The 129,557-nt window shown below is 37.8% G+C and overlaps 2 protein-coding genes across 3 annotated transcripts; one reads left to right on the forward strand and one right to left on the reverse strand.

The window, feature by feature from the left end:
* Positions 1–25,052: 25,052 nt before the first annotated feature.
* Lin9 (lin-9 DREAM MuvB core complex component) lies at positions 25,053–102,719 on the forward strand. The gene is made up of 15 exons (XM_047520871.1): positions 25,053–25,273; positions 30,772–30,804; positions 33,035–33,129; positions 34,576–34,680; positions 45,217–45,350; positions 46,701–46,826; positions 52,446–52,603; positions 64,968–65,101; positions 67,507–67,626; positions 67,904–68,005; positions 70,198–70,278; positions 96,204–96,329; positions 100,376–100,555; positions 100,711–100,808; positions 101,285–102,719. Exons 1-15 carry the CDS (start codon positions 25,195–25,197, stop codon positions 101,388–101,390), a joined length of 1,677 nt encoding a protein of 558 aa, XP_047376827.1. The 5' UTR covers positions 25,053–25,194; the 3' UTR covers positions 101,391–102,719.
* A 4,874-nt stretch (positions 102,720–107,593) lies between these two features.
* Mixl1 (Mix paired-like homeobox) lies at positions 107,594–109,544 on the reverse strand. 2 transcript variants are annotated; one of them, XM_047519869.1, is made up of 2 exons: positions 109,131–109,544; positions 107,594–107,896 (listed from the first exon to the last, which is right to left on the reverse strand). In XM_047519869.1, the coding sequence occupies exons 1-2, from the start codon at positions 109,542–109,544 to the stop codon at positions 107,594–107,596; spliced, it is 717 nt and encodes a 238-aa protein (XP_047375825.1). The 2 variants fall into 2 exon arrangements, with proteins under 2 accessions (XP_047375825.1, XP_047375824.1); XM_047519868.1 differs by having other exon boundaries at positions 107,594–107,920.
* Positions 109,545–129,557: the final 20,013 nt, after the last annotated feature.

Here is a 129,557-nt window from a genome sequence, read left to right on the forward strand (position 1 = left end):
GCCCAGGTCTTTGTATTCTCCCATCCTCATTGTACAGTTTGTACACTACACAAGAATGCTAGCTAGCCACAGGGGTAAATAAGGACTGAAATCTAGTATGCTCTTTCTCATCAAGGTTTGGCCCTTGAGGTTGTGCCTGCCCTGAGGGGATGTACTTTTTCTATTTTAATCTGATCTATAACTTTTCCTCATTCCCTAACAGTGCCCTTTGCTTTCTCATCTGAGCATTGTGGGAACCCAAAATGCGTATGTCAAAAAAGGAAATGGAAAAAAAAAAGAATGGGCACACTGTGCTTTTGATGAGGCTGAATAGGAGAGGCAGATTCTACTGTTTTCCAGGCCAAGAATCATTCCTCTCCTTCCTGGACCCTTTTTTTTTTTTTTTTTTAAACCCCCCTGATTTCCATTCCCACTCATTGCAACTTAAAATCCTAAGGAGTTCAAGCTAGTGATTCTCAATCTAGGCTACACATTAGAATCACTTGGAAAGATTTTTAAAATTCCTGTGCATGGTATGTTTATCAGTTTTCTGTTACTGTGCCAAAATGCCTGAGATAATCAACTTATAAGGAGGAAAAGTTTATTTTGGCTCATAGTTTTAGAGGTTTTAGTCCATGATTTCTTGACCCTTTTGCTTATGGGCCTATAGCAAGGCAAAACATTATGGCAGGAATGCATGGGGGAACAGAGCTGCTCACCTTGTGGCAGCAGAGAATTGAAGAGAGAGAGGTGCCAGGGCCCCAGTCTCCCCTCGAGAACATTCCCCAAATGACCTAATGTCCTCCCATAGGTCCCACTTCTTCAAGGTTCCACCACCTCCCAATAACACTATGGACTGGTGACCAAACCTTCAACATATGGGCTTTTGGGGAACACTTATCCAAACCTTAGCACACAGGGCACCCAGAGCATCATCTACCCAATTAAAGTGGATGGCGAGGGGTAGACATTCAGGCATCAATGGTTTTCAATGATTCCTTGTACACTTGGCATCTGGTTGATAACCTGAAATCACTATTAGGTCATTATGCTGGCCCCGTTTTCCTTGCTAGTGTATCCTGTTGGTGAGGAAAGCACATGGCCCAATGAAACTTGAGCAGAAGACTGCAGAAGGCTTTTGGAAAAGAGTTCCTCGCTGATGGTCAGTGAGGATTCTGATGTTTGGATGCCTAGACATACTGTAACCATCAGCCAGTGTGAGAGGCATTCTCCAAGGACATGATGATGTGGTGGGAGGCAGGGTGAAAAGAGAGAGGGGACCCAGGTCCCCAGTAACCTCCCCAAACTGCAAATCACCAGCTTAAAACTGTCCTGCTTAGGATTATCATTACCTGAAGCAATATCATTTCTTTATTGTTTCAAGTCATTCAACTGAGGGTTCTGTTATTTACAGCAAAACAAAGATATAACTGAGCTGGATGTGGTGGTGCACACCTGTAATTCCAGCAACTCTGGAAGCTAAGGAAGGAGGATTGCAAGTTTGACTTAATGAGGGCCTAAGCAACTTAGCAAGACCCTGTCTCAAAATAAAAAATTAAAAGGACTGGGGGTGTGACTCAGTGATTAAGTGTCCCTGGGCTTAATTCCTAGTACAAAAAAAATGCACATAACAAATATTTGTTGAATCAACTAGGGACAGAGGATTTATTTGGGCATAGAAGGTACAGACTTAATGACATTATGGTAGGTAATTCTCAAATGTAGTTCCCTAGCAGTTGCTACAGGTCAAATAATCCCTATCATTATGCTCAAAAAGCAAGCCAATTATGAATGCAGTAGAATGTGACATGTGACTAATTATTTTTAATGTTGAAAAATGCAAAGTGTTCCATTCAAACTGAAAAATGTATGGAAAAATCTTGAGAGTGACTAATAGAATCCTTGTGTGACTCATTTCAACATCAGTAATTTTAACATTTTTCAATTAGTAAATGGCATCACATAGAAACTTAACTGAGAGAAAGACTGTAAAAACGTGGTGCTTATGGTGCAGAGAATTTGGAGCTCTCATAATCCCTCTGAGCATTGCTCCTCACCAGTCATGTGACTACAGAAAGTTTCTTAAACTGTTGGTACATGGATAAGATAGGAATAATAACAGAACCTGTCTCAAAATATTGTGAGGATTGATGGAGAAATGTGCAAGTAAAGTGTTAACTACTGACAAATACTAGTAGTAGGAATCTATGTTAACTACTGCTATTGTCTTAGTGGTTTGCTATAAAAAAAATACCATAGATTGGGTGACTTACAAGGGACATTTATTTCTCCCATTTCTGGAGGCTGGGAAGCCCAAGATCAAGACACCAGCAGACTCAGATCAAGCCACCAGCAGACTCAGTATCTAGCAAAGGCCCATTTCCTGATTCATAGATGGCACCTTCTCACTGTTATCACATGGTAGAAAGAGCAAAGCAGCTCTCTGGGGTCTCTTTTATAAGGGCAGTAACTCTATTCAAGAGGGTTCCATCCCTATGACTTATCACCCCTGCAAAGCCCCACCTCCCACCATACTGGGGTTTTCGGTTTCAATATATGAATTTTGGGGAGATATAAACATTCAGACCATAGCAATTATTATTATTATATAAATGCAAAATAACAATTGCCACAGGCATGCAAAATAATCTAAGACCTAAAATCAAGCAGACTAGGAAGAAGGGGAGAAAAATAACCAACAATTGCCAGCTAACAACTAAATAACCAAAGATGGTTACAATTAATATTTATGTGTATTTCTCTTTTTTCGGGGGTGGGTACCAGGGATTGAACTCAGGGACACTAAACCACTGAGCCACATCCCCAGCCCTATTTTACATTTTATTTAGAGATAAGGTCTTGCTGAGTTTCTTAGGGCCTCTCTTTTGCTGAGGCTGGTTTTGAACTTGTGATCCTCCTGCCTCAGTCTCCCAAGCCTCTGGGTTTACAGGCATGTGCCACTGTGCCTGCCTACGTGTATTTCTTTTCAGTCTTCTTTCTATATCAAATGTTTATAAAATATACTGTGTGCACAGTTTTGCATTCTACTTTTCTTTTTCTTTTTCTTTTTTTTTTTTTCACATAAGGGAGTTTATTAAGCAAACAGAGTCTCCCTGCAGGGTAAGAGAGAAAATGAGAGGAAAAGAGAAAGGAAAAGAAAGGGCATGTGCTAGAGGGAGTGGAAAGCCAGGAGGATAGAGAAAAGTGAGTAGGACAGACAGAAGAAGAATCTGCATTCTACTTTTCTAGAAGCAATTTCTTAAAATCTGTCAGTTTCAATTCAATCTACAATTTGAGCTCTATGTACAGTCTTCTTAGCTTTTCTTTTTCTAACACTTCTGCTTTTGCAGAAATGCCCATGTTATTTGTGACTCTGAAGTATTGGTCCACCTCAGACATCCACACACTCCTCCCCTGTTCTTTGATTCTGGAGGAAAACATACTAAACTGAGTTTGCACTCTCAGCTCCAAGCAAGTGTTTAGCTTTGTTCTGTATTCATCTCTGTCACTATGTATATGTGTGTCTGTTGCTGTATAAATACTTGAAATAAACAACTTAAAGATGGAAGGGTTTATTTTGGCTTACAGTTTCAGAGGTTTCTGTCCATGGTCACTTGGCTTTGTTGCTTTAGGCTTGTGACAACATAGTACATCATGGTGGGAGTACATGCAGGAGAGCTGTCACCTCGTGGCAGCCAGAAAACAAAGGAGGAGAGAATGAGACCAGCATCCTAAGATCCCTTCCAAGGACCTAACTTCCTCCCACTAGGCCCCACCTCTTAAAGGTTCTATTACCTTCCAACAGTGCCAAGTAGAGGACCAAACCTTCAACACAAGGTCTTAGGGTGACACTTCCAAACCATAGAACTCTCTCCCATTGTTGTTATGCATATGTAGCACAACAATCATACCTAGATTATGATATTGACTTTTATACAATGTTGGCTCTCCCCTGCCACCAATGTTGGGTGCTAATAGGGTATACACCAGGAACTAGAAAGTTTGATTCAGCATTACTTACCAGTCATGCCATTTCATACTTCTTCCTGCCTCCGGCATGAACTCAATAAATGTTCATTCCCTCTGGCTCCAAATATATTCCCACCCTACCCTGCACCCCTGGCAGCCTGTGTTTATCATATTCACTTATTTGCCTTCACAAGATGGCAAACTTGTAGCAGGCAAGGACTTTTGTATCCTCAATGCTTTGTACATAGGAGATGCTTAATAAATGTTCCTTGAATGAAAATGAATGTAGTCTTGGGCAAATTAGTAAACTTTTCCAAGTTTCAGTTCCTTCCTCTATAAAATGCTGAAAATACTGAGATGACAGATGTGAGTGAATTTAACATAAAATACACATTAACTTGTGAAATGAAATGTAAGAACTTCTGTTACAGAATACCAGCATCGCCTAAATCCAAAATTGCTTTATTTTCCTTAGTTATACTTATTGAGGGCACAAGAGTATCAGGCAGTTATCTGAAACAGTTGGCCATAAGAGAGGACCTATACATTGAATTCCATTGATAGTAGGTATAAATTAGACACTATGTGAGATGCCATAAGTATTTTACTTTCCTATTTTTGTTACAATACAGTGAATTGAATTATAACTATCATTGAACATGTAAAAGCTAGGACATAGATGTAAAGTAACTTGTCCACAATAACTGTGATTGTCTGTTATGTTGATGGCTTCAATGATCCAGGCCTCTTAGTATATAATCCTTCATCTTGCATCTGAGTCATGGCTTGCTATAACTAGACAACATGCTAGAATGATGCTGGGCCATTTCTAGTACTGAGCCTTAAGAGGTCTGGCAGTTTTCGCTTTTGTGTTTTTGGAAGTCTAATCCACTACCTAAGATTCTGGCCATCTTGCTAGAAAGGCTGAGGAGAAGAAGTTCTGAGTCTGAGAAGAAGGTGTATTCAGCTGTTGCTGGATGAAATATTCTATAGATATCTATTAAGTTCATTTGATTAATAACATTTTACAGATCCAAAGAGTCTCTACTGAGTTTATGTCTGGGTGACCTATCTATTGGTGAAAGAAGTATGTTGAAATTACGCATTGTTATTGCAGTGGGGTGTGTCTGAGGCTTTAATTTGAGAAGTGTGACTTTTATGTAATTAGGTGCACCAGTGTTCAGTGTTTAGGGCATAAATATTTACTATCATTATATCTTTTCTTTGAATTTTCCATTTATCCATATGAAGGAAATTTCTTTGTGTTTTCTGATTAATTTTGGCTTTCATTCTGCTTTGTTCGATGTGAGAGTATCTAGTCCTTCTTGTTTGGGGGCTCCATAAGCATGGTATATCAATTTTCATTCTTTTATTTTTGGCCTATGGCTGTCTTTGCCTATAAGGTGAATCTCTTTCAAACAACATATAGCCGGGTCTTGTTTTTTCTTCCATTCTGCCAACCTATGTCTTTACGTGGGGAGTTGAGACCATTTATATTCAATATTATCATAGAGACATGTTTATTAATTCCTATTATTTTAATTTATTTCTAATATTAATTTGATACTGTTTCTAATTTGTTTAGCTAATTTTCAAATGAGATTTTTTCATTCATGAGCTCTAGAGCTTGCTTTTTTTTATGGGAAATATTTCTTTAAGTAAGTTCTATAGGGGCTGGGGAGATAGCTCAACTGGTAGAGTGCTTGCCTTGAAAGAACAAGGTCCTGGGTTTAATCCCCAGCACCGCAAAAAAAAAAAAAAAAAAAAAATGTAAGTTCTGTAGTACTGGCTTAATAGTCTTGGATTCTTTTAGTTTTTGCTTATCTTGGAAGATTTTTATTTCTTATTTGATTCTGAAGGATAGTTTTGCTAGATATAGCAATCTTGGTTGAGTTATTTTCTTTCAGGACTTGGAACATATGATTTCAAGCCCTCATGGTTGTAGAGTTTGTACTTAGAAATTGGAAATGATTCTGATTACCTCTAAGTGTGACCTGACATTTTTCTCTTGAGACTTTTAAAATTCTATCCTTGTTCTGTATGTTAGGTATTTTAATTATGATGTGTTGTGGAGAGGTTATTTTTTGATATTGTCTATTTGGGGTCCTGAGTGGGTCCTATAACTGGATGTCCACCTCATTCTCGAAGCTTGGAGATTTTTCTGTTATTTTTCTGAATATGTTATCCATCCTATTATCCTGCATCTCACAACCCTCTTCAATTCCAATGATTCTTAAATTTGGTTTCTTAGTGTTGTTCGAGAGTTCTTGTATATTTTGGTAATGGTTACTTATTTTTGTTTCTTTAGTACTGCCTGAATGTTCAAGGCTGGCCATTTTGTCTTCCTCTCTGAGACTTCATCTTCAGCATGGTTTACTTTATTAGAGACACTCTCAACTGAACATTTTTTTTGATGTATTTGTTTTCATTTCCAAAATATCTGTTTGGTTCCTTTTCAATATCTCTATTTCTTTATTTAAATTCTTATTCATCTCCTGTACTGACTTCCTGAATTCATTCAGTTGTTTTTCTGTGTTCTCTTGGAATTCACTGATCATTTTCATAATCATCCTTTAAAATTCCTTATATTTTACCCACTTCAATATCTTTTGGGTCAGTTACTGGTGAATTATGAACTTTAGGAGGTATTGTTTTACCTTTTTTTTTTTTTTTAACATTTCTTGTATTCCTGTGTTGGGTTTTATGCATCTGTTTTGATGGCTTTCTCTTCCACTCTTATGTGTGGGTCTTTTTAGGGTACAATGTTCTCTTGCTAGAGTATGCTACAGTGATCTAAATTGAGACCCTCAGGCTGGGGAGATAGCTCAGTTGGTAGAGTGCTTGCCTTGTAAGCACAAGGCCCTGGGTTCAATCCCCAGCACCACAAAAATAAATAAATAAATAAATAAATTAAATAAATAAATTGAGACCCTCTCATAGATATGGTATCCACAGGCTTTGTGTTAATTCTGTTTTTGCTGTAGGAATACTTTTCTCTAAGTAGGACTTGAGGACCCACCCCTAGCCATTCCTAAATGGGGTCTAATCATTAGTTTGGGTTTTTGTTTCTTCCATTCTTTGTATTAAAGCATAGCTGAAGTTTGAATGTTGTTAATTTGTGTGTGGAGTAAGATGTACTGTCTTTTGACTTAGTTTAGTTCAGCAGCAGAGTCTATACCTGTAAACTTGTAGTGTCCCAGTATGTTCTCAGCACCTTACAGAAAGTGAAGAAACAAACAATAGCAACAACTCATGCAAACAATATACAGCATTAAAGTAAATACCTGGTGCCCACTATGATACCTATAACACTAATTACCATAAAACAGAAATGGTGGAGTCAGTAATTGCCAACGGCAAAAACAATAAATAACCATGAACTAGATCTGGCATTAAAGCAAACAGCAGGTGTCGACTGTGTTATCCACAGCAGTAATAATTGCAACATGAATGGTGGTGGTGGGAATTATATAAGCCAAATAGTTCTAAAATTTGGTAAAAATACAGTTCACTGAGAGAAAAGAAAATATGATAGGAAGGTAGAAGAGCGTTTAGAATGTTCAAAATGTGATCAGAGAATGTAAAAGAGATGTAGCAAGTGATGGTTATAAAGAAGGAGAAAGAAAAAATAGGAAAAACTAGGTAAAGGGAGAGAAAGAAAACAAGAGAATTTGTCTGTTAGTAGGAGAAGAAAAGAGAGAAATAGAAATAGATAAATAAAACCAAAACAAAACAAAAATAAACCAAAAACCCCTAACCCTCCAAAGACAAGGTGAGGAAAAATAACTTAAAAAATGCTTAAAATGAGGAAAAAAATAAACAAATGTGTATATGTATATGTATCCACAAACCAGTCAGCACAGTAAAAAGATTCTTAATGAAAGATGAAAGAACTGTCTCCACTAAAGTGGCCAAAATAGTTGACAAGAATGAATGATCCCTGCCTATGCCCAACTGTCCTTCTTTCCATTTTTTCTTGGCCTATGGAGAGGGAGAGGGAGAGAGAGAGAGAGAGAGAGAGAGAAGATGAATATGCCCACAAGGACTAGGATTGTTAACCCCTTCTTCCTTTTGTGTTGCTCACGGAGCTGCCAGTTAAGAGTGGCCTAAGATGGAAACTGGTTGAAGTAGTTCTCAGCTTCCCTTCTCACCAGTATAAGGTAGAATGGAATGGGAAGTACTGTCCATTGGAGTTTCTTTTGCATAGACTCAATGAATGCAAACCCAGGGTAGGGCTACTGCAGAGTTTTCTGAGGGAAGTAGATCTAATCAGGCCTTAGGGGCTTTGTTGGATGGTATCTGCTCTGGAGAGATTAGATCAACATACCTTTAGAACCCTGCAGTTGCCTGTCTCTTCCGAGAGTCTGGATTTCAGGAGCCTCCCAAGAATTCTACTTATGAGGCAGGGGAGCCAACCCTTCACACACTATGCTGCCACAAACAGAGCCTTCTCAGGCTTAGTCCCTGAATGTATTCACAACCTCCTATTCAGATTCCTGAGCCTCTTCATCTGGTCATGTTTGCTGCCACTCAAAGGCAAAACAAGTTGCACTCCCCTTTGTTTCTCTGATTTGAATCACCCTGGGTACAATCTTTCTTATAGCTGTTTCACTCATATTCTGCTAGGTACACCCAAAGCCACATGTTAGGTGCTTGCCAGAGCAGTATGGTGACTTTTGCTCCTGAAGCAGCAAGCTGCAGTGTGGTCTTCTCATTATGGCTCCTACCTCAGCTCTCTACTTTCCAATTGAGAGTAGAGTACTTCTCAAATGTCAATTCACCGTACATCCTCTGAATTAGCTAAATTCAGACTGTTTTTTCTGATTTACAGGTTTTTTCATACCAAATATGTTCATTGTATATGAACATATTTTGTGTTCAGTTGGGATCCAATCTTTGGTGTCCCAAACAAAGGATTGAGAAAGACATGCAGACATAACAGACAGAACACAGATTTATTGATGGGGAAGGTGAAAGTAGCACTTTGTAAGGTATAGCAGAGTAAACCAAGTGAGAGAGAAGCTCAAGGTCCTAATGTCTAGAAATTCTTATTTTATATACTGAGCCATTAAGCATTCTCTTCTCTGAATGGACCTGTTAAGACTTTACTCCATTTACTCCCATCGGTTACTTTATTTATTTGGGTACTGGGGATTGAACTCAGGGGCACTTGACCACTGAGCCACAGCCACAGTCATATTTTGTATTTTATTTAGATACAGGGTCTCATTGAGTTGCTTAGCACCTTGTTTTTGCTGAGGCTGGCTTTGAACTCACAATCCTCCTGCCTCAGCCTCCTGAGTCGCTGGGATTACAGACGTGTACCACTGAGCCTGGCACCACTAGTTCCTTTATGATACCTGATTAGAATACTGTCCAACTTTTCTCCATTGGTTACTTTAGAATACTTAATTAGAATATTGTCCATTTTACCCCCATTGGTTATTTTAGAATACTAAACCTGTGGCAAAAGTTGTCATGGGTGATAAATCCTCAGTGATGGGAGTTGTCATGGTAATGGGACTTATGGTAAACAGGGACATGATGATTCATCTTCCTGCACTTTTCTTGTACTCCGCTTCCACCATCTTGGTATCCCTGAACTCCTACCCAACACTGCCACCGCCACAACTGGTTTGTCCCCCAATGTACTCTTTCTTGTTCCTTGTTCAATGCACCTGAATTTCTGAGTCTCTAAGACACTCTGTCTGATGTTGAATTTTAGTGAAATCTCTCATTCACCTCACTAAAAAGCTGATACTTGAATCACCTCACTGATACTTGAATCCTGAGCCATGGAGCAACTGGAAATGCAGACTTCCTCTAATCTACCATCTTAATCCCCCTCTGTTCATATTCTTGTTTCCTTTGCTATGACAAAGCTTTATAATTTTATACCATCCCTTGATTATTTCTTGGTATTATTTCCTGAGCTTTAGGAGTTCTACTAAAGAAATTGTTGCTTGCTCCTATATTTTGAAGTGCTGACCCTATGTTTTCTTTTAGGAGTTGCAAAGTCTGTGGTCTAAATCCTAGGTCTCTGATCTATTTCAAGTTGACTTTTGTGCAAGGTGAGAAATAGCAATCTAGTTTCATTCTTCTACAAATGGATAACCATTTTTCCCAGTACCCTTTGTGAAAAACCCTGACTTTCTCTGACATATGTTTTTGGCACCTTTGTCAGAACCTGAATCTAACTGTAGCATTTAAGCTTGTGCCCCTTTCCTATACTAAACACTCTCTAGCAGGAATTTTGTTGGTTTTGTACTGTTTCTATTTAGCTAAGCTAGAACTTCATTCCCCCAAATTCCTCTCCCTATGTGGGAAATGGTTATCCACAAGAGAATTTTGAATGAAATATGGAAGGTGGGAGGGAAACCTAATAGCCATTAGATTCAAATGAACACTGCAGGGTGCCAGGAGCCCCTGCAGTTCACTCTCTCTATCACCCACGTGCTGGCTCACATCCCTTGTGTGAGAGTAGCAGTTCCCCAGCTCCTACCAGATTCCCTCCCTTGGTCTCTCAATCCTAAGCCAGGCTCGTGTGCAGCTCCATGACAAAGGGCACCAGCTTTCTCTACAGGTCAGAATTGAGTCTGAAGGCATGCAGACAGATTCAAGTTCCAATTTGTCCTGACCCCACTCCACTTCACTTCTAGCTTTTCTTCTCATTTGCCAGCCCTGCTGATCTTCATCAACTTCAGGCTCACTGCTGGACCCAGAGGTAGCCAGGTTCTATAGACTTCTTCACCGGCTCCCCCATCCATGTAAATTTTAATCCTAATAAAAAGTCTTATTTCACATCATCCATAGTTCTTCTCTAACTAAACCCTGACTGATAAATAATTATAATCTCACAGAATATGTGTGCCTGTTGCCAGGTGCAGTGCCGCATGCCTGTAATTCAAGAGAGGAGGCTGAGGCAGGAGATCACAAGTTTGAGACCAGCCCCAGGAATTTAGTGAGACCCTGTCCCAAAATAAATAAAAAAAGGTTGAGCAGAACACCCCTGGGTTCAATCCCCAGTATACCAACAACAAAAAAATTATATGGCAATACTAATAATGCATGCAGTTAAAAAAAAAGATGTTAATTCTCTTATGTATTTGTGTAATAAGGTATATTTTCTTGTTTTATAACAATATTTTTACTTTCAATGATGACAAGTTGAAAATTATTTATTATTGGATAATCAAATGTATTGCAACATAATTTTACTTATTTTTACTAGAAACATTGCCTAAAACCTCAGCTCAAATTACAAAGTGACTCAAGTGGAATATCATCATTGTTGCTAGATATATGAACTGAATATTGATTGCTTACTTGCTAATTTGAAATACAGGTGTATCTGCCTTTGGTATAATGAGTAATGGATATGGTCAGTGTTTATTCAAAGATGAATATAATCATCCAAAAGTAAGTAGAAATATGGCACATTTGGGGAAACATAATCCCAAATAATGTCTTACTTGAAATGTCTTCTTTTTTACCTACTCACTAATCAAGTGGTTTTTTTTTTCTTTAATATAAGTACTAAAGAGCCAAAGGAAGAAAGACCAACATCAACAGAGCATGTTAGTAGATGAAATGTTTAAAATTTAATTGTTAAGGGGGACTTCTGTTTCCGGCTATGACAGAATAATTATTATCATACATGCTCTCCTGCTGTAAGAAAATAGGGCAAAACATATGAAACTATTTTTACTGACATTGTAGAACAGGCAATATAAGACTGTTATCCTTAAGAAGAGGAAGAAAGGAAGTGAGTTCATGAGTCATCTAGGTTTTCTGCCTAGAGATACTTCTTAATCTGCTATAGTATAAGAGAGAACCTAGGAAGATTATGGTGGTTTCTCTAAATTGAGGGACAAAGATTGGTTTGGATAGACTAAGGTGACTTTAATTTTCTTTCTTTCTTTCTTCTTTCCTTTCCTTTTTCCTTTCCTTTCCTTTCCTTTTTCCTTTCCTTTCCTTTCCTTTTCTTTCCTTTCCTTTCCTTTTTCCTTTCCTTTTTCCTTTCCTTTTTCCTTTCCTTTTTCCTTTCCTTTTTCCTTTCCTTTCCTTTCCTTTCCTTCTTTCTCTCTACCAGGAATTGAACTCAGGGGTGCCTTACCACTGAGCTATATACCCAGTCCTTTACATTTTTTATTTTGAGGCAAGATCTCACTAAGTTGCACAGGGTATCACTAAGTTGCTAATGTTTGTTTTGAACTTGCAATCCTCCTGCCTCAGCCTCCTAAGTCACTGGGATTACAAGCATGCACCACTGTGCCCAGACAGGTGTAGAATTTGTAAGACAGAGTAACAGAGAGAAAGGAGCCCAGAGAAAGAAGCCAAGAGACAGGTCCTCTTGAGTCTTGTGCTACAGAAACAAAACTGTGTATATATAACATGAAATTCAACAAAGCCAGACTAAAGTATAACCAGGGGGCCAAGTTGAATAATGCCCAGAGCCCACACAATGCTGGAAGATGTTTGAGTTCCAAATAATCTGAGTGAAGGCACCTGATTAAATACTTGGGATATTCAGTAGAGAGCCCACAAAGGTCACATCTGCAACCTGGGAAGGAGTAGGGCTAAAATATCCCTAGAACAGTGGTTCTCAGCCAGGAATAAGTTTAATCCCCAGTGAAAATATTAATTCCTTCACAATATCTGGAAACACTTTCTTTTTTTAGTACCAGTGATTGAACTCAAGGGCACTTAACCACTGCCCCTCATACTCAGCCCTTTTTTGTATTTTATTTAGAGACAGGGTCTCACTGAGTTGCAAAGGGCCACACTAAGTCATTGAGGCTGACTTTGAACTCAAGATCCTTCTGCCTTGGCTTCCCAAGCCTCTGAGATTATAGGTGTGCAGTACCACACCTGGCCATCTGGCTAGAGACACTTTTTATTAGCACAACTGGGAAGGGACTACTGGTGTCCAGAAGATAGAGGTCAGAGATGTTGCTAACTGTCCTAAAATGCACAGAATAGCATTTGCTTGGTCTTGCTGTCCAATTCAGCCACAGGACCCTATGCTGTAACTGGAGCAAGGATTTTTTTTTTCTTTTTTTTTTTTTTTTTTTTTGTGGTGCTGGAAATTGAACCCAGGGCCTTGTGCATGAAGAGACAAGCATTCTACCAACTGAGCTATATCCCCAGCCCAGGAGCAAGGATATCTATCATTCAACAATGCCTGGAATAACTATTAACAATTTCAGTGAGCAACTGGTCATGTTTCTGGCAGCATATTGATAAAAATGATAATTAACTTGGACCTGGGCCCAAAATGATAATAAAATTGGAACTGAATGAAAACAATGAGAAAGGATTTTGAATCAAACTTAAAGTATTACTTTATTCAAAACAAAAAATAAGCTATTGGGCTGGGGTTGTAGCTCAATGGTAGAGCCCTTGCCTAGCATGTGTGAGGCACTGGGTTTGATCCTCAGCATAACATAAAAAGAACTAAATAAAATAAAGGTGTTTGTCCAGCTACAACTAAAAATTATTTTTAAAATTAGCTATTACTTATAGCAGACAGCATACATTAAAATTCCCTTTTTCAATCTGTTCACCAGGATTTGTTATAGTCATCCACTAGGTCATCCAGGGAAACATGAAGAAAATGACTCAGTTGAAGTAAAAAGGCAACAAAGAGGGCTTTAAAGGTTGAATTGGGAATTCCAATGTACTATAAAGACTAGATCTGTGGCACTATTTAGAGGTGGTGGAACCTGTAGGAATGGAGCCAAGTGCAAAGAAGTTAGAGCACAGAGGTGTACCTTTGAAGAAATATTGGGACCCAAGTCTTTTCCTCTTTCCCTTTTTGCTCCATGACCACCATAAGGTGAACTATTTTCTCTGCCACATGCTTCCACCATGATGTACTGTGCTGCTACAGATCCAAAAGCTACAGGGCCAAGCAACCATGAACTGAAACCTCTGAAACCATGAGCCAAAAAAACCCTGTTCTTTTTATAAGTTGTTTATCTCAAGTGTTTATCACAGCAGTGGAAAAGCTGAATAATACATCATGAAATGGGGTTCCAAATAAAGCATTAATTGTTTAATTCATTACCATTCTCAATCTTGTAGTGAATTTTGATGGTATTTCGGGTGAACATGAAATTGATTATACTTGGTTTGTGAGGAAGAATATGACTTTAGATTCAGATCCTAGTGAGATGAAGAGTTACTGTTAAGTGTTATAACAATAAAAGGAGAACTAGAAGAACCTGTGAGAGTTGTTTGTACAGATTGTACAGACTTTTTCTTTTTCTTTTTTCTTTTTTCAGTGCTGGGAATTGAACCCAGGGTCTCACACATGCTAGGCAAGCACTCTACCCTGAGCTATATTCACAGTTTGACTCTTCTTTTTAGATGATGGAATAACTTATTTGAATGAGTTTGTCGAACATGAGAAAATATTATGTGCAAGTGTGACTGAATGATTTTACAAGTGCTGAAAAACTTGTCTTGTTATGGTTTAGATATGAAGTATCCCCAAAAGCTCATGAGTGACATGAAGAACATTCAGAGGGAAATGATTTAATTATGAGAGCCATAACCTAATTGGTCTGTTAATCCACCGATAAAGATTAAGTGGGTGATAAATGAAGGCAGGTAGGGTGTGGCTGGAGGAGATAGCCCACTGGGGCATGATTTTGGGGTTTATATTTTGTCCCTGGTGAGTAGCACTCTCTCTGCTTCCTGTTGCCATGTCCTGAGTTATTTTCCTCCACCACAATGTTCAACCTCACCTTGGGTGAAGAGTTATGAAGTCAGCCAACCATGGACTGAACTTTTGAAACCATGAAACAAAAATAAACTTTTCCTCTTCTAAATTGTTCTCATCAGTTCTTTTGGTCACAGTGGTAAAAAGCTAACTAAAACACATCTGTATTAAACATAGAATAATTTTTAAAAAATCAAATCCTAGACTAGATATCCTTTAGATCTTTAAGCTATCACTAATCTTCACCATTCTCCCTCCTGATTTGATATTTTAAAAATTTAATCTTTTGAAAGATTCAGAGACTTTCATTTAGTCTTTTAACCTTTCCCACATCAGTCATCACACGAGAGAGGTTATTCCAGCTCAGGGACTATGGAAATGACTACCAGGTACATTCACAGGCCTAGCAGATCTACTGTAAACTAGACTTTGGTCAGGACTCCATTTATTTACCTTCTACTCTAAAGAGGATTTATGATGACTTCTGGTCTATGACTCTCAGTGTTAACTTAGACCTTGTATTTTAGTCAGCTTTTTCACTGCTGTGACTAAAAGATCCTGACCAGAACAACTGTAGAGGAGGAAAAGCTTATTTGAGGGCTCATGGTTACAGAAGGCCGGCTCTATTCCTCGGGGCTCCAGGTGAGGCAGAACATCATGGCAGAAGAGTGTGGCAGAGGAAGGTGGCTCACACGATGGTCAGGAAATGGAGAGAGAGGTCTCCACTTGCCAGATACAAATATATACCTCAAAGCCATGCCCCCAATGAACCACTTCCTCCAGTCACACTCCACGTGCCTCCAGGTACCATTCGGTTAATCCCATTAGGTATTAATTCACTGATTAGTTTAAGGTTATAGCCCAATCATTTCTCCTCCAAACCTTCTTGCATTGTCTCACATGTAAGCATTTGGGGAATACCACATTTAAACCATAACACTTTGCATCCAATAATTCTTGAAATATCTGGGCATATCACTCTCCTCATAAATGCCATTGGGGATTGACTAGGAATCATAGTATACCACTTGTCACAGTGTTAGGAAGAAGTTCCTAGGGTCTGGCTATCTCTTCAGTTAATGGGTTCCAGATCTGAAAGTTGGCACACATCCTGGAACTAAGCAAAGAATCATGACTTTTTCTGGGGTGATTGCCCTCAGTCTCCCACTCCTCTAATCTTGCCTTCTTTTGATTATAGATAAAACAACAGACTTATTGGCTACTTATCTATTTTGCCTCTAGAGACACCACGTTCTATTAACTATTTCCATTTCCTCATGTCCCATAGGTCAATTTCCATTGGTTATCCTTCAATCTTGTTGATTTTTATGATAAAGACACACCATACCCTCTACCTTCTCATGTTAAGCACTGTTACCTTACCTCTATTGTATTCATCAGGGCTCCTATCACACTTAAGGAGCCCAACCTGTGACTGCCTCCCCTACCATCACCCTTGTTCTGCAGAGAAGAGTCACCACTGAATTTCCCCTGGATGCTGCTGTTCTTACCAGCACATGCCTGTTGGCTTTGGTGAATGGTATGTCTTCTGGGCCTTCTCAAGGAACACACTCTTGAGGGGGAAACCTATGGTTTGTCAGAGAGCAGATTCTGCAGTTCTTCCTACACAGAGGAAGGACTAGCTCTTAACAGGAAGGGTTAGACATCTCTTTCACCTCTGAGTCTGCAGACAGAAGTCTTTAGAGACCTCCCTGCAGATGCCTTCTTCTCACAGGTCAGAGTCCTAGGTCTTCTTCATTAGGACTCTGACATTAGCAAAGCAAACCTGCTTTGACTGAGTATTTAAATGTTTTTAGAGCTCAATGACAATAACTAGTAGGTCCTAAATTTGCTCCTAAGCTGTCCACACTCTGGAGGTACCACCAGTCTGCTTGTAAACTACTATAGAGACCATTGACTCTCCACTTAGTTTTTAGGTTTGTTAATTCCTTTTTCATTATTTATATACTGGGCCTAAGTACAGTTTATAATAACCAGTCAACTCCACAGTCCTTTTAAGCATTATTCCTCTTCTGTCTTGCAATGCCTGAATCATCTCACCAGCAAAAATCTTCCTCTCTCCTTGAATATTTTCCCAGGACACCACCATGAAATCTTCAGCCACTTTATTCTAAGCATTCTCCATGCCCCGCATTCCATGGGGGATGGGATATACCTTGCCAGCCAGGTAAGAAGTTGTCAGTCCAAAATTGCCTGCTTTTCCAAACCACTCCTAATACCAAGTATTCCAAATCAGGTTCTTTGAGATGCAGGTGCTAGGACCGATCAAATGTGTAGAATATCTATTTATTTGGGGAAACAATTTTGAATAATAAAGAACGGGAGGGAGCACGAATATGTGGGTGGGGGTGGGGGAAGCCTCAGATCAGAATGCTGGTCTGCCACCAGCAAGAGGAGAGAAGAAGGAACATTGGCTAGGAGGAGCTTCAGACTACAGTGCAGCTCGGAGGAAATCCTAGCCAGGCTGATGGAAGGCTGTGTTAATTACACTTCAGTTACCTTCTGTGTTTACTTGCTGAAAGGACTTGTGACAGTTTTTATTCACAGACCAAGGTTTTACACACGAAGGGTACAGTATGGTAGTAGCAGATGCAATGAAGAGGCTGGAGATTCCAGGCACAGGTTTCTTTGGCCTCCCATCACTAGGTCTCACAGGATCTTTTTTTTTTTTTTTTTTTTTTTTTTTTTTTTTTTTAATTCGGTGCTGGGGAATCGAACCCAGTGCCCTGTGCTTGTAAGGCAAGCACTTTACCAACTGAGCTATCTCCCCAGCCCTCTCATAGGATCTTGAATCATGCATACCAGGAAGTCCAAAGCTGACCCATGGTCGGATCTCTTAGTGAGCTGTTCCTGTAGATATCTTTCAACTTTATGACCAGATTTAATCACTGAAATCCTTTAGGTTCAAACAAAGAAACAACTATTAAATAGTGCTGAAAGGATGGTACATGCAGCCCCTCAAACAATCCATAGACAAAAGCAGAATATAATTTAACATATTCCATAGTGTTATCCAAAGCTCACCCTCATACTCCAGGCAGCTCTGTAGATAAGCATTAGCCAATCCAGGTCATGCCATGCAGGAGCCCAGAGCAAAGACCCTGGTTGGGTGGAAATGGCCTGGCTCCAGCAGCAATGCCAGGTGCAGTTATTGGCTAGGAGCAAGCTGAGAGAGCATGGCATTGGTGTGATCTTAGTGGGTAGCAGTTAAAGACTGTCAGATAACTGCACCCCTCACAGCTGAAGATCAGAGTGATGTACCTCCATGGCTACAAAAACCCACTTCAGGAACAGGTTTTAAAAGTGACCCCCCTCCCCCGTGTGTCCCCTGTTTCTCTTTCTAGTCTTACTATAATAGGGAATTGGAGGCTGCTTTTGCTAAAAAGCTCTGACTCTTCTCTTAGGCCTACAGATGCCCCATGGGTAATTAAGAACAGGATAAAAATCCTAGCATCTCTGCCTTCATTTTAATCTGTCTTCTTTCTTACTTTAAACTTTGAGTCAGATTCCTACTCATCTCTGCATGTAATCATGATAATCACTTGGGGTGTGTAATACAAGGTTTATTAGCCCTAAATTTCCCCATCCCATCTCTTCCCTCTTCAAAACCAAGGACACTGAGATGAATAACTAAGATATTTTCAGGACTTGCAGAGAGTGACATTAATCTGCCAGTTTTTACAATGTCCTGTTCCAGAACCCCTGGAGCAGCAACTAGAATTCTTCAGTCACTGCCCTAAAGCTGTAGTCACCTTGAATTCCAGGAACAGCACAGTGGCACAGACAGATCACTATTAGCTTTGCATCACTGTGACCAAAGAACAACTTAAAGGTGGATAAATTTATTTGGGGCTCATGGTTTCAGAGGTCTCAGTCTACAGATGGCTAATTCCATTGCTCTGAGCCCAGGATGAGGAAGTACATCATGGAGAAAGAGCCCAGTGGAGGAAAGCTGCTCAGCTCATGGCAACAAGAAAGGGGGAGACGAAAGGGACCAGAGGCAAGATGCATCCCTTCCAGGGCATACCCCCCTATGACCTACTTCCTCTAATCAAACCCTACCTTTCTATAGTTACTACCCAGTCAGTCCATTCAATCTAGGGTGGACTGATTAGGTCACAGCTCTCACAATCCAGTCATTTCACCTCTGATTATTCCTGCAGAAACCCAAGAGTTTTGGGAGGACACCTCACATCAAAACCATAACAATCACCACATCATGAGATCATGCTCCTAAGCAGAAGCAATTATCCCATGACAGGAACTGAGGCTTGCCTCCTTAAACAAGAATATTTCATGGGAACCAGATTGTCCCCTGAAGAGATAAGAACTTCTCTGAAGCCCCACCTGGCAGAACCACAACTGATATAAAGATCAATCAGACCAGCCTGATACAGTGGCACATGCCTGTAATCCCAACGACTTGGGAGGACAAGGCAGAAGGATCCAGAGTTTAAAGCCAGCCTCAGCAACCTAGCAAGGCCCTAAACAACTCAGTGAGACCCTGTCTCTAAATAAAATATAAAAAAAGGGCTGGGGATGTGGCTCAGTGGTTTGGTGCCCCTGAATTCAATTCATGGTACCAAAAAAGTCAATTAGACCACAGTTTAACCAAAACTGCTTAATTATGCATATCTCTAGCCTCCTCCCCCTATTCCTCCTCTATATAAACTTGAAGCACATGTCAGTGCCCTGAAGACAAGATGCTTGATCTCACTTTACTTTCCCAGTATGGCCAATCAAAAGGAACTTTTGATTAAAAGTTCCTTTCTTGCTTTTCCTCATTACTTTTTCCATTTGGTTTTTGGGGTGAGTGACTGAACCTGATTTTTTGGGACCCGTTTGGTTAGGCCTCTGACCTAGGACTCCAGTAACAGTACCTCTTGCCACACTTCATCTTAAACACCCCAGCCATTCTCAACAACTTAAAATTCCTGGAATAAAAACCATAGTTTTGTGTATTACTCTCTGCCACTAATACTACTTTCTTCTTCCATTTCCCCTCCCTAACTTCAGTTCATCCCCATTTTATTTAGGAAATTCTGGACAGTGATTGAGAGTGTTTGTGTGTGGTGAGTATCTCTCTACTTTCCCTTACATAGACTGATCTCTCATAGCTTTTCATAGTTTGTTACAAAAAGATCTGACAAAGAGGTTATTGCTATTCCTTCAAAGAGGTGTTGTTCTTCCTCATCTTTGCTTCATTATGCAAATTGAGAAACAAAGAGACTTCCATAAATAACCTGGGATATACCAGTAAATTTTGCCAAGAACAATGTCTTTAGAAGCAGTATTTCGGAAAGGAACGGACAACATTTAGTCCCTTCTGGGTACAGCTTAGGAAAGCAGGACATAAGATAGAGTGGTAGAGGGCTGGTGTTCATGTGCTGGGATGTGAGCCAAGTATTTTACATAAGTGATCTCATTTAATTCTCACTATAGCCCTAGGAGATAGGTTTAATGATCTCCTCCTCCACTTTAACCAAATGGTCCTTTTACCTGAGTCTCAGGAGATACAGGTATTTGATGACCCTCCTAGGACTGTTCTAAAAAAACAGGGTCTGTTAGGAATTCAGTTTGCATCTTCCTGTAGTCACTTGGGTCCAACAGGAAAAGCAGTTTCTTTTTCTAGCATATTTGCAGGCTAGTAAGATGTTTGGAAAAAAAGTCAGAGTGGAAAGGATAGCAGTTTAATGTCAGTCCTTTATTTGTACCAATCATTTCACATCTCCCAATAGAGTGCCTCTTTGACTTATTTTCATTGAGTGACTTAGAAAGGGATCTGGTACAAAAAAACCAAAAATTTTAGATGGAGACAAATCCTAATGTCTGTGCTATGGTTTGGATCTTGAATGTTCACCAAAGGCCCATGTGTTAAATGCTTGGTTCCCAGGGTGGTGCTATTGGGTAGTGATAGAACCTATAAGAGGTGGGACCTAGTGAGTGGTTGTTAGGTCACTGGGGATGGATATGTCCTTGAAGGGGGTTGAAGCACCCCAGTCCCCTTTTCATTCTTTTTTGTTTCTGGCCATGAGGTGAACAGTTGTGTTCTGTCATATGCTACATTGCCACAGGCCCAAACCAATGATCCAATGAACCATATACTGGAACCTCCAAAATGTGAACCAAAATAAACCTTTTTCTCTTTGTAATTTGATTAGGTATTTTTTATAGTGACAAAGCTGATTAACAGTCTGAAAATGAGATTTTTTTTGACAACAGCTTTATTGAGATATAATTCATATATAATTCACCAATTTAAAATGTAGGACTCAATGTTTTTTAATATATGCAAAGAATTGTGCAACCATTACCTCGGTTAGTTTTAGAACATTTTTCTCACCCCAGAAAGAAACCCTGTACCCTTTACTAATCACTCCCCGTTCTGCACTTCATCCTCACCAGCCCCTGGCAACTGCTGATCCGATTTCTGTCTTTATGGAATTGTCTATTCTGAACTTTTTATATAAATGGAATCATCCAATATATGGTCCTTTGTAACTGACTTCTTTTACTTAGTATGATGTTTTCAGGTTTCATCCACACCATAACATTTATCAGTAGATTCTTGTTTGGCTGAATAATATTCAGATATTCAGATAATAATATTCAGATATATATCATTGGTACAGATTTTTTTCTATGGCTGTTTTTATTATAAAAGTATTTTAAAATTTTACTGTAAAAAAGTTATGAATACATGTATAAATAAAAATCACCCAAATCCCACCATCCAGAATCAGCCACCATTAACATTGGGTATCTTGTATTCTGTTTAGTCTATGCAAATATATTTAGTAAATTGAATTATATTATGTGTGATATTTGTATAATATGAATTTTTTAAATTGTGGTTGCTGTTTTTTGAACGTGTCCCCAGACACTGGGCAGGGTGGCACATACCCGTAATCCCAGTGATTTAAGAAACTAAGGCAGGAGAATCATAAATTTGAGGCAAACCTGGGCAAATTTAGTGGGACCCTGTCTCAAAACAAAAAAATTATAAAATATCTGGAATTGTAGCTCAGTGGTAGAGCACCCCGGGGGTTGAATCTCCAGTCAAAAAACAAAAACAAAAAACAAAAAATATGTCCCCTAAAGTTCATGCATTGGAAACTAAATTGTCAATTTAACAGTGTTCAAAGGTAGGAACTTTAAGAGGTGATTACGTCATAAGGGCTCTGTCCTCATGAATGGAAACCTAATGTTATTGTGGGAGTGGATTAGTCACCAAGAGAGTGGGTTCCTGATAGAAGTATGAGTTCAGCCACTTCCCTCTCTCACATGAAACCTCTTTCCTTTCTGTTTTCTACCATAGGATGATGCAGCATCAAAGCCCTCTCCAGATGTGAAATCTTCTATGTTGCACTTTCTAGCCTCCAGAAACATAAAAAAAATAATAATAAATCTGTCTTTCATAAATTACCCAGTCTCAGGTAATCTGGCTTCATAGTAAGAAACAGGCTAAGATGGTGGTAAAATATACATAACATAAAATTCAACATTTATTTAATTCGTTTAGGTACTTGGGATTGAACCCAGGGTTGCTTTACCACTGAGCTATATCCCCAGTCCTTTTCATTTTTTGTTTTGACACAGGTTGTGATGCTTGCTGAGAATGGGCCTTGAATTTGTGGTCCTCTTGGCTCAGCCTCCCAAAACACAGGGATTACAGGCATGAGCCACTGTACTCATTTTATTATCTCAATTTTTTCACTTTATCTTCATATTATAATCTAGATAGTACAGTGTGTAAGTTAGTTTTCCATTACTATAACAATACCTGAGCCAGTTTTTTTTTTTTTTTTTTTTTTTTTTTGCTTTTTGTGGTGCTGGGGATTGAACCCAAGGTCCTGTGCATACAAGGCAAGCACTCTACCAACTGAGCTATATCCCTAGCCCTGATCCAGTTTTAAAAAGCAGATTATAGGGGGAAGTGTCTAAAAATATTGATTCAATCAGCAACCCTGCTGTAATATGTATGTAAAAACTACCTCAGAATAAAACCTAGTTTACCTTGGTCTAACAATACTCCAACAATCATGACATCACAGAACTTCTTCTCTCACAACCCCAGTCTCCTTCATGTTTGTTTCTATTTTATTATTCTAAGAGGGTAGATTTTTCATAATCTCATCTCCAAATAGATGGTGAAAGGCAAGCTGCTGAGGCCCCCCCAGGTGCTAAGACCAGTTTTCATCTTAGAGAGATCAGAATCTGTTAGAAGGCACAGGAGGGGTTAAATTCACTGTGAAGGATTACTTTGTCAAATTAAACTTCCACCCTCCTTGCTTCCCTCCTATTGTTGCTCAAAACTTGGTCCTTGTCCCCAATGCCAATTCAAATAACAAGGACACAGTTTTGAGAAAAAAGGAAAAAAGTTTATTGCTTTGCTAGCAAAGGAGAAACACAGGAAACTCCTGTCCAAGAGGCTGTGACTCTACCCATCAGCAGGAATAGGGGGCTTTAAAGAGGTGATTCAAAGGCTACATTATGTGTTGTCTGTTGCAGTTGTAATTCATTTGCTAATTTGGGAGACAGTCATTTCTGAGATCTTCTAGTGCCATCCCCCTGTCTGGATTACTTTATTCCTATGGTTGATGTGTGCTCGAGGGCAGATAAATTTGCCTAAAATGCAGAAGAAAGGTAATCCTGTTTCCCCTGAGATTAGGTAGGATCAGGAAGAAAGGAAGAGAAAAATGTCTATTTTAAAAGTAAGTTGTAGTGACAAAGCACCAGGGGATATATCCAAAGCATTAAGTGGACCACATTACACTATCCCAGTACTTAGTTATCCAAGGAACAAATTGGCTTCACCAATGATACTCTTCCCCACACCAGAGTGACTCAGCTAGCCCTTTCCCCCAATACTTCCACATTTCTTTGAGAGGTGGATTTCACTCCTGCAACCTGTCACATTCTATCCAGTGCCATAGAGGTGGTAGTAGTGGCTAACTGCTGCCTGCTAGTAAGCTATTATAAGGTCTTTACATCTATCAACTTATTTAATCCTCAAAACAACATTCTTATTACCTGCATTTTACAGATAAAAAGTTGAGGCACCCAGAATTAAGTTAAGAAGCAAACTTGCCTGAGATTATACAACTAGCAACCAGAATTCCAAGCAGGTCTCTACACAACCTCTGAATTTCTACAGCCAGGAGAGGAGGCATCTCTCTGCTGTCCTTCACTTGCCCCAACAGGCTTCCTTCTGCCTGGTTCCCAAACTCTCATCTTGTTCCTCTTCAATTCATTTCTCACATTTTTGTTTTAAAACAAATGGAAACACGCCACCCCCATTATTTAACACCAACTTCTTCATTGCTCCAGTGCTTTCAGCAAGTTCAATTTCTTAGCCTAGGCAGGCCTCTGCTCTGTTCTCATCTTCATCTATCATCTTTAACTTCTGAGTTTCTGGAATTCATCCATGTGGTTTTTTCAATTCTTAACTCTCCTATCCCTCATTCACCATACATTCCTGGAGAAAAGGCTCGGAACTCACAAACATTTGTTAAAGGAATTGTCGAAAAACAACAGTGGTTTATTACTGGAAAGTGTTACAAACGAGAATTTGTGAAATCTTTCCCTGGGCTTCTTTCAATAAAGGATAAATTCTCATCCAGTGTCCTCATTTGGATCAGGGTACTTAATCACCTTGTAGTGCCACTGTTAGTTCTAGCATGTATCCTCACGAAGCCATCAGTTACTCTTTTTGTAGTTCTCTCCCAGCTCACTACACGTATTATTGTAGAAAGGATGAACAAGCTGAGCAGAAACAGTCCTTAGCTGCCAGCCTAAATGACTAACTTCACGACCTCTCAAGGTCTCTCTTTCCGGGCTGCATGGGCAGCTCACGTTCCAACCTTCAAGAACTGAGGAGTCCCCGGCTCACCAGAGGCCGCTGGGACCCCCCAGTCCTGGACCCTCACGTTATGTGGCCGCTGCAGTCTGAGCTCGGGGCTGGAGGTGACTAAGGAGCCCGAGAAACGTGGGTCTGGGCAACCCGGAACATTTGACTTCGTGGAAAGCCCCCTTGCGTAACGTGATCAAGAACTATGGGCTTCTGGCCCCGCGCTGGGGCCACAGGTGCCCCCTCCCTGCCCCACGCCGCGGCCCGCCGGGGCCTCCCTCCCGTTCGCCTCCCGGAACAAACAGCTTGCAGTTCCCGCAGCTGCAGCGCGAGCCGCGAAACGCGCGCCGGGAGCGAGCCCCGGCGAGGGCGGGCGGCTCGGCCCGGGCGGGACACCCGAGCTGGCGTTGCGCCCCCCGCGCTCGGGCGCCGGGCCTCTCCGCGCGGCCTCCCTCCTCCCACCCTCCGGCCCGGGGCGGGAGCGAGGGCGGAGGGCGAGGCGCGGCCACCCCGCGCACCCCCTCCCCGGGCAGGCGCGGGCGGAGCAGGGCCAGCCTTGGATGGCCGCGGCGGGAGCAGCGCGGCGCAGCGCCGCGGGCAGCGAGCTCCGCATTCGAACCTCCCTCGCAAAGACAGTCTCCGCCCCACAATGCACCGCGGCGGGCAGCCTTTGAAAAAGCGGCGCGGCTCGTTCAAGATGGCGGAGCTCGACCAGTTGCCTGACGAGAGTGAGTAGCACCTCAAAGCACCCCCCTCTTCCCGCCGGCCGCCTGTCCCGCGGCTGCACCGACTGGGATAGGCGGCCGTGCTTTCCGGCGGGCTGATGGGCTGACTGCCAGCTCCATCGTGGTCCCCTAGTCCTCCTACTCCGGTGTTGCCGCCGCGTCGCCGCCTTTGTTATGGTGTCTGTGTGTTGGTTTCTGGGGTTGTGCGAGCGCCAGGGCCGGAAACCGAAAGCCCGGGAGTCCAGCCTGTGCTGGGCGGAGGCGGTGGCTGCTCCCCTGGCCCGACTCCAGCCCCCGGCGGAGGTGGGGAAAGAGCAGCCCCCGGTCGCGGGGGCTGCCCTAGCCGCCTGCACCACTCACCCGGCGCCGAGAGACGCCCGCCGGGGTTATGTAACTCGCCTGTCCGGGGGGCCGGGGGAGGGCTTGGGCTGGGCACTGGGTGGTCACAGCCCCCTCTTCTTGCCCCAGCCTCTGATCTTGACAGCTCCTGCCTCTGCGGGCACTTGTGATCTTCACTACCCACCCCCCATCGCGTCCACCCCTGGAAGTGTTTCCGTGTCAGAGGGTTTTCCCCTTCCCCAGGGACCACAGGTGGCTGTGGACCTTTCTGGAGATACTCCAGAATGGATACACAGTGTTCAGGTAGCCCCCATCCCACAGGCATTCTTCTGTCAGGATGTATCTTAAGAATCATGGGGGTGTCTTTACACATGGAGGTGACCAGCACAGCATACATGTACAGTTCTCTGCCTGACACCCACTCCTGTGCATTGCCTCATTTATCCGTGTTTACTCACCCCCGCCTCTTAAGACACGGATGCCCATTTGTGTGGACTGGGCATCAATTCCATAGTTTAAGGACAATGAAACTGAAGTTTGCAATTTTCAGTATTTCATAAATTATACGAAAAGGCAGGTATTTCAGTTTAGCTAATTACAAAATGGTCCTGAATTCCCACTCACTGTTCAGTTTGTGTATGTGTATCACTTGGAGAGAGTTTTAGTATAAGAAAAAGCTTAATCGCTGTTAAATCTATCTGCACACCAGGCAGATAGACTTTAAAAATTGATAGCTCAAGATATTGCCAATGCTCTTTACTTTGTGAGGGCATATATTCTTAATGTATTATGAAGTTAAAAGTTCAGGTTGCCAATCTAGTGAAAAGTTGTATTCAAATGTTTGGGTTTTTAAATGTGATCTAGACTAGCACTAAATCCCAAAAGAACTTTGTCAGTGTTGGAAATGTTCTTTTTTGCAATGCCCAGTAGAGTAGCCATTAGCCATATGTGGAACACTTCAAATGTGGCTAAGGAACACTTCGAATGTGGCTACTGTGTTGGACAGGGCACAGCTATACACCATCCAAGAGTTTTATTATTTCTTTTTTGGAGAATACAGTTGATTGTGACTTAGGATGCTTGCAAATAAAGGTGGGCCTAATAATCACAATGTATTTATCATCTAAAAAACTTTTTTCTTACTGCGGTTCTTTGTAAAGACTTGGAATCTATACAGAGTTCAAATTCCAACTACATTCTCAAACCATATAACCTAAACATTTGTATTACTGTGTGACATCTCTGGTACATAGGTGTGTTGGGTGGGGGGCATGCAAACTTGTTTGTGTGGTATATGTCTTGTTTAGTCAGACTACACCTTGGTTGAAAGCCTGAATTGCTTTACCGGCTTGTCAAATATACATAAATACATGATTTATATGGAACCAAATGTGGAGTAGTAGGCATTATTAATTAAAATGGACAGGATCTTTTTTTAAATTTTGATTCATCGTACACAAATGGGGTACAACTTTTGTTTCTCTGGTTGTACACGAAGTAGAGTCACACCATTTGTGTAATCATACAGGAACATAGGTAATGATGTTTGTCTCATTTTGTTCTTTTTCCTTCCCCCTACCCAGGACAGGATCTTCAAAAGGAAACCGATTTCAGTTTAATACTGGAAATAGCAAATTTTTTTTGCCAAGTTTAGTCAAGGGAGCTAGCTAATATATTAATTAATAGCCACTGAAACATTATCAGTTATAAAAACTATCATTAATAGAGTACTTAGCTATGAACCAGATGCTGTGCAAAATGTATTACATGTATTTGCTCATTTAATCTTAATTTGAATTGATGCAAGTATTGGAGGACACTGAAGCTATCTTTAGCCCAGATCTTTCCTCTGAGCTTCTCCTGTTCTTCATAATCTCTTGTTATTTCATATCTCTTCTTGGATACTTCAGAAGCCCCCTCAAACTTCACAGGTTCAAAATCCACCTCATAATCCCACCCCAGGACATAGATAACTTTCATTTATTCTTGTCTTAATGAATGATTCCACTTTACATTCAGCTGGCAGAGCAAAAACCTAGAGGTTATCTTTGACACTTCCCTCTCTTTCATTTCACGGGTTTAAACTTTTACTAAGTCTTGGATCTTTTACCTTCTAAATGTCCCTCAATTCTGCCTGCTTCTTACCATCACCAAGCCCAAGTTGTCACCATCTCTTCTCTACACTAATTACTTCAGACTTCCATTAATCCACTCCCTTCCCTCATATACAGGTCAGGGGGATTCCTTCAAAATGTGTACATGTCATCCTTCTGTTTAAAACCTGTTTGTAGCTAGCTATGAGGCCCTTTGTGATCTGGCTACTCCCTACCTCTCCAGCTTTACTATCACCCTCTCATTCCGCCCCTTTGAGTTAAATTGGACCTTTCTCATTCTCACCAGGCTCTTTTCTGCAGGGCCTTTGCACATGCTTTTCTCAACTGGAATACTCTTTATTCCTCTCACTTCCTGTTAACTTCTATTTATCCTTTAGACCCCATTTTGAACTTCTTCAGAGAGTTATTTTTCTGTCCTCCCCGACTAGGTTATGTCTTTAATCTTTTCATGCCACAGTGTAATTTCTTAGTGGCAGCTGTCATAGTTGCAGTTTCTTGCTTGTTTATGTGATAATTCAGTTAGTAGCCTAACCAGACCAAAGCAGGTACTGTTTCTGTTTTTCCTTTATATTACATTTCTAGTTCTATGCATAACACCTGGCTTCCGCTCTGACCTTTTCTCTTACTACTATTTCCTTATAACCTCCCCCCAGTACTCCCCTCCTCTTTCTTATCATTTTTATATTCTAACCTCTCTTAGGACTTTTTCTCTGTTTCTTCTGCCCATACTGCATGCTCTGACTCCTATGCTCTCATAGCTAGCTCTTTTCAGATGTTACCACCTCAGAGAAGCCTTCCCTAACTACTCTATATAAAGTAACTTCTCCCACATAAATATCACCCAGTTCATTTCCTTTATAGCAATTATCACAAACTGTAATTATTATTTTATGTACTTGTTTATTGTATGTCTCTTTCCACTAAAATACAAGCTTCCTGAGAGCAGAGGCTTTGTCCATCTTGTTCCTTGAGTAACCTCAGTCACTAAAACAGTGCTTATGGAATGCTGGGGATGTTGTTCAATGGTAGAGCACTTGCCTAGCATACGTGAGGCCATGGGTTTGGTCCCCAGCACTGCAAACAAAACAGTGCTTATGGGAAGCATTCAGTAAATTTTGGTTGAATGAATACCCAGTTACAGCAGGATTCTAAATCAGATTCACTTGCCTTTAAAATTCATGTTCTTTTTTTTTCTTTTTTTGCGGTGCTGGGGATTGAACCCAGGGCCTTGTGCTTGCAAGGCAAGCACTCTACCAACTGGAGCTATCTCCCCAGCCCCAAAATTCATATTCTTAACCTAAAAAGATTTATAAATCAATCAAAGCAATACTAATAGTAAGCACTATGAAAATTAGCCATGTAATGTGTACACTTTTGCACATAAGTTAACTTATTTACTTATTTGCAAATGAAGAAACAGCACAGAGAGGTTAAGTAACCTTGGGGAGGTAACATTGTGAGAGTGACAGAGCCAGGATTCAAACACAGCTAGTCTCAATCTAGGACCTGTTATTTTGACCACTAGACCATACTGCCTCTCAGGAAAAGAAAAAAAGCTGGTAGGTCAGAATTCCTAAGATACGGTTCCTGTGTTCATGGAGCAGAAATGAATATCTTTGTGACTTATGCTTCTTTCTTCAGATCCCTGCGCCAACATCACCTTTCAGAGCAGCTAATTATGAGCAATTTATATAAAAATAGTCTGCCCTTCCCCTACTCCCACACTCCCTAGCCCTGTTATCCTGCTGTACTTTTTCCATAGCGCTCACTGCCACCTGATGTGTATTTGTTTGTTTATCTCCCCCCAGTAGAATGTAAGTTTCAGAACAGGGACTTAGTCTGTTTTGCTTTCTATTGTATCCCTATTGCCTGGAGCAGAGACTGGTGGGCAGTCCGTACTCAATACATACTCACTGCATGAGTGAATGGTTACTACTTTTTTCTCAAATGAACTATATTTGTCTTAGTAGCTGCAAGGATATGTGCGCTGTCTACTTTGCTGCTTCCCTGTTGTGTTGTGTTGTTTGAAGTTTTTTAGCAAGATTTTATGGCATTCGTCCCCAACTCCTCCCGTCCTTGATTTTACTGCCTTTGGTCATTATACTTCAAAAAAATTTTTTCCTATTGCTTCTCCTACACCCTCCATCCATAGATATTGTCCTTTATTCACACCAAAACCTATAGCTTAGTGTTTCTCAAAGTGGATTACCTACAATAGATCCTCCTTTATTAATAATATGGATTCTGTGTGTATGAGGAGCTTTCTGGTTATTCTACTATACCGTAAAGTTTGCTTTATCTAGTGAATCCCTCCAAATTTATACTGGCCCCTTTTGTCTGTTTTGAACTCCTTTTTCTAGTTTGGATCTTTTAAGTATCGTGCATACCTACATTCTAGACTTTCCAGGGACTTATGACCTGCTATGACAGTCTCTGAATCATTTCCATTTTACTTTTTCCACTTCATTATCTCTTCTGATCTTTCCTGAATAAATGCCATTTCAATTTCTCTTTTCCTTAGGATCAAAGTACTTTTTGAATGAAGATCCAAAATTATTTCTGTCCCTATTCTTTTTCCCTCTCTCTCTACATTTTCCTCTCTGGGAATGGTTTCCAATTCTCACAACTTCACCAAGACTCCCTGATGTCTCTCCAGTTTTTTCTTACCCTATTTGAGTTCTGAATTATAGTTTGAATTGTGTACTAGTTATTTCCTGGATACTGGGACACTTTACCCTTAAGCTTCATCCCCAGCCCCCCTCCCTGTTTTTTGTTTGAGTTTGGGTGTTTCATTTTTTGGGGGGCGGGGAGAGACAGGGTCTCTTGAAGTTGCCAAGGCTGGCCTTGAACTTGTGATATTCCCAAGTAGCTCTGATTACAGGTGTGTACCACTATGTCTGGCCATCGACTTATTTCTAATTGCACATGCCAACATCACTTCAAACGCAGCACTGCTCAAATGAAATGGAATACTTTTACCGTCAAATCATCTTTTTCTCTCACTTTGATTTTGAAATGATTATTGATTTTTTTTTTTTTTTATTGCAGGCTCATCAGCAAAAGCACTTGTCAGTTTAAAAGGTAAGAATTATATTGTTTTTAGGGATGTTATAAGCTAGAAACTAATTCATAAAATTAATTTGGATATTATTTCTTTTTTCCTTCTAAGTTATGATTTTTTTTAGTTTTTCAGTATTGATTTTTACTGATAACTTGAAATTCATATGCTTTTAGAACATATGAATGGTCCTGAGTTGTTAGAAATTAAGAGTTTTTTTCTTAAAATTATTGATTAAAGAACTTCCTAACTACACATTCTAGAAAAATCTTATTTAAATTTAAAACATTTATTAAGTTTGTGCTGAGCTGTATGTTTGCATAATGGTTTATCTTTCTTTCTAAGTAATAAGGCAAGTTCCTTGTAATAAAAGAATAGTACTTTTCTCTTTCTGAGAAAAATACTAGATACTTTCCTTGCTCTTGTTACTTCTTTTGATTAGTTATAGTAGACTAGCCCTCTTAATATGGTTCATTTTACATTTTACCGCTTGGTTAAGATTCTACTAGGTAAAGAAATTGGGAACCAAGCTAAATATTCTCAAAGTTCATTAGTACTTTGTGTCTTTAAAACTACTGTGTTGTGCTTTGGATTAGTGATTTACCAAATGAAGACCTGCTTGAGACAACTTATCTTAAAGAATACCTTGGTCAATTTGCGGAGAAGGATCAATTCCATTCCCCCCCCCCCTTTTTTTTTTTTTTTTTGGTGCTGGGGTTTGAACCCAGGACATCATCACCTACTGTGCCACTGAGCTTTATCCCCAGCCCTCCACCTTGTTTCTTTTGTGCTTCTTAAATTGTACATGTGGGACTGAGTGCCCATGCCTGTAAACCCAGTGACTCAGGACACTGAGGCAGGAGAATTGCAAGTTTCAAGGCCAGCCTCATGCAACTTAGTAAAACTCTGTCTCAAAATTAAAATTAAAAAGGGCTGGGGGTATAGCTCAGAGTGCCCCTGGATTAAGTCCCCAGTATCTCTCTCTTCTCTTCTCTTCTCTTCTCTTCTCTTCTCTTCTCTTCTCTTCTCTCTCTCTCTCTCTCTCTCTCTCTCTCTCTTTCACACACACACACACACACACACACACACACACACACACATCTGTCTGCAGGTAGATCAGTCAGTCTAGGAGTTCGGGGTATAGACCAGTGGTAGAACACTTTTCCTAGCATGTGTAAGGCACCGTGGGTTTGATCCCTAGTACTGGCACCCACCTTGCAAAATACAAATGTATATCTGAAAAAGCATTCCATTCTTTTTCTCTCTGTATTAAATCCATTTTTATTTTTATTTTTGTTTTTGAGACAGATCTCCCTGTGTTGCTCAGACTAACTTTGAACCCCTGGGCTCAAGGTATCTTCCCAAGTAGCTGCAGCTGTAGGTGTGCACTACCATGCCTGGCTATGTTTTATCTATTTTGTATGTGTATATTTTTTGTTTGTTTGTTTATTTGTTTGTGGTGCTGGGAATCAAACTCAGGGCCTCATAGAGAGCAAGCACTCTACCACTGAGTCATACCCCCAGCTCTATTTCTTTTTTAAAAAAGAATTATACAATTAATATAAATTTCTTTTAGAAAAAACTAGAAAATACTGATGAGCAACTAGAAAAGACTAAAAATAACCATCCTGCCTATATTCATCCCAGTTTTCTGTGTTTCTCTATATAGTTAAATATCCCTTTCTATAAAAATTAAACTTACTCCCTTTTATTTTTATAATATATTTAATCGATCATTTGTTTGGATTCTTCCTGGTTGTGTACAGCTCCAAAGACATTTCTTTGAATTAAGAAAAACAGAAACATCACACTAATTTCAATTTCATATGTCAAGGATTCCACATATTGAAGCAAAAAAACATGTAGAGATTTGTCCTAAATTCAGAGTTAGAAGGGCTTTTTTCCATTTTCAATTGCCTGCTTTCAGTCAGAATTCTACCAGGAATTTTGAGTTTTTGGCAATTGAAGTGGAAAAATTATTAAAAACCAAAAAGAAAGAAAAAAAGATGGTATATGTTTCAGTATAGAAATTTAATACCTTTAAGATGTATCATTTTATCAAATTATTAAGAGAATTGAACAGAAAAATACAGATAAGATTTTTCATTCATAATAAACTGAGATTATTATTACATATTTTTTCCACATTGGTGTATATTTCAGATATATTGCTACCATTAAATAGATAATGCTCCTGGTATGAAATCCTCTGAACTAAACTTATATTTTATTAGTATTAATTATTCATTACAGAGGGAAGCTTATCTAACACATGGAATGAAAAGTACAGTTCTTTACAGAAAACCCCTGTTTGGAAAGGCAGAAATACAGGCCCTGCTGTGGAAATGGTAAGGAATGTGTTTTTCTTAGACTTTAGAATAATTATAGCTAACTTTTATTATTGTTATTTATAAATTTTTATAGCGCAGGAAAAATTTCCAAGGTTTTTTCCTAACCATGGAACTTTGAGTCTTTAAGTGAAGTGTCATTGAATACTATTTGACCTTAGATAATTGTCTATAGCCAGTGATATCTGGTCATAATTAAGTATTTTAAAAAGAATTATAGTATATTTAAATAGGAAAAAACAAACAGCAAAACCCCAGCTACAGCCAAAAGTCTTATTTTTATTAGATACACAGAAAGTTTCATGTGACTCTTGTTCCTGCAGCAAGATATATAAATAAGTGATAAGGTATTAAAATCTTGTGTAGGTCAAAGATAAGTGCATTTTAGAGGTAAAAAGTAGAGATGAGCATATAATTGCATAACTAACAATTTTAGATCCTCTGTCTTTCGCCCAGTCAGGTAGCTAGCAGGTCAGTCATGAAACAAGTCTAGAACTGGAATGGACAGCAGCAGTAGCCTGGGCAGTGGCCCTAGTGAATGTGGGGAATTTTTCCTCATTCTTTCAGTTCCATCACATCAGTTTCATTATTCTCTTCCCCTCTCTACTCATGGTCCAAGAAGGGGCCAGGGTAGAAGGAATTTATGGGCTATGAAGTGTGAAGACTCAGTGGGTTTAATTTTAATTTGGGCAGTTAGTTACTGACCAAATTTTGTTAGCCCTCTGTACACATTTCCCTTCTAAAAAGGCCTGAAAATCTTTCTTGAGTGGAGGAAAAGCCTTTTGAAAAAAGATGTGGGTCTTATTGGGCTGTTATTTCTGTTGTGTCTGTTCAAGAAACTTCTAAACCTAAGGTGAACTATAAATTTTTTTTTAAAATATTACCAATTAGTGTATTATGTACTTTTGCTACTTAAATTTTTTTTTAGTTCTAAATGTAGTTTTCAAGTATCTGTTATATGTATCTTGTATTTTTTCTTACAAATGGAAATTCAGTTAATAATTTTTGACAGCTGATTAATATAATATTATATACATTTAGGCATATTATTCTAGAGTCAGTTAAGGTCTTTGTCCCAGCCCAGCTTTATGCAGCAGACATGTAATACACCCTATTGGTATTAACCAACATAATTTGAACTGGAATTTCTGGAACTTATTTTCCTATCTTCATAATCCAACTCCCAGACTACTAAGGAGACTTAGAGTTTAGTTTTAGTTTAATCAGAGAAGTGTTTCATTTGTAAACACAGTGCATAAATATGTATTTTAATACTTTCTAAATCTAAGATTATTTGGCTTTGTGTACTTTGTATTACTTGTACTTAGTCCTTCTATTACTGCTGATAATCCAGAGTTAGCTATATTTTCCAAATATAGGATTATATTTTGGAACAAAAAATAAGGAGTATTCTGTTTCTTCATTAAATAAAAATTTATATCATAGCCTTTTAGAAATTCAAAACGAAGTCGACTCTTTTCTGATGAAGATGACAGACAAATAAGTACAAAGTCACCTAAAAGAAACCAGAGGGTTGCAATGGTTCCACAGGTATGTGTGTGCTAAAATTTTGTTTCATGTGAAAGGAAGTAAACAGTTGCTCAACATGATAAAGTTTATATTCATTCTTTTACATTTGTGTAACAATTTCTTTTCTTTAAATCAGTGCTGCTACTCAGCTTCTATTTTAGTGACCTAGAAAATTTTGTGGTTTTTTTGGTTGACTTTAAACCAGAGTAGAAAGCCAGTCATCATTCTGTAACCACGAAGATAGTGAACATTAAACAAATTTGATTTGGCAGTATGGAATCAGTTTGGAATTTTACATGGAAATAAATGGGGGAAATGTTTATCATAAAGAGAAATATTTTCTTTATCCAAAAGAGGAATATATAACATGAAATCAGATTTCCTTTTTTATTTTTATTTTTTGGAGGTACTGGGGGATCAAACCTAAGACCTTAGACATTGTCAAGCACTCCACCACTGAACTACATTCCCAACCCTTCTTTTGTATTTGTGACATTTTTTAAAAAACTCATTGGAGGCCTGGGGTTGTGGCTCAGTGGTAGAGCACTTGCCTGACATGTGTGAGACACTGAGTTTGATTCTCAGCACCGTATATAAATAAATAAAATAAAGGTCCATTAACAACTAAAAAAAAAAAAAAAAAAAAAAAAAACCTCATTGGACATGTAAGAATGGAAATTAGACAAGAAAATATTAACTTTAAAAATAATGTGATTTTTCTCTTATCAAATTTATAACTTGATATAATTATTCTTATTTTCATTATTTTTCAGAAAGTATTATAAAGCAAAAATTTTTTTCAATATACTAATAGAAGTTTCCCATCAAATAAAGACATGCCCAGTAATATGCCTTACTCCAAAAACTCTTACCTTTATGATAATCTTAAAAAGTAAAATATGTTCATGTTTTGTAGAATGAAAAAAATGCATATTAAACTTTTTTTAAGTATCAAGAACAAATGTATAGAAACACCTGACATGCAATTTAAAATTTTTATCTCATTGAAAGTAAAATGTATTGTGTTTCTTGGCTTGATAGGTATTGAATACAAGGTCAAGTGAATACAAGAATAGCTAAATAACAATTATGTTAAGACTTTGGAAGAACTGTGTCACTGGAAGTCTGGATGACTCACACATACAGAAAACTTTGGTCTTTATGATCCTGAAAAAGCCCTGGCCCAGCTTTATCTTCTGTCCTCTTTCTCAGGCACATTACTCCTTCTAGGAATGTTTCCAAAGTCCTTTCTACTTCTGAGCAGTACAGAACAATTATAAGACAAACATGATGTGAGATTTTTTTTACATATGGGAAAAGTTTTTATATCCTCCTGTTTTCTCTTTACTAGTCTTTATATCCCTCAGTTCTTTGCATTTTCATTTATGTGATGTGGTTTATTCTCTTACCCTTCTAGTCCTAGTCTTTAAATCTGTATGTTTTGACTGTATGTTTGTTTGTTTGTTTTTGTGGTGCTGGGGATTGAACCCAGGACCTTGCACTGCCAGGCAAGTGCTTTGCCTCTGAGCTACATCACTAGCTTCTCTGTATGTTTATTTAAAGGATACCATCCAAAACTCAAAAACTATGAAAATCAACTTGCATTGAGTACTTCCTATGTGCCAGATCCTGTTCTAAGCATTTCATATGTATTACTTTGATTTAATCTTCGGGCTGGGGATGTAGCTCAGTTGATAAAGTGCTTGCCTCACAAGCACAAGGCCCTGAGTTCAATCCCAAGCACCACACACACAAAAAAAGGAATATTAGATTTAATCTTCAACAACCCGATGAGATAGATTACTATTCTATTGCTCCCCATTTTGCAGATGAAAAAGCAGACATACAGAAGTTAAATATCTTGCTCAAGATCAGAAAGCTGGGAAGTGAAGGCTGATACTAAAATGGTAGGCAGCCTGTCTCCAGAGTTCTACTTTTTTAAATGAACAGGTTTATTGAGATATAATCACATATCAGATAATTCATCCACTTAAAAGAATATGCTTTAATACAAAAATATATTAAAAAGATAGTGCACCATGATCAAGTGGGTTTTATCCCAGGGATGCAAGGTTGGTTCAACATCCGGAAATCAATAAATGTCATTCACCATATCAACAGACTTAAAGTTAAGAATCACATGATTATTTCGATAGATGCAGAAAAAGCATTTGATAAAATACAGCATCCCTTCATGATCAAAACACTAGAAAAAATAGGGATAGTGGGAACATTCCTTAACATTGTAAAGGCCATCTATGCTAAGCCCATGGCCAATATCATTCTAAATGGTGAAAAACTGAAAGCATTCCCCCTAAAAACTGGAACAAGGCAGGGATGCCCTCTTTCACCACTTCTATTCAACATCATCCTTGAAACTCTAGCCAGAGCAATTAGACAAACCAAAGAAATTAAAGGGATACGCATAGGAAAAAAAGAACTCAAACTATCCCTGTTCGCTGATGACATATTATATATTTAGGGGAACCTGGAAATTCCACCAGAAAACTTTTAGAACTCAGATGAATTCAGTAAAGTAGCAGGTTACAAGATCAATGCTCATAAATCCAATGCATTTTTATACATAAGTGATGATTCTTCAGAAAGAGAAGTTAGGAAAACTACCCCATTCACAATAGCCTTGAAAAAAATAAAATACTTGGGAATCAATCTAACAAAAGAGGTAAAAGATCTCTACAATGAGAACTACAGAACACTAAAGAAAGAAATTAAAGAAAATCTTAGAAGATGGAAAGATCTCCCATGTTCTTGGATAGGCAGAATTAATATTGTCAAAATGGCCATACTACCAAAAGTGCTATACAGATTCAATGCAATTCCAATTAAAATCCCAATGATGTACCTTACAGAAATAGAGCAAGCAATTATGAAATTCATCTGGAAGAATAAGAAGCCCAGAATAACTAAAGCAATCCTTAGCAGAAAGAGCGAAGCAGGGGGTATCACAATACCAGATCTTCAACTCTACTACAAAGCAATAGTAACAAAAACGGTATGGTATTGGTACCAAAATAGACAGGTAGATCAATGGTACAGGATAGAGGACATGGACACAAACCCAAATAAATACAATTTTCTCATACTAGACAAAGGGGCCAAAAATATGCAATGGAGAAAAGATAGCCTCTTCAACAAATGGTGCTGGGAAAACTGGAAATCCATATGCAGCAGAATGAAACTAAACCCCTATCTCTCACCCTGCACAAAAATCGACTCAAAATGGATCAAGGACCTCAGAATCAGACCAGAGATCCTGCATCTTATAGAAGAAAAAGTAGGTCCAAATCTTCAACATGTTGGCTTAGGATCAGACTTCCTTAACAGAACTCCCATAGCACAAGAAATAAAGCAGGAATCAACAACTGGGGTAGATTCAAACTAAAAAGCTTTCTCTCAGCAAAGGAAACTATCAGTAATGTGAAGAGAGAGCCTACATAGTGGGAGAAAATCTTTGCCACTCATACTTCAGTTAGAGCACTAATTTCCAGAATATATAAAGAACTCAAAAAACTCTACACCAAGAATACAAATAACCCAATCAACAAATGGGCTAAGGAAATGAACAGACACTTCACAGAAGAAGATGTACAAGCAATCAACAGATATATGAAAAAATGTTCAACATCTCTAGTAATAAGAGAAATGCAAATCAAAACCACCCTAAGATTCCATCACACTCCAATTAGAATGGCGATTATCAAGAACACAAGCAACAATAGGTGTTGGAGAGGATGTGGGGGAAAAAGGTACACTCATACATTGCTGGTGGAGTTGCAAATTAGTGCAGCCACTCTGGAAAGCAGTGTGGAGATTCCTCAGAAGGCCTGGAATGGACCCACCATTTGACCCAGCTATCCCACTCCTCGGCCTATACCCAAAGGACTTAAAATCAGCATACTACAGAGATACAGCCACATCAATGTTCATAGCTGCTCAATTCACAATAGCTAGATTGTGGAACCAACCTAGATGTCCTTCAATTGATGAATGGATAAAGAAACTGTAGTATATATATACAATGGAATATTACTCAGCCATAAAGAATAATAAAATTATGGCATTTGCAGGCAAATGGATGTATTGGAGAATATCATGCTAAGTGAGATAAGCCAATCTCAGAAAAACCAAAGGACGAATGATCTCGCTGATAAGCAGATGATGACACATAATGGGGGGTAGGAGGGGATAGTGTTAGGGTTAGGGAGGGGGGCAAGAATGGAGGAAGGAAGGACTGTATAGAGGGAAAAGAGGAGTGGGAGGGGTGGGGGAAAGGGAAAAAATAACAATGAATCAAACAACATTACCCTATGTAAATTTATGATTACACAAATGGTATGCCTTTACTCCATGTACAGAGAAACAACATGTATCCCATTTGTTTACAATAAAAAAAGGACAACAACAACAAAAATAAAATGAAGAGTGTTACCAAAAAAAAAAAAAAGAATATGCTTTAATTGTTCTTAGTATATGCAGTCATCACCACAGTTTTAGAACATTTCATTACCCCAAAAAGAAACCTTGTGCCTACTAGTAGTCACTCCTCATTTTTCATTTGTTGAATAGATCTCCAAAGTGTAGTTGCTATAAGAATATTTACATTTAAAATTTGGAAGATACTATCAAATAATTATCCACAAAATTGTAATAGTTTGAATATATTTCCTCATGCCCAACAGAAGGGTCTTTAACAATTTTATTATATGTTACTGGATGTATATAATATACATTGGGTATACATCATTTATTTAATGAGACACCAATATCTTATTTAAAAATGTGGGTCACTACATAGAAATGGCACTTTTCGTTGTAAGAATATGTCATGGTAACTTGGTTGTTATTTATGCTAAACATGTCCTGAATTTCAAATTTATTATTTTTACATTAAAATTTTAATTTTCATACAGCCAGAGGAAGGAGAAGTTGTGCTCCATTTGTGTGCAATGTGTCAAAATGCATTCTGCTGTCATGTATAACTAATTAGAATAAAGTAAAAGAGAAAAATAAATTTTTTTAAAAAAGTTTCAAGTATGAGATCCTGAATGAATTCTAAAACAGAAAAATTGATACTAGTTTTTTTAAAAAAGTGGAATCCAAATAAAGTTCTTACTTTAATACTGTTATTTTGTGCTGACAATATAGCTCATCTCGTAGAGCACTTGCTTTGGAGGCAAAAATACCAGGGTTCAAATCCCTAGAGCGGCAGAATGGAGAGGAAAAAAAAAAAAAAAAGATAAAAAAAAATACTGTTATTTTGACAAATACACCATGATTATATAAGATGTTAACATTAGGGAAAGCTGGGTGAAAGGCAAATGGGAACTCTGTACAATCTTTGTATCTTTTCTGCAAATACACAATTTTTTCAAGCTAAAAAGTTTGTAATAAAGAATTGACCTCAATTTACCATCCTCCTAATCTTCTATTTCCCTTATTCAGTGATAGACACTATAATTAGTTTGATTATTCTTTTAAGACCTGTAGTCATAGGAAATATGTAACAGTATTTAACACTTGTAGTTTTTTAAAATGTAAATATTTTTCCAATTACACTTTAGCATCATTTCCCTGATAGTATTTCTTGCATCATTTTGTGTCTTTTTTTCCCCCCACCCAAAAGTTTTTGGGTTTTTTTGAGCCAGACAAAATGGTGCACACCTGTAATTGCACCTATTCAGGAGGCTGAAGCAGGAGGATCACAAGTTCGAGGCCAGCTTGGGCAATTTAGTGAGGCCCTGCCTCAAAATAAAAATAAAAAAGGCTGGGGATATTGCTCAGTGGTAGAGTGCCCTGGGTTCACTATCCAGTACCACAGAAAAAATACTTTTTCCTTGAGATCTGGCCACATTGATACATAGGCAAACAGAATTCAGTATTTTGCTTCTTTTTACCAATGTATAATATTCAATCTTATAGCACACCATAATTTATTTACAAGTTCTCACATTTGGGAGCATTTAAATAGTTTCTAAGTTTTCACTCTTACAAACAATGCTGCAGTGAACATCCCAAGCATGTTTGTATAAATTTGCAAATGTTTTTCTAGGACAGATGCCTAAAATGTGGAATTACTGGATCATAGGGTATGCACATTTAAAGTTTTTAAAGTAGTGCCAAATTATGTTTTCAACCAGCAATATAGCAGAGTCCTAATTTTCCCAGATGCTGGCCAACTCAGCATATAACCAAACTTCCAGATTTTTCTAATCTGATATGTAGAAATAAACTCTCCCCTCTAGTACTGGGGATTGAATCCAGGGCCACTCTACCATTGAGCCATATCCTGGGCTCTTAATACTTTTTATTTTGAGACAAGGTCTCAGTAAGTTGCCAATTCTGGCCTCAAATTTGGGATTCTCCTGCCTCAGTCTGTTGAGTAGCTGGGATTACATGTGTGTGCCACTGTGCCTTGTTTCTGTTGGCATTTCATCTGTGAGTGAGGTTGAGATACAATTCAAAAACTATTTCTTCTGTAAATTGTCTTTCTCCTGTTTTTCTGTTGGATTTTGGTTGTTTTCTTGCTACTAATAAGACTTTTTTGTATGTATTAAGAATATTAACCCTTGCCTGTTTATATTGGTTATAATTTTCTTTTTTAGTTCATGTTTTGCTTTTGCTTTTATATTGTCCAACAAGCAGGATTTTATAAAAATTTAAGGATCAAATATAACTTTGCTTTTTATAACTTCTTGAGTTTTTCATGCCTGGAAAGGCCTAATTCCCTAACCTAAAATTTATAGTTTCAGAATTCTTTGATATTTCCTCTTACTTCATTTTTTTAAATGTTTAAATCTTTAATACATTTGGAACTTATTTTGGATTAAGGAAGGAAGGAAAACTGCAACCTATTTTTTTTCTCCCAACTTCTATTAGTTGACCAGGTAATATTTATTATAATCCAGCTTTTATATATTGATTTAAAATGCTTTCTTCATCACAAACTAAATTCATATATATATATATATGGGGTTACTTCTAGGCTTTCTATTTCTATGTCTAGTATGTCTCTTTATGTGCTAATATCAAATTATTTTTACATGACTTTGTTATGTTTTAATGTCTGGCAAGATATTATATATTATTATTTTTTTAGATTTTTTTGCTAAGTATTCTTGTGCATTTATTTTTCCATATGAACTTCAAGAATCGACTTGAATAGGAAAAAAATTTATTGTATTTTTATTGAGATTGCATAATATTATAAACTGATTTGTAGGAAATGCCATATATGTAAAATCAAGACTACCTATCCAAGAATTGGTTGTGATTCCACTTATTTTAGTCCTTAATTGCTTTCAATAGTTAATTTTTTTTCCATTTCTTTGCACATTTCTTAGGTATATTCTTAGGTACTTAATTTTTGTTCTTATCATTTTTGCTACCATAAACAGGATTTTTCTTGTTTTTGCTCCATCCCCCCTACTGGGGATTGAACCCAGAGGTGCTGTACCACCAAGCTACATCCCCAGCCCTTTTTATATTTTATTTTGAGACAGCATCTCTCTGAGCTGCTGAGGCTGGCCTCGAACTTGCAGTCTTCCTGTCACATCCTCCTGAGTTGCTAGGATTAACAGGTGTGTGTACTCAGCTTTTCTTGTTTTATTATCTAACCCATTCTCATTTATTTTTAGAAAAGACAGTGATTTTTATATTGACTCTTTTTAGGATACTGATTTTTACATATCAAATTTGTATGCACCTACTTTATTAAATTTCTTAATGATTACAGTTGATTTTTTTTTTTCCCACGTTTCTGGGGCAGTCATGTCACTTGCATATAGTGGTAATTATCTCTCTGTTTTTTATTCCTATTATCTATTTGGCCAATTCCTTCAAAATCGTGTTTAAAAATAATGGTAATAGTTTATATCTTGTTCATATTCCTCACTTTAATTAAACTGCTTTTAGTATTTTATTTTTTAGTACCAGGGATTGAACCAAGGATGCTTAACCACTAAGCCACATCCTCAGCCCTCTGTATTTTTAATTTTGAGACAGGATTTCTCTAAGTTGCTTAGGGCCTCACTAAATTGCTGAGGTTAGCTTTGAACTTGAAATCCTTCTGCCTCAGCCTCCCTAGCCACTAGAATTACAGGTGTATGCCACACGCTCCCAGCTGTTTTTGGTATGTTAACATTAAGAATGATACTGATTTCTTTTTCCCCCAGTACTAGAGATTAAACCTAGGCCCTCAACTTGCTAGGCAGGGGTTTTACTACTGCACTACATCTCCAATCAAATACAGTTTTTTGGACTGGAGTTTAGAGAAATGTGTTTTATCAAGTGTCTTAGTCTGTTTTCTGTTGCCATAATTGACTACCAACAACTGATTATTTATAAAGAAAAGAAGTTTATTTTGGCTCATGGTTCTGGAGGTCTTAGAGTGTAGTATTGGCATCTGCTCAGCATCTGATGAGGGCCTTCTTGCTCTGCTGGATCATGGCACAGCAGATCATATCACATGCCAACACAGAGCCAGGGTGCCAGAGAGATCTTGCTTTTATAACAAAGCCACTCTCAACTACCCATTAATCTGTGAGTGGATTAATCCATTCATAAGGGCAGAGCCCTCATGATCTAACACACCTCTTAAAGGTCCAGCCTCTCAAATACCATTAACTTGTGATTTGGGGAATTAAGTTTCTAACACATGAAATTTAGTGGACACATTCAACCTATTGCATCAAGTTATGAAAGGATCTATTTATTTTTATTTCTTTGATCTGTCTAGTTAAAGGTTTCTTGATCTTTTCAAAGAATTTGTGGTTTCACTGATTTTTAAAAAAATTTTTTTTCTATTTTTCTTATTTCTGCTTTAATCTTATTTCCTTCTTTCAGGTTGCTTTGTATTTATTTTGCTTTCCTTTTTCTTGTTTCTTAAGATGGAAAGGTAGTGCTGTGGTTTGTTTCCCCACAGTTTCATGTGTTGAAATATAATCCCTACTGTGAGGTATGAAGATAATAGAAACTTCATCTGATATGGTGTTTAAATGTGGGGCTTTTGGGATGTGATTAGATTTAGATAAAGTCATGGGGTGGGGCCTCCATGATTGAATCCTCTTGACTTTATAAGAAGATGGAGAAAGACCAGACCAATGCTTAGACACACAATCCACAAGCTCCCTGACTTTTACCACATAATGCCTTGCATTGCCTTGGGACTCTGTGTCAAGAAGCCATCACCAAATGTAGCCCCTTGACCTTGGACCCCCAAAACTGTAAGCTGAAATAAACCTCTTTATAACTCACCTACTCTATAGTACTGTGTTATTGGCAACAGAAAAAAAGGTTAATACTGGTAGTTTGAGATCTTTCTTCTAATAGAGTTTAGACTTAAAGCTAAAGTATAAATTAAATTTTCCTCCAAGCATTATATTAGCTCTATCATGAAATTTTTGGTATGTTGTATATTTGTTTTTTCAGGAATCTATTTCTGTTCTAGTAAGTCTGGGTTTGGTTTTGTTTTTGATACTGAGGATTAAACCCAGGGGTGCTTAACCACTGAGCCACATCCCCAGCACTGTTTATATTTTGTTTTGAGACAAGGTCTCGCTAAGTTGCTTAGGGCTTCCCTAAGTTGCTGAGATCCTCCTGCCTCGGTCTCCCAAGCCGTTGGAAATTACAGGCGTGCACCACTGCGCCCAGCCTGTTAAGTTTGTTTTTAACGGGTATTATTCAGATGTCTTTAGCATCAACGGAAGTGACTTTTCTTATTTTGATTTATTAATAATGGAAATGCATTAATACTTTCCTATTACTGTATCATCCTTATATATTTGATATGAATCCCACTGGGTTGTGTTGTATTCTTTTGATGCTCCAATGTTAAAGTTTTGTTTTTTAATTAAGCTTTATTAAGGATTTTAAAAATCTATATACATGAATGATATTTTCTGAAGTTTTCTTTTATTATACTTTGGCAGCTTTTATCATCATGTTGACTTAACACTAGGGAAATTTTTTTTCTTTCTTCAATAATCTAAAATATTTGGATGGCATTAGAGTTCTCTGACCTGGTATAGAGTTCACTTCTGGGCCTAGTGCTTATCTGCATGCATATGTGCATTCCCTCTTTTTGCCTTCTCAGCAGAGTACCTTTGCTATTTTTATTTTTTTGATTGCTGGGAATTGAACCCAGGACCTCACGCATGCTAGGTAAGTGTTCTGCCACTGAGCTACACACCTGGCCCAGCAGAGTTCCTCTTACTGAACTCTTTTGACCCATGACGGGTAGGAATATTTCATATAACTCCCTTCTTCCTATATATTTAAATTGATAATGTGTTGCACAATGTGAACATGGTGGGGGTAAACATTTCATCTTCTGGTAAGACTATGTTATGAAACTTAAGGCTTTAACTTTGTCAGAAATAATCAGGATGTTTGTTTATTAAACAATAATTTAAAAATTTCATGTTAAGTACTATAAAAATTTTTGAGTACTTAAATATAACTTACCTTTTTTATTCACTGTTTTAAATGTTCATTTTTACTTAATGGAGCTATAATTTATCTTTTTTTTTAATCATATAGAAATTTACAGCAACAATGTCAACACCGGATAAGAAAGCTTCACAGAAGATTGGTTTTCGGTTACGGAACCTACTCAAGCTTCCCAAAGCACATAAATGGTGCATATATGAGTGGTTCTATTCAAATATAGATAAGTATGTATCATGGCTTATATCATGAATGTTACCTGAACTAGAAATTTTAAGTTTTTCAAATGTTATGAGCTGCAACTTTTCTATAGGTCTGTTTTGATCTTAGATCTTATTTTTTCTGAGTTCACTTTTCTTTTTCTCTCTTTTTTCTTTTCTTTTTATGCATGGTCTTCTTATTATTATCCAGGCTGGTCTCAGTTCCTGGGCTTAAATGATTCTTCTATCTCAGCCTTCCAAGTAACTGGAATTACTGGTGTATGCCACCAGCAGTTGAAACCAGTTTTCTATTCCTCATTTCAGTTGGATTCATTTCTATTTTTCATCGTTTTCTACCCTATCCCTTTGGGGGAAGTAGTTATATATTTTTGTTAAAAATTAAATGAAAGTATAATTTCTACATTATAGTTAACAAAGACTATAGAGATACCCTAATCAAAGCTCCATTATTTGCAATGAATGAGATTTATTTTATAAATCTACTGCTAGTGTAATAATATAGAAACTATTACTAATGGTAAAAATGACTCAATAAGATGTTTTAGGAGGGTAGTCTTTATATTTTAGGAATGATGCTTAAGCACTTTATTTATACGTAAGTTTTTAAGTAAAAGAGATTTGGCTGAAATCTTGTTATTTGAAATTAGAAGTTAATGAGGAAAAGTTCTGATTTCTAATCCATCCTTGTATGTCTGTTATTGGTGCATATTATGCTAGCTGTTTATCTTTACTTTCCTTCTAGTTTCCAAACCATTACCTACTCTGAAGCTTGTGAATCTGAGGGGTGTACTTTGAGCCCAAGGCACTATTGTATCATTGGCTAGACTGGATTCCTGGTTTCTCACACTGGAATAGTATTTTTTTTTCCCCCACAGCTTATGAAAGCTTTCAGGGTATCTTAGTGTGATCTGAGTTCTTCTGGGATTCCCTAAAACTAATCTAATCCTCTGGCATCCTCCAGGGTTAGTCACAAAGAGTGATATATTACCCTTGGGACAAAGATACTTTATTAAAGCTGGCATTATTGCTTGTCTTTACCAGATATAATGCCTGGACCAGGACAGCATCCCAAAATATATAGTCATATAGATGATTGAACAAAATCAGTTTCTTCTGGAATCTCAATCACAGACAGTATTTCTTGAATAACTTACATACGTTAGTTGTTTCACAGTGCCAAGGATTTAGTTTTAATATTTTGAATTTGTATCTGTTTTGTCTATAGATAAGGTCAGTGTGAAAGTTTGACATTTTGTGATTAGTATGGTGTGGAAAATTGGAAGGCATATTTTGAATTTTGTGTCTGTTAAGAAAATAATATGTATTAACCAATAAAATACCATTTCTATTTTACAGACCACTTTTTGAAGGTGATAATGACTTCTGTGTATGTCTAAAGGAATCTTTTCCTAATTTGAAAACAAGAAAATTAACAAGAGTAGAATGGGGAAAAATCAGGCGGCTTATGGGAAAACCACGGAGGTAAAAAGTGATTTTTTTAAAAAATAAAAGTAATAAATAGGTGATAGTATCACTATATTAACTATGTATGTATGTATGTATGTGTATGTGTATGTGTGTGTGTGTGTGTGTGTGTGTGTTACTAGGGATTGACCCAGTTCTTTGCTCTACCATTGAGCTACATCCTTAGTCTTTTTTATTTTTTGTTTTGAGGCAAGTTGCTGAGGCTGGCCTTGAACTTGCAGTTCTCCTGCCTTAGCCTTCCTACTCACTGGGATTACAGGTGTGCACCACTGTACTTAGCCATTAATTTTTTTTTTAATCTTTTAGATAACTAGAATAATTTTCAGAATACATTATATGTCAATTATATTCTGTTAACTAACTTTAATGAAGGTGCTTTTTATATTTATCATCTTATGATTAAATGTACAGTTTTCGTTCTGAACACAGGTTTTAAGCATAATTCTGTTTTGTTTTGTTTTAAATATTTTTTGTTGTAGATGGACACGATACCTTTATTTTATTTATTTTTTGTTGTGCTGAGGATTGAACCTAGTGCTTCACACATGCCAAACAAGTGCTCTACCACTGACCTACAGCCCCAGCCCCATAAATATGTTTTAAACATAATTATAATTATGTTTTTACTTTATATAAAACATTTGAAAAGTTAATCTATCCAGTGTTACCTTTTCAAAATGTTTTTTCATGCAAAATGACTTTCCCTTTTCTAGTGTTATCTTGGTAACACATTAGAAACTTTATATTACTTTTGAGTGAAATTTTGAAATATGTCAGAAGCAGAATTAGATTATTCTTTGTCTGCTTAGTAAAAGCATGTGTAAGACTTTTTCTTTTCAATGGTGGGAAAGTTCAAGAAAGGCCTAGAAATATAAAGTGACTTAGACAAATAGAAATGGAATTTAGTTTTAATAACCTCTGTAGATGATGATGAAATGCAAGGAGACCCAGAAGCTCGGAAGGCTGAGGCAGGAGGATCCCAAGTTCAAAGCCAGCCTCAGCAGTGGTGAAGCACTAAGCAACTCAGTGAAACCCTTTGTCTAAAAAAAAAAAAAAAATACAAAATAGGGCTGGCGGTATGACTCAGTGGTCGAGTTCCCCAGAGTTCAATCCCCGGTATCCCACCCCCCAAAAAAAAAATGCAAGGAGAAATTTCTAATTGAGGGTTGGAGACTTTAACTCAATGATAGAACTCTTGCTTAACATGCATGAGTCCCTGGATTCAATCCCCAGCACCACAAAAAAAAAAAAAAAAAAAAAAAAGAAAGAAAGAAAAAGAAAAAGAAATTTTAATTGAACTTCTAATAGTATTTTATCTGTCTTATAAGATGATCTCGCTGATGATGTTTTTAATATTTTCAACATTTATAAGAACAAAATTAAAATTTAGTTTGTTACTTGGTGTGTTTCATACAGAAAATATATGATCTCAGGCTATTTGGGATTTTTTGGATGGATTTTGTGTGTTTTAGCATATTGAGCTACACTATTTCTAATTATAGAAGATAGGATATTAGTCACTATTTATTTTACTACTTTAATTCTGTAGTTTTTTTGAGTACATATTTCTCTTGTTAATTTATCCTCTATTCTTTTACCATAACATTACTTAATCTTATAGTCCTTTAATTCATCAAGGCTAATTGAAAGTTGAGGTCTTTTTTCAACAACAGTTTACACTTTTTCTTTCCCTAAAGAAGTCGGAATATAATTCATATTATTCACACAATATACTTTTTGAAATATTCTAATCTTAAAAATCAACTGGTAAACTACATCCAGTTAGAAGATAAAAAGGAGCTGGCACAGTGAGTGGCACATTGCCTATAATCCCAGTGACACTGGCGGGCTAAGGTAGGAGGACCAAAAGCTCAAGGCCAGCCTGGGGAACTTACTGAGACCCTGTCTCAAAATTAAAAATGAAAAGGGCTGGGATTGTAACTCGGTGGTAGAATGCCCCTGGGTTCAATCCCCAGTACCACAAAAAAAAAAAAAAAAAAAAAAAAAAGAGGAAGATACAAATACACCTGAACAAGTGGGAAGACACCCATGACTCAGAAAAGAAGACACAACATCCTAAATTCATCTGTAAATTAATCAGTCCCAATGAAAGTATCAGTAACCTCTTTTTTTTTTCTTTTAAGCTAATAATTCTAAAATTCACATTTGAAAAGGAAAAATCAAATAGAGAAATTCTGAAAAAACAACTAATGAAGAGAGACCAATTTATCAGCTGCTAGTTGAAGTATTGAAATAATCACTAGGATTATTGAAAACATAAGGGCTAGAGTACAAAATAGGTTAAGTGACCATAATTAAAACTGTGAGAGTGGTACATAAATAGAAAATGAATTAAAAATAAACAGTCCACACACAATCATGGAAGTCTATTGGAATTTAGTAAAAACAGTTACAGTGGTTACCTCTCAAGTACATGGAGAAGGAGAATGGATTATTGTTTGGTTTGGTACTATGGATTAAATCTGGGTTTGTTTTACCTTTGAGCTATCACCCCAGCCCTATTTTATTTTTATTTTTTTGAGACAGCATCTCACTAAGCTGCTGAGGCTGGCCTCGAACTTGCGATCCTCCTGCCTCAGCCTGGGATTATGGGCACACACCACCATGCCCAACCGATTATTTAATGGAGATTGAAAGTATTGTGTAGGGCTGGAGTTGTGGCTCAGTGGAAGGGCACTTGCCTAGCTAGTGTGAGGCACTGGGTTCGATCCTCAGCACCACATGTAAATAAATTAATTAAATAAAGATCCATGGACAACTAGAAAAAAAAATATATATATATAAAAGAGAAAGTACTGTGTATAAATCTAGAGAAAAAACAAGTGGGTCTCATACCTTATACCAGGAAAAAATTGAAAAAAGATAAAAGATTTAAATGTTTTAAATGAAACAACAAAACTATTGGAGAAAAACAGCATTTTGTGTATCTTGAATTGGAAAGTGTTTTTCTAATAGGCCCTAAAGCTAGGAGCCATAAGAAAATATCAATAAATTTGACATCCTAAAAATAACGTTTTTCATGACCAAGAAACAACAAAAAGTCAAAAGATAGCAACAGAAATATCTATAATTTTTATTACAGAGGGTTAACTCCCTAATTTGTAAAGAACTCCTTAAGTCATAGGAAAAAAATCAAATAACTCATAGTAAAAACTGATTATAAATAGATAATCCAAAGGAAAGGAAAAAAATAGCTCTTAATATGAAAAAATTGCAGTTTTCCTCATGGAGAACTCCAAATTAGGGCTGGGGTTGTAGCTCAGTGGTAGAGTACTTGCCTAGTATTGTGTGAGGTACTGAGTTTGATTCTCAACCCTGCATTTAAATAAATAAAGGTTTATCAACAATAAAAAGAAAAGTCAAAATCAAAATATGCTGGAATACTGTTTTTTAATTTTCAAATTGACAAAGTTCAGAAAGTTTACCATATTGGGTTGGCAGTGTTAGGATAAAATAGTTATTTTTATGTTTTGCTGCTGAGAGATTACTTGTATATAATCTCTGTGGGGGAAAATTTGATAAAAATTGGTCAAATTTACAAATTTTCATATTCTTCAACCTAACTGTTCTGAGTTCATACCACAGAAATACTTGCACATACGTGAAATGACATGTGCAAAGGTACTTATTACGGTACTATTTATAGTAGCAAAAGATTGGCAACGATCTAAATGTCCATAAATTTGGGAAAGATTAAAACATGTTACTTAGAATAGAAAATTCTGAAACCATTTAATGTAAAACAAAAACATGAACTGAGAGTGTAGTTCAATGGTAGAGTACAGGCTTAGCATGTGCAGAACCCTGGGTTCGATACATGGCAACAGAAACAAAAACAGAGGATGCTCTTTGTGTATTGGTAATAGATTAATTGATATATTAAGAAAGAAATGCAGAATACTTAACAGCATATTGTAGCCATTGAGAGAAGTAGAGGAAGAACATAAGCTTTTTTTTTTCCTTGTATATGCATAAAATATCAATGAAAGACAGAAGAAATGTATAATAATGGTTCTCTGGGAAGCAGACTGGGTAATTGAGGAACATGGATATTAAAATTTTCAGTACCTTTTGAAAATCTTTTAAATTGAAAACCATGTAAATACATTAAACATGCAAAATATTATGTTTAAATAAAATTTGACTGATGGAAGCATGTATATGATATCCAGAATATGTGAAGAATGCTTCAAAATTCAGTCAAACTTAAATAGCCCAGTTAGCAAATTGGCAAAAGATTTAAATGATGCTTTACCATAGATATAAAGATATTGGGCCGTGCACGGTGGCACACACTTGTAATCCCAGCAACTTGGGAGGCTGAGGCAGGAGGATTGTGAGTTCAAAGCTAGCCTCAGCAAAATCGAGGTGCTAAGCAACTCAGTGTGATCCTGTCTCTAAATAAAATATGAAATAGAGTTGGGGATGTGACTCAGTGATCAAGTTCCCCTGAGTTCAATCCCTGGTATCCACCTCCACCAAAAAAAAAAAAAAAAGATTGAATAAGCACATAGAATGATGTTCAACATCATTAGTTCTTAATAAGATACAAATTAAACTGCAATGTCCAAAATTTACAAGACTGAACATACCAATTGTTGGTGAGGATATAGGGAAACTTACAGTCTCCTACACTGATGGTGGGAATGTAAAATGGAAAACAGTTTGGCTCTCCTAGGTGGAGTGGAATGAAAGGATATGTTTATACAAAAACTCATACACTAATGTTCATATCAACTTTTTTTTGTGTGTGTGGTGCTGGGGATCGAACCCAGGGCCTTGTGCTTGCAAGGCAAGCACTCTACCGACTATCTCCCCAGCCCTCAACTTTTCAATAGCAAACTGAAAGCAGCCCAAATGTCTGAACAAATTATGAATATACAGTAGAATATTATCCATAAAAAGAATGTACTGTTGATACATGGCAACAACATGGAACTTGTGAACCTCCTGCCTCATCCTCCCAAGTAGCTGGGATTACAGTTTTGCACTCTGCTAAATGCTTTGATTCATCTTAGAATTTGAAAATGGAGGTAAGATGGGCCCTAGAGTTAAAAGTGAATTCATTATTCATACTTAAAGGCAGGAAGTATGATTAATTAAAAGTTCATATAGGGGCTGGGGAGATAGCTCAGTCGGTAGAGTGCTTGCCTTGCAAGCACAAGGCCCTGGGTTCGATCCCCAGCACCCAAAAAAAAAAAAAAAAAAAAAAAAAAGTTCATATACTGGCAGGTCTCATCTTTAAATCTACATTGGTATGCTTACTGGTTCAGAAAGAAAATGTCATATTCTTTAGAATATTGAATTCAACTTTATCTTTAAAAGGAGACCTAGGCTCCAGTTTTGTCAAAGGATGGTGAACAAATCCTACTTTGTAGGAGGAATAATCTAGAGCTACATATCTTTGTCTTGCAACACTCTGTTTTTTTTTTTTTAATTAAAAGTAATTTACAGAGAAATAATTTCTACATTCCCATTTTTAAATATAGCACTCAAAAAATGAGAAGGAGAAGGAAACAGTGAGATGGATGGTCAGACATTAAGTTTCTGTGTAGGATAGTTATCAGTTTATATGATTTTTATAATTTATTCTAGATGTTCTTCTGCATTTTTTGAGGAAGAGAGATCAGCATTAAAACAGAAACGGCAGAAAATAAGACTCTTACAACAAAGGAAAGTTGCAGATGTTTCGCAATTCAAAGATCTCCCAGATGAAATTCCTTTGCCCCTGGTTATTGGAACCAAAGTTACAGGTAAGTGAAGAAGATGAGCTTGTTACTATTGTGACTTGTCATTTTTAGACAAGATAATCCCTATTAGAGATTTAAAAAGATAAAGATTCTGCAGTAATTTACTGTATATGTTACTCTCTTTTCATATATGAAATACACTTTTTAAAGTAATCAGTATACTGGTTCAAATTAACATGCACAGCATAAACTAAAGCAAACTACTATGAAGATAAAATTTTAAATTCATTAAAATAAGTACAGCTAAGAATTGTTAAAATTTTTAAAAAATTTCTCAGGAGGCTGAAGCAGGAAGATTGCAAGTTGGAGGTCAGCCTCAACAACTTAGTGAGATCCCATCTCAAAATAAAAATAAAAAAGGGCTGGTGGGTGAAGCCCAGGGGTAGAGCACCACTGGGTTCAATCCCCAGTGCCCTCCCATACACACACTTGTACTCTAATTAATTAACTTTTAAAATTTTTAATTTATTCTTTTTTGCCTCTACATCATTTGTTTTCCTTTCCTAACCATCCTTGTCTAAGGTAGCTCAGAAAAACCATTGTTCTTACAGCCTTTGGATCTAGAAATAGTCCATTCCTAATAACTGAATAAAACTAAATTATTTAGTAGATAGTTGGCTCAAAATTTTGTAAGGTAAAACCAGGCATGGTAGCACACTCCTATATTCTCAGCTACTCAGGAAGCTGAAATAAGGGATTACAAAGTAAGATGCCAGCCTGGGCAACATAACTATCAAAAAAAAAAAAAAAAAAAAAACCTCATAAAGTGTAAAAACTGTCAATTTTATAGATGTGATTCTTTGTATATATCTGGGATTATATGAGAACTCAGTAGTTTCTACTCCGTTTTGTTCTGAACCTAAACCTACTCTAAAATATATATTTTTAAAAGTTACTCAATAAATTTAAAACATCATATCACCATATGTACCAAGAAAAAATAACAGTCCTATCAAATAAATACCACTCATTCATTTGTACTAGAACTGGAATTTCCTTAACCTGTTAAAGTTCATATACAAAACTACTGACTGCTATATACTTATTAATGAAGTTTTTTAATGTTTTGCTATTAAAATTAGGAATGATGTAAGGATGCTCACCATTTCTATTCAACATTCTATTGGAGTGCTATGAAGCAAGATTACAGAATAGAAATAGATCCGCACTCAATGTAGGCAGTTGGCTTCATAATGGCACCAAAGCACTTCTGTGGAAGGATTAGATACCTGTATGGAAATAAACTTAATCTAAGGGTGACCAATGGGTTGAACATAAAAGCTGAAACTACAAAGCTTCTAGAATCAAGTACAGGAAGACATCTGTGTCATCTGAGCGTAGGCAAAGATTTCTTGGTGTGGACAAAGAGTTACCAAAAACACAAAAGATAATTCAACTTTATTTAAATTAAAATCTTCTATGCATTAAAGGGCACCATTAGGAAAATAATAGGCAAACCACAGACTGGGGGGAAAAAATGATTCCAGGACATACCTGAAAAAGGACTTAAACTAAAAAATATAAAGAACTTTATAAATTGGTATTAAAAAGACAATTTGATTTTTAAAAATATAGCAAACCTTTGAATAGACATTTAGCATTTCCCAAAGAAAGATCAGTGAATAGCCTTTTTTGGCACATGAAATGCAAATTGGCAAAAATATGGAACTTCCATATCTTTGTGGGATTATAAAATGGTACATACCACTTTGGAAAAAAGCATGACAGGTTTTTGTTTTTGTTTTTTTATAAAATTAAATACCTGCCCTAATTTCCAGTGATTCTGCTTCTAGGCATTTCCTTAGAGAAGTGAAAAACAACTGTCCACATGATAATTTGTACAAGAAAGTTCATGGCATCTTTCAAGCCCTCTAATCATTCTAATCTTACAGCCAAAGTTGGAATCAACCCATCATCAGGATACTAGATAAACAAAATGTAATTTCTTGGAGTGGAATACAACTCAACAGTAAAAAGAAATGAGCTATTGACATTATGCTGAGCCAAAGAAACTAAACATGCTTACATCGTATGCATTGTATTGCTCCATTTATACAAAGTTAGAAAATGGGCAACACTAATTCATGCTGAAAAAAATCAGGAAAAAATGGTTGTTTCTGAAGAGGGACTTAACAGGGAAGAAGGAACCTTCTGAAGTGATTACCATTCTGTAACATAGTAAAGGTGTTTTTTTATGGATATATTCAAAATGAAAAGGACTGGGGATGTAGCTAATTGGTAGAGTGGTTCAATCCCCCAGTACCACAAACAAACAGTGACTGAACTTAAAAAAAAAAAACCAGGAGTTTTAAGGTATTCAAAGTGATAAAAAATTTGAATGGCAGAGAAGTGTCCAGATATGAAACTTTAGCTACATACAAATATCAATTACTCTGAACTCTGTGAAGTGAAAGAAATTACTTGAAAAAGGATTAGTCCCAAGTGTTCAGTTCTTCAGATATCTCAACAAATTGATACAGATACATTAAAATAGTTTGGAAATTATAATCTAGAGCTTATATATCTTTATATATGTTCGTATATGTTTGTGTGTGTGTGTGTGTGTGTGTGTGTGTGTGTGGAAATTTTTTTTCAAGTGCTCTAATCATTCACTTATTACTTTACTCAAAAGAATAGAATCAGGCTACTAGTGGAGCTCAGTGGAGAGCACTTGCCTGGCATGCACAAGGCTGAGTTTGATCCCCAGCACCACATGCACACAATAAGAATAGAGCTCTAAAAACATATTATTTATCTCAGAATGACCATAAATGGTATATTTGTTTTATTTTTTTTTAATGTTTTCTTTCTTCTTTATTTTTTATTCTTTTTATATATACATGACAATAGAGTGTATTTTGACATATTATACATGCATGGACTATAATTCTAATTAGGATCCCATTTTTGTGGTTGTACATAATGTGAAGTTTCACTGGTCATGTATTCATAGAGAAACATAGGAATGTTATGTCCAATTCATTCTTTTCTTTTCCCACCCCTCCTCCCTTCCCTTCATTCCTCTTTGTCTAATTAACTGAACTTCTATTCTTCCCTTTCCGTCTCCTTCCCATTGTGTGTTAGTATCTGCATATCAGGGAGAACATCTGGCCTTTGGTTTTTTGGGGATTGGCTTATTTCACTTAGCACTTAGCATGATAGTCTCCAGTTCCATCCATTTACCGGCAAATGCCATAATTTCATCTTCTTTATGGCTGAGTAATATTTCATTGTGTATATATACCATTCATCTGTTGAAGGCACCTAGGTTGGTTCCAAGCTTAGCTGTTATGAATTGAATGGCTATAAACGTTGATATGACCACATAACTGTAATATGCTGATTTTAAGTCCTTTGGGTATATACGAAGGAGTGGAATAACTGGGTCAAATGGTGGTTCCATTCCAAGTTTTCTGAGGAATCTCCATACTGCTTTCCAGAGTGGTTGCACCAATTTGCCATCCCACCAGCAATGTATGAGTGTACCCTTTTCCCCCACATTGTCACCAACATTTATTGTTATGCTCTTGATAATTGCCATTCTGACTCAAGTGAGATGGAATCTCAGTGTAGTTTTAATTTGCATTTCTTTGATTGCTAGGGATGTTCAAAATTTTTTCATATATTTGTTGACCATTTGTATTTCTTTTATGAAGTACCTGTTTAGTTCCTCTACCCATTTATTGACTGGGTTGTGTTTTTGATGTTGAGTTTTTTTATGTATCCTGGAGATTAATGCTCTATCAGGTGGCAAAGATTTTCTTCCAATCTATAGGCTCCGTCTTCATGTTCTTGATTATTTCCTTTGCTGTGAAGAAACTTTTTAGTTCGATAACCATTCCATTTCCTGATTCTTGATTTTACTTCTTATGCTTTAGGAGTCTTGTTGAGAAGTGGGTTCCTAAGCCAACATGATGGAGAGTTGGGCCTACTTTTTCTTCTAGTAAGTGCAGGTTCTCTGGTCTAATGCCTATGTTCTTGATCCACTTTGATTTGAATTTTGTGCAGGGTGAGAGATAGGGTTCAATTTCATTGTGGTGCATATGGATTTCCAGTTTTCCCAGCTCCATTTGTTGAAAAGCTATCTTTTCTCCAGTGTATGTTTATGGCACCTTTGTCTGGTATGAGATAACTGTATTTATGTGGGTTTGTCTCTGTGTCTTCTCTTCCATTGGTCTTCCTGTCTGTTTTGGTGCCAATACAATGCCATTTTTGTTACTTCAAGTGTAGTATAATTTAAGGTCTGGTATTATGGTGCCTCCTGCTTCACTTTTCTTGATAAGGATTGCTTTGGCTATTCTGGGCCTTTTATTTTTACAAATGAATTTCATGACTGCCTTTTCTGTTTCTATGAAGAATGTCATTGGAATTTTAATAGGGATTGCATTAAATCTGTATAACACATTTGGTAGTATGACCATTTTGACAACATTAATTGTGGGAGGTCTAAGAATGTGGGAGATCTTTCCATTATCTAGGGTTTTCTTCAATTTCTTTAGTGTTCTGTAGTTTTCATTGTAGCGGTCTTTCACCTCTTTTGTTAGATTGATTCCCAAATATTGTTTGTTTATTAGTACCAGGGATTGTCCTGAGGGGCACTTAACCACTGAGTCACATCCCCAGCCCCTTTATATATTTTATTTAGAGACAAGGTCTTACTGAGTTGCTTAGGGCCTTGCTAAGTTGCTGAGGCTGGCTTTGAACTCACAGTCTTCCTGCCTCAGCCTCCCGAGCTTCTAAACAAAATCATGTTGTCAGTAAATAGGGATAGTTTGAGCTCTTTTCCTATTCATATCCCTTTAACTTCTTCATTTTGCCTAATGCTCTGGCTGGAGTTTCAAGGACTATGTTGAATAGAAGTGGTAAAAGAAGGCTTCCTTGTCTTGGTCCCATTTTTAGAGGGAATGCTTTCCATTTTTCTCCATTTAGAATGATATAATGTTGGCTTTGGGTTTAACATGTATAGCTTTTACAAATGTGAGCTATGTTCTTACTATCCTAGTTTTTCTAGTGTTTTGAGTATGACTGGATGCTGTTTTTTGTCAAATGCTTTCTCTGCATCTATTGAGATAATCATGTGATTCTTGTCTTTAAGTCTGTTGATGTGATGAATTACATTTGTTGATTTTCATATGTTGAACAATCTTGCATCCCTGGAACGAACCCCACTTGATCATGGTGCACTATCTTTTTAATATGTTCTTGTATGCTATTTGCCAGTATTTTATTAAAAAAATTTTATCTATGTTCATCAGGGATATTGATCTGAAGTTTTCTTCTTTGATGTGTCTTTGTCAGATTTTGGTATCAGGGTGATACTAGCTTCATAGAATGAGTTTGGAAGGGTTCCTTCCTTTTCTATTTCATGGAATAATTTGAGGAGGGTAGGTGTTAGTTCTTCTTTGAAAGTGATAGAACTTGGCTAAGAAACCATCTGGCTGGTTTGTTGGTAGGTTTTTGATGGAGTCTTTAATTTCATTGCTTGAAATTGATCTGTTTAAATTTTCTGTTTTCCTGATTCAGTTCGGGTAGGTCATATGTCTCTAGAAATTTGTGGATGTCTTCACGATTTTCTGTTTTATTGGAGTATAAATTTTCAAAATAGTTTCTGATTTTCATCTGCATTTCAGTAGTGTCCATATTATTATTTCCTTTTTCATCATGAATTTTAGTAATTTGAATTTTCTTTCTTTATCTTTGTTAGGTTGCTAAGGATTTATCAATTTTATTTTTTCGAAGACCCAACCAACTTTTTGTTTTGTTGATTTTTTTTTGAAATTTTTGTTTCAATTTCATTGATTTCAGCTCTGATTTTAATTATTTCCTGTTTTCTGCTTTTGGCGTTGGTATGTTCTTTTTCTAGAACTTTGAGATGCAATGTTAGATTATTTGGTGATTTTCTATCATTTTTATTTGTTCCTTTTTGATGTACATGACAGTAGAGTATATTTTGACATTATATATACATGGAGTAAAACTTCTTATTCTGTGGTTGTACGTGATGTGGAGTTTCACTGGTTGTGTATTCATGTACAAACAGGAAAGTTATGTCCGATTCATTCTGCTGTCTTTCTTATTCCCATCCCCCACCCCTCCCTTTATTCCCCTTTATCTAATCTAAAGAACTTTTATTCTTCCCTCTTTCTATTCTTTTAATGAATAAATATATATTTGTTTTTCAATTTCAAGTTTTTTATATGTGTCCTATGTATGTGACAATGGAACATAATAGGTTGAAATTGTTGGTTTGTTAAGAAATTGTCAGAATCTTAAATTCTCAGTAAAATCAACAGTAATTCCATAACTGGGGAGTGGGAGGGGGGCAAGGATGGAGGAAGAAGGGACCTGTATAGAGGGAAAAGAGGGGTGGGGGGGGGGAGGAAACAAGAACAGAATGAATCAAACATCATTACCCTATGTAAATGTATGATTACACAAATGGTATGCCGTTACTCCATGTACAAACAGAAACAACATGTATCCCATTTGTAATAAAAATAAATTTTAAAAAAATAATAGGTGTAACTAGATATTGTCCTGAGGTAATTGGTATATATGGTCAAACTACTTAGTGCATGTTTTTTAAATTTTATGGATTGTATAAAATAATTTCAGAGCCTTAGGATAATGCCAGTAACTATAATAATATGATTTCTTCTTTTTTTTTTTCTGAATTTGGCATTCTGACCTGATCTATGCTTTGTTTTCCTGAGTGATCACATATACTAACTTAGATTGTTGCTTTTGGTGTTTTTGTTTCGTTTTTTTGTTTGTTTGTTTTACTTTTGGGCACCAGGGGACCATTAAGCCACATCCTCAGCCCTATTTTATATTTTATTTAGAGACAGGGTCTCAGTGAATTGCTTCGCACCTTGCTTTTGCTGAGGCTGGCTTTGAACTCATGATCCTCCTGCCTCAGCCTCCTGAGCCACTTAGGATTACAAGTGTGCACCACTGTGCCCAGCTGCTGCTTTTGTTTTTATTTTTTTAGCTTTGCATCATCAGTGCATGTAACTCAATACAGAAATGGCCATTAAGGAGAAGGCAATTAGAGACAAAGAAGTTTAAACAAAATTTCATCATCACTTGAATATATACATCTATGATAAAAGGGGAACCTGACCTGTGCTTGAAATATAGATCTGTGGAAGAAGAAAATAAGTATCATCCACAGATAGTCTGATAAAACTGTAGAATTGTCCTTCATTTCTTGATTTATAAAAGTAATACAAGGGCTGGGATTGTGACTCAGTCGTAGAGTGCTTGCATGGCACATGTGAGGCACTGGGTTCAATACTCAGCACCACATAAAAATAAATAAAATAAAGGTATTGTGTCCATCTACAACTAAAAAAAATTTTTAAAAAGTAATATCCCTCCAACCCACTGAAGTACATAGAAAGTGAGCTTCCCCTGAAACATATTTCTCCCTCTGAATTTTGGTGTATTTAAACATTTCAATATAGACCAGAATATATGATGAATCATCTCCCCTAAATTTTCCCTCAGAAAAAAAGTGAGTTGCTTTCTATTTGAGGTCTTATGTTTTTCGTGTTACAGTTATATTCTCAATTAGTCTATTTTGCACAACCTGGGAATGTTTTGTGAGGGCTCACTGTTTTTTCTAATTTTGTTGTCATTGGAAAATGCACTTTGTATGATTTCAGTTCTTTTAAAATTATTGAGACTTGTTTATGGCCTAGCATATATATAATCTATCTTTGAGAATATCCTACATGTGTTTCAAAACACTGAATTTTGCTGTTGGATTGAGTTTTCCATATGTGTTTGTAAGAGCAAATTAATTGATAGTATTGTTCAACTCTTCTATATCCTTAGACTGATGTTCTTATTGTATTGATTACTTAGAAAATAATATTAAAATCTCCATTTTTAATTGTTGAGTTGGGCAGGATTGAAGGGTTGAAATTTCAGTCCCATCCCCCAACCTCCAGGGAAGGGAAAGGTGTTGAAAGCTAAATTGAATAGCAGTGGTCAGTGATTTAATCAATCATGCCCATGTGATAAAGCTCCAGTAAAACCCCAAGAGGACAGAGTTGACCACTTGAAGGTTCCTGGAGAGGGGTACACCTGGAGATGGCATAGGAGCTATAACACACACTTTCCCCTATACCTCACCCTATGCATTTCTTCATCTCTATACCTTGTAATAGCATTTATAATAAACCAGTAAACTAAGTTAATATTTCCCTGAATTCTCTGAGCCACTGCAGCAAATTAATGGAACCCAAGCAGGAGTTGTAGGAACCCCAATTTATAGCTATCCTATGAGAAGTGCAGGTGAAAGGATACTCAACTAGTGTCCACTGCTGCAGCATTGTTTGCTTAGTATATTTGGGGAAAATTCCATACAAATCTGGTGTAAGAAGTGTTGTGAGAATATAGTAGGAGAAACTGAGTCAGAGTTTGATTTTCCTCTATATTATTGGAATGAGGCACAGAAGGAAAGATACTATATGATCTTACTCATATATTATCCTCAGAATGGTGGTTGCTAGGGGCTGAGGTAGTTACTGGGTGACGAGGTTGGAGAGATGTTGGCAAAATTGCAGTGAGATAGAAGGAATAAGTTCAGGAGATGTATTTTATAATATGGTATTTATAATTAACAGTATATTCTTGAAAATGCTAAGAGAATAGATTAAAACATTTATTCACAAAATGATAATTATATAGATTTAGTTATTCCACAGTGTGTATATACTTAAAAAACATCATGTTGTATCCAGTCAATATATACAATTTTATCTGTCCATTTAAAAATTACAAATAAGAAACGGCACAGTGACGCATGCCTGTATTCCCAGACACTTGGAAGGAGGATCATAAATTCACCTTAGTGAGACCCAATCTCAAAATAAAATATAAAAAGGACTGGAAATGTGGCTTCATGGTAAAGCGCTCCTGAGTTCAATTCCTGGCACCAAAAAATTAAATTAAAATTAAAAATAAGAAAAGAACATAGACTTGCTACAATATATTATCTAAAATTTTTACTGATTTTTTGGTCTGCTCTCTCAAACCTATTGATGAACCCCTGTAGTAAATTTTTCATTTCTGTTTGTATACGCTATAATTCTAGAGTTTCCTTTTAATTCTTTTATAACCTCTATTGAGATTTCCTATCAAGTCATTATTATCATTTTTCCTTTTAATTCTTTGAACATATTTGTAATAGTTGCTTTTTAAGTCTTTGCTAAATGTATCATATCTATCAATTTCTTTTTACTATACTTTTTTCCCCGAGTAAGAGTCATGTTTTCCTATTTTTTTTACACATCTAGTAATTTGTGGTTGAAAACTTATTGCAGCAATTCTGTATTCTAATTATTTTGTAGTGTAGTTGGATTTGCTTTAGTAACTTTATGCAACCACTGATGTCTCATTTTATTTATGCTTGACTTCATCGTAGTTACCCCTGTGTCTGTATAACTTAGTGGTCAGCCAATGATTTGGGCAGAGGTTATGTTCAAATATCTTGAACCTAAAAGGCCTCAACTTGATCTGTAAGTTGGGGAATGTACACAGTTTCAGCCAGTTATCAAGTTGTCATTAGCTGTTACTTTTTGCAAGACTATTGAGTCTTGCCAGTCCATTCGAATAGTTTCCCTGTTAACCGGTGATGAGTAAAGAGCTTATTTCAGCCCTTTTATGGTTCTCTAGGTTCCAGATTCTCCTTATTAAACTTCTGGCTAGTCTACCACTCATTTCAAATTTCAACCAAGACCATATTTTAGACTTCCAAAGCTGTGATTTTCCCATTCTTTCTTGATCAAGTTCATTTTTTTTTTTTTTTTTTTTGGTACCAGGGATTGACCCCAAGGGCACTTAACCACTGAGCCACATCCCCAGCCTTTTTTATTTTTATTTGTACACAGGATCTCACTAAGTTCTTAGAGCCTCACTAAGTTGCTGAGCTGACTTTGAACTTATGGTTCTCCTGCCTTAGCCTCCTGAGCCACTGGGATTACAGGTGTATACCACTGTACCCAGCATCAAGTTTACCACTTTTAACTGTCAGTCCCAGGTTTTTACCCATTAGTCCATATCAAGTCTGGCACTTCTGACAACACTGCTGGGTTTTGTGACCAACCCTGCCCTAGTAAAATCAATTTCACCAACCATGTTGATGATAATGATGGGAATGTGAATAACCTCATGCAAAAAAACCACACTGACTCTTCCAGTCCTAACCTAGTAGTTTTCAACAATAAGCATTTATAGTTGTTTTATGCATTTGATCTATTTCCAGTACCCTGGAGTGGTTGTTTTTGAACATCTTATTTATCTTCTCTTGTGGAGAATAATCACCAAATCTCCTCGTGTTGTATTAACTATAAGTCCCTTTATATGTTTGTTTGTTTAGCTTTATTACTTATCCCTGTCCTCTGTTCCCTTAGTTGATCTGTCAGAGACTGAGTGATACTTTAGTCTCTGATGATGTTTTTATCAATTGATCCTTTTAATTTGATTACTTTGTGTTGAATATTTCTGTACTTTTTGGTCAGTATAAAATGTAAATTTTGCCCAGCTGAAAAACATAAATGCTCTCTGTTTTCTTTCTTTCTTTTTTTCTTTTTTTTTTTTTTAAGTTGAGGTATTGTCTCACTGTATTGCCCAGACTTGCCTCAAACTCACAGTCCTCCTGCATCAGACTTCCAAGTAGCTGCAATTATAGTCATGTACCACTATACCCAAACTCTACTACAATTCTTAAAATTTTCACTCATGCTGGATATTTCTTTGGATTTTCCTGATGTTATTTCAGACTGAACTTTTGTTGTTATTGTTGTTACCACACATTGAACCTAGGGACGTTTAACCACTGAGCCACATCCTCAGCCTTTTTTATATTTTATTTAGAGTCAGAGTCTCGCTAAGTTGTTTAGGGCCTCACTAAATTGCTGAAACTGGCTTTGAACTTGGGATCATCCTATCTCTGTTTTCTGAGTTGCTGGGATTACAGGCATGCACCACTGTGCCCAGCTCATACTAGACTTTAATAGTGACAAGAATTCATCCTTTTCAACAGTCCCCAAGACTCCTAACTCACTGGAAACACTGGGAGTGCCCAGCACATACTTGTATTCATGGCTAAGATATTACAACAAAGGATGCAAAGCAAAATTAGCAAAAGTAAAAGATGCACGGGGCAAAATCCAAAGGAAACCAGATGCATCCTTCTAAGAGTCTCTTCTAATAGAGTCACACAGGACTTACTTAATTCCTCCAGAAATAAATTGTCATTTCTGAAGTGTGTGGACCAGGGAAGCTCATTAGAGTCAGTGTCCAGAGTTTTTATTGGGGACTGGTCACATAGGCAACTCCTGCCTAGTGCACACTGAAATTCTACATTCTCAGGAGGAAAGTAGACATCCAGCATAAACCATATTATTTGCACAAGTAATCTAAGCATAGTAAACTACCCTTATTAATTAAGGAACAGAGGGAATATTCCAAAAATCTGAGTCTCCAGATGCTAGCCAAGGACCATCCTTGCAGGCAGACCTTTCTAAGAATAGCAATCTCTGTCCTGTTAAAATAATTATTTTTTAAAAATATTTTAAAATTATAGATGAACACAATACCTTTATTTTATTTATTCTGTTTATTTCTGTCTATGTAATGCTGAGGATCAAACCTCACATGTGCAAGGCAAGCACTCTACCACTGAGCCACAATCCCAGCCCATATTAATTCTTTTTTTGTGCAGCATTCTTGTCATCATTTGTCATTGTCTTCCTCTTTCTTTTCTCTTCTTTCTCTATCTTCCTCTTCCACCCCTACCCCCTTTATTTATTTATTTTTATTTTGCAGTACTGGGGATTGAACCCAGGGCCTTGTGTAGGCTAGGCAACTGCTGTGCCACTAGCTACATCCCCAGCCTTTTATATTTTATCTTGAGACAGGGTCTTGCCAAGTTGCCTAGGCCTGCCTCAAACTTGCCAGCCTCCTGCCTCAACCTCCTAAACAGATGGGATTATAGGCACATGCCATCACACTCAACCACTCTTTTTTTTTGGTCGTTGTTTTTGGAACTACTCCGTTTTGCTTATGAGTATAATGGCCAAAGTTCTTTTGTTGACTTTTTAGAGATTTAAACTTTTTAAATATTTTCCCCTTAGTTTGGTAGCATATGATTTCACTGATTTATCATATTAAGGAGCATCATAGTTTTGTTTCAAAAAAGCTACTTGTTGTTTCTCTCAACTTAAAAGTGTGTTTATGTTGAAACCAATAGACAACAACACTGTACTTTATGGTTTAAATTACATTCTTGGAAGTTTTATATTTGAAAATTCTTTGTATCTCTTAAGCATGATAATGCCTTTGTTTCTTTCCTCAGCACGATTACGTGGTGTTCATGATGGTCTGTTCACTGGACAAATAGATGCTGTGGATACTCTGAATGCTACGTATAGAGTAACTTTTGATAGGACAGGGCTTGGGACTCATACCATCCCTGACTATGAAGTTCTTGTGAGTAGTATTTTATAATATATTTGTGTTTTATGCTTTTTTTTTTTTGCGGGAGGGTGCTGGGGTTTGAACCCAGGGCCTCATGCTCGGTGTTTTATGCTTATTAAACCCATTGGATAACCTTTCCTATAAACTGTATTTTACAGTGGAATCGAGGTTTCAGTTTGTAGAGGAAGAGATCCTTAGGGATTCCCAACCCTGTCTACTAGTCCCATGGAGCAGAACTATATTGAAGTCTTTTGTTTTTAAGAAGCTAGGATCTCTTTGTACTTTAACCACACAATACTTTTTTAAGTATAATGGAATTAATTACTTCTAAGTTATCTTTGGGAGAAACTACACATATTTATTCCTACTGTTAGGTAAGTTATAGTTTTCTTGCAGAATGCTTTTGAAAGTATGAAGAGGCTGGAGTTGTGATTTGGTGGTAGAGCACTTGCCTGGCATGTGTGAAGCCCTGGGTTGGATACTCAGTACCACGTATAAATAAATAAAATAAAAAGATTCATGACAATTTAAAAATATATATATTTATTTATTTGGTACTGAGGCTTAAACCTAAGTGTGCTTTACCCCGAGCTACATCCCCAGTCCTTTTATTTTTTGAGACAGGTCTCACTAAGTTTTTGAGGCTGGCCTTAAACTTTCAGTCCTCTGGCCTCAACCTCCCAGGTACAGGATTACAGGCATGTACCATGGAGCCTGGTTGTTTTATTCTTATTTTGAAACAGGGTCTTGCAAAATTGCTGAGGTGGTCCTCAAACTTGTAATTTTACTCCCTTAGCCTCCCAAATTGCTGGGATTACAGGCAGGTGCTATCACACTTGTCTCATGATCACTCCTGTTTTATACATGTCATGGAAATTACACATCATCTCTGCATGTGGCACTAGTAATCAAACCCAAGATTTTATACATGCTAAGTGTGCACTCTATCAGTCCTATACAGCTTTCTAATAAGTTAAAGTAATTTTAAGATCTAAAATAACTCTGCAATCTGGGGCAGGCTTTTGAAAATAAACAGTGTGCTGGATGTGATGACACACATCTATAAGTAATCCCAGTGGCTCAGAAGGCTGTAGCAGAAGGATTGCAAGTTCAAAGCCAGTTTGGGCAACTTAGTGAGATTCTCTCAAAACAAAAAATAAAAAGGCCTGAGGATATAACTCAAGTGGTAGAGCACCCCTATGTTCAATACTGAAAAATAAAGAACTTCATATAATGAAATGGTTTTCTTCTAAGCATAATGGAAATTAAGTTGTTTGCTTTTAGCCTCCTTTTTTTCATTTCTTCACTATAAACTTGATTTTTAAGGATTATGACCTTGTAATTAAAACTCTTTATTTCCTTAATGCAAAAATAGAATAATCTTCCTTTTCTGTTAGAGACTTTTTTAAAACTGTGACCCCTTTTTACTGTGAGCATTTCCTTTTCAAATATCCCTTTTAGAGCTGGGCACGACTTAGGAGACTGAGACAGGAGGATCACAACTTCAAAGCCAGCCTCAGCAATTTAGCAAGGCCCTAAGCAACTCAGTGAGACCCTTTCTCTAAATAAAATATAAAAAGGGTTGGGGATGTGGCTCAGTGGTTAAGTGCCCTAGGTTCAATTCCTGATACCAAAAAAAAAAAAAAAAAAAAAAAAAAAAAATCCCTTTTAGAGAGAAACTTTAGAGGAGAAAGACAATTTGGACTAAATAGAACAAAATACATCACCCCTTAAGTTTTTATTAAAGGATGAAATCTTCAAAACTCTCTTTCAGAAAAGGAAAATTGCTTTCCTGTTTAATTGAGATCATCCAAAAATTATTGCCTGGCTAAATAAAAATTGACTTTAGCTAACTGGATGACACACACCTGTAATCCTACTGACTTGGGAAGCTGAGACAGGAGGATCAAAAGTTCAAAACCAGCCTCAGCAATTTAGCAAGACTCTAAGCAACTTAGTGAGACCACATCTCAAAAAAAAGTATTAAAAATAGGCAGGGATGCTGCTCAGTGGTTAAGTGCCCCTGGGTTAAATCCCTGGTACCAATTTTTTAAAAATTGACTTTAATGATAGTAGAATATGTTCAGATAGTCTAAATGTTTAACCAAAGGTGGCCATAGAACACTTCAGTGTTAATTGTTAATTCTCTAACCTGTTTTGATCCTTTGACCATTTTCTTCTAATTCTCTTGTGGGTTCAACCTTTTGGCAGTGGTAGTATTTTCATTCTCTGACTTAGTTTCTAGCCTTTAATATTTGTAGAATAATATATTCAATGATAAATTGTAGAATATGCTTTGTATACTGCCATGAATCATAGACTCCCAAGTAAATATCTCAGCTGAAATATAGTGTTTATAAATCTTAAATGATTAGTAAATTTCATTAAATATTATGGATTATTCTCTTTTCCCAAAGAGTAATGAGCCTCATGAGACAATGCCAATTGCTGCCTTTGGACAAAAACAGCGGCCTTCTCGATTTTTTATGACCCCACCACGGTTACATTATACTCCTCCTCTCCAGTCACCAATTACAGTGAGTAATATTTTAGAAATGCTATCAGTAATTTAGTTATTAGTATAAACACATACCGTGTTATTATGAAATACACATCTAATACAACAACTTCAGGTGTTACTCATATTATTTTGAATTTCAAATGTTAATAAAATAAATAGTTCCAACTCTGGATGTTTTCCTTCTTATTGGATTTTAATATAATATTAATTATAATAGTGATTAATTTTACTTTATCTAAAAATACTTTCTTTTGAACAGTCAATGATTAAATGATTCCTTTCTATTCTGATAGGATAATGATCCTTTATTAGGACAGTCACCTTGGAGAAGTAAAATTTCTGGCTCTGATACTGAAACATTAGGTGGTTTTCCAGTAGAATTCCTTATCCAAGTGGTAAGAATTTCTTTGAATATTTTACTCTGTTTGAAAACTCAATTGTCTTTTGTATTATTTGTGGTGAAAATTTTCCTAGGGTAACATTTTTTATCACTGTATAGATTTGAAGGACTGTAATTTCCAATAAAACTTGAAAATAAATAAAAGTCATAACAGCCAAAAAGATTTAGAGATCTTCCTTGTTGGACTTTTCTTTCTCTTCTGTGACTAGGAACAGCTGTTCACTTGTTGAGAATTTAGGGATTAGACACTTAATAATCTAAATTTAAGCCAGAGGTGGTAGTATTGCCTGTAATCCCAGTGGCTCAGGAGGATCAAAAGTTGGAGGCCAACTGTGGCAATTTAGCAGGACACTGTCTCAAAATAAAAAGTAAGGGATAGAATTGTAGCTCACTGGGAGAGTACCCCTGGGTTCAATCCCCAATCCCCAATATAGAGGGGGCGGGGAGAAGAAGAAGAAGGGGTAGAAGTATTATATGGAACAATTTTCCTGAATAACCTAACTCTTTAAAATGTAATGAGCTACTAAGTTTGAAAATTTGATTAAATTATGTAAAGTATAATGTAATGCTGTTTTAGTTTTTTTCTTTTACTGTTTTTAAAAATGAAAATTACTTTGACCTGAGATAGTTTTTATTAATAAAGATGTTTATAACATAATCCATTGAAATGTTCACAGTGTTTACCTTTTGCAGTTGATGTTATTTTGAGGAAAAAGTCATTTGAGTGCATTTGTGTAGCATTCTGTTTTAATCATATATTGTTCATTGTCCTTGTAATATAAAAGTTCTTATGCCTTTTGGATTCCAAAGCTAAATAAAATATTTTTATTTGAAAGTTTGAAAATATAAGAATAGTCAAGATTTATCCCTTTTACAGATGGAACACTTACTGAATTTTTGAGAGATATTTCCAGAGAGAACCATAAACAAAGGAAGCTACAAACTAAATACTATTGTATTATAGCTAAAGTATTGATATTTGTATTGATGTTTATATGTTTGAATTTTTTTTAGTTTAATAGGTTTTATTTTTCTAGAGCCCCTTTAGGATCACAGCAAAATTGAGAGGAAGATTCAGATATTTCTGATAGTCCCTGCCCTACACTCGCAGTTCTCTCCCCATTACCAGCATACTCCACCAGAGTGGCACATTTGTTACCACTGATGAACCTATGTTGATATATCGTTTTCATGCAAAGACCACAATTTACATTAGGGTTCACTCTTGGTATTGAACGTTTTAAGGGTTTGGAAAAAAGTATCACCCATTAAGTTTCCACCATATCTTTTTGTGACTTGATAGCTCATTTCTTTAAGCATTGAATAATATTCTACCATATGACTATGTCATTATTTATGTATTCATTCACCTAAGTGAAAGACGTCTTGATTGCTTCCAAATTTTGTCAGTTATGAATTGGGACTCTGCCATAAATATCTGTGTGCAGAGTTTTGTGTAGATATGTTTTTATCTCTTTTTGTACCTCATAAACTGGATTTAGAAGTTTGGTTAGATTTTTTTTCCCTTTGATTATTTTATTTGTTTTTATGGGACAGCTATACTTTTATAGGTGTTTTTTTTGTTCTTCTGATAGGAGGCCCATAATATAAAATCTTATTTTTAAAGTTAGATGCCATTGGTCATCAATGCCTAGATTTATTTGTTCATCAGGACTGCAAAATGGTGGTGTTTCATTCGATCATTGCTTCTTTGCTTATTTGCTGAAGTAGTCTTATAAAGAAAATTTTTCCATGGTCTATTGTTTGGGTACCCTGTGGTATAATTTATATAGGAAAGGCAAGCTAAATATTTGATGCTTTCTCTTTGCTTCCCAATTTACAAAATAATGAGTTTGATTACTAGCTTTCTCTAACAATTGTTAATTTTTTTTAAATTATAATTGTGAACTATGGATTTTAACACTTGCACTTCAGTTCTTTGCAGTTATTTTTCTTATTGTTCTACAAACTATCCTGGTTTGAATTGTAAAAGCTTGTTCAGGTTGATTCCTTAGTAAACATGTCCTAGTTATTTTAAAATAATATTTTGTCACCTAATGAAATATATAAAATAAAATGCTATATTTATATTGAAACACTAAAATTTCCTCTAAAGTATCTTAGTGAAAAATCAAAAATTTGATGTCTGAGTGCCTCTATTTATTATAAAACATTTCTTCTTTGTAGACTAAATTATCAAAAATTCTCATGATTAAAAAGGAACATATCAAGAAATTAAGAGAAATGAATACAGAAGCAGAAAAACTGGTAAGGATTTACTTCTTTTTTTTTTTTTCTTTTTCTTTTTCTTTTGCTCACTTGTCTAATTTTAAAATGGCAAGCCCTTCTTTATCTAATGATTTTAAAATGTCTTAAGGAAGAAAACCTTGAGATATGCTATTTTGAAATCATTTGCTATTTCTTGTATATTGAACACATGCTAATAAATTAGCAATGCAATTCAGTGTATTATCACAGTCCCCATTATGCCATTGACTCTACAGTTGAATAGGATTAATGGGTATACTAGGTTCTTTTTTTTTTTTTTTTTTTTTTTTTGCGGTGCTGGGGATTGAACCCAAGGCCTTGTGCTTGCAAGGCAAGCACTCTACTAACTGAGCTATATCCCCAGCCCCTAGGTTCTTAAATAGTTTTCATGAGTGTAGTATCTGATTAACGAAGTTCTAATATCAGAGGTTATAAAAAGTGTTTCAGAGTAAGTAAAATCAGGAAGTATATGTCATCATCTTAAAGGTATTTTGATAGAGTTTATTTCCTATTTTATTAATCTGACAAGTCAAAAAATGAGTCAATTTTGTTCATAAGAAAGACTTGGATTTTTTTGTGTGTTTTTTAAAACTATTTATATAGAAAATATTCACTAAGAGAGTCTTTGTGGCCAGGCATGTTGGTGCACACCTGTAATCCCAGCTACTCAGAAGACTCATGTAAGAGAATTGCAAATTTGAGGACAGCCTGGGCAATATAGGGAAACCCTTTCTCAAAAATAAGATTTTTTAAAGGCTGGGGATACAACTTAGTGCTTGCCTAGCTTCTGCAAGGCCCTGGGTTTAAGTCCCAGTATGTCAAAAAAACAACAACAAAAAAACTTTAAATCATAACGAAACAACATCTTTCTTAGGGATTTGTAGGATGGCAAATAGGTTTCATCTCAAACACTATCTCTGATTGATTGAAAATGGCTGAATAGAAGTGTGAGATTAAGGGAGCAAAGTGCTATGACTGTTATTATCTGTCATGAGTACAGGAATGGGGAGTAGAAGCACTAATCATCTCTCTAGTGGAATATTGTAAGGTGTTAGTTAGGTGTACAGGTAGATCTCCAACTGAATGAAAAATAATCTAGGATTATAGAATTTTAATCTGAAAATGATTAAATTATCTAATATCTTTATATTTTATGGCATTGTAAACTAAAGACCAGAGATATCAGGTGAATTTCAGTCCAGAATCATACTGCTGTATGTGCTTACTTCTTTCCTACTGGATTCTAATTCTTATCTTCATTCTGTCAGTTCTATCTATACCCTTTATGCTTTTTCTGACACTGGGGATTGAACCCAGGTGTGCTGTACCATTGGGCTACATCCCCAAGCACTTTTTAATTTTTTAATTTTTGAGATTAGGTCTCATTGAGTTGCCAAGGCTGACCTTAAACTTGCAATCCTCCTGCCTCAGCCTTCAAGTAGATGAGATTATAGGTGTGCACCGCCATGCCCAGCATCCCTTTATGTTTTTTCAGTGCTCTCCCCACTGTGTGTTCCTTTGCTCTCTTAATCATCTCTCCTGTCCTTATGCATAACTGAATTATTTCCATTTAATATTACTAGCTAAGACTTTTTTCTGTGTCTGAATCAAGGCAATTCTCTTGCCTCAGCCTCCTGAGTTGCTAGGATAACAGGCATGCACCACTACATCTGACTTATTGTGTAGTTTTGAGTGAAAATTATCTTCTAACAAGAATGGAATTATGTATCGCTTCTCGGCCTTTTGGCTAAGAATGGAATTATGTCATTTACATATTCTCTCATCTTTCAAAATGATTGTATTGTACCATAATTAAGCAGTTTCCTACTAATGGATATTTGGGTTATTTCCATTATGTAACTAGAATAGTGCTACAGTCAGTGACCTTATTCATATAGCTTTGTACATTTATTTGTGTCTAACTGTAGGATAAAACTTTTAATTAACATATAAAAATTGTACATATTTATGGAGTACCATGTAACCTTTCAATACATGTAGCCATTGTATAACATTCAGATCAGGGTAAACATATCTGTTTCCTCAAACATTTATCATTTCTTAGTGAAAATATTCAGTCTTAAGGTAAATTCTTATAATGGTGTACAAAGCTGTTAAAGATTTAATGAAACTTCTAGTGTAAGATGGTAGACTGAACACATTTGTTCGGTTTTTCCTATCCTTTACAATTGCACACAAAATACAAAGTTTTCAAAAGAATTTGAAAAAAATGGATGCATCTGCTTAACAATGTGAGATTTCATATTGTTAGGTGAAACAGAAATCATGGCTACAAGGAGGTTGCATATTGGAACTCTGAAGAGAATGTAGGCCCAGAGTTGGCAAATAAGAAGTACAGGAGTGTGATGCAGTATTTTCAAAAGGGGATTAATTCATGGTCTGCTTTCTCATTCTTCTTCATCCCAGTGACAGAATTCAGTTGTGGTGTTTACTCTAGTTTAAAGGAGAGAAAGGAACAGATAGTACCTTAAGGAATTTGAACATAACTATTTGGGAAAAGTCAAGGTTTCTTTTTCTGTTTATGGTAATGGTAGACTTGGTAATCTAGATTAACCTTCCTACTAAGAACAACCAAAAAACTACTTAAATAGCCTAATGTCTTGATGATACCAGGGATTTACAAGGCATTAAAGAATTAGAGCTTGTATCAGCTGAGGAGGCTGAGGCAGGAGGATTTCCAAGTTCAAAGCCAGCCCTAGCAACTTAGTGAGGCCCTCAGCAACTCAGTAAGACCCTGTCTCTAACTAAAATACAAAAAAAGGGGCTGGGGATGTGGCTCAGTGATTAAGTAAGCACCCCTGGGTTCAATCCCTAGTACCAATAAATAAATTAATTAACAGATAAATAAATAAAATATGTTGCTTTTGGATCTGGGAAAAGAAGGAAACTGGAAAGGGAGAGACCAGTGTTTAGGATTGCTTTTTCCTTGAGGTCTTCTGCAAGTGCTGGAAAAGGTAACTGAAAAGCTGAGTAGCATTCTTAATAAGTTTATATAAGTAAGTGGGGAAGACAAAATTTGAATCCAGAAACTAAGATTGGAGGAAATTGGCAACCCATCCACTCTCTGGATTGGAACACCAAAACTTGGCAATGACATTACAAAACAAAGAATTAAGCTACTCTCATTCATGAATATAGATGCAAGAATCTTTTTTTTTTTTTTTGGTTGGGGGTTTACCAGGAATTGAACTCAGGGGCACTCAACCATTGAGCAACATCCCCAGCCCTATACTGTATTTTATTTAGAGACAGGGTCTCATTGAGTTGCTTAGTACCTACCTTTTGCTGAGACTGGCTTTGAACTCTAGATCCTCCTGCCTCAGCCTCCCAAGCTGCTGGAATTATAGGTGTGCACCTCCGTGCTTGATCAGATGCAAGAATATTTGCAAATGGAACTATTAATGTATTCAGAAGGCACATCATCAGAGCAGAGTAGGGTTTAATCCAGGAAGGCAAGAGTGATTTTACATTCAGAAATTAATTAAGTGGAGTTAGGATCACAGAAGATGATAGTCTTCACAAACAAATTATAAAAAACAAAAAACATAGGGGTTTTGCTCAGTGGTAGAGCAATTTCCCAGCATGAATGAGACCCTGGATTTGATTCCTAGCAGCAAGCACACACAAAAGCTCAGAAGTTCTTTCATTAAATTTGTAACAAAATTTAATTATAAATACAGTATTTCCTGTGATTATAGATGCAAAGAATATGCAATTGGTAGCAAAATGGCAAGTCACATAGTGTTAGATACTTCAGGAATTAAGATGTCTAATGGTTTCCAAAGAAAATGTAAAACTTTTAAGCACCATCAAAATAATAGAGAACACTTTTTTTTTTTTTTTTTTGGTAATTTTTAGATAAACATGATAGTACAGACTACAGTTTTTCAAGGATCTCCACCTTTTCTTAAAAAAAAAAAATCTTCTACTCATTTCTGTTAATATCTGGATTATAACAGTACAAAACACCCAAGCACTTAATAAAAATTCCAACTGGTCATTGGCAATAAAATATTATGTACACACATTTGATTTCCTTTTTTTTTTTTTTGCGGTGCTGAGAATTGAACCCAGGGCCTTGTGCTTATGAGGCAAGCACTCTACCAACTGAGCTATATCCCCAGCCCTAGGTTTTCAGATAACAGGTGGAAAAACATACCAGAAATTTTTTTTTCTTTTCAAGACATTATGACTTAAACATAAACTCAAAGAGCTAGAAGGGACTCAGTAAGTCCTAGGTTTGAATTCAGCACCAGAAATAAATAAATAAATAAACATTTCTATTTATTGATGAAATATATGTACAGTACCTTGCAGAGTTTCTAAAAATAAAAATAATTATATATTTTTAATATAAACCCATCTTATTTATTCTATTTTGAATGTTATTTACAAACTGGAATTTTATGAGAAAAAGAATTGGGATTTTACTTATTATCTCATTGATGAATACATATTATACAAATTATCTAATTAGTGTAGTTCCTTCTGCAAAGAAGAATCCTAGGTGTTGTAATAGGAGATTTTACTTTCAATATCTCCAGGACTGTTATTTAAAAAGACCTTCAGAAATCTTCCAGACATGGATTACAAATTATCTTGTTTTACATCTGTTTATTTCTTTCTTATTCCTTATCTCCTTATTCCTTGTAAAATCTTTTTTCTTTACTTTTCTGTGAAACTTCAGGTTAAAAGCACTGAGCTAACAAAACACAAGCATTTTTAAATTCAACTGTTTTAGCACGAAGGATGGGTAATTTTATTTGCCCTTATCCCTACCTCACCTCCATCGTAACAAATAGCTAATTTTATTTTATTAAGTTTTTAAAATTTAATTTCTAAATTGAAAGCCAATTTATGTCCAGCTTTTACCAAAATGACCTAAATGTTCACTGTTTTTCACCTAGAAGGATTGCACATATTACTTTGTTCAAGGTATACTTCCTTTAGATTTTATGAAAAAAGAAAATTGGTCTGGCTTTTAAGTTTTTTCACCAATCTGAAGCAAACCAAAGCCAAAGTAGTCAAAACATGAATGTTCAAACCTTTTATTTGTAAAATGAATAGGGAATGAGTTTAGATTATATTAAAATATTCACTTTGTATATGATACAATAAGAACAAATTTCTGTATATCTGACAAATTTTTATCAAGTCAGTTAAAGCTTTGAGGTATCTTTGATGGTCTATATAAGAAAGTTAAGTCAATGAAAGTTAGTCTAGGCTTATTACTTTCAGCATGACTTTACTGTTTTAGATTTTTCAGATATGCTTTAAATATGTTAAAATGATACAGAGCAATCACATGTGAACTAATAGTGCATAAATTTTATTAGTTTCTGATTGCCTTGGCATTATATAAAAAAGGATATTGAACTACAAATCTCAGTCTCACTTATGATTGCTTTTCTGTCTTGAAAATTTGTCATACATGGGCATTAGTAATAATGCAAGAATGAGAAAGAGGATTTCCCTCTGAAAAACTCTATTTTAATCTTTTTTTGGGTTACTCTGGATGTTAGGAAACTCTGGATACTATATTATCTGTGCTTCTTTCCCCTATGTCCGCTAGGAAAGTTGATTTGCTTTCCCCATATATGTTGTTAGAATTTTCTCTGTAATATTTTTAATCTTTTTGTTATTGTTTTGGGGATTATGTCTATGCAGAACTCTGCTTTCCACTTAACCAGTCTTCATAGCAGACTCCATATTGTGTTTCATACTCAACCTGCATGTGGCAAGCTAAAAGCACATTGGTTGATTATAGTAAAATTTATAAGAGGGCAGGTTTTTGTGTTTTTTTCAAAATAACAACTTTATTGAGAGTCACATACTATACAATTCATCTGTTTAAGGTAAGTGGGCAGTTCAGTGGTTTTTGGTTTATAATTCATTTCATGGGGTTTTGCAGTTATCACCAAAATTTTAGAAATTGTCATCTTCTCAAAAAGAAACTCAGGGTGTAGTAACATAACGCCTCTAATACCAGTGACTTTCCAGGAGGTTGAACCAGGAGGAACACAAGTTCTAGGCTAGTCTTTGCAATTTAGGGAGAACCTGTCTCAAAATAAAAAATAAAAAGGGCTGAGGATGTAACTCATGAAAATATAACTCATAAAAAATAAAAAAGGCTGAGGATAGAACAATTGTAATAGTATCCTGTAATAAAAGTTAAGTGAATGTGGGGTCTTTCTGTGTCTCCATCTGTCTCTCTCTGAAAATATCTTATTGTACCATACTCACCCTTCTTGTGATGATGTGAGATGTCACAAGTAATGTCACAAGTAATGCTTGTGTAATGAGATGAAGTGAGGCAAATGATGTAGGTGTGATGTCCTGCTATGTAAGGGTCTTGAACACAAGCACTACAATACTGCAACAATCTGGTAACCAACGTGGCTACCAAGTGACTAATGAATCCAGCAATACAGAGTAGAATAGCATAAGATTTTATCATGCTACTGAGAAAAGGAAAAATTTAAATTTCACAAATTGTGTATTTCTGGAATTTTTCCATCCATTATTTTAAAAAGGTGATTAACTTTAGTTAACTGAAATCTCAGAAGTGAACATATAAGGGGGATTACTGTATATACATAGTTACACTTGCATCTCACAGAGGCTTCGAAAAAAGTAAAACACCAGGGAATCTCAGAGAAACTACTTCTGGCCATTTCTTTATTAAATATGGACAACCAACCAGAGTCCTGGCCATACATGAAAATAAGTATGAAATAAAAAGATAACTTCTAAACTTTAATTCAGACAGGAGGAGATAAATTTTGAATTTATGTTGAACTAGAAAAATATTGCTAAAGATTCAAAGTTTCAGTTACAATGAATAAATTCTGGAGATCTATTATACAGCATGATAAATATAGTTAGTAATAATATATACTTGAAAACTGCTAAAAGTATAAATCTCAGATGTTCTCATCACAAAGATATGTCAGTGATGGATGTATTTATCAGTTTGATATAATCATCCCAAAGTATATATATATAAAAGTATTGCATTGTATACCACAAATAGATATAATTTTTATTTGATATACCTTAATGAAATCATATACTTGAAGATTCCAGAAAATACTGTGTTGCTGAGTGTGGTGGCACATGCCTGTAAATCCCAGCAGTTCAGGAGGCTGAGGCAGGAGGATTGCAAGTTCAAAGCCAGCCTCAGCAACTTAGCGAGGCCCTCAGCAACTAAGCAAGGCCCTGTCTCTAAATAAAAATATAAAAAGGGCTGGGGATGTGACTCAGTGGTTAAGTGCCCCTAAGTTCAATCTCCAGCACAAAAAAATATGGGTGTGTATGTGTGTATGTATATATACATATATGGTGTTTAAATAGGAGACTATTAAACAACCAAAAAAATTCATGGATTTAAAGAATGTCAAAACTTTATAACCATGATTCAAAAGTCATAGAAGATTAATAAATTTGCCTATATAAAAAGGAAAAATTTCCTCAGGATGAGAATCACAAAGTCAAAAGGGAACAACTTGAAGGAAATTTGCAGCTTTTATTACAAGGGACTAATTTCCATAATATACAAAATGCTCCCTCAATGCAGTAAGATGAAGACAATGAGCAAAAGGTGTGAATAGACAGTCCTTGGGAAACAAACAAATAAAAAGCAGTGATTCTTGAATATATGGCTGGCAAAAATAAAAAACTTTAGCCGGGCGTGGTAGTACACTCGCCCCAGAAGATTGTGAGTTCAAAGCTAACCTAAGCAACTTAGACCCTCTCTCAAAAAATAAAAAATAGGGATCCAAGATGGCGGATACAAGTGCATTCCTTGTCACTCCGTAGCTCCAGTTTCAAGCAGAGGATATCTGTTTCTTGGTGAGGCAGTTTTTGCTGCTTATCGATCCCTTGCTGTTTACCCCATTTGTCAACTGTGATCACCTGCAATCTGCCTTATCGATGCCTTTTTTGAGTGCAGATTGCTCACTGTCAGGCACCTGTCATCCGCCATTTGCCTGCCTCTTGCCTGTCCATCGCCTACCTTTCACCTACCCATCAGCCACCACCCCAGGTTCACCTTCCAATCGTCTGACAGCTGCCAGCAGACTGACCGCAGATTGCCAGTGGAGCGCCAGCTGCCTGCTGTTGCCTGGAAGTTCTCTATCACAGTACCTGCAGGTTTGGTTACACGTGGCTGCTGCCATTTTGAGACAACAGCCAGACCCCGAAAGACCCCTGGCTGGACTGACTGAGCCCTGTCTCCAGGATCCCTCAGCCTGTCCGATCACTCCCTGCCTCTGGGGCCCTAATATCGACTGACTGCTCCCTGCCGGCAGGACCCCCAGACCAACTGACTGTGTCCTATCACCGGGACCCCAGAGCAACTGATTGCACCTGGCTTCCAGGATCCCGCAACCACACGAAACACACCCGACCTCCAGGACCCCTGCCTGACCAACCCCACCCCGCCTCCAGGACCTCCAGCCGACCACGTCCACACCCCGAGCTGCTGCTCCCCTTTTGCCAACACATTTGGAAGCCAGACCAGCCTACTTGGATAATCCTGGAAGCCATAGCTCCAATCTTTAGGTGGGGCAAATCCCATCCTGAGAGCCTGCTGGAGGCTTGAAGCTCATTGTCAGGTACCTCTCATGCTTCAGGCTACTGAAGACTGGGAGGTTTCAATACTATATGACTATTATAGTGTAGATTTTGTTTCTTCTCCTTATTGAACAATTTTAAGTTTTTATTTCTTTACTTTTTTTTTGGCTCTCTTTTCCTTTTGTTTACCTGTTCCCTCAGAGTCTCTTTCTCCCTTTTTGTATGGTAACATCCAATTTCTTTTGATTACACTCTTACCCTTTCTATTACCTAGAACTTCTGTATATTCTTTTCTTATCCCATTAACAGCTACATCCTACATCCCTCTGCATCCTCTTTGTCCTCCATTAGAAACTGCAGACCTTATTGCAAATCTGTTTGTTATACTGAAGATAATATTTGAACTCATTCTGTTTATTATGACAATTTTGTTATTGTCCTCATAGGGGCTATTTGGTCTAGGATTGCGTAGTGTTTGAATTGGGCACTGCTAATATTGATCTCCCCTTAAAGAAAAGGTTTTGGAAACGTATAGGGCCACTATAAGCCTATAGGGGGAAATCTGCACTACCCCAGATCTGCACTGCTAGAAGGGAAGATACATGAACAACATGAAAAAACAAGGGAATAAAATGATCCAAACAAATCTAGATCTTATATTAATAGAATCCAATGACAGTATGGTAGAAGAAACATCAGAAAAGAACTTCAGATTATACATGATTAAGATGATTCACGAAGCAAAGGATGAGATAAAAGAGCAAATGCAGGCAATGAATGATAATACCAGTAAGCAGTTGAAAGAGCAACTGCAGGAAGCAAAAGATCATTTCAACAACAACAACAAAAAAAAGGAAATCCTTAAAATGAAGGAAACAATAAACCAAATGAAAAACTCAATGGAAAGCATCACCAACAGACTAGACCACTTGGAAGACAGAACCTCCGACAATGAAGACAAAATATTTAATCTTGAAAATAAAGTTGCCCAAACAGAGAAGATGGTAAGAAATCATGAACAGAATCTCCAAGAACTATGGGACATCATGAAAAGACCAAATTTAAGAATTATTGGGATTGAGGAAGGCACAGAGATACAAACCAAAGGAATGAACAACCTATTCAATGAAATAATATCAGAAAATTTCCCAAACCTGAAGAATGAAATGGAAAATCAAATACAAGAGGCTTACAGAACACCAAATGCACAAAATCACAACAGATCCACACCAAGGCACATTATAATGAAAATGCCTAACGTTCAAAATAAAGATAGGATTTTGAAGGCCGCGAGAGAAAAGCATCAGATTACATATAGGGGGAGACCAATACGGATAGCAGCCGACTTCTCAACCCAGACTCTAAAAGCTAGAAGGGCCTGGAACAACGTATTTCAAGCTCTGAAAGAACATGGTTGCCAACCAAGAATCCTATACCCAGCAAAACTAACCTTCAGATTTGAAGATGAAATAAAATCCTTCCATGATAAACAGAAGTTAAAAGAATTTACAAATGGAAAACCTGCGCTACAAAATGTTCTCAACAAAATATTCCAAGAGGAGGAAATGAAAAACAACAATGTAGGTCAGCAAAGGGAGGAACTACCTTAGAGAAAAACCACTCAAAGGAGAAACCAAGTCAAGCTAAAAACCAAAAATAAGCCCAAATGACTGGGAATACAAATCATGTCTCAATAATAACCCTGAACGTTAATGGCTTAAACTCATCAATCAAAAGACATAGACTGGCAGAATGGATTAAAAAGAAAGACCCAACAATGTGCTGCCTGCAAGAGACTCATGTCATAGAAAAAGACATCCACAGACTAAAGGAAAAAACCTACCACGCACGTGGACTCAGTAAAGAAGCAAGGGTTTCCATCCTTATATCAGATAAACTGGACTTCAAGCCAAAGTTAATCAGAAGGGATAAAGAAGGACATTTCATACTGCTTAAGGGAACCATAAATCAGGAAGACATAATGATAGTAAATATTTATGCCCCAAACAGTGATGCATTCCTGTACATCAAACAAATCCTTCTCAATTTCAGGAATCAAGTAGACTACAACACAATAATTCTGAGTGACTTTAACACACTGCTGTCACCACTAGATAGATCTTCCAAACAAAAACCAACCAAAGAAACCATACAACTCAATAACACAATCAATAACCTAGACTTAATAGACATATATAGAATATTCCATCCATCAACAAGCGGATTCACTATCTTCAGGGCAGCCCATGGAACCTTCTTTTTTTTTGCAGTACTGGGATCGAACTCAGGGCCTTGTACTTGCAAGGCAAGCACTCTACCAGCTGAGCTATCTCCCCAGCCCTTGGAACCTTCTCGAAAATAGACCATATGTTATGCCACAAAGCAGCCCTTAGGAAATGCAAAAAAATAAAGATACTGCCTTGTGTTCTATCAGATCATAATGGACTCAGTAGAAATCAATGACAAAATAAAAAACAAAAATTACTTCAATACCTGGAGACTAAATAATATGCTATTGAATGAAACATGGATAACAGAAAACATCAGGGAGGAGATAAATTCTTAGAGGACAATGAGAATGATGATACAACATAAAATCTCTGGGACACTATGAAAGCGGTACTAAGAGGAAAATTCATTGCATGGAACTCATTCCAGAAAAGAATGAAAAGTCAACAACTAAATGACCTAACATTACAGTTCAAAGCCCTAGAAAAAGAAGAGCAGAATAACAGCAACCGTAGTAGAAGACAGGAAATAATTAAAATCAGAGCTGAAATCAATGAAATTGAAACAAAAGAAACAATTCAAAAAATTGACAAAACAAAATGTTGGTTCTTTAAAAAAGTAAACAAAATAGACAAACCCTTAGCCACACTAACAAAGAGGAGAGAAAAAACTGAAATTACTAAAACTCGTGTTGAGAAAGGAAATATCATGATGGAAAGATCTCCCATGTTCTTGGATAGGCAGAATTAATATTGTCAAAATGACCATACTACCAAAAGTGCTATACAGATTCAATGCAATTCCAATTAAAATCCCAATGATGTACCTCACAGAAATAGAGCAAGCAATCAGGAAATTCATCTGGAAGAATAAGAAACCCAGAATAGCTAAAGCAATCCTTAGCAGGAAGAATGGAACCGGGCGTATCACAATACCAGAACTTCAACTACAAAGCAATAGTAACAAAAACGGCATGGTATTGGCACCAAAATAGACATGTAGATCAGTGGTACAGGATAGAGGACATGGACACAAACCCAAATAAATACAATTTTCTCATACTAGACAAAGGGGCCAAAAATATGCAATGGAGAAAAGATAGCCTCTTCAACAAATGGTGCTGGGAGAATTGGAAATCCATATGCAGCAGAATGAAACTAAACCCCTATCTCTCACCCTGCACAAAAATCGACTCAAAATGGATCAAGGACCTTAGAATCAGACCAGAGACCCTGCATCTTACGGAAGAAAAAGTAGGTCCTAATCTTCAACATGTCGACTTAGGATCAGACTTCCTTAACAGAACTCCCATAGCACAAGAAATAAAAGGAAGAATCAATAACTGGAGTAGATTCAAACTAAAAAGCTTTCTCTCAGCAAAGGAAACCATCAGTAATGTGAAGAGAAAGCCTACAGAGTGGGAGAAAATCTTTGCCACTCATACTTCAGATAGAGCACTAATCTCCAGAATCTATAAAGAACTCAAAAAACTCTACACCAAGAATACAAATAACCCAATCAACAAATGGGCCAAGGAAATGAACAGACACTTCACAGAAGAAGATCTACAAGCAATCAACAGATATATGAAAAAATGTTCAACATTTCTAGTAATAAGAGAAATGCAAATCAAAACTACCCTAAGATTCAATCTCACCCCAATTAGAATGGCGATTATCAAGAATACAAGCAACAACAGGTGTTGGAGAGGATGTGGGGGAAAAAGGTACACTCATACATTGCTGGTGGGGTTGCAAATTAGTGCAGCCACTCTGGAAAGCAGTGTGGAGATTCCTTAGAAAACTTGGAATGGACCCACCATTTGACCCAGCTATCCCACTCCTCGACCTGTACCCAAAGGACTTAAAATCAGCATACTATAGAGATACAGCCACATCAATGTTCATAACTGCTCAATTCACAATAGCCAGATTGTGGAACCAACCTAGATGTCCTTCAATTGATGAATGGATAAAGAAACTGTGATATATATATATATATATATATATATATATATATATATATATATACAATGGAATATTACTCAGCCATAAAGAATGATAAAATAATGGCATTTGCAGGCAAATGGATGAAACTGGAGAATATCATGCTAAGTGAGATAAGCCAATCTCAAAAAACCAAAGGATGAATGATCGCGCCGATAAGCGGATGATGACACATAATGGGGAGTGGGAGGGGGGCAAGAATGGAGGAAGGAAGGACTGTATAGAGGGAAAAGAGCGGTGGGAGGGGGAGGAAAAAATAACAGAATAAATCAAACATCATTACCCTATGTAAATGTATGATTACACAAATGGTATGCTGTTACTCCATGTACAAACAGAAATAACATGTATCCCATTTGTTTATAATAAAAATAAATTTAAAAATAAAAATAAAAAATATAAAGGGCTGGGGATGTGTCAGTGGTTTAAGTGCTCCTGGGTTCAATCCCTGGTACCAAAAAAATATTTTAAATAAAATAATTAATACACTTTAACAAAAATGCTATATTGGTGAAGATATAGGGAAATAGGAATTCTTACACATAAATTAATACATCTCTATGAAGGGTGTTTTGGCAATATCTATTGAAATTTAAAATGGACAAGACCTTTGATTTAGCATTGGGCTTCTGGGGACATCTGTGTTTATATTTGCCTTTGTTCAAAATACTGCACAGTTATTTGTTACAGCATTGTTTGCAATATCATGAAAACAGTCAGAATGCTGATCAGTAAAGAACTGGTTAATTTTGTAATATGTTTAGATAGTGTGAAACCATGTAACTTTAAACAAACAGGGAAGCCCTTTATAAAATATCAAGAATAACCCTTAAGATCTATTGTCAAAGGAGAAAAACAAAGTGCTGAGCATGTTTACCGTATGTTCCCACTTGTTTGGAGAAAAAAAATGGTAAAAGCCAGGTGGTGGCACAGTCTAAGGCAGGAGAATCACAAGTTTGACGCCAGCCTCAGCAACTTAGGGAGACCCTGTCTCAATATAAAAAGGGCTCTGGGTAGGGGTAGCGGCATAGCTTAGTTATAAAGTTCACCTGGTTTAAATCTCTAGTACCACCAAAAAATACAAGGCAGAATCAAGGGAGGAGAAAAATATGCATCTTTTTCCTTTTTGTATAAATACACTATCTCTGGAAAAAATGCTAAAGATACTGATAATTTTGGCTGCTTCTAAACAGAAGAAAATGAATTACAAGGGGGCTGAGTTCAGGGGAAACTTAACTCTTGAATTTTAAACCATGCAAATGTATTTTCTATTCTGAAATAATTTGGGGCAGGAATTGAACCCAGGGGGGCGCTTAACTGCTGAGCCACATCCCCAGCCCTTTTTTATATTTTATTTAGAGACAGGGTCTCCCTGAGTTGCTTAGGGCCTTGGTAAGTTGCTGAGGATGACTTTGAACTCATAGTTCCCCTGCCTCAGCCTCCCGAGCCACTGGAATTACAGGTGTATGCCACCACACCGAAATTAAAATTATTATTTTTCAATAAGAAAAAAAAATGTTGAACTGACCCAGAACATATTATTGAAAACTAGAAATGGAAAATATGAGAAAAAAATTAAGAGACATAGAGGGCCAATCTAAAAGTTTCATTCAACCAATAGGATATGCAGAAGTGGAGCACAGAGAAAATGGAAGTGAGTTATCAAAATAATAATGGAAGCAAATTTCCCAAAGCTGAAGAAGAAAGAAGCGTCCTAACCCTGTTCATAATATTGACCCAGTAACTTTCCTACCTTAGTCCTAGTCTTAACCTCTGAAACAAGATGTAGCAGACTAACTGGGTTTTAGAGGGTAAGGCTTCTGTGTGGTAACTTTTAAAATATGTGAAGACAGCTTATACCTCTCCATCTTCTTCCTTTTCAAACAAAATATTCTATTCCTTCCATTGTAAATATTTCAAGTAAAGCATTGGTGAGTATGTGTATAAGTGGGCATACTCATACACTATAGGTGGGAATGTAAGTTACTGAAGTCTTTCTGGAAGGCAGCTTGGCCATATTGATAAATCAAATTCTACTTCTAGAGTATCATTCTCAAAAAGTAATCACATATAAGGCTGAGGTTGCGGCTTAGTGGTAGAGTGTTTACCTAGCACATGTGAGGCACTAGGTTTGATCCTCAGCACCACATAAAAATAAACAAAATGAAGGTATTTTGTCCATCTACAACTAAAAAATAAATTTTAAAAAAGTAATCACCTTATAGAAGAAAAAGTAGGTCCAGAGCTTCAACATGTCAGCTTAGGACCACAGTTCCTCAACAGGACTCCCATAGCACAAGAAATAAAAACAAGAATCAATAACTGGGATAGATTCAAACTAAAAAGCTTTCTCTCAGCAAAGGAAACTATCAGCAATGCAAAGAAAGAGCCTACAGAGTGGGAGAAAATCTTTGCCAATCATACTTCAGATAGAGCACTAATCTCCAGAATCTATAAAGAACTCAAAAAACTCTACACCAAGAATACAAATAATCCAATCGACAAATGGGCTAAGGAAATGAATAGACACTTCACAGAAGAAGATCTACAAGCAATCAACAAACATATGGAAAAATGTTCAACATCTCTAGTAATAAGAGAAATGCAAATCAAAACCACCCTAAGATTCCATCTCACCCCAATTAGAATGGCGATTATCAAGAAATCAAGCAACAACAGGTGTTGGCGAGGATGTGGGGAGAAAGGTACACTCATACATTGCTGGTGGGGTTGCAAATTAGTGCAGCCACTCTGGAAAGCAGTGTGGAGACTCCTTAGAAAACTTGGAATGGAACCACCATTTGACCCAGCTATCCCACTCCTTGGCCTATACCCAAAGGACTTAAAATCAGCATACTACAGAGATACAGTCACATCAATGTTCATAACTGCTCAATTCACAGTAGCCAGATTGTGGAACCAACCTAGATGTCCTTCAATTGATGAATGGATAAAGAAACTGTGGTATATATATACAATGGAATATTACTCAGCCATAAAGAATGATAAAATTATGGCATTTGCAGGCAAATGGATGAAATTGGAGAATATCATACTAAGTGAGATAAGCCAATCTCAAAAAACCAAAGGACAAATGATATCACTAATAAGTGGATGATGACACATAATGGGGGGTGGGAGGGGTTAGTGTTAGAGTTAGAGTTAGGGTTATGGAGGGGGGCAAGAATGGAGGAAGGAGGGACTGTATAGAGGGAAAAGAGTGGTGGGAGGGGTGGGGGGAAGGGAAAAAATAACAGAATGAATCAAACAACATTACCCTATGTAAATTTATGATTACACAAATGGTATGCCTTTATGCCATGTACAGAGAAACAACATGTATCCCATTTGTTTACAATAAAAAAAACACAAAAAATTTACTGAACTAATAAAGTGAAGTCAAATCTGTCAAAAAAAAGTAATCACATATAGGTATATTGTAATAGCAAACAATTGGAAATGGTTTAAATGACCATCCATAGAGAACTAATCTAAATCCACATTCTTACACAATGAACTTGTAGATCTATTATATCCTCTCTTTTACCCTCAAAATATTTCTTTATAAAATGTTTGCCTTCAACATTACCTTATAAGCCATGCAAGAAAATTACTTATTACTTTGTGGTCCTGCCTTACTTTGTGGTTCAGATGTTTCACCTAATTCATGTAGTCTTTTTTTTTTTTTTTAATTTTTTAGTTTTCAATGAACCTTTATTTTTATTATTTTTATGTGGTATGGAGGATCAAACCTTGTGCCTCACACATGCTAGGCAAGCGCTCTGCCATTGAGCTACAACCCCAGCCTATGATTTATGTAGTTTTAATGTCATATTTTTACCTTTTTTAAAAATTAATTTGTATTATCTATATAAACCTTAATGTATTTTTCTTTTTTTTTTATTAAAATCTTTTTGTTTTTACAGACTGCATTTTGATTCATCATACACAAATGGGGTACAACTTTTCATTTCTGTGGTTGTACACAATGTAGATTCACACCATTCATGTAATCATACATATACATAGGGTAATACTGTCTGTTTCATTCTACTCTTTTTCTGTCCTCCACCCCTTTTCCTCTACACCATCGAAAGTTCCTTCATTCTTCTCTTCCCCCACCACCAACAGCCCTCGTTATATATTGACATGCACTTATCAGAGAAAACGTTCGGCCTTTGGTCAAGCTTGACCTATTTCACTTAGCATTATATTTTCCAACTTCATCCATTTACCAGCAAATGCCATAATTTTATTCTTCTTTATTACCGAGTAATATTCCATTGTGTATATATACCACTTTCTTTATCCACTCATCAATTGAAGGGCATTGAGGTTGGTTCCACAATCTAGCTATTGTGAATTAAGCCGCTATGAACACTGATGTGGCTGCATCACTGTAGTCGGCTGATTTTAAGTCCTTTGGGTATAAACCGAGGAGTGGGATAACTGGGTCAAATGGTAGGTCCATTCCAAGTTTTTCTGAGGAATCTCCATACTTCTTTCCAGAGTGGCTGCACCAATTTGCAACTCCACCAGCAATGTATGAGTGTACCTTTTTCCCCACATTCACACCAACACTTATTATTGCTTGTGTTCTTGATGATAGCCATTCTAATTGGAGTTAGATGAAATCTTAGGGTAGTTTTAATTTGCATTTCTCTAATTACTAGGGATGATGAGGACCTTTTCATATATTTGTTGATCACCTGTATATCTTCTTCTGTGAAATGTCTGCCCATTTTTTTAGCCCATTTATTGATTGGGTTCTTTGTATTTGGGTTGTAAAGTTTTTTAAGTTCTTTATAAACTTTGGAGATTAGTGCTCTGTCTGAAGTGTATGTGGAAAAGATTTTCTCCCACTCTGTAGGCTCTCTTTTCACATTATTGATTGTTTCCTGTGCTGTGAAAAAAACTTTTTAGTTTGAATCTGTCCCATTTATTGATTCTTGCTTTTATTTCTTATGCGATGGGGGTCTTGTTAAGGAAGTCTGGTCCTAAGCCAACGTGATGGAGATTCAGGCCTACCTTTTCTTCTGTTTGGTGAAGGGTCTCAGGCCTTATTAGTAGATCCTTGATCCATTTTGAGTTGAGTTTTGTGCAGGGTGAGAGATAGGGGTTTAATTTCATTTTACTGCATATGGATTTCTAGTTTTGCCAGCACCATTTGTTGAAGAGGCTATCTTTTCTCCATTGTAAGATTTTGGCACCTTTGTCTAGTATAAGATAACTGTACTTATGTGGGTATGTCTGTGTCTTCTATCCTGTACCATGGGTCTACCTGTCTATTTTGGTCTACCTGCCGTTTTTGTTACTATTTCTCTATAGTAGAGCAAGGTCTGGTATTGTGATACCTCCTGCATCACTCTTCCTACCCAGGATTGCTTTGGCTATTCTGGGTCTTTTATTCTTCCAGATGAATTTCATGATTGCTTTTTCCATTTCTATGAGAAATGTCATAGGGATTTTATTTGGAATTGCATTAAATCTGTATAGCACCTTTGGAAGTATGACTATTTTGGTAATATTAATTCTGTCTATCCAAGAACACGGGAGATCTTTCCATCTTCTAAGGTCTTCTTCAATTTCTTTCTTCAGTGTTTTCATTGTAGAGGTCTTTCACCTCTTTGGTTAGATTGATTCCCAAGTATTTTATTTTTTTTTTAAGGCTATTGTGAACAGTGATGTTTTCTTCATTTCTCTTTCAGATGTTTCATTACTTATATATAAAAATGGTTTAGATTTATGTGTGTTGATTTTATAGCCTGCTATTTTGCTGAATTCATTGATGAGGTTTACAAGTTTTCTGGAGGAGTTTTTTAGATCCTCTAAATATAGAATCATGTCATCAGCAAATAGTGACAGCTTAAGTTCCTCTTTTCCTATTCATATCCCTTTAATTTCTTTAGTCTGTCTAATTGCTCTAATTAGTATTTAAAGGACAGTGTTGAATACAAGTGGTGAAAGAGAGCATCCCTGTCTTGTTCCAGTTTTTAAAGTGAATGCTTTCAGTTTTTCTCCATTAAGAATGATGCCGGCCATGGGCTTAGCATAAATAGCCTTTACAATGTTGAGATTTGTTCCCACTATCCCTATTTTTCTAGTGTTTTGAGCATGAAGGGGTGTTGTATTTTGTTGAACGCTTTTTCTGCGTCAATTGAAATAACCATATGATTCTTATCCTTAAGACTATTGATATGATGTATTACGTTTATTGATTTCTGGATATTGATCCAACCTTGCATTCCCAGGATGAACCCCATTTGATTATGGTGCACTATCTTCATAATATGTTTTTGGATGTGGTTTGCCAATATTTTGTTAAGGATTTTTGCATCTATATTCATCATAGATATTGGTCTAAACTTTTCTTTCCTTGATGTATCTTTGTCTGGTTTGGGTATGAGGGTGATATTAGCTTTGTAGAATGAGTTTGGAAGGGTTCCCTCCTTTTCTATTTCCTGGAATACTTTGAGAAGTATTCGAATGAGTTTTTCTTTGAAGGTCTTGTAGAACTCGGCTGAGAATCCGTCTGGTCCTGGGCTTTTCTTGGATGGTAGGTTTTTAATGGCTTCTTCTATTTCATTGCTTGATATTGAACTGTTTAAATTGTATATGTCCTCCTGGTTCAGTTTGGGAGGAACATATGTCTCTAGAAATTTGTCAGTGTTTTCAGTATTTTCTATTTTGTTGGAGTATAGATTTTCAAAGTAGATTCTCATTATGTTCTGTATCAGTGGTGTCTGTCATGATATTTCCTTTTTCATCACGAATTATAGTAATTTGAGTTTTTTCTCTCCTCTTTGTTAGTGTGGCTAAGGGTTTGTCTATTTTGTTTACTTTTTCAAAGAACCAACTTTCTGTTTTGTCAATTTTTTGAATTGTTTCTTTTGTTTCAATTTCATTGATTTCAGCTCTGAATTTAGTTATTTCCTGTCTTCTACTACTTTTGCTGTTGTTCTGTTCTCTTTTGAAGGGCTTTGAGCTGTAATATTAGGTCATTTAGTTGTTGATTTTTTATTCTTTTCTTGAATGTGCTGCATGCAATGAATTTTCCTCTTAGTACTGCTTTCATAGTGTCCCAGAGATTTTGATATGTTGTATCATTGTTCTCATTGGCCTCTAAGAATTTTTTTATCTCCTCCCTGATGTTTTATGTTATCCATGCTTCATTCAATAGCATATTATTTAGTCTCCAGGTGTTGGAGTAATTTCTGTTTTTTATTTTGTCATTGATTTCTAATTTTATTCCATTATGATGTGATAGAACACAAGTCAGTATCTCTATTTTTTTGCATTTACTGCTACTTTGTGGCATAACCTGTGGTCTATTTTCGAGAAGGTTCCATGTGCTGCTGTATTCACTTGTCAATGGATGGAATATTCTATATGTCTGTTAAGTCTAAGTTATTGATTGTGTTATTGAGTTCTATGGTTTCTTTGTTTAGTTTTTGTTTGGAAGATTTATCCAGTGGTGACAGTGGTGTGTTAAAGTCACTCAGAATTATTGTGTTGTGGTCTATTTGATTCCTGGAATTGAGAAGGATTTATTTGATGTACATGGATGCACCATTGTTTGGGGCATAAATATTTACGATTGTCATGTTTTCCTGATTTATGGTTCCCTTAAGCAGTATGAAATGTCCTTCTTTATCCCTTCTGACTAACATTGGCTTGAAGTCCACATTATCTGAAATGAGGATGGATACTCCAGCTTTTTTGCTGAGTCCATGAGCATGGTAGGTTTTTTTTCCCTTCCTTTCATCTTTAACCTGTGGACGTCCTTATCTATGAGATGAGTCTCTTAATGGCAGCCTACTGTTGGGCAGCATATTGTTTCTTTTTAATCCAATCTGCTAGTCTATGTCTTTTGATTGGTGAGTTTAGACCATTAATGTTTGGGGTTATTATTGTGACATGATTTGTATTCCCAGTCATTTGGGCTTATTTTTGGTTTTTAACTTGACTTGGTTTCTCCTTTGATTTATTTTTCCTTTAAGGTAGTTCCTCCCTTTGCTGACCTACATTGTTATTTTTCATTTCCTCCTCTTGGAATATTTTGTTGAGAACATTTTGTAGCGCAGGCTTTCTATTTGTAAGTTCTTTTAACTTCTGTTTATCATGGAAGGATTTTATTTCATCTTCAAATCTGAAGGTTAGTTTTGCTGGGTATAGGATTCTTGGTTGGCAACCATGTTCTTTCAAAGTTTGAAATATGTTGTTCCAAGCCCTTCCAGCTTTTAGAGTCTGGACTGAGAAATCTGCTGATATCTGTATTGGTTTCCTCCTATATGTAATCTTATGCTTTTCTCTTGCAGCCTTCAAAATCCTATCTTTATTTTGTATGTTAGGCATTTTCATTATAATGTGCCTTGGTGTGGAACTGTTGTGATTTTGTGCATTTGGTGTTCTGTAAGCCTCTGTGTTTGATTTTCCATTTCATTCTTCAGGTTTGGGAAATTTTCTAATATTATTTCATTGAATAGGTTGTTCATTCCTTTGGTTTGTATCTCTGTGCCTTCCTCAATTCCAATAATTCTTAAATTTGGCCTTTTCATGATGTCCCATAGTTCTTGGAGATTCTGTTCATGATTTCTTACCATCTTCTCTGTTTGGGCAACTTTATTTTCAAGATTAAATATTTTGTCTTCATTGTCTGAGGTTATGTCTCCCAAGTGGTCTAGTCTGTTGGTGATGCTTTCCATTGAGTTTATTTGGTTTAATGTTTTCTCCATTTCAAGGATTTCCATTTGTTTTGTTGTTGTGGTTGTTGGTTTTTGAGAATCTCTCTTTGTTGAAATGATCTCTTGCTTCCTGCAGTTGCTCTTTCAACTGCTTTTGATATGATCATTCATTGTCTGTATTTGCTCTCTTATCTCATGCTTTGCTTCACAAATCATTTTAATTATGTATATTCTGAACTCCTTTTCTGACATTTCTTCTACCATGCTGTCACTGGATTCTATTAATATAGAATCTAGATTTGTTTGGATCATTTTATTCCCTTGTTTTTTCATGTTGTTCATGTATCTTTCCCTCTAGCAGTGCAGATCTGGGGTATTGCAGTTTCTGCCCTATAGGCTTATAGTGACCCTATAGATTTCCAAAACCTTTTCTTTAAGGGGGAGATCAATATTAGCAGTGCCCAGTAGAGACAATATGCACCCTAAACCAAATAGCCCCTATGAAGACGTTAACAATATTGTCATAATAAACAGAATGAGTTCAGTTATTATCTTCAGTATAACAGATTTGCAATAAGGTCTGCAGTTTCTAATGGAGGCCAAAGAGGATGGGGAGAGGTGTAGGATGTAGCTGTTAATGGGATAAGAAGAGTATATAGAAGTTCTGGATCATAGAAAGAGTGAAAGTATAATCAAAAGAAGTTAGTTATTAGCATGGGAAAAGGGAGAAAGAGACTGAGGAAACAGGTAAACAAAAGGAAAAGAGAGCAAGAAAAGTAAAGAAATAAAAACTTTTCAAAATAAAAAGTTTTCAAAAAGGAGAAAAAAAAGAAAGGAAAAAAATCTGCACTGTAACAGTCATATACTATTCAGACCTCCCAGTCTTCAGTAGCCTGATGCATGAGAGGTACCTGACAATGAGCTTCCAGTCTCCAGCAGGCATCTTGGGATGAGATTTGCCCCACCTAAGGATGGGAGCTACTGCTTCTAGGGTAATCCAAGATGGCTCTGGCTTCCAATTATGTTGGCAAATGGGGAGCTACAGCTCAGGGTTGTGAGCATGGTCAGATGTAGGTCCTGGAGGCGGGGTACAGTCAGTCAGTCTGGGGGTCCTGGTGGCAGGAAGAAGTCAGTTGGTCTGGGGGGTCTCAAGGGAGTGGTCGGTTGGGCAGAGTGGTCTTGGAGGTGGGGCTCAGTCAGTCCCGCCAGGGGTCCTACAGATCCTGGCTGTTGGCTCAAAATGGCGGCAGCCACATGTAACGAAAGCTGCAGGTACTGTGACAGTGGGCTTCCAGGCAACAGCAGGAAATTGCCTATCCACTGGCAGTTTGTGGTTGGTCTGCTGGCTGCTATCAGATGATTGGCAGGTGAATTTTGGGCAGTGGGTGATGGGTAGGTGAAAGGTAGGTGATGGACAGGCAAGAGGCAGGCAAGCAAATGACAGATGATAGGCGCCAGTCAATGAGCAGTCTGTACTCAAAAAGTAGTTGATATGCTGTCAGACTGCAGGTGATTGCAGTAGACAAATGGTATAAACAGCAGGGGATCAATAAGCAACAAAAACCGCCATATGGAGAAACAGATATCCTCTGCTTGAAACCTGAGTTATGGAGTGACAAGGAACACAGCCTCCATTTCGTACGCCATCTTGGATCTCCTGAATGTATTTGTCTTAACATCTTATCAAGTTTGATGTGTTTTCTTTCTTTCTTTTCATTTTTGTATGTATTAAATACAGAACATAGACTGTTGGAGTTTTTTTGAGGGTAGACTTTTTTTTTATTAAATGTTATACTAGACAACATTCTGCTTTTCACTATACTATATCAGTAAACATAAATCACTCTTTTTACTCCTAGTATTATAAGATCTTTAAATCGTGAGCAATCTAATAGGTGAAAATAAACAACAGGTCATTTTATTTTGCATTTCTAAGATACTAGGGGAATTAAGCATCTATTAAAAAGTGGTTAATATGTTAATTGGTATTTATATCTTTTCAACTTTGTTTTTGATGTTGTGGTACAGAAAATTTTATTTTGATGTTGTCAGATATCAATCTTTCCACTTTTCTGGTTTTGGGGTTTTATACCTTGCTAAAAATAACTTCTCGGAACTGGGTTGTTGCTCAGTGGTTAGAACACTTGCCTAGCATGTATGAGACACTGGGTTCAATCCCCCAGTACCATATAAAAAAATAAATAAATAATAAAGAAAGAAAGGTATTTTTTAAAGGATGAGAAATTAATTTTAAAAAATAGCTTCTCTAGCTCTTATTTGTAAACATCCTCCAAAGTCTTGTAATACTTTCATAATTTTTTATACATAGACTTCCAATTCATCCTAAAATTACTTTTGTGAATGATGTGAAGTAGATATCTTTTTTCCCCAAGTAGTTTTCCCAATTTATTAATAATTCATCCTTTTCAATTGATTTGAAAGGCCAATTTTATACCAAATTTCCATACATATACATACATGTATACACACACAAGCATAAGTGCCAAGCATACCTGAGCACACATGTGGGAATTCAGGATATATTAAGGACTGGCCACAGTTCTTTTCCATTTATGTATTTGTTGCCCATGACAGAATTACATTATTCTGATACCAGGACAAGTCCCCCATTTACCCTTCTCTTTCAAAATTGGTTTGATCATCCTTGTACATTTTTTCTATATTAATGCTTCATAATTTGTATGTTTAAAAAGATAAGAAATTTTTCATCATTTAGGATATTTAATAAAATAAGCTGAAGACTTTGAGAACAGTTCCTTTTGGGAACTCCAAAAGTATTTTAAAATGTTAGAGATATAGCCTGATGGTGGGCTTACATGTGTATTTAGTTTTAGAATTTATGGTTCATTAGTCACATCACTCTATTATCTAACATCTTAGCCCTCTCCTAACTTTGTACATTTTGATGTCTATGTGAAAAACCTCTTTATGTCTTTATTTATTTATTTTGGTACTTTAATCGAACCCAGGGGCACTTAAACACTGAGCCACATCCCCAGTCCTCCTTTTATATTTTGACACAGGGTCTCACTAAGTTGCTTAGGGCCTTGCTAAATTGCTGAGGCTGGCCTTCAACTTGCAATCGTCCTTCCTCTGCCTCCTGAGTCCCTAGGATTACAGGCATGTGCCACCACACCCAACTGTGTCCTTAAAATTTTGAACACAAAAGATGAGGATAGAGACTTTTGACACTCTCTAAAGAAATCTTTGCAGGATGATACTGAGCCATTAATAATTTTTATTTTGATTAACTAGCTTGAGTCTGCCAAAGTATGTCTTTATCCTCAAGATGAGGCTTGATCACCAGGCATGGTGGCACACACCTGTAGTCCCAGTGATTCAGAAGGCTAAGACAGGAAGATTGTAAGTTCAAAGACATCTCACCAACTTAGCAAGATCCTGTCTCAAAATAAAAAGGGTTGAGTGCTCCTGGGTTCGATCTCCAGTACTGACGTGATATTTTGACACATTTACATTGTGTAATGATTGGATCAGAATAATTAACGTAAGGAGGGAATAAAAAGAGTATTGTTGCTTCCTCAGTACATGATGATTTGCTTTCTCAGAAATCCTGAAAAGGGTCCTAAAGGTTAGCTTTGATTGGAGAGGTCTCATTGCCAGTATGTATAGCTAGAGTAATGGAGAGTAATTTATTTAAAGTATTGTGAAGAGGATGAAGGAATTGACATCAAAGTCCATTAAATACATGTTGTTAGAAAGCAAATATTAAATGATGGTAATGATTTTTTAATAAGTATGTATTAAGCATTTTTTATATAGGAGGCATGGTGCTAGCACATGTCATTTAATCTTTGCAATAACTCCATGAGATAGGTATTTTTATTATTTTCATTTTGCAGATGAGGAAACTGAGGCAAAGGGAGATTAAGGAACTTGCTTAAAGTTACCAAGCTAGTAGCTGATAAAGAGTTGGAATGTGAACAAATATCTGATTCTAGCCCCCATGCCCTTAACCATTATGCTGTATGGGACTGATTCCAGGTAGAGAATTAATTGAATTTAAACAACTAGAACACTTCATAGGAATGTATGCAACTCTTCAATAACTTCATATTTTGAAAAAGTTGAAAAACTAAGGATTATACATAGAAATTTCACCAATTAACATTTTACTTCATTTATTTTCTCTGTATAGATATAAAAATCTCTTGTAAAAAAAAAAGTAAATGTGAGACATCATGACACACCTAAAGAACAAGGACAAGCTCCTTAATAACCATACCATTATCAAACTTAAGAACTATAACACTGTGTTTAGGCAAGTTTAATAAATGTTAGCTTGTTTTAGATACAGCAAATCTTTTAGATAATTTGAAATTGCATTACTAAAAAACAACCTTACCAAGATATGAATTTTTTTTCTTCTCAGAAATCATATTCCATGCCCATTGGCATTGAATTTCAGCGGAGATATGCAACAATTGTTCTAGATCTTGAACAGCTGAACAAGGACCTAAACAAAGTTTTGCATAAAGTTCAACAGTACTGCTATGAGGTAGGTGATTTGTATGAATTTCCCTCCATTTTTTTGAAGTTTAATACTTTTACCTTCACAGTTTAGAAAGTCCAAACTAAGTCCATACCTTTATAAGGCCCTTTAGCAGAACCATAATTGGTACAGATTTTTACTCCTGACTTCAGTATTGAAGAGTGCTTTATACACAGTAAGCCATCAATTTGTAGTTACCAGATTACAAATGATATAGCTCTCAAAAAATTTATTTTCAGGGCTGGGGCTATAACTCAGTCGCAGAGCACTTGTCTAGCATGTGTAAGGTACTAGGTTCACTCCTCAACACCACATAAAAATAAAAAATGAAAAAAAAGGTATTGTGTCCATCTACAAAAAAAATTTTTTTAATTTTTTCAGAAAAAAATTATTATTCTTAATTCCAAAGACCATGTTTGGCTTATTTCCTCTTGGATTTTTTTTTTTGGGGGGGGGAGGTTGTACCAATACCTGCTTTTTTTCAGAAAGTTATGATCATGCTGTGTATAAAATTTTATTTCCTCTTCCTTTAAACTTTACATTGGTGCTGTGAGTTCTTGAACTTCAGATATGTAGATCAAACAGTTTTTTTGTATTTATCATTCACATACAATTTTATTTCTAAGGGTATTTTGACAGTTTGTTCGAAAATCGGGAGTTTTTACTACAGGATAAGAAATTACTGAGATGCATATAGAATACTCCTGAATTTGCATTCTTTGAGATTGTGTGTTTCCAGTGAAGCCACCACTGTGAGATTCTGAAATGGATGACTTTTTGTTCTAATAACCTCATAGATAAGTTCCAAAATTTTTCCTTAAGGTAATATCTATCCACTTGGATTGAACTGAGGGAATGAATGGTCACTTATAATTAAACCCTGAGTAGAGTTCACTCATTTCTTTAACCATTCATTTATTGTCATTTATTTTTATTTTCCTGATCATTGTCCATCATGTATACAATGATATGTGTTGTTCTAGTAAACAGATTTTTCTCCCCTGGACTAGTAACTATCCACAGGAAGTATAGACCAAGCACTTCAAGATGATACATAGCAAAGCTAATGATGCATGCAGAAATAGATTGATCATTATATCTTTTTATGTCCTCAAATTCACTGGTGGTGATAGACTTCTTTCCTACGAGGTAAAAGGATTTAATTTTCACAAAGCTCTTGTGCAAGTATGATATTGATATTTAAATAAGAACATATCAGAGAGAATACTATGATTAAGCAGTTCTAAAGCTAAATATATATGAATATAGCTTTACAAAAAGACATACAGTAGAGTGATCATAGCATTACTGTTCATTATCATGGAAAATTAGGAACTACCAAATAACCCATAAATAAATGTGGTAAAATTACACAATGGAATACTACCCAGTAATAAGAATGAATGAACACAACTGCAACACAGCTCCATGAGTGAATCTAACAAATACAGTATTGAACAAATAAAGTTTGGCACAAAAGAATAAATAATTTATGATTTCACTTCTCTTTTTTTGCAGTACTGAGGATTGAACCCAGGGGTGCTTTACTCTGGAGCTACATCCCAGTCCTTTTTATTTTATTTTGAGACAAGGTCTCACAAAGTTGCTAAGGCTGGCCTAGAACTTACAGTCCTACTATCTCAGCCTCCTGAGTTGCTGCGATTACAGACATGAGTCACCACACCTGATTCATGGCTTATTTTACTTTTTTTTTTTTTTTTAATATATATTTAGTTGTCGATGGACCTTTATTTTTATGTATTTATTTGTATGTGGTGCTGAGTATCAAACCCAGTGCCTCACACATGCTAGGCAAGTACTCTACCACTGAACTATAACTCCAGCCCCTTTATTTTACTTTTGTAATATAAGTGTAAATGTGTATCTATGTCTGCAGAGATATCTAGGAACAGTGATACCCTTAATAGTAAAGAACACACGTAGTATCCAGACCTTGGTCTAAATATTCTCCAATAAAAGGACATAGAGCTCCTTAAAAATAGAATGACTGTAGGCCTATGGCAGAGAAAGCAGAAGATGAGCCTGGATCCTCTTACTAAACCAGGTAGGTAAAATGTACCCTCGGAATCATGGTGATATATCAGAGGAATCGAGCTGACAGAGTTCCTGCTGGCCAAATCTGAGACACTTTGACAATCTAAGCTTCAGAATAAGCATATACAGTAAGAGTTTATAATCCATAGAATAAAAAAATGCATTAATCCATACTCATATTAACAAACTCATTCATTTTCAAGGGAAAAGTTATTTATAATAAAATGCCAGGACTGAGGTTGTGGCTTAGTCATAGAGCACTTGCCTAGCATGTATGAGGCACTGGGTTTGATCCTCAGCACCACATATAAATAAATAAATAAAATGATGGTCCATCAACAACCAAAAAAATAAATAAAATGCCAGCTAATGTAGAAGAAATAATAAGATTAAGGAAAATACCATTTGGGGCAGAGCATGGTAGCACAGGCCTGTAATCTCGGTGGCTCAGGAGGCTCTGGCTGGAGGATTATGAGTTCAAAACCAGCCTTAGCAACTCAGCAAGAACTTGCTTAAACTAAAATAAAATAAAAATGACTGGGGATGTGGCTTGTGGTTAAGCGCCCCTGGGTTCAATCCCCTGGTACCAAGAAATAAAAAATACTGTTTAGGTGGGGGCGTAGATCAGTGATAGAGCACTTACCTAGAATGCACAAGACCCTGGGTTCAATCCCTAGTACCACGAAAGAAAGAAAGGGAGCATAGAGGGAGAGGGAGGGAGAGGGAGGGAGGAGGGAGGGAAAAGAAAAAGACCACTTGGTAACCATCATAATAATTAAACAGACAAGAATGTTGAATGATGCTAAAACTGGCAGGTAAGTTCAATGACAAATAGCTTTACATAGCCTCAAAGAATCTCTTCATAAACATTTATTAATTTCAAAGGGCAAGTTCTTTTCTGTGGGGAAATCTGGAAGACACTTTAACTACCTAACAGTAATTAAAGATGTCATCTCCACTAAGTTGCTTTCTGATAATGATACAAAGAGAAGAACTTGGTATCATGCTTTGGTACTCCTGCCAAAAATGTATAACTTCAGTCTAACCATGAGGAAACAGACAAACCCACACGGAGGGATGTTACAGAAAATAGTCTGGCACACTGCAAAAATATGAAGACTGTAAACAACTGAGGAACTATTACAGCATAAAGAAGTGTTAAGAAACATGACAATCAAGTGTATTATGGGGAGAAAAGTAGCTGCGTGTAGGACATTGTTTGGATAATTAATAAAACTTTCATATGAACTTTGGATTAGAAAATAGTATTATATCAATGTTAAATTTCTTGATTGTAATCATCACACTATGTATGTAAGAGAATATCTCTGTACTATATTTAGGGGCAAAGAGGTATAGTGTTTGTAGCATATTCTCAGATGGTTAAGAGGGAAAATAATACATACAAACAGAGTGGAAAAGCAAATGGTAAATCTTTTGTTCTTCAGTTTTGGTTTTGTTTTGTTCCTGGAAATTGAACCCAAAGGTGCTTTGCCACTGAGCTATTTACCCAGTCCTTTTAATTTTTTTTTTTTTTTTTTTTTTGGGGGGGGGTGCTGAGGATCGAACCCAGGGCCTTGTGCTTACAAGGCAAGCACTCTACCGACTGAGCTATCTCCCCAGCCCCCTTAATTTTTTATTTTGAGAAAGAGTCTCATTAAGTTGCTCAGACTGGTTTCTAACTGTAATCCTCTTGTTTCAGCCTCCTAAGTCACTAGGATTATAGACTACAAATGGCCAATCAAATGGAGTAAAGCAGTCAATTAGTAAATTTGGGTTAGGACTTATCAAGAATTTTCTTTTAAAAGTTTTGAAAAATATAAAACATCAGAAAATAGAAACTGTTGGAGGAAAACATCTCCAAATGTAAGAGGAACATTGCTTTAATTATAAATACTAGTTTTGTGAAAAATACAAAACTGAAAACAGGACACAAAGAGAGAAATAATCATGACCTTATTATTTACACTGTGTTTTTCAATCCTATCTGTATTCAGCTTGCCCCAGACCAGGGACTCCAACCTGCAGATCAGCCAACAGATATGAGGAGAAGGTGTGAGGAAGAAGCACAGGAAATTGTTCGGCATGCAAATTCCTCAACAGGACAACCCTGTGTTGAAAATGAAAATCTGACAGACTTGATCTCCAGGCTTACAGCAATTTTATTACAAATTAAGGTAAATTTCAGAGAAAATGATTTTCTTAATTTTGACACTAAGCAAACTATGCTAATTTGTTGCTAAGAAATCATAATTCATAAATTATATCAAGTATTTTATCTCTATTTTTGAGCTATAATTCAATTAAAATTTCAAATTTTTTTCCCCTTTAGTGTCTAGCAGAGGGAGGAGACCTGAATTCCTTTGAATTCAAATCACTTACAGATTCATTAAATGATATCAAGAGTACAATAGACGCCTCTAATATCAGGTAACTCATTAGATATACTCTGAGCATTTTTATGTTAAATTCATAGTGATTTTCAGAACAAATTTTAAGAATTTTGCATATTTTTGAAGTATGCACATATTTTTTTATCCTTTGAATATGTTTTAAAAGACCTTTCGGTTATACCCATTCTATTGACAGAATAAAAATTCTGCATGGATTTTCTATGTAAAGGAATTGGGAGACCCAATATTTAATTTTGGCTTAGGTGAAGGTCAACTTAGAAGTAGACCTTCCCCAGTGAAGAAGAGGTTTGTTCTGCTGCTCATTTGCTGCTTTACTACATAGCTTTTCAATACCACCAGAGTAGAATAACGGCTAATGCATAAGAAGGGATGTATTCCTTCTGTGAAGTCATTATCTTAGCTATTTCCTAACTTTCAGCTCTTCCTTTTTTAAAAATTGTTTTTCTTAAGTTTGTGAAATGAAATCTTTAACCATGTTTCTTCTTTCTTTAGTTGCTTTCAGAATAATGTAGAAATCCATGTTGCACATATTCAGAGTGGCTTGAGCCAGATGGGAAACTTACATGCCTTTGCAGCAAATAACACCAACAGAGACTGAGTAGAAGACTTAAATATTCCAACTGCATAGGACATTGTTTTTGAGAAGTTCTTTTCCTTTAAATAGGCTTCCAACACCAAATAACCTAACTGCTGGAAAACAAGGGAAATTTTAACTCCAAATAAGGCATTTTAATATACTGTACTGCTTCTTAAACCAGCATTGCTGACCAGCATATATTTATTTTTCTTTTATTATTCAAATGCAGTAGCATTGCTTCTGTTACATATGTTTATTAGCAAGTATTTTTAAACTGAAAATATCTGAACATAATATAATTTCATGGAAGAGTATGTTCACCATTTTTAAAAACATGCATGAATTCAACCCAGCACATGCAGACAACTACTGCAACGAAGAACATGGAAAAAGCATGGTCTTTTTGTGCATAATGGTGGCAATGTGGAAATTCCATCTGGAAAATTACCACTCCAGTGCATTTAGTTGACACCATCTTGGTCTTCAAAAGATAACATCATGAGGTGTGGGAAGCCCTCGTTTTCAGGAACCCACTGGAATATAGATGGGAAGTATGGACTTTACAAGTATATGTGATACATACTTGCAATGTGACATGGTTCTATAGATCATTTTATAATAATAAATATTTTAATTTATCATAATTTATAAAAGAATCTTTTGTTGTTTGTCTGTTGAAAGAAAATGAAGGAGCAGGAAAAAAAAAACCACACTGCAAAATGCTAAATTTCAACAAGTGGATTTGGCATGTTTTTCCCGTTTGATTCAGGGCAAAAAGTACTAGTGTTATGAGATTAAAAGAAAAAAGACTGATAACACACTATTTTCATATTTTTGTTTATTTGCACAACTTTTAAACCAGATTACTGGTTAAAATCCAACAGTACACAATTTATAAAGTAAAAATATTTTATAAGGAAAACAAAATCACCAATGTTGTGAAGTGCAGAAGAAAGGTTTGGTTTTGGTTGATTGTTTCATTTGTTTTTTGTTTTTCTTTTTTAAGGAAAACCCTGCCTAAAATGTTAACCTTGTAAAAAGTATGTATTTCAATTTTTCTTTGTTTTAATATAGAATATTGTAAGTCAAAATACAATAAATTGTTTTCAGATTTGAAGTTTAAGACATAGCTATAGAGGTGGTCCTGATTCTTTTAGATGGTCTCATAAGATGAGACTTTTTATATGTTAATGTATAATAAAACTGAAGATTATTTTCCATTTGAAATTTTTGTATAGTTTAAAAATGCTTCTGTATTCTTTGTTGGTATTGTGCCACTGCAAAACTTTAGTGCAGAGTTTATATTTAGCTAAACTGTTATGTTAATTAAGAAATGCATAAATCTTTTATTCTTAATATTTGTAATTCTAAATAAATTGATCTATGAAAATTAGTATTATCTACATTCTCATTCAATACAAATTAATAGATATTCCTTCTATTTTAACATTTGAAGAATTATAATGTCTACTAAGTTTGTAGGGGAAGCAATGCAGATTAATTACCAAGTCCTTGTTTTATGCAGTATTTAGGGATTGAACCCAAGGGTACTCTACCACTGAGTCACATCCCCATATTTCATTTTCAAAAAAGTGTCTTACTAAGTTACCCAAGCTAAATTCAAACATGCGATCATCCTATCTCAACCTCCCCAGTAGCTGGGTTTACTGGCAAGCACCATTGCACCCCCCTCCATTTTTCTTTTTTTTTTTTTTGAGAAAGAATCTTGCTATGTTGTCCAAGCTAGTCTTGAACTCCTGGGCTCAAGCAGTCCTCTCTACCTCAGCCTCCTGAGTAGCTGGGACTAGAGACACATACCACTGTACCTGGCTCTACCAAGCCACTTTGAAGTGTGCTACCATCTAGTATTATTTTAGGGAGGGCATTTTCCAATCTGTGAGGAAATCACTGTAGAAACACAAAGCAAGTAAATGATTTGGCCTGGTATAGATCTAGTGAAAGTTGACTTCAATGTATTCTGCCTGTAATTGGGAAGTAGTTTTTATATTTTTATTTTATATTCCTTAAGGTTCACTCATCACTTAATGCCTCATTTTATGCTTATTTAATTAAGCATCATTTGTCTTTCAGTGTTGACAATACAGACTGCCTAATAATATAGTTGAATTATATTTTTGTTTAGGAAAGAAGAAATACATTAAACTCAAAGCAGTCATTTTGAGTCAGCTATACATTGATTTGAATAATGCTGTCACTGCTTAACACCTTTTAGGAACCCAAAGAAAGCTATCAAAGTCAGATTGACCAAACAAGCAAACATATAACAGGGTTTTTACTTAAATAGATGTGGTTCTGAATTACATTAAGCTAGTTCCTAAAGTGATATTTCCTTGTTACCATTAGGAATCTACAAAGAGATTTGCCTTTTAATGTTTCCTCTCTCAAATCCATTCTTCTCCACCTTCATCACCACCGCTACTCACAGCCCACCATCATCATCACTAGTTTGGATATTCTTAAAATGTAGAACAGATCATGTTATTTCCTGTCTATAAATATCTTTGAAGTCTGTGGCTCTCAGGACAAATTCAGAATGCATAAGACTGAAAAGCAGCCAGGCATGATGGTGCATGTCTATAATCCCAGGAGGCTGAGGCAGGAGGATTGCCAAGTTCAAAGCCAGCTTTAGTGAGGCCCTAAGCAATTTAGTGACACCCTGTCTCAAAATAAAATATAAAACCAGCTGGGGATGTGCCTCAGTGGTTAATTGCCTCTGAGTTCAATCCCCAGTACAAAAAAAAAGAAAACACTGACAAAACCACACATGATCTGACCTGTGTGACCTGTTTCTCCATCCTGCTCCTTACTCCACAGGGCCTTTGCACCGTCCCCTCAGTTACCTCTGATCATCCTGCAGATCCAACTTTAAGCATCATTTTCTCAAGGAAACTTTCCTTGACACCAAGAAGCATCTATTCCAGTTTCTAGATTGCATCCCTCTCCTTCCAGCATTTGTTACATTTGCAATTTTATATTTCTTGGAGTGGTCTTTTGTCTCCATACTGGCCTCTTTGTTCCATAAGGGGAGGGACTGTTTCTGTTTCTTTTTATTGCCAGGTCCTGAAAAAGTGCCCGGTTGTAGGCACCAAATATTTGCATAATGAATGAACAAATGTCCAAAGCGCTCTAAGCAACATTATTTTCATTAGAATAAGAGTATATTCTTCTGATTACTTTGAGGGATGGGACAATACCCACTTGCATATAGAAATTCTGATTTTTGTATGTATTTAAACCTATCTACCTTTTAGTCCTAACTAAAAAGGCCAGTCCAATATGGAAGGTATTATATATAGTAAAGGTGGGTTGAGTTAGTCCTAGGTATGAGTCCTGGCCATTGCTATTCACAGCCCTGTGATTGTGAACCACTACTTAGGTTGAGTTTCTTGATGTTTAAAATGGGAAGAATAGTCCCTATCTTAGACATTATGTGGGAGTGTTAAATATATAATGCTTGGAACACATTTAGCAGTTGGAGTCACTGAGAGACGTGTAGACTACTTCTGTTCTTAGAGGATCCACAATTTTTTTTTAAAGTGTGACAATAGAATTTAAATATTTAGATTTTTTTCTAATTGCTCATTTGAGAAAACAGTATTCACAGAGTAATACAATTAATAAGTTTTATTTTTGAATGTGAGTCTTAGTGGATCATAAGCTTAAAGTGTTATGTCTTTCAGTCTTGTGAATGTTTTGGTTATCATCTCATTTGACCATGTCACAGGTTTAAATATGATGCTCTGTGACTGTGAGACCTCCTAACCACCCCAGTGCAGGCCCTGAGCACACAACTTGGGTGCCTGGTACGTACTTACACAATCTAATGTTTATTACCTCATTTTTTTGTTTCAGTTTTCAAAGGGGTCAGAAGTCCAGTTTGCTCCTAGGCTTGAACTCCCTTGGTTTCTTCAGTGCACACACCCAGTACTGGGGATTGAACACAAGGACACTCTACAACTGAATTACATCCCCAGTTCTTATTTTTTATTTTGAGACAGGGTCTTGCTGAGTTGGTGAAGCTGCTGGGTTTAGGGGTGTGTGCCGCTGCACCTAGCTCCTTATGTTTTTGTTTGTTTTTTGTTTTTGTTGTTTTGTTGGGGGTTTGTTTGTTTGTTTTTGTTTTGTTTTATTTTGTTTGCAGTGCTGGGGCTCAAATCCAGGGCCTCACACATTAGGGAAGCACTTTACCACAGAACCACATCCCCAGCCCCTCCTTGGTTGTTCTTAATAGTGAATTTGCTACTCTGAGAAGTACAAACTACTTGAACATCCCTGAAAGCCAGGGCATTTGGCATGTCTAATCTCTAAGACATTGAGAGTTCAGGTGAGTTCAAGTCACCATTAAGACATGATGTTCTGGCCCCTCACCATGGCTTCCCAGGAGCCACCTTCTACAAAGCACAATTTACAGAGAAACCTTACCTGTGGTCACCTCATAGAGAATTTCCTTTGTCCATAAGGAGTCTGAAACCTCAAAATCTTAGTACAATATTTGTATTGATCTTAGGCTAACTTAGGAACTCATTTATATACACTAAAAATTATAAATTGGAAATCTCTCCAAATCAAAATACTCCTAAATGTTACTTAACTTTAAACAAGCAAAAATATACCTTTTTTAAACCAGATTAAATTTCTCAACATAGTTGCCTGCTGATAATGATTAGTGGCTATATTTGCAGAAACTTTTTTAGAAATGTTTTTCATGGCAATTTAATATGTACTGAGCAATTGTTCAGCAAGGCTAAAAGCTATCTAAAGGACAGAGTTCATGTAAATAGAAATTACATTGAAACATTTGTGAACAACATTTAATAATCCACTGAAGTTGTACAGGAAATACAATAACAAGTGCTAAGGGTAATGTTGGAGTGATCACAATAACAGGTATAAAAATCAGATTCAAGTGTCAGATTTCTGAAAGGATAGGTCTCAAATGTTTTGAAATAGAAAGGTGTTAGTCCAAAATCAAAAGAAATGAGTTTGAGGGCTGGGGAGATAGCTCAGTTGGTAGAGTGCTTGCCTTGCAAGCACAAGGCCCTGGGTTCAATTCCCAGTACCGCAAAAAAAAAAAAAAAAAAAAAAAAAAAGAAAGAAATGACTTTGAGACAGAGACACATTATAGAGAAGGTGAAGATTTGCACAGCTGTCCTGTAGGCTAAATTATGACATCAGTTATCAAACAGTGAAAAGATTTTATAATTTGATAGCAACTGGAGATTCCTCCAAATTTCTAAAATGTAATATATTTTATCTAAGTGAGAAGCTAGAGGCTCTTGAAATGATCTGGATGTAGAGTCATTAAAGATTGAGTGTGAAGATAACAGGCCAAATGAAAACAAAAGGGGAGATTAGGGACATCTTGGTCAAAGGACACAAAATTTCATTTAGGAAGAACAAGTTCAATAGATCTATTATAGGACTGGACATGTAGCTCAGTGGAAGAGCACTTGCCTAATATGGGCAATGCCCAGGTTCCATCCCCAATACCAAAAACATCTACTGTACATCATGACTATAGTTAATAAAAATATGTTGTATACTTGGAAATTGCTAAGAGTATACTTTAAGTGTTTTTACCCCAAAATGTGAAGGATGTGAGGTAATACATGTTAAATAGCTTATTTGGCCATTCCACAACATATACATATATCAGAGCATCATCGTATGCCATAAATACAATTGTGTATTCCATAAATACAATTTTTACATATCAATTAAAAAATAAAATACTCAGTTTTTTTAAAGTAATAAATCTTGGTGATAGAATGAAGATAGGGGAGGTGGGTTAGAGTGAGCTTAAGGTTATAAGCCTTGGAAGGACCATGAAAAGGTGGCCGCTGTCAGGGACAAAGGGAAATTGAGGCAAACCAAGGGGTGCTTGTAAAGAAAATAATCATTTTTGAACAACCAGTCCAAAAAATAACAATAGCCCTGACAAGAAGGCACAGGTTTGCAGACCAAATTGAATGTGCAGACTTGGAGATACCGAAGTACAAATGAGTGCCAGAACTCCTGGGTGGGGAGGTAAGTAGCTATAGAGAACGAATAGGCCACGCGTAAAGATTCATTGAAGGTTCTGGTCAAAATCATCAAGGTTAATAAGGACATTTCCCTAACATAGAAGTCAGACAAGACAGTATTCTGCAGTGGATCTGTCAGTCATGGCTCCTCTGAGCTTATCCTAAATTCTTCCAGAATCCTCAAAAATTACCAAAGGTAGAAAAGATGTGTTCCTCCCATGAGTCCAGCTTTGAACCAATGTCTTCAGAGACAGAACAGGTTTCAAAATTCTGACCTTGGGAGCCAGAGTCAGAGATACCCCCTCCAGCCTTACTGGGATCAGGCAGGCCGTTCACATCTACCTCAAGAGGCAGCTGGGGCTTCAAACATTTCATTTCAGTCCCTGGAGCAGAGTGGTGGAGAAAAATCTCAGGCCTCCCTGAAGGTTGAAAGGATTTCCCATTTTGTCGTCGTGACTTGGCACGTCTGTTCTGGAACCACACCTGGAAGATGGAAGATATAAATGTCTGGGTTGGAGTTCTTGTGCATAGTTCATAAGAAGTTCCTGTTTAACATCTCGTCTTCCTGCTATAGAGCTTTATGGTTTTCAGAAAGCACTTGAGCTGAGTGTTAAAAGTTCAGAGCAACTGGTTTTCTCTGCCTCACCATTCCCCAATGCTAATATTGGAATTATGCCCAGTTCTATCTATGCTTTTTTATAGGGACATTTGTAATGAAAAAGGGAGCCAAAGAAATAGAAGCACTTAAAATTCTTGGGGGGAAAATGCTACTACACTTAAAGATGATCAGCATTCAAATTATTTAGAATTAGCTTTTGAAAGTATTTCTATTTTCAATAACATCATTTCAATAACTCCATTTTCAATAACATCAGTATTTTGCTCAGTGGACTTAAAATTTTCTGCTATTTCCCATGAATACCGAAGGTGCCCCGCGTAGGAGGCTTCCCTGTCAACTGTTGAAATTGACAACTGTATGACTGCCAGGGGTACGGATAAAAAACAAGTACACACCCTTCAGGAGTTAAAAAAAAAGAGCTCCTCATTAAAACTGCACTTGGACACAGACCAACAAGCTACAGACTAATAAGCAAAAAGGCAGGCTTCTACCACTCCAGGATTCTGATCAAAATTACATAAGACAAAAAGCACACTTTGCCCTCGGTTTTAGAAACAGACCACAAGTTACAGATGCTTCAGGCTTTGCCCCAAAATGCTACTTCCTTTTGAATCCAAATCCCAGAACCAAAGCCTGCCAACAAAGTGGCCAACTTCGTGAGCCATTCCTACTCTCTCAGCTACCATTCCGGAACTCAAAGACAGAGGGAGACTCCACTGCACCTCCCTCATCTGTGCCTTCCCGCATAAGGAAAAAAATGTAAAATTACTTCCACATCACTTTCCTGCTGTTAATTTAATTTCTGGCCATTTCTAGGGACCTGCTGGCCTCCTGGACCCAGATTATACTTAACACGAGATATGTCATTGAGTGCATGCCTAAATTATTTCACTTAAGCCTTGCAAATCACCTTTCACAACAGGCACTGATATTATCCCTATATTGCAGTCTAGAACGCTGGGGCTCAAAAGAAAGCAACTAGTTCCACGTCCCCCAAGTAAGTAGTCACCGGCGCGTGGCCCATGGAGCCCAAGAATCCTGGCTTCGACTCAGCTCTTTCACACAAGAGAGCACCTGTGAACGTGGCGAGCAGCTCACCTGGATCCTCGACTCGGGTAGCTGAGTGTGCGCTGCCAGGCGCTCGCGCAGGTGGATGTCGGGGTACATGGTCTGGCGGAAGACGCGCTCCAGCAGCTGCAGCTGCTCCTGGCTGAACGACGTGCGCTTGCGGCGCTGCGACGCCGACTGGGCGGCAGCGCCTTTGGGGGGCGCAGGTGAGCCCATGCCGGCGGGTGACTGCGCTGCGGGTCCGGAGACCCTGCCCAGAAAGCCCGGGAAGGGCGCCGGGGCGCGGCTCTCCGGGCCGGGACAGGGGCCAGCCGGGGGCGCGGAAAGCAGGGCTGCGGCGGGACTCGGGGGAGGCAGGAGCGCCCCGCCGGCGTGGGTCGGCCGGTATGTGGGGAACGCGGCGCCCTCTGGGAACTGGAGCTGCTGGGAGTCTGCTGCGGCCATCGCTCCAGGACCCCAGTGCGCCTCCCGGGACCCTAGTGCGCCTGCAGTTATACCGGCCCACGGGTCGAGGGAGGGGGCTGGCGGTGGCGGCGCCATCAAAGAAGTGGGCGCGGGGAGGCCCGTGTCTCTTCGCGGTGCGGGCCCGCCCCCAGCCCCGCCAGACGCCGGTGGGAATAATCGTTTCCGCTGACCCTGGGATGAAGGGAGGGAGGCGTGAACTTGGGCCGGGGGCCCCCGCGGTCCCCTCGGCCGTACATCCGCCCAGTCAGCCCAGCCACCTCAATCAACATCCTAAGACCCTAAGGCGAGCTTTGCTCCGGGAGAGTCCGTCCAGAGAGCGGAGGCCGAATGCGGAGGCCGAATGCGGGCAGAACCTCCTGCTCTGAGTCAGATCGCCCCCTCAGAGCGACGGAGGGCCTGGCCTAGGACTCACATGGCCTAGGCTTTGAGCCTTGCCTGCTGTCTCGCCTGTCATCATCAAAGATATTTATTTACCTCCTCCCCCTGCTATGTGCTAGACCCTATACCAGGTTGGTCAAACAGCCCAGCCCCTGTCCTAATACATCCTGAATCCCAGGGGGGTAGGAGAGAAAAGATAAAGGGACCTCGAAGACGGGCAGGACACTCATCCTGAAAAGGGGGGTTGGCGTCTCCTACCTGGAATATCCTCATGACCTGCCAGTAAGGATACCCGAGGCGGGGCAGGGTTGACAGTATAACCCCGTTTTAGCTCCTGCCCCCGCCCCCGCCGGCTCCAGACAGGCCTAGCCGCACGAGGAGATAAAAGGCACGCCATGAAGTTTGAGTTCCTCTGAAGTAACTATTCTTTCCTTTGTCCTTTGGGACTCGTTTAAGGCTCCCATTTTATCCTGATTAGTACTTTGATTATGGTTTATGTATCTCTTTCCCCTCATTCATACATTCAAATCTATTAGGTATTACACCCTCAATGAATGTCTATTGAATTGGATGTCACTGAGTTGCTTTATAGAAAGAGAAATCCGTGGCCTGAATGCCATAACGTGCAAGCCCTCGGGAGAGGAGCACGGAGGCCCAGGTCCTCATGCCTCTAGCACCTGAGTGCTGATTCCACCCGGAGGATTCACTGTCTCATTGTCAGACTCAAAGGGGGCTCTTTGCTGTCTTTATTCTAGAAAGATAATAGAAATCTCGAAAGAGCTTGGCTGTTTCCATCCTGGGCAGACACTGCAGGTGTCCAAGCAGAAAGTTTTCTGGGAGCTGTTGCAAAGAGAAGCTCTAGGCTTGAGTCTTGCCTAGTTGGGGTGGGGGTGGGGCCGTCAGAGAGTGTGTCTGAGACCCCCTTCCAGGCCTTGAGATCCTCTTAGACAGCCCAACAATGCTCCTCCCCTGCTTTTCCATCCACCACCAGGCTCCCACCCCCTCTCCTTTTTCTCCCAGATCATTTCCTCTTTGATATCTTCTCCAGGTCACTGGGGCTTTCAGGCCCAGAATGGGAGGTCAGATTTTTTTTTCTATGTTCATTCATGCTTTAATCCATTACCTCAAAAAAAAAAAAAAAAAAAAAAAAAAAAAGTATGAAGTGTCACTGTGCCATGCTTTATGTGTATTCTTATGAATAGTTATTCTTGTCCCAATTTTACAGATAAGGAAATATACCAGAATCCAGGCAGAGACCCAAAGAACTGGGAAACCAGAGCACCACACTGACCTCCAGACATGATTCCTGTGGACACACTGAGCTTCCCAGTCACCCTTAGGAGGAGGGTGAAGCCCTGGCCCCTTTACAATCTTGGAGGTTGTTGTCTTTCAGGCACATGAGACTCATTAGGTTCCTGGTCCAGGCAACAGTGTTAGATGCATTACTGTAGCTACAGGGACCAGGAGGTTGACCCCAGGAGAACACCAGAGGCTTGCTGGTTGCTGGCTGCCTGTGGAAACTTAAGAGTTGGTGAAAGCCTGGGTAACCCAGACATTCTGCCCAGGGGTCAGGGGTCAGGGGTCACAGGAATTCTCCAGCCTATTTTGTGGGAAATTCGCCGGGGTCCTCCATCCAAACATCATTCCTCTGCCATCATCTGTTCTCTCCCTGAGGGGACCCCTAACCTACCTATTTTGTGATAGGCCAGGGAAATGGACCTGGGGAGATGAGTGGAGTGCCTGCTCATTCCTGCAAGCTCATGGTGTTTAATGACGCTATCCAAACATGTAAGGCCGTCTTTCCCTGTCTTTTAAACTGATAGTAAGAAATTTCATCTTTTAATTTGCAGTTTGGTAATTCTCCAAAACTGCAAATTATTTTCTTATAACTATTTTCCTGTGGATTTGTGTTGTATTATAATCTTCCATTTGGGATAAGATTTCAGTCTCCCACTCTTTTCTCTTTTTGCTCTAAATTAAGTTCTTATTGAGTGTGCTTGCATGTGCCTAAAAAATAACCCATACAGTGGAAACTCAGGTTTGGAATTGGGAGTGAATGGTTGGAGAGACTTGTATACTTCAGTACTGATTTATTGCTATTTTTAATCTGTGCATTTATTATTGTTCGAACTATGTTTTTTAAACAATTGGTACTAGGGATTTAATCCAGGGGTGCTCTACTACTGAGTTACATCACCAGCCCTTTTTTATTTTATTTTTTTATTTGAGACAGGATCTTGCTAAATTGCTGACCTTGAACTTGCAATCCTGCCTCAACCTCCAGAGTAGCTGGAATTGCAGGCATGTGCCACCATAACTGGCTTGTAAGTACATTTTAAAATCCTTGTTTTTTAATGTTTTTTAATGCCTAAATGCAATGTGGTATTCTGGATATAGTACTGGAAAAGAAAAAGAACACTAGTTAGAAAGGGGCAGAAATTTGATTTTAAAAAATGTATTATACAAAATTGAAGCAGAAGAGGCAATATGACATTCCTGAAATGAGATAATACATCACTATGCGAATGGATTTCCCAAGTTGCTTGGAATTTTTACTGGTTGTGGTTGGGGAGATAGAACCGTTATAGAGTCTACAAAAGCCCAATGTGCAGTTTACTTGAAATAAACATCTTCTTCCCTTTTGAGTAGTTTTCATAAAATACATGTTCTTGATTCCTTACTCAATTACCCTGCTGCAAACATACAAAGGATACTTGGTTATTCTTTTATACCTATTTCCCCAACTGGAAAAAAAAAAAATGAAAAGAGCCCACTCCTTGGCAGTAACTTTAAAAAGTTATTATTGCAAGTTATTTTCCAAAAATAGATAATCTGTGAAATTTAAAACTTCATAAAGTATTTTGTTCTTCAGAAGCATGTCAGTTTGCTAATTTCAGAATACCAAAGTGAATTTCAAAGTTAGCTGAAAACAACAGTCACTGAGATTAGGATCTGGAGTCCCCATCTCTAACACCAGGGCTAACTTACCGCTTGATTTACTGAGCACTTTTGGCCATTATTCTTATTTGGTCTGTCAGTAACATCTGTTGAAACAGACACAGGTGAGAACACAGTGAAATAGAAGACAATCCTCAGACACACTTCCTATGTCATGGGAGAGGGCCAGTAAATACAAGTAAGAAAGTCACCATTATCTGGATCCAGGTTCACTCTAGGGCAGCCTAGGCTGGAAAGGACAGAACCACTCAGGGTCACCTTCCCCATTCTGCATCCTCAGCATTTCCCATCAGAGTTCCTGTTAGCGACACCCAAATATCACAGTGACCTGCCTTTCCTCCTCAAGTGTTAAGTACTCTCTTCCCCAGCTCTTTGTTGTTCAAGTCTGTCCTCTCGCTGCCTAAGACCTGGCAGAGGAGCCCTGGGGGTTTATTAAAGGGAAAACCAGGAAAAGGCAGCCAGGGGCTCTACTTCCACCCTGAGATCCACAGGACTATTTGCCCCTTTGATCCTGGCCCAGCTTTGATTTGCTGTCCTCTTCAGTTTCTGAAGTTTATTTTGGAGCCAGTGGTTTGAAAAGACCAAAAGACAGCACCCTCCCAAAGGTATTAATGTGCCAGGAAAGTGATAAAAGGTGAAGAAGTCTTTTTGTGTTGGTTAAGCAGCACTGTATAAATTCAAATAACAAACACAAAATAGATTTTGAAACTGACATGCTGAGTTTTTAAAAAGAACGATTCTTTTTATTCTTCCAATTATTTGTACCCAAAGACTCACTCTTCTGTGTGAGTCTTTCATGACCTGATTCCCCATAGCTAACCCATAAGGTTGCAAAGAATGTTTCAACCTCAGAGAAAGGAAACAACTAATTCTCCAAGCTTATGTTTACACGTGGGAAATGAAGGTCTGAAACTGAATATTTGTTTCTCAGCTTAATATGTCTGACATTTCTTTCTGCCACATGCCTCTTGAGCACTGAAAATGGGAATATTGGCTACTGTGACTACCTGAATTTTTTTCTTCCTTTTTTGTGGTGCAGAATTTTGAACCAAGGGCCTCACACATGCCAGGCAAAGGCTTTAACATCCCCAGGCCTATCATTTGATTTTTTTTTTTTTTTTTTTTCCAGTACTGGGGATTGAACCCAGGGATGCTCTACTGCTGAATTACATTCCCAGTTCTTTTTATTATTTTTTAAAATTTTAAGACAAGGTCTTGCTATGTTACTGAGGGTCTTGCTAAGTTGCTGAGGCTGTCCTTGAACTTGCAATCCTCCTGCTTCAGCCTCTGGAGTATCTGGGATTACAGGTGTGAGCCACTGTACCTGGCAGTATCATTGGAATTTTTTATTTTATTTCATATTAATTGATTTAAAATTATGAGCAAATATTTTACCATCATCTGTCAAGTCATTTTTCTTTGATAACTTTTAATGTGCATATATAGATGTGTCTACTTGGTGCAAAAATCATATACTGCATTTGAATTCCAGATTTCCATTTTTTTTTTTTGGGGGGGGTGGGTACCAGGGATTGGACTCAGGGACGCTCGGCCACTGAGCCACATCCCCAGCCCTATTTTGTATTTTTATTTAAAGACAGGATTTCACTGAGTTGCTTGGTGCCTCACTTTTGCTGAGGCTGGCTTTGAACTCGAGATCCTCCTGCTCAACCTCCTGAGCTGCTGGGATTACGCTGCACCTGGCTAGATTTACATTTTTCTTGTTTAAACAGAACTTTGGGTCATGGAAAATGGCCACCTTATTTTATACCAGTCTTGCATAGATTTGGCTGAATAATGTGTTAAATAATACTGTTGTGTTCATAAGTGGTCTTTCTTCAAAAGTAGCAGAGAAACAACATGTATCCCATTTGTTTACAAAAAAAAAAAAAAAAAAGTAGCAATTTGGAAGTAGCCTAAGGTGATCTGTGAAAATGACTCACTACTGTCTTGACCCAGAAAACCCCACAAAAACATGCAAATCAAGAGGTTGAAATCTTCATATTCACTTTAAGAATACCTATGAAACTGCCCAGGCCATCAGGGGTATGGTATCCAACTACCTGAAAGATGTCACTTTAAAGAAACCAACTGTGCCATTTCAGTATTACAATGTGGAGTTGGCAGGTGTGCCCAGGCCAAGCACTGGGGCTAGACTCAGGGTCCATGGCCCAAAAAAGAGTGCTCAATTTTTGGTGTACATGCTTATGCTTAAAAATATAGAGGATAATCCTGAACTCTGACCATTAAACACATCCAGAATAAAATACCCAAATGCACTGCCACACTTAGAGAGTTCTTGACCTAATTAACCTGTACATGAGCTCCCCTACACACTGAGGTAATTCTTTCTGCAAAAGAACAAATTGTTGCCAGCTGCAGAGGCGCTGGCCTGCAATCCAAGCTACTCAGGAGAGAGTTCAAAGCCAGCCTAAGCAATAGTGAGGCACTACACAACTCAGTGAGACCCTGTCTCTAATAAAATACAAAATAGGACTGGGGATGTGGCTCAGTGGTGGACTGCCCCTGAGTTAATCTCTGTAAAAAATAGAACAAATTGTTCCTAATCCAGAAGAGGAGTTTACACAGAAGAAAAAGATATCCCAGAAGAAACAGAAAGTTTTGACAGAGGAATAAATTCAGCATAAAATAAATGCAAATGAAATTTTTTTAAATGTGGCAATTCGAGATCACGGTGTTAAAGGTTTATGATGCTACAAGTTTAACATAGTTGCTTGACAATGACTTCCTTTAGTTTGGGTGTTTTTTGTTTGTTTTTGGCCGTACTGGGTATGGAACCCAGGGCTTCCCGCATGCTAAGGGCTCCACCTGAACTACACACCCAGCCCACTTGTTTAGTTCCGATCATTCTGTTCTCTTCTAACTGTAGAGTGAAACTACAGAAGAAGAACTACGGAACTACAGAATAAGTTCTTTGGCTTTCCATGGCATGTGACATGTTGTTGAATTAGTGTATATCATGTATCCTATGCAAAGTCATTCTGGACAAGGACAAGTAAAGAGAGAAGTTCAGGAGAACACAAAACCTGCCAATTCCTGTCTTTTCTGCTCTCATATAATTTATTAATGTGTTAGCAGATATCTAGAGTAACTTAAGATCAGTCTGAACTCTGCCTCAGCCTACATGTATTGGATCTGTATCTCCAAAATACTGTTTTTTTACTGGGTTGCCTATATTATCAGGGGGATATCTAAGCAGACAAAATACCACCTAAGTTGGTCTAATCACTTTGGTACATGGAGGATATAAGAAGATACGTTCAAAAGGATTCTAACCCTTTTTTGTTTGGTTGGTTTTTGGTGCTGGGATCAAACCCAGGGCCTTGTGCATGCATATGACTGAGCTAAATGCCCAGGCCCTTAAGAATTGCCATTAACATTTTCTTTAATGCAGTGCTGGGAATTGAACCCAGGATCTTATGCATGCTAGATAAGCACTCTACCACTGAGCCATGCTCCCAGCCCCTAGCCCATTTTAGTATGCTCTAGAAAGGTATGGCTTTATTTATTTATTTTTTGCAGTACTGGGGATCAAACCCAGGACCTTGAACATGCTATGCAAGTGCTCTATATCTAAGTTGTATCCCCAACCCATCCAGGAATGAGTGATTTTAAATAAACAGTTCCACTCTCTCAGGCAGCTGGGCATTTAGTTTTCACAGAAACCTGAACTTTCTCTACTTGTTTAAATGGAGGAGAAAATAACTCTGACCTCTTCTTCCTTATGATGGTACTTACCTACTCTGTTTGCCAACTGCATGGCAGGCAGGCCCCAGGTTGCAGTGTGTGAGGAGAATTCTGTTCACAGCTTGGGTAAGTGACTGTCCTGACTGGAAGCCTGTCTAGGTTAGCTGACTTAAGCCCGGTGGAGACCTCAGACCCAGACTCAGCTCACTCCTATATAGTACCCAAATATGCTTTCACTTTAGGTTTATCACTTGTGCATAGATCACCACACAGTACCCTGTAACTTGGTTGCTTATTCTCAGATTATTTAAACGTATTAACACTGAGGATTTGGTTTCTATATACCATTTCCCACTAAAAGGAAAAAAAATGCTCCTTTGAAAAATGGCTCATTCTAGGCTTACAAGAGCAAATATATAATCCTGGAATAGTTAGGCCATTGCAAACTACTGAGGTAATTATCTCTCAAGATATAATCCGAAGAGACTCCTCCCCTCCCCGCCCACCAATATAAACAGTGTAAGCATTAATAAGAATAATAAGGGGCTGGGGTTGTAGCTCAGTAGTGGAGAGCTTGCCTAGCAAGTGCAAGGCTCTGGGTTCAACCTCAGCTTGGAGGAGGAGGAATAAGAGCAATAGAATGAAACATCAAACATGTTTAAAATCCATCATTTCATACTGATTATTTAAATTTTGAAAATTGGTCACTGTTGGCAGGCTCTAGGGAACAAACCCATTATTCTGAAAAGTGGTAAGCAAAGGAGAAAGAGCAAACATATCTTGCCTTTTCTGCATGAGTGTAATTCAAGGTAAGCAAACTACAAGAAGAAAGTTTTGTCTTTTGAAAGTGTTCTGCTCATAAATAAAGAAGGAATGTTGGGGCTGGAAATGTGGCTCAGGGGTAGAGCCCTGGCCTGGCATGCAAGAGTCCTGGTTCCATACCGAGCATGGGGGGCAGAGACAGGCAGACTTTTGAAAAAAGTGGAAAACATTGAGCATGAGAATGAAAGTATCCTTTGAGGACCACAAGGTCTGGCCTCAGCTTCACTGTTTGGATCCTAGGCCTGGAGGGCAGCACAGCAAATGAGCATGATTAGGAGCTGATTTTTGTCTCTAGGAATCTGCCAGAAGTCAGATCACCCAATTCACAGCCCCCAAGCCTGTATTTACTGTGTCCCCAGAGAGCACTGTGCCTAGAGGACACCCTGAGGTGCAGAGTCAGAGGAGGGTTGTCTTTGGAGGGGAGAGCTTCCTTGATGAGGGGATGGCTGCCAAATCTCAAAGGGCAGCAGGGTTTGGGAAGGTTGAGAAGACACTGCCAGCAAAGGTGTTAACCATGTACGGAGCAGGCAAGGGCTAGAGGCCCAGCATGGATAGGTGAGGCCTTGCCTTGTGCAGGGCCTGAACTTTACCCACAACCCTGACTTGAAGCTGGGGCAAGGACCCTGGAGGATGATATAGTCCACGTAGAGAAGGAAAAGCCAGGTTCTTTCTCTACTTGGGACCATTTTCTCCTTTCACATACAATCTTTTACACAGGAGGCCACAGGTCCTATTTCTCCCACATTGTTCTGTGCATGTTTCTGGGGACTCTGGTTTGAGTTCTAGAGTGTCTCTAGAAATTTTATGTGTTGTGTTTGATTCCCATAAAATGGGGAGGAGCTAGAATCATGCCAGCTTCAGTAGCAAGAAAACCCAAATCAGAGGATCAACTTAGAACTGATCACTCACAAGTCTGATGAAGAGATTTGCCCAGTCACAGCCCTGACAGCAACCCAGAGTGAGGTGGAGGAAGTCTACTACACTGCCCCATTCCTGCTTCCCACACAGCAGGGACATCCCTCCAGCAGCCAGGGCAGGGAAGGGTGCATAGGCAGGATTCCACCTTGAGTCCTGGCTGTGGGGTTACCTTGGAGGGCCACTCCTGTCCCCTGCTCACCTGCTCCTGGGTTTTTAGGCTGGAGACATGGGTACTTCTATGCAGACTGCTGAGTTCAGGGGTCCACCCTGAGAGCTTTCTAAGTATAGGGAGACCATGTTTAGTTCGCAGCAGTAGCACATCATGTCACAAATTCTCCACATTGCCTGTGGTAGGCCTAATGGAGGATTTACCAAGCACTGCTCCACCTGGAGATCCCTGAGTGGCCCTTGGAGCCAGGGACTCTGACAGGTCTTTCTGCATGTGATTTCACGGTTGTGACCAGTAGGGTGAAAGTCGAGCTGGAGTGTGGCTCAGTGGCAGAGGGCTTACTTAGCATGCACAGATCCCTGTGTTGGATCCCCAGCACCACAAAAACAAACAAGAGGAAGTGGATTCAGGAGGCTCAAGTTGGTGGGGATCATGCCAGGGCCTGGGCCACCTGCTCCCTCTTTAGGCTATCCCCCTTCCCCTCTAAAACCCCACTAGTCCACTCCCTGCTCCTCTTCTAGGCTAATGTACTGCCTCCTCCTGATGATACTTGTCACAAATCTCACTCACCCTGTGAGACCAGGTTCAAGTCCTGCTTCTCCTGGAAACCTTGGTCTCTCTACCTGAATTTGCCCACCTCACAGTTCCTTAGCTAATTACATGCTGTTCTCTAGTCTTTTCGTGTTAGTCTTATTTTCTGTAATGTCTGATGGTAATTTTCCTTCATTATAGAAGGGAATTATAGAATTACTGTATTCTGTGCTTATTACAGAGAAATAAAATACAAGCCATAGAAAAAAAGAAAAGACCCATAAATATATCTATCTAGAGGCAGCCACTATCAAGCCTTTCATGTAAAGCTTTTTCAGTGTATTTATATATTTTTTCATGTACAATTTTTATGTAATTTTGTTTCTTTAACCAAAATATAACTTATTTGTGGGCCTAAATGTTTAATATTACTGTGTCTTTGCCTATTTTCTGTCACTATCTGAGACTGGGTAATTTATAAAGAATAGAGGTTTATCCTAGCATTCTGGAGGCTGGGAAGTCCAACAGCCTGGCACTGACAAGGGTTTCATGCTGCTTCAGCTCATAGTGGACAGCAGAAAGGGAAATGGGCACAAACAGGAGGGGTGGTCTCATTTCATAACAACCCACTCACATGGTAACTAATTCAGTCTTGAAAGAACTGCATTAATTCCTTTTAATGACCTAGTCACTCTCAAAGTTCCTACCACCTCTCAACATTTACATTGGGGACCAAATTTCAACATGAGTTTCAGATGGGACAAACTGTTTTCGAACCATAGCAAATTGTGCCCCTCATGTGCCTGGGACACTATAAAATCTATAATAGGTTCTCAATATTTATTTGATCAAATAATTGAAAGACATCTCTGAGTTCATAATCCAAAATTTGTGTATACACACATTCTCTAGGAGGAAAGGAATTGAATGGGAGTGGGGCTTTCATACTTCATTTACATTCTTTTAAAATACTTGTATTTTTTACAATAAGCATGTCTTAAACCCTTATGATCTTCTGTGAGTTCTAAATTTGAAAGGACTCAGGATACTTCAGGGAAATTACCCGAATGCACTAGTTCTGAGAAGACCTTGCCATTACCAGGGCTAATCCTGCTTTGGACTCATCTAACACTGACTTTGAGGGTGGGAGAAGAACAAGGTTAAATAAGACTCCAAGAGGGTCCTGAGGGAGGTCTTTCTGAGCTGGGGTCTTTGGGACAGCCTTTGTCTTGACCCAAAGGTGTTTTGGAAGTCAGAAAATGCTTAGCCATGTGAACAGCCTCTGCCACCTAGAGCATCTAGGAGGAGAATTAGCATAAGTGGAGGAATTAAGGGTTGAGGACAGGTGCATTTGCTCCTGAGGACTTCATGAGCACCTTGAGTCTCAGGGCTAAAGGGGTCAAGTCAGCCAGGCCTGGGTGAGGAGGGACTGGATGAGTTTGTTTGGCAGCATCTATTTCAGACTCTAAAAGGCCTTCCCCCTGTTAGAGGCCCATGGCTTTTCCACGTTCAAAATGCCCGGGTGTCTTCTGCACTCTGGAGCTAGCCCCATCCCAGTGACTCCCACTTCCACCCACATGGTATCAAAGTTCTTAACTTGAGCTAGGTGGACGGCTTGAGGTTCTTTCCCACATAGAAGTATGGGTACATCACACAACTGTAACCCCAATTCATAGGCTGATGCAGGAAGATAACAAAGTTCAAGGCCAGCCTGGGCAACTTAGTGAGACCCTGTCTCAAAATAAAAAATAAAAAGGACTGAGGATGTAGTTCAGTGGTAAAAGGTGTCCTGGGCTCAATCCTCAATACCATGAAAAAAAGAAAAAGAAAAAACAAAAACAAAAACAAAACTGGGTACAAGAACATCTGAAAGGTGCCCTGATCAGATTAAGGTCCTCTGCTGGGCACTGTCCGTCATTTCCATCCCCATCCTTACTGGTCTAACTAGACTTGTGCACTTGTCCAGTTTCCTGAGGAGAATATTAGAAACAGAGCCTGGTATCATTACCATACCCCCAACGCCAGTCCAGAATCTGGTACATAAGAAAGACTTGGTGAATATTTCACTAAAGAATAAACATGGAAGAGTTCAGGGTGTCTGAACTGCAGCAGTTCTCTCCCTTTCTAGGTCAAGACTCCAACCCCATGAATGGTGCGGATTCTTTAATTCGTTTTTATTTTAGTCCCTCATCAAGTTGTCAGTCCTCAGGCAAGTCCCTTAACCTCTCTGAGATTTGGTTTTCTCCTGTGCAAAATGTGCCTGAGAGGAGCCAAGATGCTTTTTAAACTGGATAGCTCCACTCAAGCCATTGTTGATGCATGCATGGTACTGAACGTTAAAATATGTTGTTTTTGGATCCGTCCTTTGTGAGTGTTGGTGCCAATGCAATTGATGCTGCAGATTGAGTGGGGTAGAGGGACCAACATACTCACTTGGGATCTGCTCGTAGCTCTGCCTGTAGCTCTGCCTGCTGTCCCTGGTCTTCACCTGGCCAGGTCCCTGGAAGGCACCAGCATGGCTGGCCCTGTCTGTCACATCTCATTGCACTGCTTTGCAAAGTCAGTGTTTTTTCAGGTGTGCTCCTCTTGTCTCCCATCTGGTCTGTGAGCTCCTGGGGGGCAGTGAGCTCCTGGGGTCAGGTCCAAAGGTGGATATTCATGCCGTGGTTATATGAGGAGCTGGGACCTTGAACTCATGAGGGTGCCGAGGTAAGGAAAGCACCCACCTAGGGTGCTGAAGTACAAGGGGATGTAGGAGGGTGTCCATCCAACAACTGTCTGATACCCTATCTCCTTCTGGAAAACTCAGTAGGGTTCTTTTTAGCCCCTGCAAGTTTCTGTCAACTGCTTTATCTCAAGAGGAACTGAAGTGCTCAGCTGAAGATTTGCAGCTCTACAGCTGGGGCTACTGCCAGAGCTTCTCCTAGAGCCTCAGTTTTGCCAGCAGCAAAATGGGGAAAGGGGAAAGTGATACCTGCTTGCTACTTCTTCCTGGGGCTTCTTTGGTAATTGAAACTTTTTGCCACACTTTAAAAGGCTCAGATGAAAGGCAATGATGGGATGAAAGGCTTTTGGGGGCCATATTAAGTTTCTCCCAGGTTTTTGAAGGCTTGGCAGAGTGACTGGAGGAAGTGGTTCTCCAGCTAACAGGTAGTTGTGAAGCCACCTGGAGGGTGATGCAGAGGGGAATTAGCATGCCAATCAGCCACACCTAGGGCGTGAGGGCTGTGGGGAGCTGAAAGGGGAACCCTTATTAGGGATGAAATCTGTCATTTCCCTGAGGAGGGGAGACTGGGACAACATGCTGAGGAAACCAGGCCCAAGGCATGGAGGCCAGAAAGGCAGCCCTGGTTACCTTGGACAGGCCCTCACCCTCTCTGAGCCTCAGTTTCCAGATGTATGAAAGAAGATTGAGTATAGCAGTTCCCAAACCTGGCTGCACATCACAATCTCCTGGGGATTGACTTTCTTCCCTTCACTTCCCTTTCCTTTCCTTCCCTTTCCTTTCTCCTTTCCTTTTCCTTTTCCTTTTCTTTCCTTCCTTCCTTCCTTTTTTTTCTTCTTCCTTTCTCTTTCTTTCTTTCCTTTTCACTCTCTCTCTCCTCCCCCCACAGCCTGTCTTTCTTTCTTTTTTCTTTCTATTTTTGGTGCTGGGGATGAACCCAGAACCTCACACATGTTCAGCGTGCACTGTACCACCAACCTACACCCCCAGCCCCAGAACCCAATTATTAATTTTTCCAATCATATCTCAATTATACATTAGGAGGCAAAGTATGACAAAACTGAAATCCACATATATAATCTTTTCTTATTTTTATTTTTTGGTTGTAAATGGACACAATACCTTTATTCTATTTATTTATTTTTATGTGGTGCTGAGTATCAAACCCAGTGACTCACACATGCTAGGCAAGCGCTCTACCGCTGAGCCACAAACCCAGCCCCCACATACACAATCTTTACATTACTTTTCTCTGCCTCAGAAGGTCCAAATCATTCTTCTCCCTGCCCAGAACAGACTTGGATGAACCGTGGACCCAGGATGGGTCTTTAGTTCTGCCCCAGGGGACTTGGATGCAGAGAGGAGACCCACAGTGCCAGGGTCAAAGAGACACAGAGGCTAATCCAGTAAAGATCCCACCCTGTCCTGTGCATACTGCAGGAGCATCCTGCTCAGAGGGATACTTAGGCCATCTGCCCTAGACAGCTCAAGGAAATGGAAAAAAAGCCAGTGCTGTATTTAGAGTTGCAGAGGCTGAGGAGACAGACAGATGACCAAATGCCAGGTGGGTTTTTCATTTGGACTAAGTTCTTCAGCACCTGGCCTCCTCCGTCTTCCCCTTTCCCCAGTGTTCTAGGGTCCTCCCACTCCCCAAATGTCTGGGGCTTTTTAGAAGGCCCTAAGTTATGCCCTGGTTGTACATCACATCACACAAAATCTGGCAGGTCGAAAGTGACCTTCAGCTGACCAGGCAGTCCCCTTCATTTCCACCTCTCTCTTAGGAGATGCAGCCATATTTTTATCTGACAGCTAATAAAAACCTTAATGACTGTATACATTGGGATTTTTTTCCTACACAATCTTTTCATAGATCTGACCAGCAGAGTACTTCATGTAGACCTCAGTTACAAACCTGCTTAGGAGACTTGGCTCGCATATACACCCACTTAGAAATGAATGACGACTCAGTATAATCCTATAGGAGCCCTATTTCACTTCCTGAGAGGAGGAGGAAGCAGTGGCTCTACCAAGTTAGGCACTGTTCTGCACACAGGACTTCTACTAATTCCCCAACAAGCCATGCCGCCTCTACCATTACTCCCATCTGACAGGTTGGGAAACTGAGGCTCTGAGAATTTAATGACCAGTCTAAGATTCCATAGCATATATGTAGTGGAGATGAATTTGCCCACACCCCCAAACTCCACTCAGTTCTTGCCAGAAACTTGTGAATGCCAGCTCTCCACTGGGGACCAGTGGCAAGCCAAAGTCACCTGCCTCAGAGCTCCCCTGCCTCCTGGCAATTGTTTAGAATTGTGGAGAAATCAAGCCATCCCCCCTTTGGGTATTCCAAAGAGATTGAATCTTGAGACAATAACAAATTTGGAAAGCAAACAGATATTCCCTGACTCTACCGTAGCCTGCCATCTGGTCAGCGTCCCCTCCTTCTTGCCATCTCTCAGCACCCCTAAAGGAGAACCCAGTTACCATTTAAAGTGTATAAGTGTGGCATTTAGCATATCCAAAATATTGTGCAATCATCACCTCCATCTGATTCCCAAATAATTCTGTCATCACTAAAGGAGACCCCATATATAAGCAGTTATTCCCCATTCCTCGCAGTTTGTGGCAACCACCAATTGGTGGGTTCTGTCTCTATAGATATGCCTATTCTGGATATTTCAAAGGATGCCATCATATAAGAGGAAACCTTTCGTGCCTGGCTTCTTTCACTTAGTACAGTATTTTCAAGGTTCATTCAATGTTGTGGTATATATATCAGTAGTTCATTCATTTTTATGGCTGAATAAAATTCTGAGGTGTGGATATCACCATTAGCCTGTTTTACAGATGAGTATACTGATGCTTTGGGGCTGGGGCCAGATAACTAAAGCCTGGTTATTCCATTTACTTAGTGGCTAAGACTGGGCTTGAACCCAGGTCTGTCTGACACTATAGATTACCTCCTCACCACAACAGTCCTCTCATATGCCCTCACTTCCTTCTCTGAACTCTGGTATTATACTCCTCCAGTATAGAGAGACAGTCTCTGGTCATTTGTGGTGTAGTGTATGCAAACCTTTGGCTTCCCGAAGAGCAGGACCATCACCCACACTTCTTTCCTCCCTTTGGCAACTGGACATAGAAGAGGTACACAGGAAATACGTTAGTTGGTACCTTGACCTTTTACATCTGATTCAATTAGAAACCAGCACAAGCAGAGGATTGGTTGGGTGAATTATGGTACATCCATAAGACAGAATGCTATGCAACCATTTAAAATGGTACTGTGAGCTTGGTGTGGTGGTACATGCCTGTATTCCCAACCACTCAGGAGGCCAAGGCAGGAGGATTGCAAGTTTGAGGCCAGTCGGGGTAACTAAGTGAAACTCTGTCTCAAAATGAAAAATAAAAAGTCAGGGATGTAGCTCATTGGTAGAGCACCTCTGGGCTCAATCCCCAATACTACAAAAAGGAAGGGAAAGAAAGGCACTATGAAGTAGCAGGGTTTGATTCTGGAACATTCTCTGAAAGCTCATGTGTTGAAGTCAATGCAGCAATTTTCAGAGGTGGGGCTTATAGGGGGTAATTGGATCATGAGGACACTAATCTCATCAGTGGATTAATCTATTTGATGGACTAATAACTTGAATGGACTACTGGGTGGCAATTGTAGGCAGGTGGGGTATAGTTGGAAGAAGTAGGTCACTGGAGGCATGATCTTGGGGTCTATATCTTGCCCTTGGTGTTCTCTCTCTCTCTCTCTCTCTCTCTCTCTCTCTCTCTCTCTCTCTCTCTCTTTCTCTCTCTCTCTCTCTCCTTCCCAGCTTCCATGAGCTGAGCAACTTTCCTCTGCCATGTCCTTCTACCATGATGTTCTGCCTTGGAGTCAGTCAACCATAGACTGAATCCTCTGAAAACATGAGCCAAAATAAACTTTTCCTCCTTTAAATATTTATGTCAGGTTATTTGGGTCACAGCCATGAAAAGTTGACACACATGGGAAAATGATACATTTTCTGAGAGAAACAAACTATACATTAAAACCATGGAAAAGAGCATTTTTCTTGAAGTAAAAAGATACACATGTACATATTCACAGAAAAATTTCTGAAGGGGTATCTTCCAAAATTTTGTGTTTATTTTTATTTAATTAATTTATTTATGAGTACTGGAAATTGAACCCAGAGGCATTCTTTCATGGAGTTACACCCCCAATCTTTTTTATTTTTTATTTTGAGACAGGGTCTCACCAAATTGCCCAGGCTAGCCTTGAACTTGAGATTCTCCTGCCTCAACTTCCTGCATCACTGGAATTATAGGCATGCACTTTGTTTATTTTAGAACATGAGATTATAGGTCATACTCATTTATTAGATTTGGGTAAAAATATTCTAAATAAACATTATTTTTTAAATCAGTCAATCAATGTGCGGTGTGGTGCTCCATGGACTGAGGCAGGAGGATCACAAGTTTGAGGCCAGCCTCAGTAACTTATTGAGAACCTATCTCAATATAAAAAAATAAAAAGAGCGGGGGTGTGTAGTTCAGTGAAAATGTGCCTCTGAGTTCAATCCCTGGCACCAAAAAACAAAACAAACAAACAAAAAAATCAGTGAATCAGATCAATTTGCCCCAGAAAAAAATTCCTAAAAGGTCACTCACTGCTCTATCTCCACGCCTCAGGGAAGGTCTTTCCATGGTTTTCATAGCTCTTACTAGGGCCTTGAGGATGTGTCTAGGACCAGGAGAATTCATCTTCTGATGGAAGGCCAGAATGGTGTAGCATCCAGGTGGGGAATGAAGCAAGGGGAGGGACTGATATCCTGAGTAGATCTGTGGGTGAACCGAGCACATTGGACTTTGGTTAAATATGGGCCCTTCCATCAGCTGGTGGTGACTTGGACCAATTCTCAGCTCCTCAGATTTCTTATCCATATAACATGAGCACTGTCTACTAGGCTCCTTCCAACTCTAACTCAAACCCTGACCTAGCTAGCTCTGGGGAAGGCATAGTTACTGACAAAGATTCTTTGCTTGGCCAAACTTTACTCAGGCTCCTAACACTTCTCCTAGGCCCATATGTGTTCTTCCTTATAAAATCCACTTTTAGCTAAGAACCTTGCTAAGTCAGTTTAACTAGAATCTTCCATCCTTGATGTCTGAACTCCCTTGATATCTGATCAAGTTCCTCATCCCCCACAATCCCTCAGGTAATGTCTGATCATCCTGGACTGTCTTCAGCCAGAAACCTGTTAGGTCAGTTTAGTCAGAATCCCCCTTTCCCCTAATAGTTCTTCTTAGTCATTTTCCATCCATTGATCCCTGTCCTGCTCGTTGGTTACAAATTCCCACTTGCCCCTGCTGTTTGGAATTGAGCCCTCTCTCACCCCCAGAGTAAGGCTGTGGTCTCTGTACCTGAAAACAGATGTCCTTACCAATCTTTTACAAGTGTCATTTAAAAATAGTTTTTTCATTACCCAGTACAACCACTTTCTGGGGTGTGGGCCCCCCGTCTTTCCCAGGTGTGCCTGATAATCCTCCTACATGGGTGAGTTCCGCATGCCTGTTTGCTATGCCCCGCCCCCCAAGGTCCAGAGTGCCTATTCCCTGGTTAAACAAACTGGCCTACACTGGCACAAAGGACATCTAGACCCAACAAAAAGAATTTATGGCTTTACACATACCATTATGGAAAGAGGATCCCTAAGATATTGTGAAATGAGAAAAGCAAATTGCCAAACAGGATGTATATACTAAAAGCCCATTTGTGCTGGGTGTGGTGGTTCATACCTGTAATCCCAGGGACTCAGGAAGTTGAGGTAGGAAGAGCACAAGTCCGAGGCCAGTCTCTGCAATTTAGCTATCTCTTTCTTAAAAATTAAAAAGGGCAGGGGATGTAGTACTGGGTTCAAGCTGCAGTAACAAAATAACAATGCAAAAAATTTTAAAGCCCATTTTTATGTTTTTAAAAAGGATTTATGAGGGCTGGGGATATAACTCAGTTGGTAGAATGCTTGCCTTGCAAGCATGAGGCCCTGGGTTCAATCCCCAACACCGCAAAAAAAAAAAAAAAAAAAAAAGGATTTATGCTGTCTAACATGTTTATATTTGCATGTGCATAGAAAAACTTTCAGGAAAAGATGCATAAAAACTCTTACTTCTGGGACGGGACAGGGGACTAGGGAATTACAGTGGTGGACCTGAATTTTACTTTCTAGTCTTATACATTTCTTTGAGTGGTATGTGAATTTTTTTAACCTCCACTATATGTTATTTTGTGGTTAATTAATAAGTAAATACATTAAAAAGAAGATAATTAAAAATAAAAGATATTCCCTAATTCATTAGTAACATTAATATTTATATGCTTAATTATTCTATTATAGCTATGAAATATATTTTACATTTCTTAAAATATGATATATTCACTACATACTTAATATTAAGGATTAATAAATAAAATTCATAAGAGGTCAAAAGAAGAAAATATTGTCTCACATCACAGTCTGGCTCTTGCCTGCTGGTCTGTTCTCTGAGGTTCTGTCTATTCTGCATCCTCACTGAATAGCAACCAGAACACTGCTTTCCCGACGGCTTTAAAAACATTGCTCTTACATATTTAAAGAATATTTTTAAAGTTTTTTTTATTTAGAAAGGCAATGTTTATTGTGTTATGTTTGAAAGTGACGGAGAACTGTAAAACAAAAACATTAAAATCTCCTGAAATCCCATCCCTCAGAGAATATTGCATTTTGAGTTGTCAGAGAACTTCCTTCAAGTGTTTTTTTCTCATAATAAACAGACATTTGTAAATGAGTCATAATTAGGATTATGCTATATACAATGTTAAGGTTCTGATTTTATTACTATTTTCCTTGCCAATAAATATCCCTTGAAAACATTATCGGTAAAGACATGGCAGCATTCTCTCCGTTACACACACATATGAAAAGCATTCCCCTCCTGATGGGTGTTTAGGTTGTTTTAGGATCATAACTTTTCATTTTGCTATTGCACATGATGCTGCAGTGAACAACAGGATGGCATTTGTGAATAAGTTGGCAGGATAGGCAGGGCCCATGGTAGTGGGTGGGGTAGACAGAAAAGGATGGGGGAATGTTGCTTTTAGCAACTAGATGTAGTAACTCACGCCTGCAGCCTGCAGTGCCAACTACTGGATAAGCTGAGGCAGGAGGATCCCTTGAGCCTAGGAGTTTGAGGCCAGCTTGGGCAACATAGAGAGATTCTATCTGATTAAAAGAGAAGAAAAAAAATGTTGTCTTTGAAAAAATGAATAGATGTAGCCTGGTACACAGGTCTATGCTCTGGGGGAGGGAGTAGCAGGTCTGCATTCTTGGTGCTTAATATAAGTTCCTTTATAATTGAGGCTTTATTTGATTATCACCTTCATATCTTTCTCAGCCTGGAATCCTGCTGTCTGACACCTGGGAAACCAACACCCTTGGCCCAGCTCTGGGGCTTGCACACCACATTTTCCTGGGTGTCAGAACTTCCTGCTGTTTGAAGATATGCAGTGACAGAGGAAAGCTTCTGACTTTAGTTACTGCCTCACCTGGCCCCAGTATTCTCAAAGGGTACAGGCATTCCTGCTTTGCCCAGCCCTGGGACAGCATAATTTGGTGGCTGATGGATGGGGCAGAAACTCTAGATATTTGGCAGTGCATGGGTCCATTCTACCATCTCAGGTATGGTTGGACAGTAATGGAGACTAAAACATAGTCTGTAATGACCTGAACAGAGAACCTGCATTTCACAAATA

The sequence above is a fragment of the Sciurus carolinensis genome, chromosome 12 (assembly GCF_902686445.1).
Source record: "Sciurus carolinensis chromosome 12, mSciCar1.2, whole genome shotgun sequence".
NCBI lineage: Eukaryota > Metazoa > Chordata > Mammalia > Rodentia > Sciuridae > Sciurus > Sciurus carolinensis.

Bases quoted from the DNA above. Each gene is read 5' to 3' on its own strand.
- Lin9 (XM_047520871.1), top strand. From the start codon at position 25,195: ATGCACCGCGGCGGGCAGCCTTTGAAAAAGCGGCGCGGCTCGTTCAAG. The intron at 34,681-45,216 runs GTATGTGTGTGC...TTAATCATATAG, and splicing joins GGGTTGCAATGGTTCCACAG to AAATTTACAGCAACAATGTC. The intron at 46,827-52,445 runs GTAAAAAGTGAT...AATTTATTCTAG, and splicing joins CTTATGGGAAAACCACGGAG to ATGTTCTTCTGCATTTTTTG.
- Mixl1 (XM_047519868.1), bottom strand. From the start codon at position 109,544: ATGGCCGCAGCAGACTCCCAGCAGCTCCAGTTCCCAGAGGGCGCCGCG. The intron at 107,921-109,130 runs GTGAGCTGCTCG...ACTCCAACCCAG, and splicing joins TACCCGAGTCGAGGATCCAG to ACATTTATATCTTCCATCTT.